At 42.3% G+C, this 144,179-nt stretch overlaps 1 protein-coding gene across 2 annotated transcripts; it reads left to right on the top strand.

Moving 5' to 3' along the window:
• The first annotated feature begins 29,880 nt into the window (after nucleotides 1–29,880).
• LOC126426815 (serine/threonine-protein phosphatase 6 regulatory ankyrin repeat subunit B-like) lies at nucleotides 29,881–111,769 on the top strand. 2 transcript variants are annotated; one of them, XM_050088823.1, is made up of 5 exons: nucleotides 29,881–29,978; nucleotides 41,593–41,762; nucleotides 69,613–70,192; nucleotides 88,721–88,870; nucleotides 111,197–111,769. In XM_050088823.1, exons 2-5 carry the CDS (start codon nucleotides 41,675–41,677, stop codon nucleotides 111,681–111,683), a joined length of 1,305 nt encoding a protein of 434 aa, XP_049944780.1. In that variant the 5' UTR covers nucleotides 29,881–29,978; nucleotides 41,593–41,674; the 3' UTR covers nucleotides 111,684–111,769. The 2 variants fall into 2 exon arrangements, with proteins under 2 accessions (XP_049944780.1, XP_049944781.1); XM_050088824.1 differs by having other exon boundaries at nucleotides 29,914–30,012.
• The last annotated feature ends 32,410 nt before the right edge of the window (nucleotides 111,770–144,179 follow it).

Consider the following 144,179-nt stretch of genomic DNA (forward strand, 5'->3'; position numbering starts at 1 on the left):
AGTTGAATTTGTACTGGACTGTTGTGCAATAGCTAATACTTTGCTTTTAGCTTCCAGTAGATCTCGACTAGTTAAAGTACCAATAATGGTATGAAGGATGCTCCCTCCAAAATCAAACCAGGCACGTTAATATCTAATTAAAGTTTTGTATGGCAAAGGCTTTAAAGAACAGTAAAACCCTTGTTCAAAATTAGTAAATGTAGACTCTACCTGCATTCAGGCTGTGACCCAGTTATTATACAGAGATGTGCCCATTTCCAAAATTATATCATTAGCCTTAACAGAACGAATTATATCAATTTGCTTCTTTGCAGAACTGAACTGTTACTGAATTTCACTCAGACTGTACTTGAGGACAAGTTTTGAATTACTTGTTGAAACTACCATGTTTGATAGTGCTTCAAACAAAACACCTGCACTCTGTGGTACTATGACTACAGCATAAGTAGAATAAGCTATCATAGAAAAAATTAGAATAAAAATGAACATGGTTAGTTTAGTCTAAATACTAGAATTAACAATGAACATAAATTAAATTAGTTTCTTGTGGTAACCGGTAGAATAAAAGGTTTAGTTTCACTTGTGCACTGTTGTAATAGCTTCAGTACAAAATTTTCACAACATATTCACAAAACCACATGGCTGAAATAAACATACGCATTGCACTCTCACATCTACACACGTTTATGCAGATTGCAGAGGTGTCTGGAACAGGATCGCTCGGAACTATGCGATGCCTCGGCCTCGAATTCTTGACAGTTACATCGCGATTCTCGTTTCCTGGGTTTAAGAAGAGCTGATCTGCCTCTCGGTCGGTCCTCATCATTTTGGAATACTACAGGAAATTTGCTCAGAAATTGCTTTACACGATTGACATGAACGACAATCGAACGAAAGGGCCGTTGGGGCTTAAGAGTGACTAGCGACAACACCTCCAAGATTGGATATGGTCCTTTCCAAAACTTCTTAACTTTTTTATTTGACTCTTCTTTAACACCACATTGCTCAGATACACAAGATCTCCAACTCGATACTGTGGCACTGCTGCTTGGTGGTCGTTGTCTTGCTTGCTGAAGAAAAGATTGATGATTTCGCTGTTTCACTCCCCTCCATGCTTCTTTAGCTTGTGTGCTAGATCCCTTACATGTTCATTGCTGATTCCGGCAGTCTATCTCGCAAAGTCCAAGGGTGAATTCATTCTTCTTCCACAGACGATCTCACATGGATTTAGGCCAGTTGAGCTGTGCATTTTGCCATTGTAACAACTTATCAAGTAAGGTAAACAGACATCCCAGTTGTAGTGTTTGCTAATCACACAATGGCTAACCATTTTAATGATTGTTCTGTGGACTCACTCAACTCTTCCATTTCCTTCAGAGTGTGCTGGTGAGGTCCTTATCTCAGTTATTTGCATGAGCTTACAAATCTATTTATGTAATCCACTCATAAAACTCGTTCCTTGATCACTAGATTTACTTAATAGTGTTCCAAACTTAAGAATCCATTTGTGTACAAAAACTGTAGCTATACTCTCAGCGCTCTGATGAGGTATTGGTATGATGAAAGGGTATCTAGAGAAATAATCGAACATTGACAATAAGTATTTGTTTCCTACTTTAGTCATAGGCAACGGTCCTGTAACATCTAGTCCTACTCGTTCAAATGGTTCGCTTTTCTCTCGCACTTCTTCAAATGGTGCTCTACTTTTTCCTACATTATTCCGTCTGTTACAGGAATCACATTGTGAAACAAACTTGAAAAGTCAGCTTTTGCTGCTCAACCACCAAAACATTTGAAATTTTTTAATGTTTGTTACTTTTTTACCACAATGTCACAGTAATAAACAATCATATTGTTCTCCCATGATTTGCTCTTTAATGCTTTCAGGAATATCTAGGTGGTTTCCTTGACTAGTGATTTTCTACAATAATCCATCTATTTCGACAAAATTCTTGAGCTGCCTTTAACTCTTCTTCTCCACTTATTGTAACACAAACATTCACTTTTCCACTCATTGCATCAGCATTCAAAGGTCGGCATATAATTTTAATTTGGTACTCACTTAGTCTTAATGCTCATCTCGTTAATTTGTAACTTGGATCCTTTAAGCTCAATAACCATTTAAGTGCGGCATTATCTGCAATCACTGTAAATTCTCTTCCTGTTAAGAAACATCTGTTATGTGTTATACCAAAAAACAAAGCACAAGGCTCCTTCTCAGTAGTAGATAATTACATTCTGCTTTGTTGGATGTTCATGACCATCAGCTTCTTGAGACAAAATTGCACCTAGGGCAAAACTGGATGCATCAGTTATAAGAATATAAGGTTTACTGATATCTTGATAGGCTAACACTGGGGCTGTGGTTAGAACAATTTTAAGTTCTTCCATTGCCTTTTTGCACTCCGATGACCAATTAAATGCGGCTCTTTTATTCAGTAGCTGTGTCATTGGACGTGCTGTATTTGCATAACTGGCAATAAATTGTCTGTAGAAATTAGAAAATCTCAAGAATGATTGTAGTTCTCTCAAATTCTGTGGTTCAGGAAAATTCTTTACATTTTCAATTAATTTTTCATCAGGTTGAACACTTTCACTGGTTGTAACAAGACCAAGATAGTTAACTTTACTTTGTGCAAAATGACATTTATCTACTGATATAGACAGGTTTCCACTTCTTATAGGCTCAAAACAGCTTGTAGTCTCTCAGTACAGTGCTTCATGGTTCAAATGGCTCTGAGCACTATGGGACTTAACTTCTGAGGTCATCAGTCCCCTAGAACTTAGAACTACTTAAACCTAACTAACCTAAGGACATCACACACATCCATGCCCGAGGCAGGATTCGAACCTTCGACCGTAGCAGTCACGCGGTTCCGGACTGAGCGCCTAGAACTCGCTTCTTCATGTTTTCGCCAAAAATTATTACATCATCACGGTAAACAAGTGCTTGTGTTGGGGTGAGCCCTAGTAAAATTGAATACATCAGGTGTTGAAATGTAGCTGGAGCATTACGAAGTCGAAATGTCATACGAAGATACTTGTTACAAATGAAGTATTTGCGTGAACATCTGGATGCACTGTTAATTGGTGATAACCATTTGTCAAATCACAGACTGAAATAATTGGACATCTGCCCAAGTAGTCCAAGCTTTCCATTAAATTTGGTAAGGGGCAAATGTCAGGCGTGGTCACAGCTTTCAAAGATCGGTAATCAACACAAAAACGGAACTGTGGTTCTCCAGAAATTGATTTCTTGTTTACAATTACAACAGGCGAACCCCACAGTGGGTGATCTGGTGGTTTTGTAATTCCAGCTTCTAATTGTTCTTTAACCATGTCTTCTACCGACTCTCATTGACTGAATGGTATTCGGTAAGGTTTCTGTGTGACTGGGGCTGCATTCCCTGTATGAATACGATGCTGAACTAAATGAGTGTTAGGTAAATTTGCACGTTCTCGGAATAAATCTGCATACTCCAACAAAACAGGCGCTAAAATATTCTCTTTATCAGGTGTCAAATGTTCTATCTTCTTCCAAATCTTGGGCTTCGGTTCATTATTAACTTTGCCTCCTTATTATAATTTTACGGTACTGCTACAAACATCTATGTTTATAACTGCAGCACTTGTTCCCTCATCTGGAATCTGTATTACGTCACTTTTCCTTACAATCGACACTTTAGTAACTTTTGTTCCTCGTGGCAAAACAACATCCCCATTGCTCATATTCGTTATTGTAACCGGGACTTTGGCGACATCCCGTCTCACCATAGTACCGACACCCACACATCTAGCAACATAACAGTGTACTTTATCCAATAACTCACTTTTCTCGGATCGCTCAATTAATTACTAGGTTCCTTCCTAGCATTGGGGTGACTTACCCTCAACGTAGATTTTCCTTCCTGCTCCCTTGGGAATTAGCTCAGGCTGATCAATTTGAATATCGACTTGGACGGTTTGAACTGATGAATCGTTTGGGCGGTACATTACCAAAGCGTCAGTATAGCTGTTACTTTGAGTAAGATCTGAAGAACGATTTCCTAGATTGTAGTTGTTACCGCCTTGTCGGATCTTTCTTTCTGTGACAAATATCTCTGCCTCGTTAGCAGACAAAAAATCACCGTCGTAACGCGTTTCGTTATTTGAAACTACTTGCACCATTGCTGTGTAATTACCTTTATCTTTATTTTCAGCTTCATCTTGGCCTTGGCCTAGAATTAATTCTACGCCAACTTCTTCATAGTTACGTAGTTTTCCTCTGTTTAACCCTCGGACTTTTAATAGCGGTGGTTTCAATTTATCCTCTTTATCTATGTCACACCACATTAATGAGGTCTGTGCTCCTGTGTCAATAACTAGTTTGATGTTTCTCCCACGATATACAGCACCTATCACGAAGACATTTTCGGTCTGATTTTCGCTGGAACTAACAGGAATCACTGTCTCTAGCAGGGGGCGAACAGAGTGGTGGCCCCTACGTCCACATACTCGTTTAAAGATCTGGCCGATTGTCTGTTGTTCGCATTACGTTTCCTCTTGTTGCGACAATCTCTCGAAATATGATCTTGCATCCGGCAATGGTAGTAGATTCGATTCTTTTTACAATCCTTACGCTTGTGACCCTGATTTTGCAGCATTGTACTGTTGTGTTGTAAACTCTGCGTTCTTGTTTCTGCATCCCATTCGGTCGTCTTAGTGCTTCAACGAAACCAACAGCTGATTCTACTGCTTCCTGAAACGTTATACATCGTGCCAATCTAAGAGCTGTGCTTACTTCCTCTCTGTGCAACCTATGAATGAATGTGTCCATGGCTCTCTGGTCAACTTTGAACAACTAAACGCGGTTTTCATTTTCATCTTCTACTAACTTGTACGTTTGAGCGTTGATATTTCGAATTCTTTCGGCAAATTGCTCGATAGATTCGCCTCGTCGCATTCGCAAACTGTAAAGCTGTTCTCTGTAAAATCTGACTACGTTTTTACGTTTAAATCTATGAATAACAATCGTTTTAAACTTATTGTAATCTTCTGTTTTCACGCAAGGAGGTTCTGCGCTAATGAAATCTTGTGCTGCTCCCTGGATTCTTAATTTGGCAACCACTAGCTTGTCGGAATCTCTCCATGATCCTAACAGGACGGGACCTTCAAATTTACGAAAAAACACCATCACATCGTCTTCGGGTTTCCCGCTAAAAACTGCTACTGATGGCGATAATCAAAAATTCTGTATTGTAGTTGTACTTGTACTGCATGAACTATTATTTGACAAGTCTCTCGGAATGTTATGGTCTCTTCTTTCTGCTTGTAACTGCCGAATCTCTTCTTGCAGTTCATTAATAACAGTTTTAGATCGACGACGTTACTCTGACCGCGTCAGTTCGGCTAATTTAACGCCAATTAATCACTCAAATGTAAAATAAAAATCCATCACTGCCATTCGTATTGTAGACAAACTGGAGTAGACCAACCTGAAGTCCAGCGTTGGATGTGCCCGCATAGTCGGAATATGTTCATGCTGCTGCTGCTGCTCGAAGTTCACGTTGTGCTGCACCTCTTCAGGACTGTAAAGCACTCCGTCTTCAGGCCACAAGTGGCCCATCGGGACCATCCGACCGCCGTGTCATGTGGATGCGGATAGGAGGGGCGTGTGGTCAGCACACCGCTCTCCCGGTCGTTATGATGGTTTTCTTTGACCGGAGCCGCTACTATTCGGTCGAGCTCCACAATTGGCGTCACAAGCCTGAGTGCGCCCCGAAGAATGGCAACAGCACTTGGCGGCTGGATGGTCACCCATCCAAGTGCCGGCCACGCCCGACAGCGCTTAATTTCGGTGACCGCACGGGAACCGGTGTATCCACTGTGGCAAGGCCGTTGCCCTTCAGAACTGTAGATTTTCCATAATAATCCCACTTCTGAAACCACTTGTATAAGGGGGTTGTTTGTGTTGTTGTTCCAGATGTCAATTACACGAAATATTTGTCAGGGTTTGTAAGCAGTGGATCATTGAGGTGCGGCAATACGAGAACACCGAGAAGTAAGTTGAAACAGTTTTATTAACGAAGGCTGACTATAAAACGCGCACTCTAGGCACACCACATCATTGTGTCTGACATAATTACGGTCGTATCGAAAGGCTCCATGGTGAGCTAGGAAAGAGAGACATATTTACACCCGAGGCCCCGCTACTTAATACGGCGCGCTGCAGGCGGCGGCCAGTGGCTTACTCGCTGCGTCGCACTGCGGCCGGACGCACGTGCACTGGCCGAACAGATTGTCAGCACTCCAGATAGGTCGGCTGGCGAGCGCGTGTTACGTACCGTACAGCTGCGTGCAACCGGTAGACCCTTACACATGTATACATTCAAGAGAGAATATGGAGATCGGGGCACGAGACAAACTTCACATGATTAAGTGTTAGCGTAATAAATAACGATGGATTTTGTCGAGTCCAAAGTTGTGGGTTTCCATCCCATCCCATGACATGCAAATAATTGTTTCATGTTATCGTTGCTAACACGTTCTGCGACCATCTTATCAATGTAATACAAGTATGTTGCGCAATAAGCGATGTTATTTACATAGGTTTTTGAACGGAGGATGGATTAAATAGCGATTTACAAGTGCGTGGTTAGACAGACGACAGCTTAAATTTCAGCGACTGAAGCAACTAACAATAAAATCCATATTCATCCTTCTCGTAAATATTTGACTCTCTATTTTCGAATAAGTGCCGTGTTTCGAGTATTAGGCGAAGCTGGAATCTTTGTAAAAAGGCAGCTTAAACTGCTTTAAGTGAATCTAGGTGCTATGACATTCATATCCTCCCTTGTCACCAAATCGATAGCCGATCATGCAGCCGTTGCTATTGGGAGTAACGTCAAAATGACGTCACGATTGCGAGAAGTTCGTGAACGAGATTTACCTTTTCAAACATCCACATGCACCATCCTCAAATCTTGCCACCGATTATTCGTTTCAGAAAAAAAAAGTTCATTTCTTCTCGTTTCAGTCAACCGTTACCTAACGCTCCATTTAAAAATTTCCACGACCAGTGGTAGTTAAAATTTATCAATCACTCATATGTGAAAATCCACACCTTCCTATAATTTCTTCAGTATTAGTAAGTGTTATCAACGACTAAACTATGCTCACAGGAAAAACCCACCAGGCCAGTCCATGTTCTCCTAATATTTTTCTTTCCCTTCCTCTAATAGAATTCTAGTCCTGCATGACAATTAAATTTTGGTCCCCATTAACCACTTGGTAATTTATCTCAACATACACCGTCTAAGTCTCTTCACCAAGTGTTGAGACATCAGGCTTATGAAGTTGTTCTCTTTTGGTGAGTATTACCTTATCCACAGTGGTTAATTCGCTGTGCCGCTGGTAGCAGCTTACCCACATTCTAATTTTCTTATTTGTTATTAGACCTGGTCCTGAATTTCTTGTATTTCATATAGTGGTCGTAATCTTAGTTTGTTTCATATGTCCCATCCAAATAATTGTGCAATATGCACTTGTGGTTACAATGTATTAAAGTAATTTTAATGCGAACTATAGTCATCTCTTTCTGCGTGCTTTTATTGGGCCTTACCGATTAATCTTCCGGTATATGAAATTATATTCCGTTGCGCTTAAATATTTTGATGTTGTATGTGACTCTGTTTCAAATGTTTAAGCGCAACGAATCATAATTCCATTTACCAAAAGATTAATCCTTAGTGCCCAGTAAAATCACTGAAAAGAGAAAACCATGACTCGTAGTGGAATTGATTTGCCTTTGTTTTGTACGCATATTGCTCAACGGAGTATCAGCTAACACAATGGTTTCAGCCTCCACTTGCACGCTTTAAAGGTCCATGTCCAATGTTTTGTCACCTTTTTCATCTCTGATTTGGAGTAAAATTCCCTGCACATCGATATTAAACATTCCCCAACACTGCTTTGTATTCTCAGTGGAAAATCATCCCGTGTCAGCCACTGTGTGTTGCGACATGACGGGTGTCGTCACCGTCTCCTGCTCTACTGAAGTCTCTTAAGTGTCCAAAGCGCGTTCCGCCTGCAGCTCTGCTCCTGGCAGTACACGCTGTGCCGAGTCCCTCGGACTTGACGTCATTCAGATTTCATCTGTTCGGCTGCCCAATCCTTCAAATGTTTAATGACAGTGCGACATTTGTACTGCTCATTCACAGAAGCAAGTGATACAGTGTCATCTTCAGATTATAGTCATCAATTAACTGCCTGACGCATCCAGTTCAAACTTCGTTACGACTACCACAGGAATCACGTTTACCATCTAAAAAATTCTACTATATTTCAGAAAAATTAATCTCGCCTATTAAACGAACGCAGTAATTTTTCTACGAATGACTGTCGATGGCGTAAACTGTGTATGATCTGATACTCGTGCGTCGCTCGACTTGTTCTTGGAGACTGGAGGATTTTGCAGCCCAGCACGTTACGGGATTTCTGCTCTGCAGCCTGTCCGCGGAATTAGATAGAGCTCACTCCTTAGCTCTAGGTTTTATCAGTATCTTGTTCCTGCTACAGTGTATTTTTAGCCTAAATTCTTTTAATTGGAAAGCATGCTCGAGGCATAGCAGTAAGATGCACCCCTACGTAACAAGGTTCGTCACATCTCAGGCTGCTGCTGCTATGGTAAATATTCTGCTGTCCACTAAAATGGAAACACCTCGAAGAACGGCAGTTACCGAAATATAACTTTTTGTCCGTATACAGTATGGCACGAAAAATAAATGATAAAATCTGTAGGTGATATGGACCGTCGAATTCCCAAGGTGGAATGTCTTGCCTACATCTAGCATAGCTTTACTGTACGTGGAACCACATTGTGGTGGTATATGTGAAGCGGCCAGACCAACATATGGCTTCTGACAAGCAGCGGAGGGCTTCTCAACAGCTGCAGAGGCAACAGTCTGGACGGTTGACTGGTCTTGTAACACCAGTCTGAATGACTGACTGGTGTGTCCTTGTAACATAAGCCAACATGGCCATGCTGTGTTGCTACTGCGGATGTCTCAAAACGAGAGGAAAGTACAACTGCTATTTTTCTACAAGAAGATGTACCTCAGCTGCATCGTTAAATGGTGATGGTACAGTCTCAGACAAAACATTACGGACGTAAAATAATAGCAGAAGCCGATCTCCAGGCTGCGACTACTCAAAGTTGGCACGTAATCAGAAGAACGAAAGTGGCATTCTACAGGTCGGAGTGTAAGGTGTTAGTGCCGTTAAGTAGGTAGATAGGTTAGAAAATTTGAAAAGAGAGGTGAACACGTTCAAGTTGGATGTAGTGTAGAAGTGAAATGCGGTAACATGAAGATCAAGTCAGGTCAGTATGAGATTACCAGCACTAAATGAAATAGAGCTAATGCAAGAAGAGGTCTAATAATAAATGAGAAGATTTGAATGTGAGTAACCTACTACCAACAGCATAGCAAATGAATCATCGGGGACAAGGTATGTACGAATGTAACATACGCCTGCTGGCTCAGCAATTGGTGGAAAGAGTGAGACAGTGTATGTTGAGATAAATTATTCAAGTGGTTAATGGCGACGAAAGCTTAGTTGGGATGCAGGAGTGGAATAACATTTAGTAATACTGAAGAAATTCCGGGAAGGTGTGGATTTTCGCATATGGGTGTTTGATAAATTTTAAGTACCATTGGTCGTCGAGATTTGCAAATGGAGCATTAGGTAACGGTTGACGGAAACAAGAAGAAATGCACTTTGTGAGGCTATAGACATTTCGCTTTTATTATTTGAAAGGAATAATCGGTGGCAAGATTTGTGTGCGCTTCATGTGAATGTTTGAAAGGGTAAATCTCGTTTCATGAATTTCCCGCAAACGTGACTTCATTTTCACGTCAGTCACAATATGGACGACCGCATGATCGGCTATCGATTTTGTGACAAGGGAGGATATGAATGTTATTGCACGTCGATTCACTGGCAGAAGTTTAAAGTTTGCTCTTAGGTTCCAGCCTAACCTCACACTCGAACACGGCACTTAGTCGGAAATAGAGGGTCAAATATTTACGAGAGAGAGGAATATGGATGTTATGGTTACTTGTTTCACTCGCAGCAATTTAAGCTGTCCTCATAAGTTCCTGCATAGGCGCGCACTCGGAAATTTCTATTTATTTCATCCTCACACAAAATGTAAATAACGTCTCTTATTGCGCAAGTTACTTGTATTACATTGACAAGAGAGTCGCAGAATGTGCTACCAGCGATAACATGACAAAATTATTTGCATATCGTGGGATGGGAACCCACAATATCCGACTCCAGAAACCCCGCCGTTATCTGTTACACTATCAGTTAACCATGTGAAGTTTGTCTCATATTTCCTCCTGAATATATACATCGTTGGTCCGTTCTTAAGTTGCATAATACGATAATGACAATGTGTTTGTAAAAAATTTTCAGTGCTCTGCGAGCTTAGAACGACATACTACAAATTATAAAACAAACGTGTTCCATGCTTAATCTGGAAATTATTGACGATAATAAGTCACTTCTGAGAGAGCACTTTTATATGAAGACATTAACCGTCGATAAATCATTATGTAACATTTTATGATTGCAGTAATTATAATAAATCTATCCAAGAATGACGTGGCTTTGAAAATCTTCAGTGCTTGGGCATTAACTCTTGTCAGTGGCCCGTATCGAAGGCTACCGAAAGTTGATAGCCGATGGTGAGGTCGTCGATATTGCGTGTGACATCAAGATGACGTCACGTTTGCGGAAAGTGTAGTGAAACGAGAGTTACCCTGTTTGAAAACATAGCACGTAGTGAATGAGTGTTCATATTATCAGTCCTTTGCTACTCAAAATTCGAATGGCACACAGGAAATCTGCCCTAAGCCCAGAACACAAGAATGGCAGCATCCATAAACCTCACCACTGACTAAGCGTTTTGAAAAATACAGGATGTTTCGAAAAGAATATATGTATTACAAAGTATTATTTAGTCCAACTATCGATCGCTGCGCCTTGGTTCAGCTATTGGAGAAACGAATACATAGTCTAGTTCATAATAATAGCCACTACATATCAGTGGTCTCCTGTTTTCTTTGGTAACCGTGATATGTTTAAAATGGCTACTCCACAGCTGAAATCATTTTGAGTTCTAGAGTTTGTGAAGTGTAATTACGTGATTACAGTGCAAAGACGTTTCGGTTTGAGGTAACAAATTGATCCAGATGGTATCGACAGTTTCTAGATACAGGATGTGTGTGTAAAGGAAAGAGTCCCGTCCACCCTAGTGTTCCTGAAGAAAATGTTGCACGAATTCAAACTGCTTTCAAACACAGTCTCTCAAAATCAACTCGTCATGTCAGTCGGGAGTTACAACTGCGTACAACAACAATTTGGCGTGTTTTGAGACGTCAGTTGGTTATGAAGCAGTACAAGTTACAGCTGTTACAAGCTCTGCGTCCTGTTGACTAACGCAAACGTGTGGCATTTTGTAAAGAGATTCTCGACGCTATTGACGATGATAACACTTTCGCAGAACGCATCGTGTTCAGTGATTAAGCGACCTTCCATGTTAGTGGTCAGGTAAACAAAGAGAATGTTCGAAATTGTGGCCACAGAACCCGCATACAGCCACAGAACGAGATTCGCCCAAAGTCAATGTGTTTTGTGCGATATGCACATCATCTGTTTACGACCAGTTCTTCTGTGATGGAAACACGGTTAACGGTCAGTAGTATGTCACTATGTTACAAAACTGGTTGTTTCTGAGACTGCACGAAGACAACTTCACTTGTCGACAACACAGGGCACCCACTGGCTGGAGTCGCCAAGTACGTGAATATCTGAATGAAATTCTACCGAACCGTTGGATTGGACATCAAGGAGCTGGCGACTTAGCATGTCTCAGCTGGGCTCCACGGTGACTGCATTTGACACCCTCTGACTTCTTCCTGTGGGGTTTCGTTAAAGACAACGTGTATGTACGACCACTCCAACAGAACATGGAAAAGTTGAAGAACCGGATCCGTACTGCTCCAACATCAGTGACGAAGGACATGCTTGCCCAAACATGGGAGGAATTTATCGATGTGCTACTGTTCGTGTCACTGATGGAGGACATATTGAACTTCTTTAATCTGAACTTGAGAGGTTTGTAAATATGGGTGTAAATTTCATATTTGTATTTCGTAAGGTTTAATAAATATATGCAGTCGAAGTAAATATATTCTTTTTGAAACACCCTGTAATGGCGAAATGAGAATGTCTTGGTAAAATTAGTCTTATTCGGTTCCGTAATGTGAAAATTGCCAACATAATATCACACGCCAATGAGGGAAACATAGCATCTGAAATTAAAGAGAAAACGAGATCAGTACAGGACGCACAGGGCCGCCTCGTGCAGGGCAGCCACCTGTCGCCAGACACCCCTGCTGTGCTCGCGGGCCGAGACTGCCTCCCAGTTCCATCGCTTACTCCACGTGAGTCTGTATTTCGAAACACGCCGCTTCACTGAAGGCGAAGACCGTCCTATCACTGGCGACCCAGCGTCCCCGATCCGTGACCCGGAAAATCAGCGTCTTTATTTTTTCCTCGGAGGAAGTCACTCACCAATGAAGTTCGCGAATTGCTTTGGCTCATACTCTGCATCTGCGGGTGAAAGATTTTCCTTCTTCTACGAAAAGCAAAGAATCCCTGAACGAGGAGAAAATCTTTAAAAAAATCAGTTCTCCAGCATCTGTATTACAAGGCTAGCAATTCTCGCCGCTTTCATTTTATTAAGTCCATTCAATTTTTAGTACTTAAATTTATATTACACAAATCTGTTATTTTATAGCGATTTTCAATATTTTCCGTGGAATTGTCTCCATGTTACAAAATACACACTTTTGTCCTGCAGACTTATGATAGGCTTAATTTCTACAAATATAATTTCATACAAACAAATTATAAGCTACAAGTTTAGTGTGATTGAAAACAGCTCATTACACCAATATAAGTGACAACAGGATCAATTTTTTAAATAATCATTATACTAAATCATCTTGTTACTTTCATTCCACCTGAACCAAAATCACATGGGCTCCGCAGGAGAAAGTAAACAAACGACTGCCTCGAGCACCAGCCACGTCGTACAGTTCGGCATATCCTTTGGTGGAATCCTCATATGGCAGTCAGTTGGTTTCACTTTTCAAGGACAGAATAGCAGCAGATGCGTGGCACGAACAGCCCTGTACTTCTGCTCATGGATATGAAATCAGGATTCAAGATACCATTTTGCCTTGTTCCATGTACTTTCGCACATATTTTCTCCCTCACTGAAAGCGCAGCTGTGGCAGATTTGATCACACTGGCAAAAGTATAATAACAATTTGTGCGTTCCAAGGTGTATTGAAAAGAAATGTGACAAGTGTGAACGAATGTGGGAGAGCGTGTTTCACGGCCAATGTGCGGACGAAACAGCAACCAGACATTCTAGGCCTTATGCTGCCGTAAATCTAGAAGCAAAGGTTTCAAGAATCTATTGGTAATATCTGGACATAGTGATGGAACAGATATCAGATTCTGTACTTGCGTTCTATTACTTGCGCAACTTTTAAATGCACATAATTTTGATCAATGTAAACAGTATTAATTGAAACTTGGGCACAATCCCTTTAAGGCTGATTTGGACGATTTTTCTGCACTTGCTCCTTTTTATCCTTTTTATCGTTCGCTGCACAGCCGGTGGTTGCGCATATTTCCGGAGAGATGGTGCTGATTTCTTGGATTTTATCGTCAAATGGACTTCAGACAACTTTGCTCAGACGTGTTGTGCAGTGTCTGTCGTATCCCGATATATCGCGCCTCGTCACACTTTCCAGTTCAGAGCACAAAACGAACACGTACTGATGGCTGAAACAACAGACACACGCTCCAAGTGAGGAGTGTGTGCTGTAATTTGATTTCATTATGCTGAGGGGTTCAGCCTGATTTCAGGCGGCCCATGAGAAACAGCCGTGACGTGTGATATCAAGGAGTGGCAGTCATGCGAGATATTTGAAGCAGGATGTTCATGATGCAGGTAGTCAGGGAAAGAAGCGAATGTCAGCTGATGTTCTTGTTCACTGATTGGATCAGGCGATTCGAGAAAATTGACCCTAAGGAAGAGTTCCGAACAAGCGAAGAAGAACGCTGTCTTTAGGCAAAGTTCCTTTTCATGAGAATGCTCATCAGCACACTACAGCTGCTATGAAGACGCTCGTGCAGAGTTTGAAATAGGAAGTCTTTGGTCTCCCACCGTAACAGCCTCGGTTTTGCTTTTCCACTGACGGCAGTGTTGGGGCTGTGTCGGATGCCTCCCTGAAGTCAAGGAAACGTCACCAACCTGGCCACCGGTGTATACACCGTCCTGGGCCTCACGGAAAACACAGCGAGCGGAGTATTGCAGGATCTCTATATATGGAATCCCTGTTGATTTTTATATAGCAGGTTTCTGTGAGCGTAATACATATTCCATAATTCTTGGTTGATGTCAGCGATACAGGCGTATCATATTTACCTCGGTCTCATGATCCTTCTTCGAAATGAAATTGCCCTGCGCTTCTTTTCAGTCGCTAGCTACTCTTGGTTGCTCCATGCGACCTACGATAAACAGCTCGTCCTTGTTCAGGTTTCAGCGCTGTTCTTCAACTTCCTGCCATTGGAACTTTCAACAGGACGCCACTAACAGTATGAACACTCGTTTGCTCCGTGTTATCTTCAAAAGATAACATGAGGCAAGGGAACCTTCAGATAGTCAGTTCTGACCTAACCAAAAAATTCGAATGTAAGGAAGGAGAAGAACATATCTAAATCCGGAACATGAAAACATTTGGAACATCTCCCCCTAACCCTACCAATGACAACGCCGTTTAAAACAGGATAATGGCGTATGACCTGATAAAACTCGTTTATTCACTTGAATATGATCGATCTAACGTGAAAATTATCAACATAATGTTGCACGCAGTTTAAAACGGCTGGACGAGAAAGGATCAGGCCCGGATCCAGGGGAGACCGCAGTTCCACTGGGCGCCCAGCCATATTAGTGAAGAATTCATATGATTTTGAAACGCATACGAGTTGTTTCTTGAACATTTTTGAACATATTCTGAGTTGATTTCTGAACGAGTAACAAGTTTTTTCTAATGCATGCATAGTTTACGTGGTGTGTCTGCCAGGGAAATCCCTTCGCGTGTAGAAATAAAAAAAGGGGATGGTGCTACACGAGCTGAGCCGAATAAACCCGAACGGATGAATGCCGATCCCTGTTTGTTTATGTGGTTGATTGGGTGTGCGAATGATCAGGGTTGTTATTATTAGCAGCGAAATTCATAAAGTCAGACCACCAGGTTGGAAAGATCACATATTATGTTCTGGGTGTATCCAAGAAACGGAAATTTTGACAGAAAGTGTTTGCCAAATCGCTACATTACCAGTTGTTACCGCCCGGTTGGTAGCCGCATTGAGTTCTGTTCTCGGTAAAGTGCGGGAAACGCGTCGTACGAACACGTAATGATGCCTAACCGGCGAATAAAAGCGGGGTAAATGAACCTGTGCTGCTGGCAGGGTTACTGAAATTAACCAGAGAATAAGTTTAGACAATGGCAGCAACAGTTGTGATGAAAGGATTATGTGTTAGAACGAGGAAGGAGAAGAAACGGGGACACCACACAAATTATAAGGAAGAATTTGACGATTCCAAAACTGTATGAAAAATTCGGTACTACGACTTGTCGATCTCATGCTTGAGGAAGTGGAGCGTATCAACGAAATGTGAAACTATTTCTTTATATAAGACTTTTTGCTTGTAGTAGGCCATAATAGCCATTTGATATTAGTACTTCATGAGTTATCTTCTGCTGTGTTATTTATTTAAATGAAGTACACAGAAATGACCATTTATGCAAAAACAGTGTCACTTATCAGGTGTGTTACAAATCCTGCAATATAAGAAAGGCCCATTTCCTTCTATTTACCAGACAGTGGGGAAATAGATGTAATCAAATCGAGAAACCACACCGGTCTTGCGTAATATTTGTATTAACACAGCTTTTTCAGTATCAGACAGAAGTAGTTTCATTTTTCATGTAGCAAAACATTCGACGGACTTTGATGTGGTAATGGATTGTTTCACAAATATGCATCCACGGAGTGTAAAGCTGTAGCGAGATTAGTGACAAAAAAAGTGCCGGGACATTCGGATTGAAGAAATGTGTACTCTCTTGATTGTCTCTTGTTTTTACTGGTTTTATGTTTCCTATATTTAACTTTGTGTCACATTAATGAGGAAGTTATTAACAAGTAGATTGTCTGCAGCTGAATGCTCTCATTTTCCGTCTTGTAAAGTCATCAGAGGACCAAAAAGAATTGTAAAATGATTCAGATAAGATATCTGCATGGTGCGAAAAGTGGCAGTTGACCCTGATTAAAGAAAAGTGTGAAGTAACTCACACGAGTACTAAGAGAAATCAGTTAAATTTCGGGGGTCATAAATCACTCAAATCTGAAGGCTGTAAATTCAACTAAATACCGAGGGATTACAATAACAAATAACCTAAATTGGAACGATGACGTAGATAATATTGTCGGTAGAGCAAACCAAAGACTGCGATTCATCGGCAGAACACTTAGAAGGTGCAACAGGTCTACTAAAGAGACTGCTTACACCACTCTTGTCCGCCCTATTCTGGAGTATTGTTGTGCGGTGTGGGATCCGCATCAGGTGGGACTGACAGATGACATCGAAAAAGTACAAAGAAGGGCAGCTCGTTTTGTATTACCGTGAAATAGGGGAGATAGTGCCACAGACATGATACGTGAATTGGAGTATTAAACATTAAAACAAAGGAGATCTTCTCATGAAATTTCTATCACCAGTTTTCTCCTCCGATTGCGAAAGCATTCTTTTGGCACCCACCTACATAGGTAGAACTGATGATCACGATAAAATAAGATACATCAGGACTCGCACAGAAAACTTTAAGTTCTCGTTTTCCCCGCGCGCCATTCGAGAGTGGAACGGTAGAGAGACAGCTTGAAGGTGGCCCATTGCACCCTCTGCCAGGCAATGTAGTGCGATTAGCAGAGTAACCACGAAGATGTAGATGTAGGCAATAAATAGTGCAAATTTTCTGAAGAGTTCTTATTCTCCATGTCACAAATAACGCAACCAAGTATTAATTGGGAGTTTTTTTTTTTTTTTTTTTTTGAGAGGGTTAGGATGTCAAATCGGTCGACTGTGAGCAGGAGAGGCACCACAGGACTTTTCAACTTCCACTGTCCTGAATATACTCTTGATGGCTTCCAATACAAAATATACACATTTGAATTGCATAGAGCGAAAGACAGCGTCGTGCGAGAGAAGACTGCTGTGTGAAGAGGCGTGGCACTGCACTTTGGCAGACTTAAGACCGAATAACAAGCCTTACATATCCTCGAACGTGTATGTTTCATATTTCGAACTCATCAGAACGATGCACGCTGAAAAATGATCACATGTTGAAACCTTCCCGTCTCCTCAATGCCTCTTTTGTTAATGATAACCTTCCCTTTTACAATATCCTATGTAACCTTCCCTTAGGATTTCTATCTCTTGCTTAATAATAACAAATGAAATCTTCCCTTTGAAATTTATTCTCTTTCTCAATCGTCGCATACAAATTTAATTGCTGCTTATTAAAAGTGATTTTCCGATTATTTCGACGAAACATAGAATGTGTCGTCGACGTGGCCCTCACTCATTGCCTGCAATAACCCAAAACTGTTCCTTAGCTTTTTTACTGTTACTGGATCGCCATCTGATTCCTACATCGAACTGGGACATGAATATACTTACTCCATTTTACTATACTCTATTAGCTGCTGATGGGCTGTCATAATAAGTGGTTGTATTTATTACCAAAGCTGACGTTATTCTTTAATAGCAAAGCTGACGTTATTCTATAATTAATTTGACTGAAGTTACGTAATTCATAGTTACACTTTTTCTTGACAACAATAAAATGTTTGCAAAGTTTTATGTTGATGGTTTTTGGGATGGATTGTAATCAGTAATGCAACATTGCTGGCAAAAATTAATTATATTCTGGAAACGCTTCAAATATTTACTGTTGGTAATGAAATGATTTTTACAAACGTTAAAATGGGACATACTTTTTACAATAATCTTACAACTAGCATTGCGCAATCACACGTTTAGTAGTCTTGAGTTTCGCTAAGAATTAATTCAGTAATATTAGTTCCTCTTATTATAATAGTTAGCTGATGTCTCTGTACATCCGTTTATAATCTCTTGTAAATTATAGCTGGTGGCTGGCAGGCACACTACTTCTCTCAACCTCTCGCTTCAGACCTGCTACCAACTCGCTTCACATCTCGCTTACTACTGACTTCCTATGAACGCTAAAGTGCGGTTTCTCCTGCCAACAATGCTTTCTGGTGCAGACAATCCCTGCTACCATTACAGAAGGTTTCAATGCGCGGTCTTTCCCGCTCTTTTCTAAAAATGTATCCATACGCGGTTTCTCCCTCCCTTTTAAAAATTATATCAATATTCCCTGCTACCACAATTATTTCCAACATGACAAATATTAATTATTCCTACTTAATCCTATTAATAGAATATAAACATCTTTCATAAATTGTGATTTGACAATAGACAATAGAAGTATACATGTCTTGCAATGTTTCAAAAATAGATTTTATTTTTTATTTTTAGCGTCCTATCGCAAACAGACGATGGGTTGGGGGGAGGGTAGATGCCACTATCAAGTTTTTGCTCCAGTTGGGAAATATCGTCGACCTGGGGCTGGCAAACAAAAAGAAGAAACGAGTGCAGTACGACAAGACGAATGAGCCGCTACGCCCTTGCAGCTCTCGTCATGTCGCTAGGCTGCAAACTGGAACTGCCTCTCCGGTGCACTGCGCACGCGTCCGCCTTATTGGTGTGACGTAGGAAGAAGTCGATTTAAGGAAGGCGAGGCGCCCCATATCGCTAGCGAACCACTGCCCCAGATCGCTAACAGTCGCTATCAACGTTTATTTATTTATTTTTTCGTGAGAAGTAATTACCCGCCAGTGCAGTTGAGCAACAAACAAACAGCGTAACTGTGGCCCAATGATTTGTTGACTGTTCTTCCAAGAACGGGTCGGCGGAGGAGGAAAAGGATGTACAGAGGCCTTCTGTTTGCATAATTTATGAAGTGTTCAATGCAGAGGTTCACGTAAAATTATTTCACCGTTTTACTTATACATGCTGTATCTGAAAGAATAATCCGATTTGGCATTTCTACATTTTTGAATACTGACCCTATGACTTACCTTAGAAGGTAGGTCAAGGACAGATAAATCTACGTTTCTAACATTTGTAGACTTAGAGAAAGCTTTAGACAGTGTTGCTGGAATACTCTCCTTCAAATTTTGAAGGTGTCAGAGGCCAAATACAGGGAGCGAAAGGCTATTTTCAATTTTTACAGAAAGCGGATGCCAGTTATAAGAGTTAAGGGGCATAAAAGGAAAGCAATAGTTTGGGAAGGGAGTGAGATGTTATTCAATGTTATTCAATCTGTATATTGAGCAAGTAGTAAAGGAGAGAAAAGAAAATTTTGGAGTTGGAATTAAAATTCATGGAGTAGAGATAAAAACTTTGCGGTTTGCCAATGACATTGCAATTCTGTCAGAGACAGTAAAGGACATGGAAGAGTAGTTTAACGGAATGGACAGTGCCTTGAAAGGAGGAAAAGCAAAACGAGGATAATTGAATGTTGTCGAATTGAATCAGATGATGTTGAAGGAATTAGACTGGGAATGAGACACAAAGTACTAGATGTGTATTGCTATTTGGGAAGTAAATTAACTCATGATGGTAGAAGTCGAGAGTATGTAAAATGTAGACTGCCTGTGGCAAGGAAAGCGTTTCTGAAGAAGAGAAATTTGTTAACATCGAGTATAGATTTGAGCGTCAGGAAGTCTTTTATGAAAGTGTTCATGTGGAGTGTAGCCATATATGGTAGTGAAACATGGGCGATAATTAGCTTAGAGAAGGTGAGAATAGAAGCTTTGGAAATGTGGTGCTACAGAAGAATACTGAAGATTAGATGGGTAGATCAATTAAACTAATGAGGAGGTACTGAAGACAATTGGGAATTTGTGGCACAACTTGACTAGAACAAGAGATCGGTCGGTAGGACGTGTTCTGAGGCATCAAGGGATCACCAGTTTAGTGTTGGAGGGCAGCGTGGAGGGCAAAAACCACAGAGGATAACCAAGACCTGAATACACCCACAGATTCATAAGGATGTATTTAGCAGTTGTTACTTGAAGAAGCTTGTGCAGTATAGAGCAGAATGGAGGGCTGCAACCAACCAGTCTCTGAAGACCACAACAAGAACAACATTTTTGATACTAATATACATATACGAGGGTCGTTCAATAAGTAATGCCCCACGTTATTTGTCTCAGAACATATTTATTGTTCAGAGTCAGAGTTTGGTAACAATATACATCAACATGTCTTGTTCATGTCCTATGTTTCTACATAGACTCCATCACGACCAATGACCATGCGCCAATGTTGTGGAAGAGCATTTATTCCCTGTAGGCGTAGCCATGTTTTCACTGCACCAGTGACACTCTCGTCATCTTCAAAGTGTGTTCCCCATAGAGAATCTTCAAGTGGCCCAAAGAGATGGAAAGCCGAGGGTACCACGCCTAGAGTGTAGTATGGATGATGCAATGGTGTCCAACCTATTTGAATTGAACAGTTCTCGGGTGTACGACCGGGTAGCGGCGTATTTTCTCCACGGTATTTCGGCAGACGTACACGCTGTCATCTTCAGGTGGTTCCTGACAAATGCTGTGCTGTTCCTCTAGGCGCCGGTCGGTTACCCGAGAACTGTTCAAATTGGAAATACGCCGGGAAAACTTAAGATTGGATGTCCAACCTAATTTGGCCATGTGTTCCTGGGTTCTCTGCCTTTTGTGCGGGTGTACATTGTTGTGTTGGTTGACCCTCTAAGCATCGCATCCACCAGAATGACGTCATTACAATCCTAGAAGACTGTCATCATGACTTTTCTGGCAGAGGGCATTGCCCTGAATTTCTTCTTTTGTGGTGAATGAGGATGATGCCACTCCATGGACTGACCTTTTGTTTCTGGTGCAAAGTGGTGCACCCAGCTTTCGTCCCCGGTAACGATTCGTGACAGAAAGGCCTCTCTGTGGGTCTCAAAACGCTCCAACAATTCGGATGAAATGGCCTTTCTTTGAATCTTGTGGTCCGCTGTGAGCACTCGTGGAACCCATCGTGAGCGCCTTTTCTAATATCCCAGAGTCCCGATCACTGCAGACGCACTTCCATCGCTGACCGACAACTGTAGAGCCAATTGTCGAGTTGTGATGCGCCGGTCGGCACGAATAATGGCATCCGCACTATTCAGCACATCCAAGACGTCCCGAGCGTGGCTGACCATGGAGCTCTGTTTCTGCATTTCCTGAGGCTGTAACTTTCTTTACCCATCGCCCAGCTGTCCTCCTATCAACTGCAGCATCGCCATACACTGCACACACAGGCGTTTATGGATGTTCACAACGGTTTCTTTTTCTGCACACAATAATTCAATAAAAGCATGCCACTTGTAACGTGAATCGTATGTAGACGCCATTTAGACGCTGTACTAAGGCTGTGACATTTTCTCAACTTCATGGCACACAGAACAAAAATAAAATGTGGTGCAGCAACAAGGACGTTTGTTTATGTATATGAATGGCCTTTTAAAAAAATGTGGGGCATCACTTACTGAACAACACTGTTACAATGAATATTCTTTTATAATTAACAGGAAACTCAGAAAGTCTTTTTTTCATAGCCCTTCATAGGTGTTCATTTTACACCCTTTAGGTGAATGGCATATGTCAATTTGGTATTCAAATTGTTCCACACTACAGCGAGAAAGTCATGAGTTTCAGCTTCCACAGCTGGTGTTATGCGATGTCTCAGCTCATTCATTGATGTTGATAACCGTGGCACATAGAGTCTTTTATAAACCCCCACAAGAAATATCACGTACAATCAAGTTCGGTGACCATGTAGGGCCGTAATGTAGGGCTGAATCATACGGTCCATCGCGACCAATCCATCGTTCGCTGATTCTTTGATTTAAAAATCCCTGCACTCCAAGACGCTAGCGTGGCAGTGCCCCATCCTGTTGGAAAATGAAGTCGTCTGAATGTGGGGCACGGAACAACCACATGAAGTTGTACAACATGACAGGAATTCTCCAAAATTTGATGTGTTTTGTGTAGTTTCACAGGAAAAGGTGTACAGTACATTTTTCTTTGCCGATAACACTGTTCACTCAAGCACATATCTCGATATGATTCAGAACTTCCTTTTCCCAGAGTTTGAGACTGTTGAGGGTGAAGGGGAGGGATGTTAGAAGTCACTGTGGGAGTTTTTATTATTTCTTTTCATTGGTGGAAACCGGAGAGCCTATCAGAAGTAGATAACAGCCATGTCTGCAGGGATATAAGAAACAATGTTTTCTGATTCAGCAGTAAACAAAAATACCCTGAAGAAGGTGTGGCTTACAACAGGAAAGGAACCGTGGGTAGTTTTATATATATTGACAATGCGGTCGCAAACCCACAAAAATGTTGTTGAATGTGACCATGGCCGCGAAAAGCTAAGTTTATAAATGTACCTACGTACAGGCGTACGTGGAATGTGGAATTACGACAGCACTGAGTTTGTAATGGAGGTGGATTGAACACGTAGCTTGGTAAACAGATGGCGAATAAGCAAATGAATATAACGGGAAAAAAATCTTGAGGACACCATTACAGAAAGACTAGGAGAAGTAGGAGGAGGTGTGATAAGAGATACTATACTGGGATAACAATTTGACAGATCTGTGGAAGTCCTAAACTCGAAACAAGGAACCTAGCGTAGACCTACATTACTTCTGAATTATTGAGGCGCGTGGGAGAGCCAGATATAACCAAATTATTCCATGTGGTGAGCAGGACAAATGAGACAGGCAAAATATCCTCAGACATCGGAAATAATGCAATAAATGCAGTACTAAAGAAAGCAGGTGATGGTGTGAATACTATTGAACCATCAGCATGGCTGCACGATATGACATGAATTATCTTCTGAAGAGAAGGCCACGTCGGGAAATATCAGTCTGGAGTCCCGAGAAATGCTGGAAAACGTAACTTCAGTAGAGGCAGCGAATCGATTTGAAAGGGCCGGCCGTTTTGTACGCAATGAGCACAAGACGGTAGGTCGATGTCGGGACGTGATAAATTGGCAAAAAGATCCTATCGTTTTTGTACTTGCCTCTGTCCGTACGTTGTCTGAAGCTGGTTCATTTGTACAAAGGTATCAAAGAGGAATGGTACGTTACACGCAGCCACGCATTGCGGTGCAAGGACAGTGATCGTAACAAGGTCCTAACTGACAGGGACCCAGTAAGAGGGCCACACGTTGTCAATGGCAGTCGGTTTCAAAGCCGACAGGGGTTGCTATTGTCAGTTAAGACTTCCGGCATAAGAAGTCAGCCTCATTCTGCCAACGGCCTTGTCAAAGAGGGCGGAGGAGAGGATGGAGGTTCAGGGCACTCTCTTGTCCTAGGGGTGGGAAATTGCCCCTAAAGGCGGAAGAATCAGCAATGATCAACGACATTAGGATGCAGAAAGCAATGGAAACCACTGCATTAAAGACAAGTAACGTGTATCCACAGGACATGTGGCCTGTAATTGAAGAAGTGTCATGATGATCTCTCCATTGGCAAAAGATTCCGGAATAGTCCCCCATTCGGATCTCCGGGAGGGGACTGCCAAGGGGGAGGTTACCACGAGAAAAAGATTGAATAATCAACGAAAGGATAACGTTCTACGAGACGTGGCGTGGAATGTCAAAAGCTTGAACGTGGTAGGGAAACTAGAAAATCTGAAAAGGGAAATGCAAAGGCTCAATCTAGATATAGTAGGGGTCAGTGAAGTGAAGTGGAAGGAAGACAAGGATTTCTGGTCAGATGAGTATCGGGTAATATGAACAGCAGCAGAAAATGGTACAACAGGTGTAGGATTCGTTATGAATAGGAAGGTAGGGCAGAGGGTGTGTTACTGTGAACAGTTCAGTGACCGGGTTGTTCTAATCAGAATCGACAGCAGACCTACACCGACAACGATAGTTCAGGTATACATGCCGACGTCGCAAGCTGAAGATGAACAGATAGAGAAAGTGTATGAGGTTATTGAAAGGGTAATGCAGTATGTAAAGGGGGACGAAAATCTAATAGTCATGGGCGACTGGAATGCAGTTGTAGGGGAAGGAGTAGAAGAAAATGTTATAGGAGAATATGGGCTTGGGACAAGGAATGAAAGAGGAGAAAGACTAATTGAGTTCTGTAACAAGTTTCAGCTAGTAATAGCGAATACCCTGTTCAAGAATCACAAGAGGAGGAGGTATACTTGGAAAAGGCCGGGAGATACGGGAAGATTTCAATTAGATTACATCGTGGTCAGACAGAGATTCCGAAATCAGATATTGGATTGTAAGGCGTACCCAGGAGCAGATATAGACTCAGATCACAATATCGTAGTGACGAAGAGTAGGCTGAAGTTCAAGACATTAGTCAGGAAGAATCAACACGCAAAGAAGTGGGATACGAAAGTACTAAGGATTGACGAGATACGTTTGAAGTTCTCTAACGCTATAGATACAGCAATAAGGAATAGCGCAGTAGGCAGTGCAGTTGGAGAGGAATGGACATCTCAAAAAGGGCCATCACAGAAGTTGGGAAGGAAAACATAGGTACAAAGAAGGTAGCTGCGAAGAAACCATGTGTAACAGAAGAAATACTTCAGTTGATTGATGAAAGGAGGAAGTACAAACATGTTCCGGGATAATCAGGAATACAGGAATACAAGTCGCTGAGGAATGAAATAAATAGGAAGTGCAGGGAAGCTAAGACGAAATGGCTGCAGGAAAAATGTGAATACATCTAAAAAGATATGATTGTCGGACGGACAAACTCAGTATACAGGAAAGTCAAAAGAACCTTTGGTGACATTAAAAGCAACGGTCGTAACATTAAGAGTGCAACGGGAATTCCACTGTTAAATGCAGAGGAGAGAGCAGATAGGTGGAAAGAATACATTGAAAGCCTCTATGAGGGTGAAGATTTGTTCAAAATGGTTCAAATGGCTCTGAGCACTATGGGACTCAACTGCTGAGGTCATTAGTCCCTAGAACTTAGAACTAGTTAAACCTAACTAACCTAAGGACAACATCCATGCCCGAGGCAGGATTCGAACCTGCGACCGTAGCGGTCTTGCGGTTCCAGACTGCAGCGCCTTTAACCGCACGGCCACTTCGGCCGGCAGTGCAGATTTGTCTGATGTGATAGAAGAAGAAACAGGAGTCGATTTAGAGGAGATAGGGGATCCAGTATTAGAATCGGAATTTAAAAGAGCTTTGGAGGAGTTACGGTCAAATAAGGCAGAAGGGATAGATAACATTCCATCAGAATTTCTAAAATCATTGGGGGAAGTGGCAACAAAACGACCATTCACGTTGGTGTGTAGAATATATGAGTCTTGCGATATACCATCTGACTTTCGGAAAAGCATCATCCACACAATTCCGAAGACGGCAAGAGCTGACAAGTGCGAGAATTATCGTACAATCAGCTTAACAGCTCATGCATCGAAGCTGCTTACAAGAATAATATACAGAAGAATGGAAAAGAAAATTGAGAATGCGCTAGGTGACGATCAGTTTGGCTTTAGGAAAGTAAAGGGACGAGAGAGGCAATTCTGACGTTATGGCTAATAATGGAAGCAAGGCTAAAGAAAAATCAAGACACTTTCATAGGATTTGTCGACCTGGAAAAAGCGTTTGACAATATAAATTGGTGCAAGCTGCTCGAGATTCTGAAAAAAGTAGGGGTAAGCTATAGGGAGAGACGGGTCATATACAATATCTGCTACAACCAAGAGGGAATAATGAGAGTGAACGATCAAGAACGAAGTGCTCGTATTAAAAAGGGTGTAAGACAAGGCTGTAGCCTTTCGCCCCTACTCTTCAATCTGTACATCGAGGAAGCAATCGCGGAAATAAAAGAAAGGTTCAGGAGTGGAATTAAAATACAAGGTGAAAGGATATCAATGATACGATTCGCTGATGACATTGCTATCCTGAGTGAAAGTGAAGAAGAATTAAATGATCTGCTGAACGGAATGAACAGTCTAATCAGTACACAGTATGGTTTGAGAGTAAATCGGAGAAAGACGAAGGGAATGAGAAGTAGTAGAAATGAGAACAGCGAGAAACTTAACATTAGGATTGATGGTCACGAAGTCAATGAAGTTAAGGAATTCTGCTACCTAGGCAGTAAAATAACCAATGACGGACGGAACAAGGAGGACATCAAAACCAGAATCGCTATGGCAAAAAAGGCATTTCTGGCCAAGAGAAGTCTACTAATATCAAATACCGGCCTTAATTTAAGGAAGAAATTTCTGAGGATGTACGTCTGGAGTACTGAATTGTATGGTAGTGAAACATGGACTGTGGGAAAACCGGAACAGAAGAGAATCGAAGCATTTGAGATGTGGTGCTATAGACGAATGTTGAAAATTAGGTGGACTGATAATGTAAGGAATGAGGAGGTTCTACGCAGAATCGGAGAGGAAAGGAATATGTGGAAAACACTGATAAGGAGAAGGGACAGGATGATAGGACATCTGCTAAGACATGAAGGAATGACTTCCATGGTACTAGAGGGAGCTGTAGAGGGCCAAAACTGTAGAGGAAGACAGAGATTGGAATACGTCAAGCAAATAACTGAGGACGTAGGTTGCAAGTGCTACTCTGAGATGAAGAGGTTAGCACAAGAAAGGAATTCGTGGCGGGCCGCATCAAACCAGTCAGTAGACTGATGACCAAAAAAAAAAACGTGCCATTATCAAAAAGTTTCCCAGAGAACATAGAGAAGCGGACTGCACAGAGAGCACACTTGGAATCTGACCCTTCACAGTGAAGACGTTTCCCACAGCCGCACTCACGACTGGACACCTCCTGTTGGCCAGCGACCACAGCGATCGGGCAGCAGCTGCCTGGGGCCGTGCAGTGTGCTCAGGCGTCTCGCCGTTTGGCCTGTTGTCAAACGATGCGTAATGTCCATCCAGTCAACCGACGGCGCAACGTGTGGAGGATGCAGAAGAGAGGGCAACACTGCGTTGGAATAAACACCGTGGTTTTTGTTCACATTAAAAAGCATTACTGGGCCCACGATATACACACATAAAAAAAAATTGTGTCACCTCAGTTCCGAGAGGTCCGCAACGTGTACCGAAAATTGGAATATAGCTCAACATACACATCATTTCTGCCCTGTTTATTGCTTGTTAAAACCACATATTGCATGAGACCTTGAGGAGGTGGTGGTCAAGATTGCTGCACACACCAGTACTGCTAATACCCAGTAGCACGTCCTCTTGCGTTGATGCATGCCTGTACTCGTCTTGGCATACTATCCACAAGATCAAGGCACTGTTGGTCCAGATTGCTTCACTCCTCAACAGAGATTCGGCGTAGATCCCTCAGACTAGTTAGTAGGTCATGTCGTCTATAAACAGCCCTTTTCAATCCATCCGAGGCATATTCGATAGGGTTCAGGTCTGGAGAACATCCTGACCACTCCAATCGAGAGAAGTCGTTATCCTGAAGGAAGTCATTCAGAATATGTGTAGGATGGGTGCGCGAATTATCATCCATGAAGAATGCCTCGCCCGTATGTAGCCGATATGGTTGTGCTATCGGTCGGAGGATGGCATTCACGTATTGTACAGCCATTACGGCTCCTTCCATGACCACCAGCGGCGTACGTCAGCCCCACATAATGCCACCCCAAAGCAGTAGTGACCCTCCACCTTGCTGCACTCACTGGACAGTGTATCTACCGCGTTCATTCTGACGGGGTTGCCTCCAAACACGTCTCTTACAGTTGTCTGGTTAATGGCATATACGACACTCATCGGGAAAGAGAACGTGATGCCAGTCCCAAGCGGTCCATTCAGCTAGTTGTTGGACCCATCTGAAACGCGCTGCATGGCGTCGTGGTTACAAAGATGGACCTCGCCAAGGACATCAGGAGTCAAGGCGCCCATCATGCAGCCTAACGCGACGTCCTGTGGCTGCACGAAAAGCATATTCAACATGGTGGCGCTTCTGTCGGGGTACCTCCGAGCCAAACTCCGGAATTAGCGGTAATCCACTGCAGTAGCAGGCCTTCGGCGGCCTGAGTGAGGCATGTCATCGACAGTTCCTATCTCTCTCTGTATCTCCTCCATGTCCGAACAACATCGCTCTTGTTGAGAGCCCTTGCTGGTACAAAGTAACAATGTACACGTGATCGAACCCTGGTATTGACCGTCTAGGCATGGTTTAGCTACAGACAAAACTAGCTGTATACCTCCTTCCTGGAGGAATGACTGGAACTGATCGGCTTTCGGACGCCTCCATCTATTAGGCGCTGGTAACTCATGGTTGTTTACATCTTTGTGTGGGTTTAGTGACAGCGCTGACCAGCCAAAGGGACTGTGTCTGTGATACACTATCCACAGTCAACGTCTGTTTTCAGGAGATCTAGGAACTGGGCTGATGCAAAATTGTTTTTGATGTGTGGAGTAGGATGTAGAATCCCAAACCACCACACAACAATCTCTAGCGTGAAATGCATCCTCCACAGATAGCAGACAGAACGCCCGCCTAATTGCGCCGTTAGAGCATTCAACACTAATGGCTGTGATGTTTTGAGTTTATATTTCATACCATTCCTTGATACCATTTCTTTGGGTTATTGGGGGAAACCACATTAAGATGTTGTTTGACAGATTTTTTGGGATTTTGTTTTGGGTGCAAGGAATTAATTACAATTTAATCAAATTTTGACAATTTTCATTCATGTTTCTAATAGTTTCTGTGAATTTTTCGAATGATTTCAACCAAAAATAACAGAGTTATGCTGTGATGTGCACTGAAGGTTGTGAGTAGTGAACTGTGTGTAGCATAGCCATTCCGATTTTCATATTAAATCCAAAAAGTTTTGATTTTGCATTAATAACTTTTTTTCTAAGAATATGAACCTCAACGCAGGTGAAAATAATGAAAATTAAAATGTCTGCAGGCGTTGGAACAATTTACTTCGATTTTCACTATTTTTTCTCTAATTATGCTAAGAAAAATACCCTTAAAATATGATATCATCTCACGAATTGTTTCATATAATTTATGGTCATAGTGTTGACAGCAAGTGCGACGCGCCTCCTGAGAGGGAACAATTTTCTGTCCGGCTTGCGTATCTCGGAGAAGGTGAGAGAAAGGCAACGGAAATAAACACCTCCTGCTGGCAAAGTACGTCGCAGTGAGAATGGAGCGGACTGAGCCTGGGAATGAGCAGCATCTGATGTGGCGCACAGGGCTTTTTACTAGTGAGCGATTCCAGGTTCCCTGTTCCGCGATCGCTTATCTCAGCCTCTGCAATTTCAGTGTCCATGCAGTGATTGGAAGGAGCGACCGTATTTCCGGTGAATCATTTTAGAAAGACAGAGTGCATCATCTTCCATTACGGTGCCAGTGTGGCCACTGTGTGACACGATACGTGACTTGAATTCACTCACTGGGTTTGCGTAAGAGCAAGATTTCTTAGTGCTTCGGCTAAGATCAGATGGCAGAAATACTTCGAACGTCAGACCTATGCAAGAGTTATCGTTATCGGTACGGAGGGGGGAGGGTGAAGGAGTGGGAGGAGGGAGGGGGTCTCGAGGAAAACTGCGGACAGAGTGGGTGGGAGGCGGCAGACCAGTCCATGACAAGAGGCGTGTCTCGCTGCCGACCACCACTGCACTGGCTGCCGCGGCGCCCGACGTGTCTGGTGAGTCTCCACGTACTTCCTCCATCAACGTACGGTAGGTATATACTGTGCGTCTAACTTCCCTCAATTTGGCTGTCTCCTGTTCTCAGTGTTGTCCACACTGAAAAGTGCCGGATATGAAAATGGGGAACACTAAAGTGAGACCGAGATGTTTCTCTCTTTTCTAAATTACTTTCCGCGACCCGTAGCGCGACAGTTCTTATAAAGAACTCCCGTATTGGCTAACGTTAGCTTTGAAAGTTACTTACTATTGCTTCTTACAGCACAATTTATGTATTGGTGCTACTAGCAGTGGTTCTTGAACGAAAGTTGCTTTTATGTAAACTTGTCGGATCCAAATGACAACTGAAGCAGGCGAGAGTTCCGGAATGAAACTCTCACTCTACAGCGGAGTGTGCGCTGATATGAAACTTCCTGGGAGATCAAAACTGTCTGCTTAACCGAGAGTCGAACTCGGTACCTTTGCCTTTCGCGAGCAAGTAGGAAGGTAGGAGACGAGGTACTGACGGAAGTGAAGCTGTAAGGAGGGGTCGTGAGTCGTGTTTAGGTAGCTCAGACGGTAGAGCACTTGAAAGTCAAAGGTCCGAGTTCGAGTCTCGGTCCAGCGCACAGTTTTAATCTGCAGGGACGTTCCAGAAATAAACCTATTGCTGCTTTCTTGGGTTTGTTACCACTTTGCATAAGTAACCAGCCTTGCTATGGCAGAGATTGACATGATAGTACGTCGATCACACATGTTAACCAGGTTTTTGTTTCCTCCATACATTCCCCATCCACAAAATTAGTAGAAATTGGCCCTTAGCTCAGGTACCGGGTACGATCTTGGTAACAGCAGTTATACCTGCATGGTATGCTACTTAGCGACTACGATAGATCGACCATTATCGGTAGAAGGCAAGGAAGGACTGAAAACTGTACCTCTCAATGTTGATAAACTGAGGAACGAATGCGGTAATGTGCCCACATGAGTGTGTTGCACTATGTCCAGAACATTCCTGATCACCCTGCCATAAATGTGTTGAACAGTTATGTAAGAATACTTAGCATTTGTGTGTTGTTGTTGTAGTAATGACGTTAGTAGTAGTAGTAGTAATAGTAATAGTCTTTAATTAGTAGATCACTTTTTATAGGCATACTGGACACGTCTTGATATTACAATTTAGGAACGATAAATTACTGTAAGTCATATAAAGAGACATTTGCAGGCTTATAGGTCTAGAATGGCAAGAGTGCGACAAATAGTTAGCTGTGACCTTATAGTAGCAATAAACCTAGCATTTACCGGATATGATTTACGTATACCACGAAAATCTAAATTAGATGAGTAGGTGAAGAGTAGAGCATCCACCCTCCAGAATACAAGGCCAGTCTGTTTATGACAGTGCTACCTCATTCGGTTTATCTCTTGCGTACAATACTTCAAGTGGCAGGGAGCTAGGTTGGAGGGGTAAGGTGCTGGTGCCCAAATGAAACAGTATATTACACAATACGAATTCATCAACAAACTCGATAACTTGAAAAATTACAGAGGTCCGTGATTAATGAATTTTGCATGTTATATGAGCCACAACCTATGAAACGTTAACAAAATTTAACTGTATTTTTACTCTAAGGCCGTCTAGCAACACTACTCACACTTCACAGATCAACAACAGCGGTTGCTTCGAACTTAACACCGAGTGACGCATTCAGTTAAATTCAAACAGAATGAAATAATAGGTCAAAAAATCAAAGAATCAGTAAGTGAAATTAAAAGTATATCAGGCTTGTAGTCAAATAAATTCTTTGTACAATAACCAATGGCAAAAGGTTTACTAGTTACATAGACAACAAAACAAAAATATCTTCATGAACAATATGGAGACGCTCTATACAAGCAAAATCTGAAATAAGAGCTGCTTATACTCATTAGGTTTTCCAACACAATTGTTCAAGAAATCTGACATGATTTAAAATTTATAGTCCTCGCTCCGAGAGACAGTTTGAAGTTACAAATCAGTACCGAAAATCATGATAAGCCACTCAGTTCAAACCGGCGGCCTATTGGCTCAATCTATTATTTAACACATCAAACGGGCACGCTAAAAGGCGCCTAGTCCCTACAGTAATTAATCTTGCACCCAGAACACAAGGAAACAGTGTGCTAACGTAGAGATTAAGATAGTGGATCAACAATTATACCTGTTCTCACACACGCCAACACTGTGTGGAACAAATTTTTACGCTCTCTCGGATTCAGGAACTTAGGTGACCAAACATCCGCCCCAAGGTAATGGTCTACCTTGGTCGTTTTAAAACAACTTCGTCGTAACTGAAACGTGTTGTTGTTGTGGTCATCAGTACAAAGATTGGTCTGTTGCAGCTCTCCATGCTACTCTATCCCGTGCAAGGTTCTTCATCTCCAAGTATCTACTGCATCTAACATCCTCCGAATCTGCTTAGTGTATTCATCTCTTGGTCTCCCTCTAAGATTTTTACCCTCCACGCTGTACTCCAACACTAAATTCATGATCCCTTGATGCCTCTGAACATGTCCTACCATCGATCCCTTCTACTAGTATAGTTATGCTAGAAATTCCTCTTCTCCCCAGTTGTATTCAGTACTTCCTCATTAGTTACATGATGTACCCATCTAATCTTCAGCATTCTTCTGTAGGACCGCATTTCGAAAGCTTCTATTCTCTGTTTGCGTAAACTATTTATCGTCCATGTCTCGCTTCCATACATGGCTACACTTCATACAAATACTTTCAGAAAAGTCTTCCTGACACTTAAATTTATACTTGATGTTAACAGATTTCTCTTCTTCACAAAGGCTTTCCTTGCCATTGCCAGTCTACATTTTATATCCTCTCTACTTCGACCATCATCAGTTATTTTGCTCCCAAAATAGCAAAACTCCTTTACTACTTTAAGTGTCTCATTTCCTACTATAATTCCCTCAGCATCACGTCATTTAATTCAACTACATTCCATTATCCTCGTTTTGCTTTTCTTGATGTTCATCCTATATCATCCTTTGAGGACACTGTCCATTCAGTCCAACTGCTCTTGCAGGTCCTCTGCTGACTCACACAGAATTACAATGTTATCAGCGAACGTCAAAGTTTTTATTTCTTCTCCATGGTTTTTAATTCCTACTTCAAATTTATCCTTCGTTTTCTTTACTGCTTGCTCAATGGAACATTGGGGATAGGCTACAAGAATGTCTCACTTCTTTCCCAACCACTCCTTGCCTTTCATGCCCCTCAACTCTTATAACTGCTAACTGGTTTCTGCAAAAATTGTAAATAGCATTTCGCTCCCAGTATTTAACAACTGCTACCATCAGAATTTGAAAGACACTTCCAGTCAACATTGTCAAAAGCTTTCTCTAAGTCTACAGATGCTAGGAACGTAGGTTTGCCTTTCCTTAGTCTAAGATAAATCGTTGGGTCAGAATTGCCTCACGTGTTCCAACATTTCTACGGAATCCTAACTGATTTCCCCCGAGGTCGACTTAACCAGTTTTTCCGTTCGTCTGTAAAGAGTTCGTGTCAGTACTTTGCAGCCGTGAAATATTAAAGTGATAGTTCCCTTATTTTGACATCTGTCAACACCTGCTTTCTTTGGGATTGGAATGGAATTATTAACTTCCTTTTGAAGTCTGAGGGTTCTTCACGTGTCTCATACATCGTGCTCACCAGATGGTAGAGTTTTGTCAGGGCTGGCTCACCCAAGGCTGTCAGTAGTTCTAATGGCATGTTGTCTACTCCAGGGGCCTTGATTCGACGTAGGTTTTCCAGTGCTCTGTCAAGTTCTTCATGCAGTATCATATATCCCATTTCATATGCATCTACGTCCTCTTCCATGTCCGTAATAATGCCCTCAAGTACATCGCCCTTGTGTAGACCCTCTACATAGTCTCGCCACCTCTCGACCTTGCCTTCTTTACTTAGAATTGATTTCGATTTGAGCTCCTGATATTCATTCAGATTCACCTTTTCTCCAAAGGTCTCTTTAATTTTCCTGTAGGCGGTATCTATCTTACTCCTAGTAATGTATATCTCTAAATCCTCACATTTGTCCTGTAGCCATCACTGCTTATCCATTTTTCACTTCCTGTTCTGGCGTTAGTAACTTGCTTATTCTGTATAAGAAATAGTAGTAAATAATAATAGTGATGCTGTCACTGTTAATTGGTAATATTTACTGGCAAAATAAAACCTAACACTAGATTGCGTACTTACAGCTATCCTGTGTGGCCGTTTTTCAGTACGACTTAAAAAGAGAGAAGGATTATTATTGATCAAGGATGCGTCGGTTCTCGATTGTGTTCAGGAGACGTACTGACTGATTACGCCAAGGGGTTTTCTTAATTGACCTGGATTGCCTTCACGCTATCAGAATCTTCGATGAAAATACCAAAGGGACCTATGTGAATATTAAAATAGAAATGAAAGCAAATTAGTCGAATTTCGTAAGAGAAAGATTAACAGATCGGATGTTGAACACATTACTGGTCTCCTAAATACAGTCGAGACACTGCGATAAAGAGCGAACCTGTACAAAGCAAATATACAATTTGAACATCATTTTTGGTTAGTGAAAGAAAAAAATAAGAAGAAAATTACTCCATCGTAAAGTATTAATATATCTTTAACAAATTGGCTTTAAACTTCTAGACACTGACAAGTACAGAATAAGTACATTGGTTACAGTTGATATTTATTTTGTACATGGCGCAGTCCAATAATTGCTACTTTATCAGTCCGTTCTTTCTTCACCCGAGTTACCGAGACGTTTCTTCGTTGTTTCACATAATTTTTACATAAGATAAAAATACAACTGGTGGCAATGCTATGTAGTACGTCTTAACACGTCAGCGACCAAAAGTACCAGAGTACTGAAGTCTCTAGAATATTTCTTAACAAAAGATACTTCGGCCATCATCAGTTATTTTGCTCCCGAAATAGCAAAACTCCTTTACTACTTTAAATGTCTCATTTCCTACTATAATTCCCTCAGCATCCCCCTACTTAAATCGACCACATTCCATTATCCTCGTTTTGCTTTTGTTGATGTTCATCTTATACCCTCCTTTCAAGACACTGTCCATTCCGTTCAACTTCTCTTCCAAGTCCTTTGCTGTCTCTGACAGAATTACAATGTCATCGGCGAACCTCAAAGTTTTTATTTCTTCTCCATGGATTTTAACTCCTACTCCGAATTTTTCTTTTGTTTCCTTTACTGCTTGCTCAATATACAGATTGAATAACATCGGGGAGAGGCTACAAACCTTTCTCACTCCCTTCCTAACCACTGCCTCCCTTTTATGTCCCTCGACTCTTATAACTGCCGTCTGGTTTCTGTACAACTTGTAAATAGCCTTTCGCTCCCCGTATTTTACCCCTGCCACCTTCAGAATTTGAAAGAGAGTATTCCAGTCAACATTGTCAAAAGCTTTCTCTAAGTCTACAAATCCTAGAAAGGTACGTTTGCCTTTCCTTAATCTAGCTTATAAGATAAGTCGTAGGGTCAGTATTGCCTCACGTGTTCCAATGTTTTTACGGAATCCAAACTGATCTTCCCCGAGGTCAGCTTCTACTAGTTTTTCCATTCGTCTGTAAAGAACTCGCGTTAGTATTTTGCAGTAGTGACTTATTAATCTGATAGTTCGGTAATTTTCACATCTGTCAACACCTGCTTTCTCTGGGATTGGAATTATTACATTCTTCTTGAAGTCTGAGGGTATTTCATCTGTCTCATATATCTTGCTCACCAGATGGTAGAGTTTTGTCAGGACCGGCTCTCCCAAGGCTGTCAGTAGTTCTAAGGGAATGTTGTATAATCCCGGGGTCTTGTTTCGACTCAGGTCTTTCGGTGCTCTGGAAAACTCTTCACGCAGAATCATATCTCCCTTTTCATCTTCATATACATACTGTTCCATTTCCATAATATTGTCCTCAAGTACATTGCCCTTGTATAGACCGTCTATATACTCCTTCCACCTTTCTGCTTTCCCTTCTATCCTTAGAACTGGGTTTCCATCTGAGCTCTTGATATTCATACAAGTGGTTCTCTTTCCTCCAAAGGTCTCTTTAATTTTCCTGTAGGTAGTATCTTACCCCCCCCCCCCCCCCCACCCGAGACATCAGCCTCTACATCCTTACATTTGTCCTCTAGCCATGTCTGCTTAGCCATTTTGCACTTCCTGTCAATCTCATTTTTTAGACGTTTGTATTCCTTTTTGCCTGCTTCATTTATTACATTTTTATATTATCTCCTTTCATCAATTAAATTCAATATTTCTTCTGTTAGCCAAGGATTTTTACTAGCCCTCGTCTTTTTACATACTTGATCCTCTGCTACCTTCACTACTTCATCCCTCAAAGCTACCCATTCTTCTTCTACTGTATTTCTTTCCCCCATTCCTGTCAATTGTTCCCTTATGCTCTCCCTGAAACTCTGTACCTCTGGTTCTTCCAGTTTATCCAGGTCCCATCTCCTGAAAGTCCCACCTTTTTGCAGTTTCTTCAGTTTTAATATACAGTTCATGACTAATAAATTGTGGTCAGAGTCCACATCTGCCCTGGAAATGTCTTACAATTTGAAACCTGCTTCCTAAATCTCTGTCTTACCATTATATAATCTATCTGAAACCGATCAGTATCTCCAGGCTTCCTCCATGAATACAACCTTCTTTTATGATTCTTGAACCAAGTGTTAGCTATGATTAAGTTGTGCTCTGTGCAAAATTCTACCAGGCTGCTTCCTCTTTCATTTCTTACCCCCAATCCATAGTCACCTACTACCGAATTAACATTCGGTATACATACTATGTCTAAATATTATTTACAAAGGAAAAATAATCTCTATGACTACAAGGCCTGACGAAAAAAAGTGTCTCTTATTCATAGTTTGTGCTTCCAAAGTACTTTAGGTTTAGGGCATACACCTTGTTCGAAAACTTGTTACTATTCTCTTTTTACAATAATTACTCTTTTCTCAAGTTGAGCTCTTATTTTTTCTCTGTTAATTACGTCGTTTGTTTGAAGACATAGTCATTATGGCTTCGCTTATGGGATGAACAGCTCATGTTCAAGTTTCCATTCGGGAAATTGGGAAGCTTACTGTTCTCTGTCGTGCAGTTGCACATAACAAACCTTTATTTAATTCGCGGTTCGCGGAGAATATGCATATTCTGTCTACAACTAAACTCTCACGACCATCCATACGTACAGTCTGTACGTATCAAGCTTGCTGTCAGTCCGTAAAATTCACTTCTCTACTACATAAGGTAGGAAGATAAGGATACTGATTAGAGGAAAACACAATAGACTTTTATGGGGTGAAGAGATCTTAAGACAAACTTTTAATGATGTGTGATATGATGAGCGTAACATAAATTGTGCCTCATCACGCTAGTTTTCCATGATAAGTAGTTAGCGTAATTAAATCGATACAGTAGTCTCAGTATCGTCCGATCCAGCTATCCAAGCATTTCTCTATACATATCTAAAATTACTTATACCATGCATTAGCAGTGAACAGTGTCTGTTAGCTATCTTCTGTTCTGGGTATCGTAAAATTGGGTTACCAAAAAAAAAAATTTTAAAATACAAAAAAATTCTTCTGGTACTAAATTATTTTACTTATAATTGATCTTTGCAAGTATTTCAGCTGCACTCTGCCTTAAAATTCCTATGAGCGCATACGGTTTTCTCGGTACTGTAATAAGAGTAATTGAGTTGCACACTTCTTTCCTGCTACCTGGATCGTTATTGATTTATTTGACACATATATGCTAAGCCGCGGTCTGTATCAACTGCTTTTCACAGGTGGTCTCATAAAAATTGTTATCAAACACTCCCTATACATTACAAAACATATCCCTCCTAAGAGCAAGCGACCTTAATCAACTTTTATTTACCAGATATCATTGTTGTCCGAATGATCATTTTAATTTATTTCACTCAAGAGGAGAGAGCTTTGTTATACTTAAAACTAATGGTATCAGGTGGCACTTAGCACGTCCCTCCTATATTATTTGTTTTTCAGCTCTTTGGCTGTGGCTGCTCATGGCTCAATTAACTTAACACTTACATCTAAGGCAAATCTTGCTCTCCTACAATAAATCTATTTATTTCAGGCACACACATAAATAACTTCTCCTGTGAAGGCAGGTGGACAGGGTGTTAGTCCTGTGCAATAATCTTATGTACACTTGTATATATATATATAAGTCTGCGTGATGAAACAATCCTTTTATTCGTCCAGACACAGGCAGGGTCAGCTAATAGATAGCAACCAATGTGCGGCTTTCTTAGTATAATAAATGGTCCCTCATACAAGTACTGCCACTTGCGATTCTTATGATAAGTCAAAAATGCTTTGAAGTCGGTCTTTAAAAGCACTCGTTCATTTACAGGATAAGATAAGACTTTCGTAATGTGTTTGTCATGCGCCTTTTTTCTTAGGTTGGCATGAGTGATTAAAGATATGAGAGCTTGTCTTAACTTGTCGTCTAATGTTACTTCAGGGTGTTGTAATTTTGTTCCGCAGCTTCCCTGTGGCGGCATAAACAAGCTGCTACTACTTTTCCGACTTAGGTGGAGTTGAAATGTCAGTTAATTTTACTTGAGTAGTAGGCTCAAAACTTGCGTTCGTATACCATACGAAATGTGCATCACTTAATTGCGTGTCATTTGACATTGCGTTTGATGCTTGGTTCGCCTGCATGTAAAAATTGTCGTGTTCCCTCGGCTATTGTGACTGGCGGTATTAAGAAAAGCGTGCGACGGATTGTCCTGATTACTGTTCGTGAACTGTTGGTTGAGTTGGTGAGAAAGTGTCGCATTTTGAGGCTGCAAAGAATTCTTTTGATGTGAGAGAGTGAAGTGACTTGGCTGACTATACTGTTGTGGCCCGATATTATTGTTCCATTTCTTTCCCTTGTGACGCTTTCCATTATATTTCCAGTAGTTCGGATGCTTGTAATTACAGTTGTGATTTATTGCTCAGTTACCGTATTGTCGCTGTGTGCTTTCATAAATCAGATTCTATCTATTCAGATATGGAAATTTGCTATATGGTTTTCCATTGCGGCGGTTGAAATTATTATGATTGCTGTAACCCTGAGCGTTTGCTTGTCCCCTGTTATGCTGGTACGACATTCCGTTGACACAGTTTGCTACGTGCTGTTGCGAAGCGTGTGGTCCATTACTGTAATTATTCCGCGCACTCGCACGCACGTCCACATAGATCATATCCAAATTGTCAATTTAAATGGAATTTTGCCTCGTCACTAAGCTCTAAGTGTGGAAGAGAACTGGCATCCTCCATCTTTCCGGGAACGAAATTACAGAACTCCACACTTTGTCGTTTGTTACCTTCACGAAAAGCTTGCCGTAGCAGAATTTTGTACGGTTTCGTGTGTAAACGTCTACGCAACAAACGCCAGGACGGACATCGGGGACAAGTTGAGCTGCCGTGCTGTGCGACCAACGGATTGCTGCGGACTCCTTGTGAAACTATGGCGGATGCGCTCGACATCTTCGTCAGACACTCGGGGACGGCCCGGCGATTTGCCTTTACACACACAACCTGTTTCTTGGAATTGTTCATCCCATTGTCTAACGATCTGTGCTATAGGATGTTCCACACGATAATAGCGCTGAACGGTTATTACTGACCCGCAGTGCGCAAAACTTTGAACACAAAGCGCTTTCTGTTGTCCCGACACCATTTTTACTGGAACTGAAACGGGTGCACACTGCTGCTGACTGGCTGAAATGGTGTAAAACTCGGGCCTGCTATTTCCACAAGTAAGTTGTTCATACACATACGTCAAATAACATAACAGTCACAATAGTTTGGACATCGGATGACACATTCTGATTCAGCCTATGTTTCTCGGAGCACAGTTCCCTCCAGCACCACACTCCGAAGTACCCGCTGGCGTGTCTCTAGCCGCCTGAGGCTCGTCTAGCCGGTTAACGCCACTGCTGTAGGCGAGACACAGCCCCGTCCTTCTCTCCCTCTGCATACCAGATCACCACGTATAGACATATACTATGGTTTCATTTGAAAAAGCGAAGTTGATCCCTGTCTCCTGCAATTAATATGAGTATTATAACGGACTATACGTCGCTCATACAGCAGTTTCTCGCAATTAATAGGGTGCAAAAATTATAACGACCTCTTAAATTGTTTCGACAGTATTTGCCTTAAACAGTGCAACTGATAAGCCAGTATACATGGTGGTTCCTGAACATACTCAAATATTTTAATATGTTATCCTACAAGTAAAACTAAAGAAAAAGTTCATATAAACATCGGTCCGCAAATGTTTGGTTACGAAGTTACGGCTAATAAAGGATTTTGCCTCAAATTTAGTAACTTCACTAATATGAAGCCATCGCAAAACTGTACGAGGTTAAAGTAAAGCATGATTTCCATTTACTTCGTCGTCATTGATATGATGAATCTAATAAAATATTTTCCCAGCACGTCTAACTGACGAGACATACTTACAATTCCTTCAAGAAGAAAACCTTGCTTGCTCGAAGATGTTCCACTTGCTACGCGATTGCAAATGTGTTTTCAACAGGACGGCGCGCCTCCACATTTCGCCAACCCGTCACTACACATTTAAATGAACATTTTCGCCATAAATGGATTGGTCGGGGTGCTACACGTCTGTGGCCACTCAGATCATCCGATTTAACACCAATGCATTTTTTTTGTATGCAGATGGCTGAAAGACATAGTTTATGAGGACAAAGTCAATACACGTGAGGCATTACTTGCTCGCATTGTGAATGCAATAGGCAAAATTAAGAACAACTCTGTGGAACTGAAACGAGCAACAGAATTAGTTCATACATGTGTAGCTAAATTCATTGAACTCAGTGGACACGGTTTTGAACATTTATTGTGAATGTATTGTGAAACTATATGCCCACTGTACAACTTCCTTAACACTGAGCTTTGTTATATCCGCTGTAACATGAATTCACGTGTGATATGGTAGTAATAAAAGCAGATTATCTGACAAATTCATACAGTTTCAGTTAAAGTTATTAGCATCATATTTCAAAATAAAATTCTCTACAACTTCTGCTGAAAACTTTGTGCAGTCGCCTCGAATTTAAAAAACAAATTGAGCCAAGTAATAAATTAAAATTTTTACGAAATTACTTCTTTGCTTCACTGGATGTTTTGAAAACCTACTGCAGATACGCGCCTGGAGCATCTCTCATTAGTTTCACCGGATGAATAACAACAAATTAAATGGAAATCGTGCTTTATTGTAACCTCATACAGTTTTGCGATGGCTTCATATTACCGAAGTTGGTAAATTTCAGGCAAAATCTCTCACTAGCCGTAACTCCGTAGAGGAACATTTGGGGACCTGTGTTCACACGAACTTTTTTCTTTAGTTTTACTTGGAGAATAACAAATGAAAACATTTGCATACCTTCGTGAATCACCCTGTATATTCGGAACAACGGAGTGGCATCCATCTTGTGAAATGGTATAATTCAGATTAATTTACGTTTCTTTATTTACTATACAGGTAGCTGCAAAAAAAAAGTGCGTTTTGTAATTACACTTTTTCGTAACATTTCAGGTTGTTCAGCAGACTGCAAGTTCGGTGAAGTTGTTTTGAGGGAAAAGTTTTTTACTTGGCCCGATATCTGCGACCTTCCGTGATGTTCCGCAGAAACGCTTGTTGGTTCATCCTCATTTTTGTGGCGGTGGTCATATGTAGTGGCTACAGTCACCCAGTTTCCGTTACAGGTAAAAATAATTTTTTTTTCGATTCCTAAGAGGCTGGGTATGATAATGGACAGCAATTTTTTGTGAAGTAATGAAGTAAATGTTTAAGTTTTGCACTGAGATCTTTACGAATTTATTTTCCGGAATCGTATACAGGACTCAGCGGACATAGTGTAACAGCCAACAACTCAGGTAAGTGTTTCATCCGTTACTCATGGTCCAAGTGGTTCTTTTGGTGCTAGTTTATTTAATCACGGTAGTCTCATCTCTGGTTTGAGACGTCCTCGCCGGCGCAGTGGGGAGGCGAGCGTGTGAAAGCTTCCCTCCAGCTGCCTACGCCACCTGTTCCCTGCTTGTCTTATTCAAACACACTAGACTAGTGGCCTACTTGAATATATCGAGGTTCTATTTTTAGAACATCGAGAGAAGATATCAAATAAATATACATCAATTGTTCAGAAATCTGTCTTGTCCAAGGGTCACACAAACTTGTATTCAGTACAGTTCGTTGCTCCTGCATGATAGGCAATACGTACGTGAGACGTTATTGCTATGCAAGTAACATAACTGGCAGAGATGGGCGTGACCCACCCGTGGTACACACAGGCGTGAACTTGTTGGGGTAACTGCTTTGGGTCACAGGGCAGTCATAAGAATACTGCGAGGGAACTGCGCAACATCGTTGGGTATCAGTGTGTCATTGCCTTTGGTATTGTAGAAGGCTCCAGTTGGAATGCCATTTGGTCATCATGTTACGTAAACAGGATGGTTTTTACCACCGCGTACAGACTCTAGGGATTGATCATTGAGAGGATACGGAACAAGAAAGGTCTAATGAATTTGTGTCGGCAAACGCATGGTTTCCACGTTAGAAACCATTCATTCAACCGTACACTGTTACAAAGACTGCGGCCTAACACTCGCTGTACCACGCAGTGACAGTTACAGTATGTAATGGAAATGAATGTCTTCACAACATTAAACTAAGAAATTCAGAGAGTGCTAAAGAAACAAATAAGGAAATTAGACCTACGAATTATTATTGACATCGATTGATGGTTCGTCAAAAAGCTGAATATCAGATCTTGAAATGTCGACAATTGTTCCAACACTACATTCGATTAAATTTAACCAAACGGCGTTCCAGATATAGTCTGTCGGTAAACTGAAGAGCAAGCGAGCGAGTCCCCACTGTGCCAACCCAACTACGTCACAGGGCGTTTCTACAGGCTGTTTCACAACGTAGTACCGGCCGTGCCGTGGCGCGCGCTTTAAATCTGTGGCGACGCCGTGTACAGAATTACGTCTCGGCTGCGTTCATTTTTATACAAATGCATTAAGACCATAAGGAATACAAAAAACTATAGCTTCTTCCGAAACACAACATTATAGTGTAAATATTATTAACATAATAACGGAAGTCACTATTAGACTACAAACATAGAACCGAATGGTTGTTTATGTGAATGTATGTTCCGCTATTGCTATTCGTAAAGCGAACCCCATATAATGCAATCAATCTATAGAATTTAGGGCTTGTTCTTATTTTGTGTTTCTACTAAAAGGTAGAAGTTTTCTTTGAAGCGCTGCATTGAAACTTAACAACTCTTGCAACACCAAGAGTGTTTAAAACGCAAGCAGAAATTTATAATGTTGTATGTTGTATTAGTCCGACTTGCACTACTTTTCTTGTCACTGTCTTTGTAAACATGCCTCAAAAGTATGTGTACAATGTTAAGCATATTGGGTATTTACTGTGTTGTCAGCTGTCAGAGAGGTTACATGTGTTTCGGTAGCATCAACCATTATTTGTTTCGTATAAAAATAAATTAGAGAATCTATTAAATTTGATTATAAGAATGGAATAAAGTGTATGAAACTTTTCGAAATGGTAAATATTGCTGTTGGTGAGACTGTTATGAGTAAACCAAGGGCAGACAAGTGGTATAAACGTTTCAAAGCAGGCCTTAAAGGACAGCGGTTTTACAAGCATGGATGAGAATAATAATGCACAGTTAAGAGACGTATAAACTGTCCCGAAGAAAGAGCGCCTGAAGTGTTTTGGAAATTGGAAAAAGCACTGGCATAACTGTATAGCATGTATTGGGGAATATATTGAAGAGCATAACATTGCTGTAGATTAACAAATGAAGTTCTTAGCAAAAAATAAAAATGAAAATGTGAACGCACCTCGAATGTCAAGATTTTTGCCCAGAAGTTCAGAATCGGTGTACATGTTTCGAATGAAATTTCAGCAGGGTTTAGAATAGCTATTGTGCACATGTTTTAAGCAGTATGTCTTACAACCAGGCGAATAGTGACCGAGATACAGATTTAGTGTTCCATAAGCATCAAAGATTTTGCGTGATTTTGAAACTGTCTATAACGATGGCTTTCCTCCCAAAATTATTAGTTTTCCTTCGTGGCAATTCTAGTAAACAAAGCAGCTTATTTTTCCGTTCCTAACTTATGTGTCCTACTGGGTGAGGCTGACGTTTGCATAGATTGCAGCCCTTTAATTGGGACTGGTAATGTTAGCCAACAGTTCTCTTTGGGCCGCCTCTTTAACACACGCTGTAATAACAGTGGAGACGATCGAACGCTCGTTACTCCGCAAATACCTCCACTTCTTCGTATTCTGCATATTTTCTCGCAATGCTAGACTATTATCTGTCACTTCCGGATATCGAAGTACATCAGTAAGTATACAAAGTTAACTCACTGATGATAACAACTAAGATCCCACGAACAGAAACGATGTACATCACTGCTCGCCGATCTACACCGCTAGGCAGGTAACGGGCAACAGATTTTGGGTGCCCCTGTAGGCCGGTGTCAGCGTTCTGCCGGGAAAGGCCACTTCCCCCACCACAAGCGCTGCTCGCTCTTGAGTTTACAGACTATAGTTCCCTTATTTACGTCACTCAGTTGTTAATGATGTCAACGGAATGCCAATGAGCTGGGAAAAACAGTTATATTTGTGACAAGGCTTTCCACAGCACATGAATGATACACGCAAGTTACAATGACATTTGTTTGCAACCATTCATGGGATGAAGCAAAACAACTTAGGTTCACTGGAGGGTCATCAGCTGAATCTCATATTATTTTCTGCGCCTGACCTAATACAAGCATTGAAATTCTGAATAATTTTCTTTGCCGATCATCATGGTTTTCGAGAGACACGCTGCTGGATGTATTCCGTTGAGCGGCAAAGTAGAGGAGTATCATGCGAATACGTTTTGATTTTATTGACCACAAAATCCAGGCCACTTCAAACTCATCAGCAGAAGCACAAATACCAGAAATCGACATTGACCCATATCTAATGGATGTCTTCAACAAAAACATGATTCATAGTCCATATGACTTCTGCAACACCGGTTCTCCTTACATGCCCGTCGGGAAATGCAGGAAAAGTAACGAAAGGTGACTGTCGGCGAGACCACACCTGGCAATGACGGATACCAATTTTGTCGTCGATCATTGACCAAAGATACCAGAAAATCGATCACTTTAAAACTATGAAACAATAATACTGAAGTAGTTAATCATTAGGATATACTACATTCAGCATCGTCCTCGAAAACTTGCAAGCCTCACACCAACAGTGAGTAGGGGAATTTGGCAAAATGGATCATTTACATTTGCGAACCAGGCTTCAAAAGGAGTGATAGGGCAGTGGAAAGCATATATCAATAAAATCGACCAATGTTAACTGGTACCCTGTAGCACTGAAGCTGTATGGTGCATTTTTTTTCTCTTCCAAGCCACGATCGACATAGTTTTTCCTTTGACAGTTCGCATTCAAAATGGACAGAGCGTGTCTTTCACATACAGAAAATGCAGTGCTGTGGCATTGTCACCACCTCGAACTGTGTTACCTGAATTTTTCTCACTATGCATGGCCGTTACTTTTGATAAGCCGCAATTGACTCTCACGTGTCAAAATACTACACATGGAAAATGTTAAATCCAGCCTAGTCGTCAAATACGGGGTGTGTAGAAAACCTGCTTTCTCAGATCGCTAGGCAACACTCAGACAAATCGTATTCGTGAGTTTTATTACAATAGTAAAATATAACAAAACTTTGTCATTACACAGATGTGTCGCAAGCAAATGGCGACATGCAAAATAAGCAACGATCTTCAGTATAAACGCCGTCCAGAACCGCACTGCTGCTACGGTCGTCGGTTCGAATCCTGCCTCGGGCATGGATGTGTGTGATGGCCTTAGGTTAGTTAGGTTTAAGTAGTTCTAAGTTGAGGGACTGACCTGAGATGTTAAGTCCCATAGTTCTCAGAGGCATCTGAACCATTTATTTTCAGTATAATCAATCCTAAGTCGCTGATATACAAGTGCCTAATCTCGAAGCTGCTGTAGAACTCGCTGACCTTGAAGCTACCACTCAGTTAGGCCGCGACCAGTCGGGCGCGACGCTAATGTCGTCTTCGCCGCTGCTCTCGCGTTGTCATCCTGGAGAAGCGTCGGCCAGCGTGCGATTGGCCGACGTCTTCTCACAGCCATCTCCTCTCTATCGTTCACGACTGGTATACCGGCGCTTGACTGTAACAGAAAACATCAGCGAACAAGTTGCAACGTCGCCAACAACGTACAGCAGTTGCAGGACGTCCTAGTTTGTAGTCGTCCGACGATTTAGGCCGCTGGTATACTGGTCACCCAAACAATGCACAATGCTTCTGTTTACGGTTACTGTTAATCAGCGTACGCAGACCGATATCCTTCCAACAACTAAGCAGAGAAAACGGTGAGGTAGGCTATGTTTCACTTATTTTGGAGCCCTTAAGGGATATAATCGCTTTTAAAACGAGGCACAATGGGACACTTCACTCTCTGATGCAGCGAATATCGCTCAACTATAGCAAAAACACACCTTATCTGCAGTGAAGTTCACGTCATGCTTGACCCTTAACCGGAATCGTGGGTCATTTTGGACCTGACGACAACAATAAGACCGTCTAACAACGGAAACGCATGGAGTTTGCTTCGTGCGCCAGTTTAATCTCAGTACATTGTGAGGTGCACCAGGGATGGGGAACTCGCTACTTTAAATTTACTCAAAGTCCAATTTGACCGACAATTCCAGATACGGGATTCTTTTAGTCAGTGTATACTGAGCTATTTTGTGGTCTTTCACGCACTTTATTCCCAGAATGCAGCGGGGCCTCACTGAAAAAGAAATCTGTGAACTATTATTAGACGAAATTTATTCAGATACAGAATCTTTAAGCGGTTTTCAACTTTGTGATTAAGAGAACATAAGTGACGATGACATAAGAGACGATGGAAATACACAACAAGAAATTTCTTCTGATTCAAGTAATGCATCGTCTGGTGATTCAGTAGAGAGAGTTAGCCGGCTCCCAAGTAGTTCAAATTTTTGGAGTAAATCCACCAGCTAGGTACAGAGTCAGAAGCCACACCATCATCACTCACCTGCCTGGTCTCATCGATACAGTTCGTGAAAAACGGATCATGTCACCAGTTCAGTCATGGCAGTTGCTGATATCAGATGAAATGATCGCACGTATTTGCACTAACACTAATCGGAAAATAACAGAATATTCAGAAAAGTATTAAAATAATGCTACTTTCACTAACCATGTGAGTATTATGGAAATGAAAGCATCCTTTGGGTTGTTACTATTATCAAGTGTATTGAAATCTGGCCATGAAGACATCAGAGTTTATCGGCAACTGATGTAACAAGCCGAGATATATTCAGAATAACGATGTCAGTAAAGCGATTTATGTTCCTGTTATCTGCTTTGAGATTTCAATATGCGAATTTCTGGGAAGAAAGAAGAACTAATGAACGCGCTACTCTCACTCAGAAATATTTGGAGATTTCATTCCGAACAATCAAAAAAAAAAAAAAAAAAATTTGCTGCTCAGAATATTTGATGGTTGATGAACTGTTAGACGGAAATGTTTTTTCAAGCTTTATATGAACTCGAAGTCTGCTAAATATGGCAGCAAGAGTAAGTGCCTTTGCGACGCTAAAACACACTGTCTGTACAATGCTTTTATCTATACAGGCAAAGCAATTACATATAAAACAAGCTAACTTTCAGTTCCAATACAGAATGTACTGCAGCCTGCAGAACCTTTATTTGGAACAAATAGAAATATAACTGTCAATATTGAGTTTCCTCCTGTGGAGCTTGTTGACAAACTGATTGAAAATGGTTTGACCTTCATTGGAATGATGAACAAAATGAAAAGGGAAATACCACCAGAATTTTTAGCCAATAAACAACAGGTAGTAGGATTTACGTTGTTTGGTTTCATGAAGGATAAAACATTGACATCTTATGTCCAGAGAAAGGATCGAAGCGCAGTGGAGATCTCATCACTGCACCATGAGAATTCAGTCAATGAAACTAGTGGAAAACCTGAGATAATTGAATTTTACAAGAGAACGAAAGGTGGTGTTGATACATGAGATCAGAAATTCGCCAATTATTGTCTCTAAAAGAACATTGAATATTGAGAGTGCAAGTGGATTCGTATTATGGAGAGCATCAAATGGTGTAAAACGTATGAAAAGTAATCATTACATAAAAGAAATTGGACTAAATTTGATGAGGCCCTTTATCACAGAAAGAAAGATTATTCATGTTCAGTAGATTTGAGAGCAGGATAGATAATTTTCTAGGGCAGCTGATGAACCACAAATTGACCAATGACCAGGAAATTCACATTGTAATCAATGTGGATCACGAAAAAGAGGAAAATGTTATTTATGTGGTCCTAAAACTAACAGCAAACAATCACAAAAATGCGACACTTGTTTTAAATTCATCTGTAAACGGCATGCAGGAAAAGCAGTGTTGTGTACCAAGTGCCGTTCTTCGTTCAGGTACTGATATAGATAACATTTGGACACCTCCATGTTTCGTTTTCATTATTTTTGTTTATGACTGGTTGCATGTAGAGTCGTTATTTATGTTAAGCGGAGGTTATGAGAACCCCACAGTATATCTAGATTTTTTCATGCAAGCAATCATGTAGCAATCCAAAGTAATATACTAGAATTTCTTGTAAAATATGAAACATAGGACTTAAAGTTTACTCAATAAAAGTTTATTTACATTTGAAATAAAATTTATTTTAATACAATCATTATGCATTTACATATGAATTATATCTTTTATGGGGATTGTGTTGAATTTTATTCAAGGGTCCATCTGGACCAGCGATTATAGTTATGTTCGTTAAAATATCGCTTCCAGTTGAGGGTTAACATCCATGCATTCTAATAATCAAAACCTGAACATTCGATTGACGCCAAACCTCTATAATGAGGTACTGGTTTCGATGGACGACATATGCTCATCAGTCCCTAACAAACTATTGGGAATGGCTGCCCTGAATCGAGCCTCAAACAACGTTTCCGTTCGCAATAAGCAATGGGAAACACTCTGTGACGTTGACTAATTGGGCGCATCTGTTGAAACGAATCTTCTGGGATTGGTTCCAGAACAACATATAGGCTATAACATAACCATGCATACAATTAGTCAATGTCGTTGACAGTATATCTTACATGCCCCAGGAGGCAAAATCAGAACGTTGTCCGTTTCATTTATTTTGAAAACATGTGGTCGGAATAAAATAGTACCCTTGCAGCTGTATCGTCTGGAACTGCAGCAACTCTTTTCGATAGTCGCCAAACATTACTTTCAGCAACTAAATTACTGTCGACTGTTCAGCACTGCGATATCTCCATCCAGTACCCACAAAACTACTGTAATGGGCACAGAACTCCAATCACGTCAGCTCATTATGAGGGACGAATGCACTACAGAGCGAAAAAGTGTTCATCGTACTCTCAGAGTTGAGAGAAAATGAAGAGCACTTTGGTGGCCCACTCGTCTTCTTGTCTGCTGCTTCTTGACAAAGCTCTTTCAGCTGTACCTCATTCAGAAGCCACTGATGAAGTGAAAGCACTTTCCAAATTACCGGTATTATAGAAATATGTGCAAAACCGACTTTGGAGACGAATATCAGTGAGAAACAGCTACATGATGCATTTGCTGAACGTTATGCAACACAATTGTTCTATATTTGGAATGGAGGAATCACAACCAATAAATCAACACAATGCATCACGTTGGCAACGAACTTCCGCAAAGCCATAGCAATCACATACAAAATGTTGCTCAAATATTTCAAAATATCCCACAGAATTACAAAAATCGTGAGAGATGGGCGATGCAGTTCTTTGTACACAACTACTCCTTTAGAGGTATTTCTTCTTGTTGAATTAGTTGGCTGAAGTAGTTCAAATGAGCAAAAATCAAGAGCAATAATAATAACCCGCAAACTAGTAATTAGAAAAAATGTGTCCAAATGTGTGTGAGTTCCTAAGGGACGAAACTAAGGTCATCGGTCCCTAGACTTACACACTACTTAAACTAACTTATGATGTCTACAACACACACACCCATGCCCAAGGGAGGACTCGAACCCCCAGCGAGAGAGGCCACGCAATGCGTGACATGGCGCCTAAACCTCGCGGCCACTCCGCGCCACAATAATTAGAAAGTAAAATTTAATAATTTCATTGCCTACAAAACTGAATACATTGATGATGCTTGTGGATAGGCCAGGAGCCTCACCTGTGTGGAGTCCAGCCAGTTGTTGCAAGGTTTTTCATGTGAAGTCACCTCAGCGACTGCGTGTCCATTGGGATGATATGATGTTGAAGTCAATACAACGCCCAGTCCCTGAGTGGAGAAAATGTCAGCTATGCCTCACTGACCACTTTTATTCACCATGCTTCTAACATTCTTGACTAAACCTAGGCATACAAAGGACAGAAGAAGTTAATGCCATCGGCACTCTTACCGTAAACGAAGCCCCCCCCCCCCAAAAAAAAATGATCTCCTCAACTTCATGTGTAGCCCCAGTTAATAAGACACCATTAACGTTTACCAAAGGGGAAAGCAGGATACAACGGAGGTCTCTTTTAATTGTGTTTTTAAGCCATCTTCGCTGCACCAGCACATCCCCACAAAGACTGGCAATAGCCTTCAGCATCATCGGGAGAGAATCTGGGTGGTAGGGATGCGTTGGTAATTCACTGACGCACATCTTTTCACAAGTGTGTATGAATATCTGTTCAGGGGACAGATTCTGTGAAACGGAGGAATGGAAGGTATGTCGCTGTTCCTAGCATGTATGATCCATTTGCGAAGGTGGTTACAGAAAGCACCCATAAATATTGTTGGTTCTTAGAATTCTTGACAACTGCACAATGACAGTCATTAAGGTACTGCCACAAATCGAGGGACCACCACCAAACAGGTAGTAGGCAGCATGTCCGCTAATCCAAGCTCCTGATTGAGTCTTAGTCAACAGGAAACAGTCCATGCCTGGGAAGAGAAGCTTCGGGACTGTAGTGGTGTCAGGAGTCATGTGTGACGTGAATGCCGACATCTGCTGGACCAAAAGCGAAAACATCATTCACCTCGCCTTCACAGCCATCGCTGTAGGTCACATGTGGTATGTAATGGCCATGCTATGAGGTGTATCCTGCATAGAAGCGACTTTAGTACCTGCTTTCCATTAACCATCATGTATCAGGTGGATTGGACATCAGACACACTAGTCAGGGCCTGCACTTCCCTCTATACAGCATTCCACGAGACAAGGGGCTTTTTTCCTCAATCACATTCAGCAGGAGCTGCAATTGCAGTGAGGCATACACTACCTTGGCTGTCGGTAGATGTGGAGAGAGAAGCGGGGTCCAGATGTAGTTGTATTCATGAAAGAAATAGTTCCAGCAGGAAAAGGACGTTGGGACCTATGTCAGCGGCACTGGGGCAACTACAGAGACTAGTCAATAGGCTAATCAGACAAGTCGAAATACGTTGCCACATATTGGCATCCAAGAATTTAAAGTTGTTTGATGTTGGAGATGACAAAAACTGAGGCCTCGTATGCGCTTCACGAGGGTGGGGGACTCATAGCGGACCTTAAACAACATGCCAGGTTGGCTAACAAGTGTCTATCCATTGACGGCGGGATGTGAAAAGTCTGGGCCATGTGCAGGATTTGCGTTGCAAGACAAACGTTTGCATACTGCGTCCATTATAGATGTGCAGGGTTCAGAGTCAATTGTAAAGGAGCTCTGCTGGGATCCAGCATAATAAGCGCCTATTGTTAAGGGCGACAAATCGCTCCAAGTTGGCAGTAAAAATCAATGCCTAGACATGTTATCACGTCACGGACCTGCAGCAGAGTAATGCATTCAGCAGGCAGCCCACGTCCTATAGGCAATGCGCGAGATTTGCAAATGTTAATGACACTGCCTGAAGCAATTCCCTAGTACTCCAACCACTTCAGTGCTGCTTGAACATCGTTTCTGTCACGCGGGACAAGGACCAAGTCGCCCACAGACTCACTGAGGAGTTGACGGAGGCCGCAAAGTAACGGTTCCAGGGCGAGAACGTATAGGACATTGGAAAGAGCATCAGCCACACCAATCCTTATACCAGGATGGACAGCATAAGTCGACCATCATATAGGATCCAAGATGTGCACCTTAGCTGTCTGGGAATCCCATATTTGGCATCACTGCTGCCAGATAAGAGCGATGAACCCTTTCCAAGGCCTAGCTGAAATCAAGGGAAGCGAAGACTCCCATCAGACACAGTGTCTGTCTAAGCACAGTAATGTTACAGTACCGACATAAGGCAGTGCAGATGTTGTGACAGCCTCCTAAAGAGGCCTGATTGTGGGAGACCACAAAGCAGGCAACCCTTCTCAGGTTTGGTGTAAAAAGTCAAGTGAAGATCTTCATGTCAGAGTTCTGGAGCAACAGGGATCAATAGACACTGATGCTTCCACTCTTCTAGGAAACAGTGAGGGTGCCGGATTTCCATATTGCCTCCATGAGCTGTCGGCATTCAGGCAAATGTTGGAGAGATACGTTCAGTTTCCAGGGGCATCGTGAGGTGAAAGTGCCTATATAGGCTGCTTGGTCTGAAAAACCAATGGACCCATATTTCAGCTGCTCATATTCCCCAAACAATTGGGCTTGAGAGAGACATGATGTGTATATGGATGGGAATTGCTGGTATGGTGTGTGAAACCCTCCCTATCACCATGTACTTATTTCCACGTGTCAACGAATCGAAAGTTCGCACCCGGTAGCTGAGTGGTCAGCACGACAGAATGCCAGTACTAAGAACCTGGGTTCGATTCCTGGCCGGGTCGGAGATTTTCTCCTCTTAGGGACTGGGTGCTGTATTGTCCTCATCATAATCATTCCATCCCTATCGACCCGCACGTCGCCGAAGTGGCGTCAGATTGAAAGACTTGCACCTGGCGAATGTTCTACCTGAGGGAGGCGCTAGTCACACGACATTTACATTTTAATGAATCGTGGAGAGGGCTTCATATGGTGTGTATTTGGCAGATGGTGTAGATTCTTACAGTTCTGATGCCATGGAGAGTGAGTGCCATGCCGCTTCTGTCAAGGTGAAAAGTGAAATCTTTGGCAATCAAGCCTTCACAGAGAAGGACGTCATGCCACTGCCAAAGGCAGATGCGTGGAAAAAATGAGTGGTATATCTGAAAGAGCTGACGGAATCCATGACATAGATCTCCTGCTGAGTCCTGTGAGCCTTGTAACATTGTCAGTTTATGGTGTGCATTGATGTTATTGACATTGAGCATGGCCTGTCAGTATTATTTAGTCCCAATGCCCAACTGGGAAGTTACATGCACTCTGTCAGTGGCTGTCCATGGTACACCAGCTGTGGCATCTGTAGCATTGTCAGTCACTGTGTTGTTGCTCTGCCCTATGCTTCCATCTGGACACTCCCTTCGGTAGCACAAGGCGGTAGTGCGGTGTCATCCTCTACCTCATATTCCCAGAAGCTCATTACTATAGATGTTGTGTCGTCTGCTGTGCACACAAAAGGGTTATGCCACCTGGGATGCATGCAAGAATGGTTTGCATGACTGTGTCACAATGACATTAAGCAATCATGAGACAAAGTGTCAGAGGACTTGGCATCGTCAGACATTTGGTCACATCAGGCACCATTTGTTAAAGGTAGTCATCCAACGGTCACAGTGCCATTTCTGGCGCTTCCATTGAGGCTTTTGTTTGCAAACATGCTTTTCAGAGTTGTGGTAGCAATTCCCCATTGGTTCAATGGCTGACAGAAGGAAGGCAGAAGTTGGTACAACACTAGGAGCCATTTCTGTGTGGTTGTCATCGGTGCTAGGCAGGAGAGTATCTCCTCCAGTTAACAGCTCTGGTTCCAGTGATGTGATAAGTGCCAGATCAGTCTCTGCAATGGCAGTCATCGTTTGTAATGGATCACATGAGTAGTGCTGAAGATCAGCAGTTTGTGTAGAGCCTGTCACATAGGTGACAGGATGGTCAATGGATGTCGCAATGGAGCAGCGTCGTTGAGCGGTGTCTCTCCAAGCCAGCGCAAGGGGCAGGTTTGGCGGAATGTCCTTCCTAGTTGCAGCAACTACAGGTCCGGGGCTGCATGTCGTATGTGATGATGGCCCTGCATGCTCCTATAAACAGGTAGAATGGCACATGCTTCACTAATTCATATTTCAGTTGATGGACACTGTTGAGAACAGGATAGGTATCAAGGTTTTCCATCTGTCGGCCTGGTGACTGCAAACATTGCCATATGGCTTGGAAGACGACATGATGATGTCTGGTGGGACCTCAATCGGGAGTTCAAAGACCCTTATGGAATGGAGGCCCCTCCATGTCCGTCAGGGTTCTTAAACTTGAGGTTTGGCACGTGGTGGATTTCATTGTCGGTACACAATTTTTCGGTGCGGATATTGACACCTTCAACGTTCCCAGTAATGGAAAAGTGAATGCCAGTTACATCCTGTGGATCCAGGCTAAGATCATCCCGTACAACTCAATTTCGAAAGGTCGTAGCCGTGCATATTCAACTTGAAAAGTGATCCTGGTCGCTACCCGGCGTTCAGTGTGCGCCACGGCTTGCTCGTAACAGGGAGCAGTACACGGAGCCGTGGTGGGTAGTAAACAAAGAAATCGAGCTCGTGCACTCCACGACGGGCAGGACGCGAGCAGACATCGGCGCGTCATAGCTATGCGAGACGAACTATGACTCAGACCTTTAAAAACAAATCGTTCTGCACATTTCTATGATTTTTTACATGTAGTCTTTTTGACACAATGGGCTGAGTGTTTTCAGTTTTATCCAAAGTATTTAGTTGGGAACCCAGTAAGTGGGAAGCACTGAGGATGAAATTATTCTCCTTGTCATCAAAGCCATTATATGCTATCTAATTCTCCATCTCACAAGATCTAGAAAATAAAGTATTAACATGAGAAGGAAATATTTAGATACAGGTACTGTAGACTGAGGTGAACTAAGCCAACTAACGGAATGGCTTCCCTCCTCTATCCCACATAGTTCGCACAGTTCGGAACTGGAAGCTGAACTTAAGTAAGAGGACATGTGACGGGACATCCTCCTCTAGCACTACTTTTCCATAACAGTACTTGTCGATACCAGTATTATTTTCCGAATCTTGAACAGGTCAATATTATCTCAGCTGCCTTTCTGAAAACTTTTATGTAATATCATATGTGGTATGTAATATTACGAGCCTAAATTTATGAAATGCAATTACTTTATGACATATTTTAGTTGTTATAATCGATAAGTACTAGTTCTGAATGTATAGTTAAAATAATTTTTCTTAGAAACATTTGAAATTACGAGTTATGTCACACTTGAAATTTCTGTAATTAATTACAAAATCCTATACTGTTTACTATGTTGATTTCTGGATTGATTTGTGAGACAATAATTGAAATTAATTATGTAAATAAATCTAGTAAAAATTAATTTGTTAACTAAAATTGTAAACCCTTTCGAATATTGCTACTTCTGCAGAGTGAGAGAGTCGTAAGCATGTCTGTGATCGGATGTATTTTTGTGCGAACACTTTAATTTCGGCTTTCTTAATGCGAAAAATCAAAATGCTGTTGGTATACTACAAAATGAGAAAATATATTTATGTGAAAAACTTGCTGCAACCACAATCTTCAAAATGTATTTGCTTTAAACAAAGGGCGAGGGCTGATGTGACATTTATATCTTCAAAGAATCAGACCTCTAGGAAAGAAGAACTGGAGACAACTAAAAATGACAAGCTAAGTAATCTAGAAATGTAACTGTAATCTTCGCTCCTCTCAAATCATCATGAAATCTTTTGCCTTATGTGGACAACAGATGGGAGTAGGAAGGAGGGGTGAGACTACAAACTGACAGAACGGTTTGAGTCTTCTAATCAGATGCAGTCCGTACAGTCCACCACTAGGAGGTCAGAACGAAGGACATTTACTTCCTGGGAACCGGCTGTACTCAGTATCAAGGGAGGGGAAATTTGTTCACACGGATTCTAACTACCAATATGTAGGGGAACCCAGAAGTAAACGAACTACATTTTTCTAAGAGAAAGGCCACTTCAAACAGTTCCTTTCTCAGAATAGTTAATTTTAACTAATTCGTTCATGAACCACATATCCTTTAACATACTTATTCATCTGCATGTAAAACAAAGTATCGGGCGAAGCGACTGTATATCTATGCACTGACACTGTAATGAATCAGAATAAAGTTCTTAAAAATTCAACCATATTCCTTAATTCACTTCAGGCTTCCGCTGCACGGTTTAACGATGGAAATTTGCTTGGATGTCATTCTTCTTCGAATCATAAAGCCACCACGATTTTCCAATGGTACCACTATTTTGGCAAAAAAATTTGACAATATCATTAATACCACACGTTTAAATGGGAACATTGCAGGATAAGATATTCTGTTGCTTCACAACTCAATGATTCCAGCAGATATGCCACTCGAGTTGAAACGTTTGCTGTTTCCGGTTGCGATTCACATTTTCAGAAACCAGCAGCAAAGCACAGAAACTTTCGCAGCAAGTGTGATTACATGCTACATGTTGCCTGATGATACGTTGGAAAACCTTTTGATTTATTCGTTTCCGCGCCAGATGGAGAAACTAAAAATACTTTATATCCAAAAATACTTCACTACACAGATCTTACATACAAACACTTCCTTTGATTGAATGGCAATGGAACGCATGCACAGTATTCGACACAACTCGAAAATCGAACCTTAAGTAATTAACGTGGCTGAAATAAAAGTAGTGCTTTGGTCTGCGTATATCCAACAATAATTATGAAAGGAAGACAATTAACTGTGAGCAGTGCTTTTAAAGAAGTACATGTGTGGTCAAGGGGAAGACATATGACAAGAACATTTAATGATTAAGACTAGTAAGTTACGTCTGGATATATGTACAAACTACATAACCACAGAAACGTTTTCCGTGTTGTTACAAACGTATGGAAGGAAAAGTTAACAGGCAATGCGCAAAGAACGTGTATGTCTGTGTATACAGTGAGATTTATGATGAGTCATCTACATTGGAGTGCCAAAGAAACTGGTATAGGCCTGTGTATTCAAATACGGAGATATGTAAACAGGTAGAACACGGCGCTGCGGTCGGTAACGCTTGCATAAGTCAACAAGTGTCTGGGGTAGTTGTTAGATCGGTTATGCTGCTTTTAATGGCAGATTATCAAGATGTAAGTGGGTTTGAATGTGGTGTTATAGTCGGCGCAGGACCGATGGGAAACAGCATCTCCGAGGTAGCGATGAAGTGGGGAATTGCCCATACAAACATTTCGCTCAACGTAACTTAAGTGCCATCCTTCCGCAAATTGCTGTAGATTTTAATGCTGGGCCATCAACAAGAGTCAGACTGCAAACTATTCATCATCGATAACGGACTTCGGAGCCGAATGACCACTCACGTGGCCTTGATGACAACATGACACAAGTCTTCACGCCTCGCCTGGACCAGTCAACAACGACATTGGACTGCTGATGACTCTAAACGTGTTGCCTGGTTGGGCGAGTCTAGTTTCAAACTGTATCGAGTGGATGGATGTATGGAGACAACCTCAGGAATCCATGGACCCTGTATGTCAGCAGGAGATTGTTCAGTTTGGTCGATGCGCTGTAATGGTCTGGCTCCTGTGCTGTTGGAGTGATATGGGACCCCTAATACGTCTGGACACGCCTCTGACAGGTGACACGTACATAAGTTTCCTGTCTAATCACCTGCATCCATTTGTGTCCATTGTACATTCCGACGGATTTTGGCAATTCCAGAACGACAATACGACACCCCACACGTCCAGAACTGCTACAGACTGGCTCCAGGAACACTCTTCTGAGATTAGACACTTCCACTTGTCATCATACTCCCCAGACATGAACCTTATTGAGCATAAGTGAGATTCCTTGCAACGTGCTGCTCAGAAGAAATCTCCACCCCTTCGTACTCCTACGGATTTATGAACAGCCGGACAGCCCTGCAGGATTCATAGTGTCAGTTCCCTCGGCACTACTTCAGACATTAGTCGAGTCGATGCCACGTCGTGTTGCGGCACTTTTGCGGGGCCCTACACGAAATTTCTTTTGTTCTTCAGTGTGTTGTAATGTTGATGCATTAATTTGTTCTGTAAACGGTGCTGATATTCAGGACAATAAAAGCGGGTTAAAAACTGTGAGCTATATGGGGACCTTAACCTTGCATTACTGAGCAACTGTTTCACCAGGTATCCAGTCTAGCTTACCAAATTCCCAACCAGACTAACATTAATTATAATCTTTTAATAGTCATCATCCAGTGGGCCCTTTAAATTATGGCTTATAACAAAACTAGTGGACATGATGAAATACCAGCAGAATTGTTTAAAGTCACTGGAAAGGATGCAGTGAAAGTGCTGCACTCAATATGTCAAAAAATATGGATCACGCAGCAGTGGCCAGAAGAATGGAAAATATCAGTATTCATCCCCATTCCAAAGAAGAAAAGTTCTAAAGAATGCTCAGATTACCGAACAATCGCACTTATTTCACATGCTAGCAAAGTTATGTTGAAAATCTTACAAAACAGACTTCGCCAATATCTAGATCGAGAGCTACCAGAAGAACAAGCTGGATTTAGGAAAGGAAGAGGAACTAGAGATCAAATTGCTAACATTCGGTGGATTATGGAAAAAGCGAGAGAATTCGAGAATGATGTGTACCTCTGCTTTATTGACTACGCCAAAGCCTTTGACTGCGTCGATCACAGCAAATTATGGAACGTACTGAAAAACATGGGTGTACCAGATCACCTCATTCATCTGATACGGAGTTTATACCTTGACCAAGAAGCCACGGTGAGAACTATGTATGGAATAACGAAATGGATAAAGATTCAGAAAGGGGTCCGGCAAGGCTGCATACTGTCACCGTACTTATTTAATCTGTATGCAGAACATGTCATGAGGAATGCGAGGCTAGATGAAGGAGAAACAGGAATTAAAATAGCTGGAATAAATGTAAACATCCTCAGGTACACGGATGATACGATCCTGTTGGCAGAAAGTGAAGAAGAATTGAGAACACTCTTACTGAAGGTGAAAGACGAAAGTGAAAAGGCCGGTCTTATGCTGAATGTGAAGAAAACGAAAATTATGGCAACTTCACCTACCAATTCGTGGGATATAGCAGGAGAAACCATGGAGGTAGTGATCACATTTAGTTTTCTCGGTTCCCAGATCTCTGCTGACGACGACTGCAGCCATGAAATCCGGAGACGCCTGTTGCTCGGTAGACAGGCGATGTCAAACCTTGACAAGGTTGTAAGGTCCAGAGATATAACGCTAGCAACAAAGATCCGGATTGTGAGGGCAATGGTCTTTCCAGTTGTGATGTATGGATGTGAGACCTGGACCATTAGAAAGGCTGAACGGCGAAGAATTGACTCCTTCGAATTGTGGTGTTGCAGGAAACTTCTTAGAGTTCCATGGACTGCAAAGAGAACCAACAGATCAATATTGGAGCAAATTAAACCAGATTTCTCCCTGGAAGGTCTAATGTTAAAACAAAAGCTGACCTACTTTGGACACACAATGCGAAGGCATGCCTCGCTGGAAGAAACATTAATGCTGGGGAAGATTGTAGGAACTAGAAGAAGAGGACGTCAGAGGATGAGATGGATCGATGGCATCACAGAAGCAATGTGTTCCAACCTGGAAGGTCTACGGGAGAAAGTGCAAGACAGGAAAAAGTGGCGTGATTTGGTTCATGGGGTCATGAAGAGTCGGAACCGACTAAACGAATAGAGAGAGAGAGAGAGAGACAATAGTCATCTTACGATAACCGGTGATATATATATATATATATATATATATATATATATATATATATATATATATATAAAGACAATTTAAATAAAAAGAAATAAATCAGTTTATATTTGGACATTTATTTTAACATTGATCATTGTTCCATTAAAATTGTATCATATTAAACTTGATTCATAACTAAACTGGTGCCTTATTTAGGATTGTGAAAATGTGAGTTTGTAATCTTACGGAACACATCAATTATGGAGTCAAGATTGGGAGACTGCATACAACACTGCATTCATAAAATAACACCCAAAGAATATTGAAATATATGCAAGAGGAAATTAACCACAATCAACCGAGTCAATTAAACATAAAGAACAGTTGCTATGTTGAAAAATATTGTCAAGACGAGACGTTATAATCTCACGCACATTCGCATTTAAGATTGATGATCTTAGTTAGAGTTACGGATCATCCACACGTGGTTCCACTTTACTCATAAAGTAGTGACAAAGCAACTACTGAAAGATATTCTGAACTTCACACTCGAATTACACTGCATTGCAATGTAAGATAACATTAGATCTTTTAGATCTAAACCTGAAATAAAGGTGATTAAATTTTCAGTTAGGCTGAACTTAAGACATCCATTGTCCTACGGACTTAGCAGAGACGCGCTTAGCCAGAGATCTCACCACTTCAGACGCTCGCTGCAGACAGACTGCCCTGGGTCCCTACCAAGGGTGCTTCCAGATACAAAACGGAAGTGCCCAGAGAGGCAGCTTCCTATACCAACATGACAAGGGACGGACAGGACCATAGTAGGAATAGAAACCTCTTTGCTTTTAGAAAGCGAAGCTACTTGTTCCGACGCTGGGACTACTGTTCTTTAGCAGACAGGTTTGTCTGTTACCATCAAGCATGCAACTAGGAATACATTTGCTCATCCATCCTTTCACACAGAAGAGAAGGGGATGACAGTATCTTTTCGTATACAGTATATAAAAGAAAGTGGATGTAGGCTCCATATGAGACTGTGTGACATGAATTACACATAAACTGTGTTTTATAGTGTAGTAGTGTGACAGATCGTTCTTGATTATGTGTAAAAGTAACACGTTCCACTGCTCAGTCTGCTCCCAGATAGAGACAGAAACACCACAGTAAATTTAGAAGTGGAATGTATACTGTAAATGACAAGAGATTTAGGAAATTAACATGAAAGGAATCCAACAGAGACCTTTCAGCGTATAACATTCAAATGCTTAGTGTGTGTAGTTAGTTATATGTACAGATGGACACCATCCTACATGTAGACATACATGGTGTAAGGGGTATAAGTGCAAATATTTCTATTGGTGAGTGAGAACAGAGTACTAAACAAAATTATATCAGTACTTGCGCTATTTGCAGACTAATAATTATGGCTGTTAGTGGTCGTACGTTTTATATGGGTCATTATTAGCAAGTACATACGGAAAAAGCAAGCAATTGAAAATGTACCTTTCTATGGGCAGCAGATAAGTTATTGAAGGGTGGATGCGTAGAAGCAAAATGAAAGTCTAGTGACAGGCGTACTCAATTTTTACGTACAATTACGACGGTGAAGTACGCAAGATATATAAAAACTGAAAAAAGTATATATGGTTGCTAAATACTGAAGTGCCTATACAATTTAAGTTAATCTTATTAATCTTTAATTTGTGTCTCAGAAACCTTTAATTTCTGTGTCAGAAAAATCTGGTAACAAACATATGTATAATGCATACAGGAGAGACGTCTTTCGTTATTCAGGAGTGAGACCAGATATTATAGATAAATACTAGTGAATTAACAAAATGCACACAACAGTATAATGTTCACTGACGAAAGAAAAACACTGGAGCAATCGCCTGTTCTCTGTTGACCACACAGGGACAGAAACGAAAGTAAGAGAAGAATTGTGAAAACGTCACCAAGTTTTTGAGCATCGAGGAACAGGGTGTGTAGTCTCCAGACGGACTTGCATTTAGAGCAAAACATCTTTTCAACCCTGATTCCTTGGCTACCAAGTTGTCTTGGCGTGGAATACGACGACCACGGTGAGGTACAGCTCTCTGTCCTCTGCAGGGAGCAGCCTGCCAGCTCTCCTGTAGGCATGGCGACCACAGGGAGACATACGGCAACAACATTTAATGAGTAAGCACCGAAAGTCGTGTGTGGATGTACGTACAAAGTGACATAACCACCGAAATGTTTGACAGAACACCAAATATAAACGTTTTCCGTGTGATTACAAATGTGTGAAAGGGAAAGCCAGCAGGCAATACACGAAAGGTATGTATGTGTGTATGCAGTGATTCTGTATACCTGTTTCAAAATGGTTCAAATGGCTCTGAGCACTATGGGACTTAACATCTGTGGTCATCAGTCCCCTAGAACTTAGAACTACTTAAACCTAACTAACCTAAAGACATCACACACATCCATGCCCGAGGCAGGATTCGAACCTGCGACTGTAGCTATACCAGTTTCAATACTGCCTATACGTGAAAGGCAAGTTCATGGTGTCAGTTGTTCTGAATCAGCAGCTTAAATATCCAAACGCCACCTTTAGTAACACTTTAGCGAGAGGTAGACGAGAGTGCATATTTCATACAAGCAACCCCTTTCCATTGCCTTAAGACTTGGTGCACGGCCCACCTCCACAAACAGGTGTTCCTCCTGCAGCAGTGCGACTCTGCGGCTTATCACTGGCACTGAGGACAGTTGACAGTGAAAATGGACAGCGACAGGTCATACGTAAAGTACACCTGTGCCAAGACGCAATCAATACCTCCACTGCCCGATAACGGTGAACTCATTGATGACAATGCCACCACAGCAGAATTATTAAACACGTTTTCCGAAACAAATTAACCGAGGAAGACAAAGTAAATATTCCTGAATTCCATTTAAGAACAACTGCCAAGGTGAGAAACATAGAAGTAGACATCCACGGTGTAGCAAGCAGGTTAAATCACTTAATAAAGGTAAGGCCTCCAGTCCAGATTGTATCCCACTCAGGATCCCTTCCGATTATGCTGATGCTATAGCTCCATGTTTAGGAATTATAAACAACCACCCGCCCACAGAAAGTTCTGTACCTATAGACTGGAAAATAGCTCAAGTCACACCAATACCAAAAAATGGAAGTAGGAGTAATCCTCTAAATTATAGGCCCACGTCACTAACGTCGATTTGTAGTAGGGTTTTGGAACATATACTGTGTTCGAACACTATCAATTTCCTCGAAGAAAACGATTTATTGACACATAGTCATCACGGATGCAGAAAACATTGTTGTTGCGAAACACAACTACTCAAGAAGTAATGAGTGCTATCTACAGGGGATGTCCAATTGATTCCATGTCTTTAGATTTCTAGAAGACTTTCGACACCGTTCCTCACAAGCGTCTTCTAACCAAACTGCATGATTATGGAAAATAGCCTCAATTGTGCTGCTGGGTTCGTTATTTCCTCTCAGTAAGATCACAGTTTGTAGTAACAGACGGAAAGTCACCGATTAAAACAGACGCAATATCCTGCGTTCCCCAAGGAACTGTTACAGGCCATCTGTTGTTCCCGAGCCGGGTAGCCGCGCGGTTTGGGCCGCCTTGTCACGCTCCGCGAGGCTCCCTCGTCGGAGGTTCGAGTCCTTCCTCGGGCATTGGTCTGTGTGTCACCCTTAGCGTAAGTTAGTTTGTGTTCGATTGAATAGCGAGTAACCTTAGGGACGGATGAACTCAGCAGTTTGGTCCCATAAGACCTTACCACAAACTTCCAAATTTTTCCCTCCGTTTTTCCTGAAGAATATTAACGACACAGGAGACAATCTGAGTAGCTCTCTCAGATTGTTTGCAAATGATGCTCTCGTTTACCGTCTTGTTAAGTCATCAGATGACCAAAACGAACAGCAAAATGATTTATATAACATATGTTTGCTGCGAAAAGTGGCAATTGACCCTAAATAAAGCAAAGTGTGAAGTTATTCACATGAGTACTAAAAGAAATCCACTACATTTCGATTACGCGATAAGTCACTCAAATCTGAAGACTGTAAATTCAACTAAATACTTGGGGATTACAATTACAAATAACCTAAATTGGAAGGATCGCATAGATAACGTTTTGGGTAGAGCAAACCAAAGACTGCAATTCATTGGCAGAACACTTAGAATGTGCAACAGTTTTACTAAAGAGACTGCTTACACCAGGCTTGTCCGTCCTATTCTGGAGTATTGCTGTGTGGTGTGCGATCCCCATCGGGAGGGAATGACGGACGACATAACAGTACTGCGCTTGTTTTTCATTCATCATTGACTCTTGCCTTCCAAAGCTGAAAAAAATGTAATTGTCTAAGGTGAAAGATGTAAGGGCAATACACTGGCGTAGGTTTACGGTTATTTGGTTTATTAAGGAATTTCTATCATTTGTAGACTTAGAGAAAGCTTGTGACAATATTGAGTGGAATACTCTATTTCAAATTCTGAAGGTGGTAGGGGTTAAATACACCGAGTGAAGGCTATTTACAATGTGTGCCGAAACCAGATGGCAGTTGAAACAGCCGAGGGGCATGAAAGGGAAACAGTGGTTAAGAATGGAGTGAGACAGGGTTTTAGCCTATCCCCAATGTCATTCAATCTATATATTGAGCAAGCAGTAAATAAAACAAAAGAAAAGTTCAGAGTAGAAATTTAAATCCGAAGAAAATATAAAAGCTATGAGGTTTGCCGATGACATTGGAATTCTCTCAGTGACAGCAAAGGACCTGGAAGAGCAGTCGAGTAGAACAGACAGAAGGCGGACAAAAGATGAACATCAACAAAAGTGAAACTACGACAATGGGATGTAGTCGAATTAAATCAGTTGTGGCTGAGGGAATTAGATTAGCAAACGAGACACTTAAAGTAGTAGATGAGTTTTGCTATTTGGGGAGAAAAATAACTGGTGATGGTGGAAGTAGAGTGGATGTAAAATGTAGACTGGAAATGACAAGGAAAGCGTTTCAAAAGAAGAGAAATTTGTTAACATCACGTATAGATTTAAGTGTCAGGAAGTCGTTTAGTATTTGTATGGAGTGTTGCCATGTATGGAAGCGAAACATGGACGATAAGTAGTTTGGACAAGAAGAGAATAGAATCTATCAAAATGTGGTGCTGCAGAAGAATGCTGAAGATTATATGGGTATAACACGTAACTAATGAGGAGGTACTGAACAGAATTGGGGAGAAGAGAAATTTATGGCACAAATTGACTAGAAGAAGGCATCTGTTGGTAGGACATGTTTAGGGGCATCAAGGACTCACCAATTCAGTACTGGAGATCACCTTGGAGGGAGACTAAGATATGAATACATTAAGCAGACTCAGAAGGATGTAGATTGCAGTCGGTACTTTGAGATGTAGGAGCTTACACGGGACAGAGCAGTATCAAACCAGTCTCTGAACTGAAGACCGTTACAACAACAACAACATGGTTACGATCGAAATCAGGAAGGAAACTTATTCATACAAGGTGACACGTCGAGACTGAAATTTTCACTCTGCGCTGATATGAAACTTCCTGGCAGATTAAAACTGTGTGCCGGACTGAGACAAGAACTTGGGACCTCTGCCTTTTGCGGGCAAGTGCTCCACCATCTGAGCTATCCAAGCAGGTCTCACGTCCCGTCTTCTGGGCTTCTGCTAGGACCAGGTCTCCTACCTTCCAAACTTCACATAAGCTCTTCTGCGAATCTTGCAGGACTAGCACTCCTGGAAGAAAGGATATTGCGGAGACGTAACTTAGTCACAGACTGGGGCTTGTTTCCCGACAGAAATTTTCACTCTGCAGTGGTGTGTGGGCTGATAGGAAATTTCCTGGCAGGAGTGCTAGTGAAATTTGGAAGGTAGGAGACGAGGTACTGGCAGAACTGAAGCCCATAGGACGGGACGTGAGTCGTGGTTGGGTAGCTCAGTCGACAGAGCACTTGCCCGCAATAGGCAAAGGTCCCGATTTCGAGTCTCTGTCCGGCACACAGTTTTAATCTACCAGGAAGTTTGAGGGTGCAATTATTGACCTACATGAAATGATATCCTCATAGATTCTGAACGGTTTGCCTTATGACGTTCAAACTGCATGCTTGGCCGCGGGGCATGATGGTAATTAGTATGTGCATGCGCGTGCGCCGAGTTGTTGTCGGCCATGTGCACAAGAAAACGTCACGGTACAATGTACCTGAACATATACCACTTGTGGAGGCCTACTACGCTAGCAATAGCAGCCCAGATGCGGCTCAAAGGAAGTGGTACGACCGAGATCAAGCTGAAGACAACCGGTCCGTGTGTGCTAAAAATAAAGAATATGATTCGAAAGTTTGAGAGAACGAGTAGCTCTATTGCTGACTGTGTTCGCAATGTCGGTCGTCCAAAAAGGATGAAAACGACTGAAAACATCAACATAACAAGTCTTGTGTTTCAAACCAGCCCCAGGAAATCTATCAGACGAGCTGCACAACAGCTGGGAATCAACTGGGAGGCACTGCGACATGTAGCTGTTGAAGACCTGCATCTTTTCCCATACAAAATTCAAGCTTCTCAACCTTTAAGCTCGAGGGCCATGGAACAGCAGTCGTGTTTCGCCTACACTGTTGTCTGCAGAATTGACGAACAGTACTTTTATGTGAATATGGTTTCGTTTCGCGGTTAAGCCCAAATCCACTTGGATGTGTTCGTCAATAAGCGAAATTGACGCATTTGGTGGACTGAGACTGCGCATTCGGTGATCGAGAAGTCTTTCACCCTCAACGGAGCACTGTGTGGTGTGCAGTCTCCAGTCACGGAATAATCAGTGCAATATTCTTTTGGTGACTACCGAACGGTACGTAAAGGTTTTGGAAGATGATATCATCACGATTATCCAAAGTTACGATCATTTCGATAAGATGTATTCATACAACATAGTGCTGGACCCCTTCGAAGCAGGGAAGTGTTTGATGTTCTGGAGGAGCATTCTGGGGACCGCATTCTGGCTCTGGTGTACCCAGGAGGCACTGGCATGGGCCTAGATTGGATTCACTTTCAGATAAAACAGCTGTGCCATTCATACCTGCTCTATTCTCCTGTATACTATATGTAACATTACTCCCCCTTCCTAAGTACGTGTTTGTTGAATAGATTAAAGATAATTGTTTATAGTACACTACCTTGCCGGTTTCATTCATGAATATGTGTAGAACCTGCACTCCAATAGAAGTCCTCTCCTTTTTTATACAGCTTCCACATAACATATCACTCTCTATGCATATTCCTACTCTCTTCTGTACCTCAAACTTTATTTGGCCATTTTACATCATGAAACATTTCCTGTATATCTACAAAAGCTATTTATTTACAGTTTAAAATTAAGTTTAAAGATATTACTCCTTCTTGGATTCTTCGGTTTTTTTCCGAATCCAAACTGACTTTCTGATAATCGTGTGTCAATTGTTCAAAGAAAGAGAAAGCTTTTATTTGATGTGGCATTCACGACTAAGCTAAAACATCGGTAATTTTTGTATTTTAAGACAAGACTAAATATCGTATAATGTTTCTCTAGAGTCTGAGGGCAATTTCCCCTGTTCCTGTATGTTACACAAGGGAGTATTTAACAGATTTCTAATTTAAATTATTCCAGATTCGACAAATTCAGCTGGAATGTTGTCTTTCCCAGGGCTTCCTTGTTTCTCAGATTTTCAGAGCTAGCTGATAAAAAATAGCTGCAATAAATAATAGTAATTTAAAACGTCATTTAAAGGATCACCCCGATCGTCTAACGTAGTAACTGGGACTGCGACTATTTTCAGCGCTAATTACAGCTTGTAATGAAGAACTTACAACAACAAAGGTCAGTTATCAGTACCATCTGCAACAATTTGGTAGGGTGACATCAATTACGAAATGATGGAAAGAATGTGCGTTGAAAAGATGGCATATTCTCTATGACTGGCTTTGACATATCCCCCTACAGTAATGGCTCCCAACCTTTCTGAGAGCATTATCCCAGAGTGCAAACAGACACTAGCTAGAGCTCCACTTCCCCCTTCCCCTCCCAGCCACCCAAACACCCAAACACACACACCAAGTCATCATCCTTAGCGATTAACTAAACTCCACTAAGAAGAATATTTCCTTTGAAAACTTTTATTTTGAAAGTGACGAAAGATAAATGATACTTAGCTTTTGTAGATGTTTTATTAAACCTCAGACTAATGTAATTATACAATTGGTACTTCTTATTTGTAATGATGTAGCCTTTCTCATTGCGTCTAAGACTACTCAAAAATGGAAGTTAACTGTCTGCAGTGAAGTTATGCACTTGTTTCCTCTACACCACTTCTATCTCTATTGACACTTGCGTCACCCTCACCCTGCAGCTTTACTTAAAATCAATCAAGTGAAAATTCGTGCACTCTACTTACTATTTCTGAATCACTTGATTGCTGGACTCCTTACTTCTGCAGTGTCAGATATCGAACGATTTTAACTTGCCAACGCTTTGTGTCTGACTAGGTGCCACAAATAATAATAAAAATAAAGTAGTGTACACATCTTACACTACAATAGTAGCGATTACATAGTAAGTGTTGAGTTGAAGTTTAATATTTTTTTCATTTATTATTATGAAGTGAGTGATGACGAAATTTCTGGTCATTTGCTAGAAATTTTATGAGATATTGAAGCATATGTAATCTATATGTCTCGATTTCTCCATCATGGTACAAAGTGAAAACTATTGTGTGCAGCAGGAGGATTATGTGTGGAAGATGAAGTTCATACATTCGTTTGACAAGCTGTTGCATGCACCACATTGTGTCACTCATTACTTCTATTATTTGAAAATAAAAATTTATTGATGATAAATTATGTAATAGCTACAAATTTTTGCGAAATAGTCATGATAAACATGATCTTTTAGAAATAATTTAATATTGTGAGCGAAACGCAATTAGGCACAGTTATTTGTACTCCTCATAAAATTTAATTTTGTCCATTGGGAGGGGGGGGGGCGTTATACCACTACCCTACAAAATGTTGGGTGTTGTCATATTGGAATATGTCAGAAGTTGCCATCTAGCTATGCCTGCCACCTCTATGTCCCGTTTCTAGAAAGTCATTCCAGACTGTGACAGCAGTTACTTGATCCCCTGTATCAGTTCCTAGAGAGAAACATGCTGGTATAGCAGTTAAGGACAGAGGGATACAGATTTCAGGCATGAAATATCATTGTTTTCTTAAATAACTGGAGAAATCGGGACTGGGTGTTGAACAATGTATGCTCTTAGTTTTGTGCTAGATATTCATTTTGATACTTTGAGCATGTAATTGTAGAAAGAGGCCTCTATTCCTTCTGTGACATTTTGTACAAGCAAATAGGGAAGTTTTAAAAGGAGATGTAATAGATTTTCAAAAGTATTATTTCCTTCATCTACACACTATAATCTATGTTGGGTGTAAATGTTATCCTGATAGCAGCTTTAGAAATGCCTTTAAATTGTGGCATTGATTAACTCTGCACTGACAGCCACTCCCAATTTTTCCAACATTTGGGAAACTGTGTTCCAGAATCGCTGACAGTGGGACTAGTTCAGGAGGCTGAGGAAGCCACGGCCGTGGATCTGGGAGACCTGTTGGACGCCGGGGACGGCGCTGTGGTGACTCTGCTGGCCGGGGACACGCGGCTGGTGGCGCACAGGGCTGTCTTGGCCGCCAGGAGCGCCGTGTTTGCGGGCATGCTCCGCCGTCTCACCTTAGAAGCCAGCAGCAGCAGCCAGCTCACACTCTCGGACACAGAGGGCCCTGTGCTGCGCCAGGTGCTGGCATACCTCTACACCCTGCAGGTGCCCCAGCTGCCCAGCATGGCCCCAAAGCTGCTGGTCGCCGCCGACGTATACGGCCTGTCGGTACTGAAAGCGCACTGTGAGCAACAGGTGGTCGCCCAGCTGTCTGTCGAGACTGCGGCAGCTGCAGGTGTTATCGCGATTAGGCATTCCGCCAACAGGCTGAAGCAGGCCGCCGTCGCCTTTATAAAGGCCCACTTGCTCCACGTGATGGCGACGCAGGGCTGGGCTGAGGCTGTAGTCAACGACACACGAACTGTTGTGGAGTTGGTTCGCCTGATTGCAGAGACACCGACAGACACCAGGTGAGCGTGAGACAAGTCACAATTCCACGTTACACAGCGATAAGTGTGTGTACTGCCAGGCCTACAATGTTCACCACAAAGTTTAATTAGATGTGCATGCGCAGTAAAATACACTACTACTGATATCCATTTTCTTGTATAAACTATGTGATCAAATGTATCCAGACGCCTGGATGAAAATGACTTACAAATTCAATGAAGCCCTCCATCGGTAGTGCTGGAATTCAGTGTGGTGTTGGTCCACCCTTAGCCTTGATCTCAGCTTTCACTCTCGCAGCCATACGTTCAATCAGGTGCTAGATGGTCCTTTGGGGAATGGCAGCTCATTCTACACGGAGTGCTGCACTGAAGAGAGGTATCGATGTTGGTCGGTGAGACCTGGCACGAAGCTGGCGTTCCAATATATCCCAGATGTGTTCTGTAGCGTTCAGGTCAGGACCCTGTGTGGGCCAGTCCTTCACAAAGACGCTACTGTCATGCAACCACTCGGCCACAGCCCATGCATTATGAACAGGTGCTCGATCATGTTGAAAGATGTAATCGCCATCCCCCAACTGGTCTTGAACAGTTGGAAACAAGAGGGCGCTTAAAACATGAATGTAGGACTGTGCTGTGATAGTGCCACGCAAAACAACAAGGGGTGCAAGCATCCTCCATGACAAATACGACCATATCATAAAACCACCGCCTCTGAATTTTACTGTTGGCACTACACATGCTGGCAGAGAGCGTTCACAGGGCATTCGCCATACCCACACCCTGCCATCCGATTGACACATTGTGTACCATGATTGGTCACTCCACACGACGTTTTTTCACTGCTCAATCGTCCAATGCTTTCGCTTCTTACACCAGGCATTTACCTTCGTGATGTGTGGCTTAAGAGCAGCCGTTAGACCATGAAATCCCAGTTTTGTCACCTCCCGCCTAACTTTCATTGTACTTGTAGTGGATACAGTGACGAATCACGGTACAAAATGTTGCCATCCGATGGCAGGGAGTGGGTGTGGCGAATCCTTGGTGTAAGTTATTTGCCAGTGTGTGTAGTGCCAACAGTAAAATTCGGAGGCAGTTATGATGAAGAGCAATTCGTGTACGGAGATTGCATCTTTCAACCTGATCAAGCACCTGATCATAACGCACAGCCTGTGCCGGAGTGGTTACACAGCATAAACATCCCTGTAATGGACTGGCCTGCACAGAGCCCTGACCTGAATCCTACAGAACATCTTGTGATGTTTTGGAACACCAACTTCGTGCCAGGCCTTGCCGACTGACAACGACACCTCTCCTCAGTGCACCACTCCTTGAAATATGGGCTGCCATTCCCCAAGAAGCCTCCCAGCACCTGATTCAACGTATGCCGGCGTGAGTAGGAGCTGTCATCAAGGCTAATGGTCGGCTGATCCCATATTATATTCTAGCATTACCTATAGAGTACGCCACGAACTTGTAACTCAATTTCAGCCAGGTGTCTGTTGCAGCACAGTTCAAGGTGGGCAGCAACGTATTTTCAATTCCCAGTTAGTGATTTTCTCATTTTGTAAATCTTGAAATATTCGTGGTAGTGGAGTAGTCAGTCACGTTAGTCGCTACACCCATATCAGTACAACAGTCTTTTGTGTTGTGTATCTCCCTTTTACGTTCTAGATATATATGTGGGATTCGCTGACAAGTTCTGTAACAAAATTCATTAACTCTAACGAAGTATTCGAGGGGTATTAGAAATAAGATTTTTTAAGCTTACTATGCTCTAAGGAAAATGTTGTCATTCTCAATCGGAGCATATATGGAACATCTCTCTTAAAGAAGGTGATATAAAAACACAATTCTTAAACACTACATGACCACCTCACAAGAAAGGCGACAGGGTTTCACAACAGCTCTGCCGCTTCAGGCAGTTCCGCATAAAGCTCTGTCTTCCTTCACATTTCCTTCCCACTTCTAGTCTGTTGTTTCTCGTGATATTGCCATACTTCAGTGCACTAGCTTGTGCAACACACAAAGGAAGGCGCTTTTTGTGTGAATACTCCGTTCTTGGCTCTTAGAGAAGGGTCTGTCAAATATCTACTGACCAGTCTTTGCTTAATTTTCCCTGTGGCTTTGGTAAAGATTAGTCCTGCAGTGTTTTCTTCTGCTAGAGCTTAGGGGTTTCCTTATCTGACCTGTCCCAGTTATTGGTCCATTGCTAACCACGTCAAAATGAAAGAGATCTTTAGATCCTTCTATTCTTTGTTATCAACATATCACATTATAAATACTCACTACAATGCTAGCGACAAGTAATTATCATAAATTACTTTTATTGTTAGATATGTCTGAATATTTATGCACTACTTACTGAGCTGCTTCAAAACTGGAATTCATATCCTTCAGATAATAATCCGTACACTCAGTGATTCATTTCTCATTTATTTTTATTCTTACAGAAGTGTATCCCATAATTATAAACGAAAATTAATGTTTGAATGAAACTGCTTATCGCCACAGCTATGTTTTTAAGATGCCTATTGTTTACATATTAACTTTAAATACGTAATTCTATCTGAATTATTTAGAAGGAAAGTTGGAAACGCACTTCTTAACTTAAATCGGGTGCATGTCACAAAACCTAACCAGTATCTTCTTCATTACGTAAAGCTATATACACTATTGCATTGCTTGCCATGACAACCACTTCACACAAGTATCCATCCACGTTACATGCATATACATGAAGCCTCTCTTTTTATGTCAATGGTAAATTCATTGCCCAGTTTCTTCATGAGAAATCACAAACGTTAACCAACACACACACACACACACACACACACACACACACACACACACACACAGAACAAAACTACAACTGGCAAAACTAAAAACTGCCACATCTTCAGTAGTTCTCATTTGATACACGGATCTCCCAAAAGTTACTGCCATTAAACACCACTGCTACATGTAGCATGGTTTGCACGGCTCTTGAAATACTTGTCTTTTTCCATCACAACACTTGCTTCATAAGCACCACTTGTAAATTCCACATTGTCCAAACACCAGCCACAACTTTTTCACAGGTTATCACACTGCATACAAACTTCCATCAACTGGCATATGTAGCATAGTTCTTTTGTCTGTGCATTGCACTTATATTTAAATAATTAAGCACTAATATAACACACACACACACACACACACCAGTCACAGTCTGATAAATATCATTACACTGAACACAGTAACGAAACGAAATTCTTGATTTCAGTGAGTGACAACCTGTGATCAGCACTTAGGCGTAAATATATATTATACAATTATTGTGTCTGCTTATTTTACTGATCATACTCATGGACTCGTTCAGCCTCCCAGTCAGGTACTATTCAATGTTCACCTGTTTCGTGTGGGTGCTCATTGGCCAGTGTGAATCAAATAAATCTATTGGCCGAAGTTTCAATTCTGTGATAAAGGTTTTAATGGAAGTTAAATTTTTACTGCAGTAGCTTCGTAATATGACAAATATTGTTCTCCATTTTTCTCTGAATTTCCTTCCCCAGTCATTTCAGAAGTATCTGTCATCATATTTACCGTATGTTCCCCCTACTGCCCAGTCTGTACCATATGTCCTACGAACACCATCTGATGGACATAGCAGCAAATTAAATACTTTTGAAAGTTTTGCCATTCTAACTTCTGAGTGACTGTAGCTTGGGATGTTAAACTGCTAGTATGAGGAACTCAGGAGAGCGTGTAAACTGATTGTCTCACTAGTAAGTCATTTATCTTAGTGGATTAGCAGACCCACAGTTGCCTTTGGCTGTATTGGTCCCATTATCTGTGGATGGACAGCTGCCCAGTGGTCTCTGTCTTAATACATGTATCGGAACAGTCTACATCTGCACTGTGGGCCAGCCACTGGACACAGCAGGACCAACCCCCAATATACAGCCACACAGTGAGCACAGCGATTGAGGCCGGACCCTCGTCACAGCTGTGCAGACCATAAATCCCCACTCAACACCCGTCTGTGGCATCTCGTGAGTTCTGTCACTACATAAGCATATCTTTAAACAAATTAGAGGAGGGTGGCGTTAGCGAAGTGTTATGGCGAAAAAATCGAATTTTTGTTTCTAAAAAGCAGAGATGGCAATGGTTAACAGTAAACTTATTGTTTTAATCGATATCAACATCTTTCTTTGTATTATGTTCATTCAGTGTGGTAGTATGGGGATTGCTTCCTAAGCTAAAATTCTTTTCCAAAGTATCTGTATATATTAATGTAGTGGATGGAGTTTCTAGTTTCATTGTTGGTTATATATCTCCCAAATTAATCTGGAAGGGAATGGATGTGGAAGTAGGTTGCTGGTGCATTGCTATATGAGTATCATACATGAACATAAATTTATGGACTTTATCAGCTGCAAAAGAGAAAGGTAGAGTCTGGAAAAAGTGAAGCATGTAAGACTGGAAAGATAACCTCCACGTAAGACTATGAACATCGCTTGATGTAGAGTTTATGTTTAAATATACATTGCATCAACAAGAACTGAAGTATTCGGAAGGGCTGACGAAACGAAATGATACTTCACATGTTGATACAATATGTGACATTGTATCAGTCATTGAAAAATCGAGTCAAATTTACACAGAACTTAGTGGTATGAACCCATTTATAGTTTGGCATTGCAACCACACTTACCTGGACACATGCGTTGGTTCTGTTGGGAAGTAAATCTTAAAGTCATTTTATCTTCTCCTGAGGGAAAGTGAGCCATAACCATTGCAACTCGTCCTTGATATCGCAGTTACTAGCACTGCGATGGATTGACACCCGACATGTTAGATCTGAATGTCTTTCGGGACATGGGGGTATTTCATCATCATGCAGACAATTTATGGAGATACATCCCATGTGTGGGTGAGCATTTTCCTGTTGATTGTTGATGTCACAATACTGTTGCATGAGAGGTAGCAAGCAGGGACATGGGATGGCAGTGGCATACCATTGTGCCGACAGCGTCCTCAGTCACTATTAGTCTTGAGCTGAGGTCATAGCCAGTGGATCCACATACCATGACCCCAGAAGTAACACTGCTGCATGTCTCCAGAAAACAGAAGGAATGCGACCAAGGTCGCCGCGTTAGTGCCTGACGATGCTCATCTGGGCCAGTACAAAATGTGATTCATTGCTGTAATGCGAGTAGTCTATGCATTATATTGACAGAACCACTCCAATAGAAGTCTTTTCTGTGTTGGTAGTAATGACAGCTACACGTGGCTGAATAATTCCATAGCCCATCTGCTAGTGGCCTCTGACACCAATGCAGGGACGAGGAAGACATGCTCATGGTCTTAGGGACTGTGAACAAAACAATAAATTACTACGATTGGCTGGTCCAATAACAAAAGTGTTAAGGGAGTTGACCACGAGTGTATCTAAGAAGATTATAAAAATGAGTGAAATACAAGTGATACACTTTGATTGGTTGCAATGCTGTCTCGAGGCAGTAAGATATTTCCGGATATGATAGCGTGGCCAATCTGGCTTCAAACCTAGAGAGACCTTAGATACTTCTGTTAGTACAGGGTGGAGCAAATGAAAGTGGCCTGGGAGAATGAATGCGATTGCACGTGAATATATGCATATAGCCACACCCTGTGACATGCACGCCATGTGATCCACCACGAGATCCACATCAGTTCAGACTGTAGTGCGGGCTGTGCCAGTGTGAGTGGAGCAGAGCAAAGGGGGCGATGGTACTCACGGTGGAGCAGCAGGTGTTCGTTGTGAAAAGTTATGTGAGAACGAAGTCATGGAAACGGTGTGGTCAGTTGTTTTCTGCGAAATTTAGTGGTGTTAAAGTGTCTGCAACGAGTATCATGCAACGCTTAATCCGAAATTGATGTCAAACAGGATCTGTTTTGAAGCAGTAAAAAAAAATGCCTAAACTCCCCTGCACATCACAAAACAATGCTGCAGTGCGCCAGAAAATGTTGCAGAGACCTACCAAATCATTCCAACACCTGTCACAAGAGACCAGGATTTCACACTGATTACGCAGACCTGCATATTCAGGGTGGTCCATTGATTGACTGGGCCAAATATCTCACAAAATAAGCGTCAAATGAAAAAACTTGTCTAGTTTGAAGGGGGAAACCAGATGGCGCTATGGTTGGTCCGCTAGATGGCTCTGCCATAGGTCAAACGGATATCAACTGCGTGTTTTTTTAAATAGGAACCCCCATTTTTTATTACATATTCGTGTAGTACGTAAAGCAATATGAACGTTTTAGTTAGGCCACTTTTTTCACTTTGTGATATCGCTGTAATGGTCACAGACATATGGCTCACAATTTTAGCTGAACAGTTCGCAACAGGTGTTTTTTTAAAAATAAAATACAGAACGTAAGTACGTTTAAACATTTTATTGCGGTTGCTCCAATGCGATACATGTACATTTGTGAACTCATCATTTCTGAAAACGCATGCTGTTACAGCATGATTACCTGTAAATACCACATTAATGCAGTAAATGCTCAAAATGATGTCCGTCAACCTCAATGCATTTGACAATACGTGTAACGACATTCCTCTCAACAGCGAGTAGTTCGCCTTCCGTAATGTTTGCGCATGCATTGACAATGCGATGACGCATGTTGTTAGGCGTTGTCGGTGGATCACGATAGCAAATATCTATCAACTTTCCCCACAGAAAGAAATCCGGGGGACGTCACATCCGGTGAACGTGCGGGCCATGGGGTAGTGCTTCGACGATCAATCCACCTGTCATGAAGTTGTTGTTGTTAAGGTCTTCAGTCCTGAGACTGGTTTGACGCAGCTCTCCATGCTACTCTATCCTTTGCAAGCTTCTTCATCTCCCAGTACTTACTGCAACCTACATCCTTCGGAATCTGCTTAGTGTATTCATCTCTTGGTCTCCCTCTACGATTTTTACCCTCCACGCTGCTCTTCAATGCTAAATTTGTGATTCCTTGATGCCTCAAAACATGTCCTACCAACCGATCCCTTCTTCTAGTCAAGTTGTGCCACAAACTTCTCTTCTTCCCAACCTATTCAATACCTCTTCATTAATTACGTGATCTACCTACCTTATCTTCAGCATTTTTCTGTTGCACCACATCTCGAAAGCTTCTATTCTCTTCTTGTCCAAACTAGTTATCGTCCATGTTTCACTTCCATACATGGCTACACTCCATACAAATACTTTCAGAAACGACTTCCTGACACTTAAATCTATACTCAATGTTAACAAATTTCTTTTCTTCAGAAAAGATTTCCTTGCCATTGCCAGTCTACATTTTATATCCTCTCTACTTCGACCATCATCAGTTATTTTACTCCCTAAATAGCAAAACTCCTTTACTACTTTAAGTGTCTCATTTCCTAATCTAATTCCCTCAGCATCACCCGATTTAATTTGACTACATTCCATTATCCTCGTTTTGCTTTTGTTGATGTTCATCTTATACCCTCCTTTCAAGACACTGTCCATTCCGTTCAACTGCTCTTCCAAGTCCTTTGCTGTCTCGGACAGAATTACAATGTCATCGGCGAACCTCAAAGTTTTTACTTCTTCTCCATGAATTTTAGTACCTACTCCGAATTTTTCTTTTGTTTCCTTTACTGCTTGCTCAATATACAGATTGAATAACATCGGGGAGAGGCTACAACCCTGTCTCACTCCTTTCCTAACCACTGCTTCCCTTTCATGCCCCTCGACTCTTATAACTGCCATCTGGTTTCTGTACAAATTGTAAATAGCCTTTCGCTCCCTGTATTTTACCCCTGCCACCTTCAGAATTTGAAAGAGAGTATTCCAGTTAACATTGTCAAAAGCTTTCTCTAAGTCTACAAATGCTAGAAACGTAGGTTTGCCTTTTCTTAATCTTTCTTCTAAGATAAGTCGTAAGGTTAGTATTGCCTCACGTGTTTCAACATTTCTATGGAATCCAAACTGATCTTCCCCGAGGTGGCTTCTACCAGTCTTTCCATTCGTCTGTAAAGAATTCGCGTTAGTATTTTGCAGCTGTGACTTATTCAACTGATGGTTGGGTAATTTTCACATCTGTCAACACCTACTTTCTTTGGGATTGGAACTATTATATTCTTCTTGAAGTCTGTCGGTATTTCGCCTGTTTCATACATCTTGCTCACTAGATGGTAGTCCGCCCCGGTACTGAGTGGTCAGCGTGACAGACTGTCAATCCTAAGTGCCCGGGTTCGATTCCCGGCTGGGTCGGAAATTTTCTCCAGTCAGGGACTGGGTGTTGTGTTGTCCTAATCATCATCATTTCTTCCCCATCGACACGCAGGTCGCCGAAGAGGCGTCAAATCGAAAGACCTGCACCAGGCGAACGGTTTACCCGACGGGAGGCCCTAGCCACACGACATTTCCATATACCAGATGGTAGAGTTTTGTCATGACTGGTTCTCCCAAGGCCATCAGTAGTTCTAATGGAATGTTGTCTACTCCCGGGGCCTTGTTTCGACTTAGGTCTTTCAGTGCTCTGTCAAACTCTTCAGGCAGTATCGTATCTCCCATTTCATCTTCACCTACATCCTCTTCCATTTCCATAATATTGTCCTCAAGTACATCGCCCTTGTATAGACCCTCTATATACTCCTTCCACATTTCTGCTTTCCCTTCTTTGCTTAGAACTGGGTTTCCATCTGAGCTCTTGATGTTCATACAAGTGGTTCTCTTATCTCCAAAGGTCTCTTTAATTTTCCTGTAGGCAGTATCTATCTTACCCCTAGTGAGATAAGCCTCTACACATTTGTCCTCTAGCCATCCCTGCTTTGCCATTTTGCACTTCCTGTCGATCTCATTTTTGAGACGTTTGTATTCCTTTGTGCCTGCTTCATTTACTGCATTTTTATATTTTCTCCTTTCATCAATTAAATTCAATATTTCTTCTGTTACCCAAGGGTTTCTACTAGCCCTCGTTTTTTTACCTATTTGATCCTCTGCTGCCTTCACTATTTTATCCCTCAGAGTTACCCATTCTTCTGCTACTGAATTTCTTTCCCCCATTCCTGTTAATTGTTCCCTTATGCTCTCCCTGAAACTCTGTACAACCTCTGGTTCTTTCAGTTTATCCAGGTCCCATCTCCTTAAATTACCACCATTTTGCAGTTTCTTCAGTTTTAATCTACAGGTCATAACCAATAAATTGTGGTCAGAGTCCACATCTGCCCCTGGAAATGTCTTACAATTTAAAACCTGGTTCCTAAATCTCTGTCTTACCATTATATAATCTATCTGATACCTTTTAGTATCTCCAGGGTTCTTCCATGTATACAACCTTCTATCATGATTCTTAAACCAAGTGTTAACTATGATTAAGTCGTGCTCTGTGCAAAATTCTACCAGGCGGCTTCCTCTTTCATTTCTTAGCCCCAATCCATATTCACCTACTACGTTTCCTTCTCTCCCTTTTGCTACATTCGAATTCCAGTCACCCATCACTATTAAATTTTCGTCTCCCTTCACTATCTGAATAATTTCTTTTATTTCATCATACATTTCTTCAATTTCTTCGTCATCTGCAGAGCTAGTTGGCATATAAACTTGTACTACTGTAGTAGGTGTGGGCTTCGTATCTATCTTGGCCACAATAATGCGTCCACTATGCTGTTTGTAGTAGCTTACCCGCGTTCCTATTTTCCTATTCATTATTAAGCCTACTCCTGCATTACCCCTATTTGACTTTGTGTTTATAACCTTGTAGTCACCTGATCAGAAGTCTTGTTCCTCCTGCCACCGAACTTCACTAATTCCCACTATATCTAACTTTAACCTATCCATTTCCCTTTTCAAATTTTCTAACCAACCTGCCCGATTAAGGGATCTGACATTCCACGCTCCGATCCGTAGAACGCCAGTTTTCTTTCTCCTGATAACGACATCCTCTTGAGTAGTCCCCGCCCGGAGATCCGAATGGGGGACTATTTTACCTCCGGAATATTTTATCCAAGAGGACGCCATCATCATTTAATCATACAGTAAAGCTGGATGCCCTCGGGAAACACTACGGCCGTAGTTTCCCCTTGCTTTCAGCTGCTCGCAGTACCAGCACAGGAAGGCCGTTTTTGTTATTGTTACAAGGCCAGATCAGTCAATCATCCAGACTGCTGCCCTTGCAACTACTGAAAAGGCTGCTGCCCCTCTTCAGGAACCACATGTTTGTCTGGCCTCTAAACAGATACCCCTCCGTTGTGGTTGTACCTACGGTACGGCTATCTGTATCGCTGAGGCACGCAAGCCTCCCCACCAACGGCAAGGTCTATGGTTCATGGGGGGGTGTCATGAAGTATGCTATTCAATACCGCTTCAACCGTACGCGAGCTATGTGCCAGACATCCATAATGTTGGAAGTACATCGCCATTCTGTAATACAGTGAAACATCTTGTAGTATCATCCCGTAATTTCTCTTGTGCCCAGTGGCAGAACTGTACAAGACGTTCAAAGTCGTCGCCATGCAATTCCTGGTGGACAGAAATATGGAACGGGTGCAATCGGTGTTGATGTAGCATTCTCAACTCCGACGTTTTAGAGATTCCCGATTCTCGCGCAATTGGTCTGCTACTGATATGCGGAATAGCCGCGACAGCAGCTAAAACACCTACTTGGGCAGCATCATTTGTTACAGGTCGAAGTTGACGTTTCACATGTGGCTGAACACTTTCCTTAAATAACGTAAGCTAACTATCCGGCGAACGGTCCAGACACTTGGATAATTTCGTCCAGGATACCGAGCAGGATTCATAGCACACGCCCATTTGGCATTTTGCTCACAAGAGCCATATATCAACAAGATATCGATCATTTCCGCGATTCGTAAACGGTCCATTTTAAGATGGGTACTGCATGACGAAGCAAATACCGTCCGCACTGGCGGAATGTTACGTGATACCACGTACTAGTACGTTTGTGACTATTACAGCGCCATCTATCACAAAACGAAAAAAGTGGTCCACCTAAAACATTGATATTTCTTTACGTACTACATTAACTTGTAATAAAAAATGTGGATTACTATTTAAAAATACGCAGTTGATATCCGTTTGACCTATGGCAGCGGCATCTAACGGGCCAACCATATTGCCATCTGGTTTCCCCTGTTCAAGCTAGACGACTATCTCTCTTTGTAGTGTTTCCGTTTGATGCTTATTTCGTGAGATATTTGGCCTGACCACTATCAATGGACCACCCTGTATATCCCTATCGCATGTCTGTTGGTCATGCATTAAAACCAGCAGATGCTCCTAAGCACCTCCACATTTGTGAATCTCCATTCACTGAGATAACAATGAGTGGCTTGGACATGGATCTTTTCTTTATGTCTGATGGAGACTAATTTCAGCTGAGCTGTTACGTCAACTAACAGAATCACAGGTCCTGGGTAGCAGAGAATCAGCAGAACTTCCACGAAACACCTTTGCACGATCATAAGGTTGGATTTTGGTGTGCAAAGTCTGCACGCAGCATTATTGGTTTCTCCTTCTTCAATCAGCTGCTGACTTTGGCCCATCACATTGCCAACATTTTGGAGCTATTTGTGGCAGCATTAACGGAGGAGGGAAAGGTGTTCAGTTACTTCCAAGAAGATGGAGCAACTGGTCATACAGCAAGCCGAACCTTTGATCACAGATACACAATTTCATGATTCACAGTTGTTAGCAGAGGTCAGCCTGGTTGGGACCCTACCTGGCCACGTTTGTCACCTGATCTGTCAGTGTATTATTACACTGCACGAGAGCCCTCAAGAGCAGAGTCAATCACAACAACCCTCACAGTCATCAAGAACTGCAGCAGAACACTCCAGATGAGACTGCAGCAGTTCAAGCATCCAACCTTCGATCCGCCTTCAGCAACCTACCGACCAGGGCCCAAAAGCATCAAGAGATGAATGGTGGTCATTTTCAACAGCTGATATAGTCATCTTAGTACCGCATTTACTTTCCTCTGTTTTATTGCTTTGTACTATAGAACTCTAATCTCTGGCTGCTTTTATTTGACCCCACCTTCTAATATATTGCGTGTGTATGTGCGTCCACCTTAGACTACTATACATGGAAAGAGCAAAGCTATACAAGGCAGTAAGCTAGTAACCTTTCTGTCTGAGTCAGAAAATATAATGTTATCTTTTATAACTGAAGTATAAGTATTTGTATTAGTGTTAATATTAGTAACAAGTGCCAGTAATAACATAGTAGTAACAGTAGTAGTTGTAGCTTCTAGAGAAAATTCATGGTGATGTAGTATTAATAGAAGCTTTCAATAGTTGTAAGAGTTATATTGTTTATTACTGCAATTACAGTATCAGTTCTCATTGTTGTGTTAATAGCAATATGTAAAATAAAATAGTAAAATTAGGTAAGATGATTTGAAATAACGAATGCCACTACGTAGAGCACCACTTCGATATCCATATAAATGTTGGAGCATACTAGTAGACAGAAATAGGGACAGTGAAAATCTTATATTTTAGACATACCATATTATAATGTTCAAAATAAAAGGAAATAAGAGAAAAACAAGCTTGGCATATTTGAGATACCTAGTAGTTTCCCGAGAGAATGGCAGAGGAAGTCCTGAGGTGGTACTGTGTACCAAAACCAGTAACCAGTAGACTAAATGAAAACTCCTACTAAGGACTAAAACACTCATCAGCCAGAACATTATAATCACCTATGTAATACCTGATATGTCCAACTTTGCAATGGATAGCAGCAGTGACACATCATGGTCTGGAAGGGAATTGGCGCCACACTGCCCACACAAGGCACCTAATTCCCAATAATTCCTCACTGTAGGAATGAGCTCTTATGCCACGTCGAGGCACATCCCAGATGTGTTCGATTGCATTTCCATCTGGTGAGTTGTGGGACCAGCACATGATTTGAAACTCGCCACTCTGTTCCTTGAAATACTCCCTCACTCCCATTCATTGTGATATGGTGCATTACCTTGTTGAAAAACGCCACTGCCATCGTGAAACATGATCCTCATGAAGAGGAGTATGTGGTCTGAAACAAGTGTATATTACTTATTGGCCATCGTGGTGCATTGAACAATCTCTACTGGACCTATGAATGTTAAGGTGAATTTCCCTAGAGCACAATGGAACCAGCGCCAGTTTCTCTCTGTCCCACAGCATAGGTGCCCAGGAGCTACTAATGTGCCCATTTCAGTCATAGTTGATGATGTCATGGTGTTAACATTGGCAAATGTATGGGGTGTCAGCTGCAGCGGCACACTGTTAGGAGTCTTGAGGGCACTGTGTGTTCAGACACACTTGTAGCCTGCACCATCTATCGCGTTCTACCAGTCTGCCCGGCCTACAACATTCGAGAATGTAATTAGGGATGGCCACCCAACCCCATGACGTCTGGACATAGTTTCACCTTGATTTCGCCACATGTCGAAGGCACTCACCACAGCGCTCCTCGAACACTCAATAAATCATGCATTCCGAAATGCTCGTGATGAGCGTTCAGGACATCATAAAATTCCCTCCTACAGACTGAGACGTATAGCATACGTTCCCCATCTACAGATGGACAGCACATTTGCTGATCCTACATCGACTGTGCGTGCGTCTGACTAGCAGTCATTCTTCGTGAAGTGACGCTGCTATTGCCAGTACAGGTTTAATCGATGATAGGCAGGTGATCATAATGTTCTGGCTAATGGGTCTGTTATTTATAAATTGCAATGATCGCTGTTCCACCCGAGAGGGTACTGAGAAAATGACATAAATAAATAAATAAACTAATAAATGAATCTCTGAACCAAAGTGCAGGATAACACATTGCTGATAAAAGACCATTATTTGGTCTCAGATGGTAGGCATAGTTGTAAAGGGGTCACTGTGAGCCCAGTATGCAATATGGCATTCTTCCCTTGTCTTGACCAGACGTGACAGACTGTAACCTTGACAACGATAATGCCTGCCCTCGTGGTCATGTGCAACTCAACACTGCTACATTGTAACATCTAAATGCCCCAAAATCTTATTGCTGCACAATTAGACCAGCCACGCAACTGGAGATCAAGAGTGGAGCAGCTTCCAAATTATGTCAGTTGCAGATAACGCATGCGTAGATAGTGTCTCTTTATCCTTCACAAGTATCACACAACATCGGACATTGTTCACGGGCATTATATAAACGTGCTGTGGAGTCTGGTCTACCTGTCATGGAGATTTGAAACCCTGATCAGTTACACTGCAGCTGATGGCGTGTTTGTGTAAGAAGCCAGAATGACATCTCACCGCTTTTTCGGTATGCTTCAATTTATCTGTCAAGCATCACGTTATTAATTCTAAAACAGTGACTTGTAACAGTACACTTGTTTCAATCGGTGTCTTCACTCTTCTTTGGATTCACAGACTGAATAGCGTTGAGTTTTGAATTTGAATGTCACACCTTTTATTTCACAGATACGAGAGACATCAGCAACTACCGACCTGTTTCACTGCTTCTATCATTTACCTACATTTTGGAGAAGGTGATGTATTGTAGAAGATTATCACACCATGGCAACAATAATATTGTCACCAAATCACAGTTTGCCTTTCAGAAGGGGTGCTCTACTGAGAATGCCATTTAAATGTTCACACACCAGATAGTACAAGCATTAAATAACAAAACAGCACTGGTGGGTATTTTCTGTGACCTATCCAAGGCATTTGATGGTAAAAATAATAATATACTGCTAGATAAATTTTCTAGGGTTGATGGTGTAGTCAACCAATGCATCTCTAACCAAAGGTTGCAAAAAGCTGTATTTAGTAGTAACTCAACCAACAGAATTCAGGGACATAATTATGACAGCGTGGAAATCACATATGGGGTTCCCCAAGGCTCAATCTTATGTCTACTACTGTTTCTCATATATGTTAATAACCTACCATCTAATGTACAGCAAGCAGAATTAGTTCTTTTTGCAGATGACAACAGTATTGTTATCACTCTCAGTATTAATACAGAACTGGAAGAAATGGTTAACAATTTTCTCAAAAGTATCATTGTTTGGTGTTCTGCAAATTGTCTCACCCTGAATTTCACAAAGACACATTCTATACAGTTCTGCACCTCTGGGGGTACTGCATCAGTGATAAGTGTAACACATGGTGGTGAAGTAATACAAAGGGGAAAACTTTTAAAATTCTTAGGTGTCCATATTGATGAGAATTTTAATTGGAAAAACATAAATTTGGGAACTCGTAAAAATCTTAGTTTCGCTACATTTGCACTTAGAATCATAGCAAATTTTGAAAAGAGATAAATCAGTAAGTTGACATATTTCGCTTCTTTTCATTCAGCAATGTCATATGGAATAATGTTCTGGGGTAATTCATCTTTAAGAAAGGAGGTCTTCATTGCCCAAAAACGAGTTGTAACAATAATATGTGGCGCTCACGCGCGATCGTCTTGTAGCCATCTGATTAAGGAGTTGGGCCTACTGACTACCGCTTCACAGTATATTTATTCCCTCATGAAGCTTGTTGTAAACAATCTCCTACAGTTCAAAAGGAACCATGAGGTACATGATTACAATAATAGAAGAAAAAATTACATTCATTACTGAACATTAAGGTTTTCTTTAGGTTGCCATTAAGGTTTGAACAAAAACTTTTGACCACTTACCTTGTGATATAAAATGTTTAACAGACAGTATGGTAAAATTTGGAAATAAATTGAAAAAGTTTCTACTTGAGAACTCCTTCTACTCTGTAGAAGACTTTCTATGTTTGTAATGTGTAAAAAGGTATGGGTGGGAACTGATAACTCAATCTGTGTTTCTTGTTACCATTTTGGGGAAAAAGAATAGTAATTGTATGGTGATGTTTAGAGTACAAATAGACGTATAAATTAACTGGCAATTTGCATCTAAAATGACTTATTCGACCACATGACGATCTATAGCGCAATTTTATGCAAGGAACGTGAAAGTAAGCAACAAGCGTTTCTTTCTATTCCCCATGAGTGGGCGATATTCAGTTAAACATCTGAAAATTCGGTAACTGTCTTCCATCGCACCTCATTCGTTTCATATTATGCAACATTTATCAACGACATTATGCCTTGTAGACATACTGTATTTGGCTATTTTGTCACCTCCTTGTGAGGCATTAAAATACCAACATAAAGAAAAAACTCGCAGAGCAGCTATTACTCGGCAATGGCGTACGAGCACTCTGTCTAAGGCTCGTGGAAGTCTAACGACTTGATGGAACCGTAAAGTGACAAGAATTAATCCCTACATGTTATATGTCTACTTCTAGTATTCATAGATCAACTTTTTCATCATACCATAAATACCTTACGCCTCAGTTGTCTTTGATAGCGAGTAGCGAGCGGCGAGACGGAAATGACGTCCCTTGTGACGGTAGTCTGCTTGGCAAAGGAGCAGTTCGGCGCTGTCGAGTTTCTCTCGCTGTACACAGACATTGAGGTCGACCCCGGTTTTCGGCGCGGCATTCGCCTCAGCCAGTGGTGACCCCCGATGCAGCCGCCAGGCTGTCTGCCGTTCACCCAGGGAGCGACGCGTTGCCTGGGGCGGTTGACGAAGGCTGTCGTCATCCTGGCCCCAGGGCGGAACTGGAGCCATTCCCCATGTGCCATCGCGTCACGAGAGCGTTGTGGTCCTTGTGTTGTTTTGGACCATCAATAATGTTCGGAAGCGACATCCCACAAACTAACAACCTTGCACAACATCATATCACTGGCATAATTCATCGCCTTCTTGATTTATATCCCATTTCTTCGTATTCTGGGTTTATTTTCGCATCATTCTGACAGAAAACAGCGACGAGACAACCCAAAGAGATTTTTAGATACCTATCTCCAATTTCTTCCCCCTTTAGTCGAATTCCTGTCTCCTAAGCGGGTAGGAAGTCAAAAATTTAAAAAAATATCGCCTTTTCGAAAATATGTCTGTTTTGTAGAGTACATCTTTCTGAAAAGTTTGATGTATAAAACATATATATTTCAGTGATTATAAGGCACGCTATTTGGTCCTGTGGGTACCAAGATTAAGCGCTACACCCCTTACCACAGACGTCTGCTGTCATACATACGTGTATTTCGCTGTGTTGAATTCGAATGTTGATATTAGCGCCAGAGATGGTCATACGTGTAATAAGGGACTATTGACATAACATAGAAGAAATGTCTTGATGGCGGCACCCAAACCCCAATCAAAGCTTTAATGAATGTGCATGGAAAAGATTGCCAAAAACCAATTTTTGTGTGGAAGCGATGTACTTGCTGTTGGTCTTTATGATGCAGTTACATGTTTTAATGATAGTGTGTAAAGCCGGATATGTATTTTAGAGAAAATGGGAATCAAGGGCAAAGTGAACTGCATCAAATCTTTATATGCAATAAACAGAGAGCGTGTAGTGAAAGCACATAAATCATTTTTGGAAGTGATAAATTCGGAAACAGTGAATCATAGGAATGTGGAAAAGACGAAAACAGATGTACAAAATGGAAAAAAAACCTATTTGTGGTGCTGGACAGTTCTAAAAGATGCCAAATGCAGCCAGAAACTTTAATGGCCATTTTTCTGCAAAACACAAATTTCTGTTCTCAGATACATGTAATACCCAAAATAAATATGCCATTCCTTTTCCAACTTGATATCCTTATTAAACACAAACTCCTTAATGCAAAACTCTTGAATTTTCCATCTCTATTAAAAACTGTGATAAAGTTTGAGATAATTAACTATAAAATTTGAGTTTTTTCTAAACATGAAGTTTAAAATGTAACAGGTCATTCACTATCTTGAAAATTAAATAAATTCTATCATTTCATACACCTTTATGTATGGATTGTATGCTGTGCAAAATTCATGGAAGAATCTCTCTTACTTATGAAGAAAAGTGTACCTATAGAAAAAAACGCAGCCAATAGTAAGTGAAAAAATTATAAAATTTCACATGTAAAAAAATTTATTTCGTTATGTTTTTGAACTTCCACTGCTATGATTGTGAATCCTGGTCATTCTGACAAAAATTCTATGAATTTATTTGTAAAAATATAGACAGTAGAATTTAGTATCTTGTGTTGCCTCTTCTGCTCCAAATCGGTCCGTTTGACGTCCACCCCCCTTAACATACGAGCTACAAACACCATCTCATGACGGTAGTACCACATTAAGTGCATTTAAGGGTTACTGTCATTCAAATTTATTTGTGATTTATGCTGTTGTCTATTGAAATTATGTTGACCAATGGGTGTTGTAAGCACAGTTGTTGAGCTTTGTACACATATTATATTTATTTTGTACCAAATATTGTGTAATATGCTAGGCTACAGGTATGAGAAAATGAGAAGAAGGAAGATGTATGATTACCTGAATGCTGTCATTCGTCTTACGTGGGCCACTACTGTCGTTGGCAGTGTGTGTTCTATTATCTGTGTGTGGACAGTACCTCAGCTGTACAGTCTGTGGTAATCTGACCACTGGACTCGATGTGAAAACCCTTTTTGAGGCAGTGTTCATTCTGTGCAGCACGCGAAGCGCTGGAGAGGGCAGGATCGGCCCCTCCTCGCAGCCGCACACTGACCACAGCGACAACGGCCGGAGGCCAGCCACAGCTGCGCGCCCCACCTCTCCCCAGGCCACTCCACAGCCTCATGACGCCGCCGTCTCTCTCCTGCGGTGAGTTCAGTCACTTTACGTGTAGCCTGTCCACAATCACAGTGCGACATGTTGGGCAGTTAGCCAAGTGATAAAGTCAAGAAATCGAATGTCGCTATTTTGCGTTTTTGACGAAACAGAAGTTCTAGGTCTAGTATAAAGTTTTTCCTTTCATTAATTGTGACGTTCGACGAGAAAAAGATATAAGGGGATACATACACCCTTCTACAGGTTTGTTGCATGACTCGTTTTCAGTTCCTAACACAGCTGACTTGCGTAAGATAACACTAAATATTTCCCCATAAATAACGACTTTGCTGGTGTGTTGGGAGCAATTGCAGTTTTCAGCGAAAACTCTGCCTAGTAATCTCTCAGAAAGCCCTAAGATATTCTGGTAATCATTAACATTAAGCACACTAGTGGAAAGAAGCAGTCAATAACCTTCACTGTGTGATAACAATGGTGAAGTCACTGGTGACAGTGCCACTAAAGCAATTATACATAGTTTACCGAAACGTCTTGACCAAATAAGAAGAAATAAATATTCCTGAATTCCTATCAAGCTCGCTCACAGAAAGATTCGCACCTAAAAACTGGAAAATCGTTCTTGTCACACCAATACCCAAAAAGGGAAATACGAGTAATCCGCTGAATTACTGGTTCATATCACTAACGTCGATTTACAGTAGGGTTTTGGAACATATGCTGTGTCTGAACATCATGAATTACCTCGAAGGAAACAATTTATTGACACATTATCATCAAGGGCTTAAAAAATATCGTTCGTGTGGAACATAACTAGGTCTTTATACTTGTGAAGTCATGAGTGCTATCGACAGGGGATGTCAAAATGATTGCATATTTTTTAATTTACAGAAGCCTTTCGACACATGTCCTCAAAAGCGTCTCCTAGCTAAACTGCGTGCCTATTGAATATTGCCTCAGTTGCGCGACTGGATTCGTGATTTACTGTCAGAAAGACATCGAGTAAAACAGATGTAATATCCGGCGTTCCCCAAGGTATTGTTGGAGGCCCTCTATCGTTCCTGGTCTGTATTAGTGGCAATTGACCCTGAACAAAGAAAAGTATGAAGTTATTCACACGAGCACTAAAAGAAATTCACAAAATTTCGATTACGTGATAAGTGTCACGAACCTGAAGGCTGTAAATTCAATTAAATACTTAGGGATTACAATTACAAATGACCTACACTGGACCGATCACGTATATATTGTTGTGGGTAGAGCAAACGAAAGACTGCGAATCATTGGCAGACCACTTACAAGGTGGAACAGGTCTGCTAAAGAGGCTGCTTACACCACTCTTGTCCATCCTATTCTGGAGTACTGCTGTGCGGTATGGGATCCGTATCAGGTGGGACTGACGGATGACATCGAAAAAGTTTAAAGAAGCGCAGCTCATTTTTTATCACCGCGAATTAGTGGAGATAGTGGTACGGACATGATACGTGAATTGGATTGACAATCATTAATACAAACGCGTTTTTCATTGCGACGGGATCTTATCATTGAATTCAACTACCAGTTTCCTTCCTCCGAATGCGAAAACATTCTGTTGGCACCCACCTAAATAGGGAGAAATGATCATCACGATAAAATAAGAGATCTTGCACAGAAAAATTTAAGTATTCATTGTTCCCGCGCGCCGTTTAAGAGCGGAACGGTAGAGACACAGCCTGATGGTGGTTCATTGAACCCTCCGCCAGGCGCTTTATTGTGGATAGCAGAGTAATCTCGTAGACGTAGACGTACATGGTTTCCTGTCTCATGAATTACCCATGTAGGGAAGAACCCTTCACTTTCATTTCCACGATTATTGTCCCAACGACATAATGAGAAATTCTCTCACAGGGTGTGTGGTAACACCGCAGCTGGGGGAGTTAAATGAGCTGAGATCCGTGGCTTATCCTACTACGAGAGACGTATGTGACAACGTCTATTGGCAGTTTTTGGAAATTGTTCGTGGCAACATGAGCTTCTACGAAAGTGGAAGTCGGACCTGTCGGTGTCCAAGTGATAAAGGCGGCCATTTTGGATCAATAAAAATCAGGTCAATCCTATTGTGTGGGCATGGTTGAGTGGAGATGGACACAGTAGCCGTATATCGACAGCTGTAAAACCTTCTGTAGCTCAGGGAGTTTTACAGGCGAAGTGACATATGTTTTTCTTTTTATTCATCGCAACCCAGTTTCAACGTAAATTCGTCATCACTTCACTTTTCTTCTTTGAAATCATTGATCTATAGTGGTAGTCACCGATGTTTTACTGTCGCTTTGTGAAATAGAAACCCTATCTGATAGTGAACTGATATTGTTGCAAGACACAGTTCAGTTGATGCCTGAATTCAACAGGCCCAAAAGTGGCAATTTAGAGTATTCAATGTGCCTTTACAATTAATCGGAGCAGAATCCAACAAGTTATTGGGCAATACAGGAGTCTCTACCTATTCAAGAGAAAACAAGGAACCCTACCAGGTATTTTAACAATGACAATGGGATCAGTAATATTTCAGTGGACTTAAGAAAACTTATTCTCTCCCATTGATTCAAGGATTTCGGGCTTTAATTACCTATTACGGTCAGCCACAGATGTACGATGTCTGGCGATCCAGGTGGTCAAATCATTTACTCGAGTGGTCCACAAATTGAGCAAATACTTCTCAGAATACTTATCCCAGTCTAAAAGCTTTATATACACAGGCAGTCAACAAAACTTCATCCATGGGTCTGATAATATAGAAAGCTACAGAGAATGTACGCTAAAATTTTATAAGATAGAGAGCCTGATAGGTATTTACCCAATTTGTCGTATACAAATAGCATCAGCCATTTGACATAAGAAGACAACCAACGAAAAGTAAGTGTAACAGGAAAGACTAAAGATAGAGAGCACAACGAAGAATACTTTGTAGATAAACCAGAAACTCATCAATGTAAGATGATGCAGCATAATCAAAAATAATTAATGTATATGATCTCAGGCAAAGTCTGTAAATTATGTTACACGTACTAGATATAAAATTAGCAGAATCTCAGTAGATAAGGAGCTGAAAAAAAATTAGAAAATAAATTATTGTTGTTGAATAAGAGACAAGGCATGGAAAGGGAAAAATATTTCTGCATAAAAAGACTAATCCAAAAAGAGGAGAAAGCTGGCTAAAAAGCGACAGAGAAACATCAGCATGAGGAAATAAACTATTAAGAGCAGGAAATGAAACATATTAAGACAATACTCGATAATGGAGTGAAAAGTTTGTTGAGAGTGAGTTAAGAAAACCAGCCTGGACAACAGATCGTGCGTAACATGGTAGTAATGTGAATAACAATGTACAGGGCGAAAGAGAGCCAACGCTTCCTTTGTGACTAGTAAGAGGTCCTACATAAATATAGGCTTTGGAAGACTAAAAGCGAGAACAGCTTTAAACAAAAATAGTTTACAGTCATTAATACACGGATTTATAAGAATCATAAAACCAAAAATTTGTTAATATAGAACAGTGAAACGTCGGGAATACATTTGCCAGGGTAACATATTTAACTGATTAACATTGCAGGATCGCAAGTTAATGTAAGTGCGAGATAAGCCACTGGACACGTGAAATGCTGGAGCACTGCCAAAAGGTCGAATGCAGGCATGCAAACATGTATGGATTGTGTTGCTCAAGTATCAGATATCAGTCTTTAAAATGAAGTTCGATGCCTGATGCATCCGGTTGGTCAGTACAGGGACGGTTAATACTGTTGGTGAATGATGCTGGAGTTACTGTATGATGATGCCCCATATCTGCTCGACTGGAAACAGACCTGATGATTGAGAATGCCAAGAGCCTTCTCAACACTCTATAGAACATGTTGGGTTACAAGAGCGGTAAGTGAGCGAGCGTTATCCTGTTGAAAATCTACCCCTGGAATCCTGTTCGTTAATGGCAGCAGATTGGGTCGAAACACCCTACTGAAACAGACAAGGTGTGTGGGATAACCATGAGAATGTTCCTGCTGTCATACGAAATCGCACCACAGACCATAACTCCAGGTGTAGGTCCAGTGTGTTAACACACAGAAAGGCTGGTTGTAGGCCCCCAACTGGCCTAATCAAAACATGGCCATTACTGGCACCGAGGCTGGTGGTTTGGGATCAGTGAAACGCATGCTACGGGGCATCTGGTTCGGACCTGTCTTTAAAGTAACCGATTTGTAAGAGTTCATTGTGTTACTTGGTGATAACTGCTGCTCAAACTGCTGCTGGAGACGTATTACAATGTGCCAGAGTAATACGCAGAACAGGATGGTCTTCCCTCTCAGTAGTGCCACGTGGCCGTCTGGAAGCCAGTCTTCTTGCGACTGGATATTCTTCTAATCACCGCTGCCAACAGGCATGTATAGTGGGTACATTACTGTGAAATACACTCCTGGAAATTGAAATAAGAACACCGTGAATTCATTGTCCCAGGAAGGGGAAACTTTATTGACACATTCCTGGGGTCAGATACATCACATGATCACACTGACAGAACCACAGGCACATAGACACAGGCAACAGAGCATGCACAATGTCGGCACTAGTACAGTGTATATCCACCTTTCGCAGCAATGCAGCCTGCTATTCTCCCATGGATACGATCGTAGAGATGCTGGATGTAGTCCTGGGGAATGGCTTGCCATGCCATTTCCACCAGGCGCCTCAGTTGGACCAACGTTCGTGCTGGACGTGCAGACCGCGTGAGACGACGCTTCATCCAGTCCCAAACATGCTCAATGGGGGACAGATCCGGAGATCTTGCTGGCCAGGGTAGTTGACTTACACCTTCTAGAGCACGTTGGGTGGCACGGGATACATGCGGACGTGCATTATCCTGTTGGAACAGCAAGTTCCCTTGCCGGTCTAGGAATGGTAGAACGATGGGTTCGATGACGGTTTGGATGTACCGTGCACTATTCAGTGTCCCCTCGACGATCACCAGTGGTGTACGGCCAGTGTAGGAGATCGCTCCCCACACCATGATGCCGGGTGTTGGCCCTGTGTGCCTCGGTCGTATGCAGTCCTGATTGTGGCGCTCACCTGCACGGCGCCAAACACGCATACGACCATCATTGGCACCAAGGCAGAAGCGACTCTCATCGCTGAAGACGACACGTTTCCATTCGTCCCTCCATTCACGCCTGTCGCGACACCACTGGAGGCGGGCTGCACGATGTTGGGGCGTGAGCGGAAGACGGCCTAACGGTGTGCGGGACCGTAGCCCAGCTTCATGGAGACGGTTGCGAATGGTCCTCGCCGATACTCCAGGAGCAACAGTGTCCCTAATTTGCTGGGAAGTGGCGGTGCGGTCCCCTACGGCACTGCATAGGATCCTACGGTCTTGGCGTGCATCCGTGCGTCGCTGCGGTCCGGTCCCAGGTCGACGGGCACGTGCACCTTCCGCCGACCACTGGCGACAACATCGATGTACTGTGGAGACCTCACACCCCACGTGTTGAGCAATTCGGCGGTACGTCCACCCGGCCTCCCGCATGCCCACTATACGCCCTCGCTCAAAGTCCGTCAACTGCACATACGGTTCACGTCCATGCTGTCGCGGCATGCTACCAGTGTTAAAGACTGCGATGGAGCTCCGTATGCCACGGCAAACTGGCTGACACTGACGGCGGCGGTGCACAAATGCTGCGCAGCTAGCGCCATTCGACGGCCAACACCGCAGTTCCTGGTGTGTCCGCTGTGCCATGCGTGTGATCATTGCTTGTACAGCCCTCTCGCAGTGTCCGGAGCAAGTATGGTGGGTCTGACACACCGGTGTCAATGTGTTCTTTTTTCCATTTCCAGGAGTGTATTTCTACATCACGGAAGGAACAACCAGAATCTCGTAGCCCTAGTACAGACTTCGCTTAGTCTCTATGAGATGTTACTAACAGCGTCTTTGTCGTCTCAAAGGCATTTTTGCCCTACATCAACTCACTGCGTCTAAACTCAAAGATAACTAACGGTCAAGCCCATTACAGCGTGTTTTTAAAGCAAGCCTGATTGGCTTCCTCGTAGTGGTGCTACTATCGCCACTCTTGAGCAACTGCATTGAAATTTGAAAATACATAATATTCCAGATTTAGAAACACACCTACCAACTTTCGCTTATGTCGCACTGCTTCTTCTTGGTGCTGTACTATTTCGAAAGTAAAAGACGTTGTTAACAATGTTACCAAAATCTCAAAAAGTTCTTGAACGACATACTTCACATTTTTATACGTTACTCTAATAAACGTTGGGACAGTGTCTGCTTTTATATACCAATGGGTTAGGAGTGCGCCATCGACTAGTGGTCAAAATTTTCTGTGGCCCAGGTTCCAGCACAGGCACTGCTTAACCTCTGAACAAAAATTAACAGCAGTGTCAGCAAAGACGTCCAGCATAAGAAGTCGCCAAGGCCTTGTCAAATAGGGTGGAGGAACGACAGAGCTTCATGGCACTCCCTTTCCCTTGGGGTGGGAAACTGCCCTTAAAAGGGAGAAGAGTCAGTAATGATCAATGACGCGAGGATGCAGAAGGCAATGGAATCGAATAAATTAAAACCACATAACGTGTATCCATAGGACATACGTCGTTAACAGGGAAACTGTCTTGATGCAATCTGCATTGAGAAAAGATTCTGGGCAAGTTACCCTTTTGGATCTCTGGGAGTGGACTACCAAGGTCGAAGTGACAATGGAAAAGAGACGGAATAATTTAGGAAGAGCTAATCTTCTATGACTTGGAGCTTCGAATTCAGAAGTTTGATCGTAATTACAAAGCTAGGGAGTCTAAAAACGGAAGTGCAGTCTAGATACGGTGAGGGTCATTGACGTGAAACAGAAGAAGGCTAAGGATTTGTCATAAGACACATGGGGGTAAAATCAACAGCCGCAGAAAATGCTGTAATGGGAGTAGGATTCATTATGTATAGGAAGTAGGAGAGAGAGTGGGCTACAGTGGACAGCTCTATGGCAGAGTTTTTCTCACCAGATTCGAAATCAAACGAACGCCAACAACGATAGTTCAAGTACACGTGGTAACGACACAAGCAAAATGAGAAAAGAGAGGAAGTATGCAATTGAAATACAGTTGCAGGGGAAAGAAAATAATAAAGGGTCATGGGGTATATGGGGTGAAAGTCTAATTGATTTCTGCATTGAAACTGATATGGTAATAACAAATACTCTGTTCATCAATCATGTGAGGAAAAAATAAGCTTGGAAAAGACCCAGAGACACTGGAAGATTCCAGCTGGATTACATCATAGTGAGACAGAGATTCCGAAATCAGATATTGGAATATAAGGTGTACTGGCAAGATTTAGTAATTATGAAGAGTAGAGTGAGGTTTAAGAGAGTCGACCAGAAGAATCAGTGTAGAAAGATGTAGCATATTGCAGTACTGAGAAATGAAACTTAAAGTTTACCAACGATATGGATATTGCGGTAAGGAATATCACAGTGGACTGTTCAGTTCAGGAGGAGAGGACATCTCTAGAACGTAAAATCACAGACAGTGGACAGACGAACACAAAGGGAAGCCAACTTCAAAGAGAGTTTAGGTAACAAACAAAAAACTAATACAACTGATCGATGAAGAAAGTATAAAAGTGTTCAGAGAAAGACAGAAGACAGCTGCATTCACTGAGGTGGCCAGAGTCGTGGGATACCTGCTGATATCGTGTCAGACCTCCTTGTGCCCAACCTAGAGCAAGAACGCGAGGTGGTGGGGACCCAAGAAGTTGTTGGAAGTCCCCTGTACAAATAATATGCCATGCTGCCCCTGTAGCCACCCACAACTGCTAAAGCGTTGTTGGTGCAGGATTTTGTGCACGAACTGACCTCTCGATTATGTCCCATAAATGTTCCATGGGATTCGTGTTGTGCGATCTGGGTGGTCAAATCATTTATTCGACTAGTCCACAATGTTCGCCAAACGAGTCATGAACAGTTCTGGCCCACCGACATGATATCGTTATTTGAGAACATGAAGTCCACAAATGGCTGAAAATGGTCTCCAAGTAGCTAAAGATAACTGTCTGCATTCAATGATAGGCTCAGTTGGACAAGAGGACCCTGCCCATTCCGTGTAAACAAAACCCACGCCGTTATCGAGCCAACACCGTTTTGCACAGCGCCTTGTTGCCAATTCGGGTCTGTAGCTTCTTGCGGTCAATACCACACTCGAACAGTACCATCAGCTCTCACTAACTCAATCCGAGATTTATCTGACCAGGCCACCCTTTTCCAGTCGTCTAGGATTCAACCAATATGGTCATGAGACCAGGAGCTACAGGTGATAGCCGGCCGGAGTGGCCGTGCGGTTCTAGGCGCTACAGTCTGGAACCGATCGACCGCTACGGTCGCAGGTTCGAATCCTGCCTTGGGCATGTATGTGTGTGATGTTCTTAGGTTAGTTAGGTTTAATTAGTTCTGAGTTCTAGGCGACTGATCACCTCAGAAGTTAAGTCGCATAGTGCTCATAGCCCTTTTGCAGGTGATAACATACTGTTAGTAAATGCACTTGCACTGGTCATCTTTTGCCGCAGCCCATTGACGCAAAATTTCGCGGCAATTCCGAACAGATACGTAGATATCACATTCTGCATTGATTTCTGCGGTTGTTTCACGCAGTGTTGCTTCTATCTTCGCACTGACCCATTTATGCAGGCACCACTGCTTTAGGTCGTTATGTGAAGGCTGTCAGCCACAGCACTGACCGTGGTGACAGGTAATGCCTCAAATTTTGTATTCTCGGCACACTCTTGCCACTGTGGATCTTGGAATATTGAATTCCTTAACGATTTCCGAAATGTAATGTCTCATGCTTCTAGCTCAAACTACAGTTCGGTGTGAAAAGTGTTAATTCTCGCTGTGTGTCGGAAACTTTTCACATGAATCACCTGATTACATATGATAGCTCCGCCAATGCACTGCCCTTTTATATCTTGTGTACACATTACTACCGCTATCTGTGTATGTGCACATCACTTTTGCACAACTTGTCACCTCGATGTGAATCATTTAGGAATGACATATGTACGATGTTCTAGGTATCCAAGGCTAAATAACTGTAGAAAACTTAAGACAAAACTTTAAACAAACAGTCGTAGGAAGGACTGACACAGAATATAGAAAAGTGAAAACAATAATTACCATGGGAATTCCATTCCCAACGCCAGAAGAGAGAGCAAATAAATGGAAAGATTACATTGACAGCCTCTATGAAGGAGGAACTTTTCTGATGACGCGGTAGAGGTAGCAATCTGTGTTGGCGTGGAAGATATAGACGATGTGCTATTAGAGGCAATATTTAAAAGAGCTCTGGTCTATTTTATAACAAATAAAGCTAAAAGGATACATAAAATTTCATCATGACTAATGAGTTCATAGGGGAAAGTGGCACCCCAACGACTATCCAAGTTCGAGTGTAGAATCTATGAGACTGGCAATGTACTGTCACACTTCCAGAAAGAATATCATCCACATATTTCCAAAGGTAGCAAGGGTAGATAACTGTGAAAACAACAGCACAATCATCTTTAGAACTCATACATCCGAGCTGCTGATGAGAATGATGTAAATAAGAAAGAAACAGAAAATTGAAAAACTGTCAGATGGCGGTCAGTTTGGCTTTAGGAGAGGTAAAGGCGCCAGAGAGGCAGTTCGAAAGTTGTACTTGATAATGGAACCAAGTCTGACGAAAAGTCAAAATACAGTCAAAAGCTTTTTACCTAAAAAAAGCGTTCGACAATATAAAATTCAGCAGGAGCTTCGAAAGTCTTACATAAATATAAGTAACTTACAGGGAAAGACAGGTGGGTTACAACATGTACAAGAACCAAGATTGTACAATAAGACTCGAAAATAAAGATAAAGTACTCAGATTAAAAGTGTGTAAGACACGTTGCAGTCTTTTGCCCCTACTATTCAATCTATTCATCGAAGAAGCTATGATGGAAATGTAATAAAGATTCAAGGATGGGATTCAAATTTACGGTGAAAGAATGCCAATGAAAATTTTGTTGATGACATTGCTGTCGTCAGAGAAAGTGAAGAATTATGGGATCTGTTGAATTGAATGGAGAGTCTGATGAGTAAGGAATATTAATTGAGAATGAACCACGGAAATAAATTTCTAATGAGAAGTAGCAGATATCGGAATTTTTTTCATTTAAATTGGTGGTCATGAAGTAGACAATATTAAGGAAATCGGTAAGCAAAATAACCCATGATATACATAACACGAAGGACATAAAAAGCATACTAGCAAAGGCAAAATTGGTACAACTAGCCAACATAATTCTACTGCTATGAAACATAGGTCATAATTTGAGGAAGAAATTTATGAGAATCTATGTTTGGAGAACTACTTTGTATGATACTGGATCGTAGACAGTGGCAAAACACCGTGACTAAGGAGACTACGAGCGTCTGAGATGTGGTGCTAGAGAAAAGTGTTGAAAATTAGGTGGACTTGTTGGATATGGAATGAGGGGGGTACTCTGCAGAATCAGTGACATGGGGATATACTGACAAGACGAAGGAGATGTAGAGTGTAAAGACTGAAGAGTGTCTTTCTCTTCAGTCGGAAGACAGTTGGAATACGTCGAGGAGTTAATTGAGGATGTAGTGTGTAAGTGCTATATGAGAAGAAGGTTGGTGCAAGAGAGGAATTCGTGTCAGGCCACATCAAACCAATTAGAAAACTACTGGTTAAAATAATCTCATTTGACAGATTAATAGAATATATTTGTACTTAATTGCCTTTAGTTCACAAAGAAAGTTTTATATATTATTCCCGAGGCTGCAACACACAGTTTGCAACATCAAAATGTAGGTGTTGCTGTCACATGCAAATAATATGGCCCGTTTCTCAGTAGACATTCAGTTACATCGACAGTATCTGGACACCCATTAGTGAACATTAATAAGGGATGTGTCAAAGTTTCATCTCTATGAAGGCTTTGACTCTGCTGAGGAAACTTTCAGTAATGCGTCTGAACTTCAGTGGAGAAATGAGAACCCATTCTTCCTCAAAGTTGGACTCTTCAATCTGCAGCGAAGTCAGCTTCTAACTCATCCCCAAAGCAGTTACATTGGATTCAGCTCGGAATTCAGGGCAGAATAGTACAGTCATGGAATGTTGTCTACAAACTCTCGCGTGACAGATAATGATTTATTACAAGGAGCTATGTCTTGCTAGTACAAACAATGTTACTGTATTGTATGCAGTACATAAAGCTGGAAAATGTGATTTACATGTTATCGAATTTAGTGTTAAGCTCAATAGGGGAATGACAACATAACCATGGATATATCCCCATAATGTAACGTCATCTCCTCACTCCTTCACTTCTGGCGTTACACAAAATGGCAGGTAACAGTCATTAACCAAAAACAGAACCTTCCGTCGGTGATTCACATGTCCGGACCATTCGTTTCCACTCATCCATGGTCGAAATATTACTGGTACATCTGTTACTCAGGTGACATCCAGTGTCTAGTGCACATTCTAAATTACTGAACCTCCCTGATGAACCCATTCTGCTATTTCTGGTTCTCTGCTGACAACACATGTGTCTCTGCCTCCTTTTATGCTTGCGGATCGTCCTTTCATTACATTTGTTGGTCGGTCACACATTAGATAAAGGTGTCTAGATAGTTTTGATCCGATTGTGTAGCTTGTCCCCAATGTTATTCAATCCGTATATTGAGCAAGCGGTAAAGGAAACAAAAGAAATATTTGCAGCGGGAATTAAAAGAAATAAAAAGATTGACGTTGTCTGATGACATTTAAATTTTGTCAGGGACAGAAAAGGACCTAGAAGAGCAGCTGAACAAAATGGACAGTGTCTTGCAAGGAGGATATAAGATGAACATCAACAAAAGCAAAACGAGGATAATGGAAGAGAGCCAAGTTAAATTAGTTCATAATGAGGGAATTACATTACGAAATGAAACGCTTAAAGTAGTAAATGAATTTTGCTATTTGGGGAGCAAAATAACTGATGTACGAGACAGAGATGATATAAACTGTAGAATGGCAATCACAAGGAAAGAGTTTCTGAAGAAGAGAAATTTGGTAACGGCGAGTACAGATTTAAGTGTCAGGAGGTCGTTTCTGAAAGTACTTGTATGCAGTGTAGCCATGAATGGAAGTGAAACTTGGACGATAAATAGTCTACACAAGAAGGGAATAGAAGTTTTCGAAATGTGGTGCTGCAGAACACTGGTAGGTGGGTAGATAATATAACTGATGAGAAAGTACCGAACAGAATTGGGGAGAAGAGGAATTTGTGACACAACTTGAAGCAGGGATCGGTTGCTAGGACATGTTCTGAGGAATCAAGGGATAACAAATATAGTACTGGATTGCAGTGTGGAGGCTAAAAATCGTAGTCAGAGACCAAGAAATGAATACACAGAACAGATTCAGAAGGATGTAGTTTGCAGTGGTTACTTGGAGACGAAGAAACTTGCACACAGTAGAGTAGCATGGAGAGTTGCATCAAAGCTGTCTCTCGACTGAAGACCGTAAGAACCTTAACAGTGTATATAAATGCTGTCAGGTCTTTAGTGTGTTCACAAAGCCCAGATCCAGATTGCCAAGAAATTTGAATGGTACGAAAAACGCATTAAATTCGATGTACACTGGTGTCCAAAATTAAAGCAACAAACGGAAATTTTGCGAGTTTGCGTTTATTTTGCCATAAAAAAGTACAAACAGGTCATAGTGAAGTAAGAAAAATGTTAAGAACAATGAACATAAACAACTGCAATATGCATAAAGGTAGAAAAAAATGTTCTTCGTTTTTTCCAAGTTAACAGATTTTCAAACACAATCCAACAAATGGATAATGTGCTCAGCATAGGCTGTGACCACCTCTGGTTCATACAACCCTGACATCGACAAGGCAAGCTGTGAATGATGTCATCAATCTCATGTGGAGGCAATAACACCGTTTCCCCTGCAGAGCTACTCGCAAGTCTTATGGAATTGTTGGTGGATGCTTGAGTGATGCAACCCGTCTCACTACTACATATATTTCGTATGCATACTATAAACAATTTACAATAAATCCATACATTATAGAATGATTTGTCCTCTATAAAATTTACAATATTACAATGCTAATTTATAAAATAAAATTCACGGAAACCTATATACAGTACAATAAAATTTTATACAGTCTTTGTTTCACATGTCATTCTTCCAGAAGTCCACATATGCCCTCGCTACTTCGGTGCACGCCATCAGGTCTTGGACCATGCATGCTCTTGGGTGGTTTAGTAACGGACATCGTCTGGATGCTCCCACATGGACACAAAGCACTTTCACTAATTCTCCACTTGTGCAGATTTCTGTTACATCTGTCCATTCCTGAACGTAGCCTGTTCATGGTTTTCCATCTCTCCCACTCAAGTTCCGCACGATGGCAGCACTTCCTCAGAATCGTTTGCATATTCTTGTTGTTCCTGCCACAGTCTTTTTCTAGAAGTTTTTGGTGAACCTGTGAGTGGTTGGGTTGAGTGGAGAAAACTACTTCTTGACGTAAGGGATTTAGGTAACATTTGGTACCCATGGAGCGGATGACATTGATTTTGAACCTGTTTCGTTCGTTCAGTTCTGCTCTGTATTGAACGTCGGACATTTGGCAGAGCAATTCCTGACAAGGATTGTAGGTGTTCTACTCTTGTTGTCTTAAGACATCCAGTAATATGTCTACACATCTGGTTCAGGACAGTGTCCTGCTTGTTTGTGTGGCATCATTGCTCCCAAACAGGACTTGAAAACTCAGCAGCAGAGTAACAGAGTGCCATTGCGGTGGCGCGTAAAACTTTTGGATTAGCTCGACATTTTGATGTTAGCTTGCCAAGTAAGTTATTCCGTGATTGGATTTCTGCCTTGCTCTTCTCAATGTGCCTCTTGAATGACAGTGTCCTATCAAGAGTAACACCCACGTACACTGGGAGAGGACAGTGTTTTAACTTGTGTCATTCCACCAAACATTCAGTTCTTGCTTCGTCTCTCTGTTGTTAAGATGGAATAGGCAAGTTTGGGTCCTACTTGGATTGGGTTTCAACTGGTTTTCTTTGTAATAGTTGGTAAGATTTTCCAGGTTCTCAGCTAGTATTTCTTCAATATCCTTGTAGTTTTATGCCTGAGCTGCTATTGCCCTATCATCAGCATAAATAAAAGATCTTGACCAGGGACTAATAGGCTGGTCATTTGTATAAATATTGAATAACCTGGGTGCAAGAACACTGCCTGGAGAAGCCCATCTTTTTGTAGTCACCATCTGCTCTTGTTACCTTCGAACTCAACAAAATACCTTCTGTTAAATAGAACTGATTTGAATACAGAAGTGAATTGAGGGCTTTTTGTTGTTTTTTGCACTTTTGCAATGAGATTTCTGAGACTGATGATATCATATGCTTCCATAAAATCTATAAACACCATTCCTGTAGTTGGTCTTTTCTCAAACCCATCTCCAGTATAGTGGGTTAGGCTGAGAGCTTGACTGGTGCAAGATTTGCCAGGCCAAAATCCTGCTTGCTCTTTTATTAGGGTGCCCTCAATCAGCTCTTTGAATCTGTTTAGTATCAAACAGTTTGTATGTTGTACACAACAGAGAGATTGGCCGATAACTCTTAGGATCTTCTGGGTCCTTACCAGGCTTAAGAATTGCAGTTATTTTTGCCTGTCTACAGATTTCAGGAATTCATCGAGTTGCCCAACAGCAGTTCATAAACTCCAACAGCCAAAATTTAGAGCCGACACCAAGACGTATCATCTGTTCATTTTTAATATCATCTAGGCCTGCGGCCTTCCCAGTCTTTAAACTTTTGACTGCTTCTTTCACTTCTGATATTGTAAATGTATGATCGAGTGTATCATTATTTTCTTCATGGAAAGCATCTAGTCTACTCGCATGCCCTTTCTTCAGTCTGTGTTTCGCTTTACTGTTTTTCAGCTACTGGAAAGCTATTTGGTTTGCTGTACTGCCAACACAGCCTGGTGTACCTGTAGGTATACCATCTAATTGTTGAGCAGTCTCCACGCTTTCCGACTACTGTGAGTTATATTAATGCTTTCTACAGTGTGTTACCAATTCTGTCTTCTATTTTCAATCATTGTTGTTATGACTTCTTCTCCATTGTTCATGGGGAGAATGGGTTGGCGTCATAGAGACCACAATACGTTTCGTATTTCTCTTTTGTCTCTTCGCTGTAGCCTTGAATGTACGATTTCCTACATCCTCTCGTATACTCTGCCGTGCTGAGTAAAAACAAACTCACTGAAGTTTTCTAGTAGAGGTGTGTATCCACGACATGCTCTATGGGATTCAAATTGGGAGGTCGAACATACCATCCCAGGTGTGCAATATCTTCAATTTCCAAGAAACCTTCAATCAGCTGATATCTATGAGGCGTACCTTTATCGTCCATCAATACGAAGTGTAGGCCACAGCGGCTCGCAACGACGGCATATGAGGTTCCAAGATCTCGTCACGATACCTTACAGGAGTTAAGCCTTGCCAATTCACCCATACAATGTCATGAAGAGGTGTTCAGCTAGTCCACGTAATCGCTGAGGACACCATTAAAGAACTTCCCTGATATCAGTCTCTTTCGCACGATATTTGGGTAACGAAATCCTGTTCCACGTTCCCTCCATGTGAAAATCCGTCGAGAAACACTCTCCAGACCATTTTGGGACTCACGTGTGAAGATAACATCAGCACACTGTTCGGCCATCGGTGGGATGTTGACGACTTCACTCTACACATTTGTTTCTGTGAAGTGTCAGAGGTACATAAAAACGGGCTCCTGACAACAAGTGGCACTCTGGTGAGATCTTCTGTATAACGTTTGCCTAGATACAACACCAGTGCATCCTGAAAGGTGAGGTGCCAGTTGCCGTGCAGTAGTGCCCTTTTAACCAAATAATGGTCCTCCCTTTCTCGTATCATGCGTGGTCTGCCCTCGTCTTCGAGATACAGTTTCTGTCTCTACAAACAGTCGCCACATCTGATAAACAACAGTGCGATTCACATTGTTGTGTCGGTAGCTGGGCCGACACCGTGAAGTTTAGATGGTTGAAAATGCAAGCTACACTAACGCGGTAGCCGATAGGGCACGCACGGCTAAAGCAGACGGGCGTGAAGTCTGGAACATGAGAACTTATAAATGAATAAGAAGAAAAGTATGTAGATGCTTATTACTTATCTTTTAATTAGTCCTTGGAATACATCTCTCTTGAATACTCGTAAGCTATAGGCACTGATACAAATGGCGCCTTGCTAGTTCGTAGCCATTAACTTAGCTGATGGCTATTCTGTCTCTCGGCTAATGAGAGAGAAAAGCTTCGTACATCTGGTCGGTAGCTAGGTCCTCATACAACTGGGCGGTAGCTAGGTTCTCGTACAACTGGGGCCGAGTGCTCTCTCGTATCACGAGACCTGCCTTGGTGGTGGCGCTAGGTCTGCGATCACAGTGGCGACACGCGGGTCCGACATGTACTACATGGACCGCGGCCGATTTAAGCTACCACCTAGCAAGTGTGGTGTCTGGCGGTGACACCACATTCCTCCCCCGCAAATCGGCGAACGGTCGTGTGATAAGGCTTCCGCCCGCCGTGGGGAGGACCACATGTTGACGTATGCGATGAGGTGGGGAGCCTAACAACAGGCGAGGCTGTGCCACCCGCACCCGGCCATACGGTCCAAGGGGAGCTAGGAAACGCCTGAAAAACTAGCCCAGGGTGCACGTCAACATGCGGTGTATGCGCCCGTAAAGAGACAGGAGGGACCGAAGGGTCAACCTCCATTGCGTCGGGGTAGCCGACGCGCGATGACGTCATGTGGTCCGGAGCGGGCGGGAGTTCCATGGCGGAGGACAGCTGGTCACGGGAAGCGATCGGCGGCGCGTGACCCTGGGAGGCGCTTGGCGGCTGCAACGAAGCGTCGAATGCGGGCGGCGCCGGCGGGAGAACAAGCGGCGGCGGCGGCGGCTGCTGCTGCTGCTGCGGCGGCGGCGGCGCGTCGCCATGGGGCAAAATGGAAGGCATCGTCGGTAACACCTGGGGATGAGGCGAGCCAGTAGATGGGTCCCCAGGGCGCTGACCGGACGGCACCGTCGCTGAAAGCAGACGGGGAGCGGCAGAACCCGAGCGACGACAGAGGCGCAGCTGATTGAGATGCCGACGCAGCTCACCAGAGGCCCCCAAAACCAAATACATCGCGCGGCCGAGGCAGCGAAGAATGCGCCCTGCGAGCCAACGCCGTGAACCGCGATAGTTGCGATAAAATACAACGTCGCCTGGAGCAAAAGCAGGAGTCTGCCGCTGCACAGGAACCTGATGCGGCGGATGCAGCAAAGACAGCAAGGTGCGATGAGGACGACCGTGGAGCAACTCAGCCGGCGAGCGACCATCTCGGGGCTGAGAGCGATACGAAGACAAAAAGAGCAACAATGCGTCCTCCCGAGAATGCGACTCTTTCAATTTCAACATCTGTGACTTGAAAGTCCGGACCAATCGTTCAGCGGCACCGTTTGACTGAGGCGAAAACGGCGCGGATGTCAGATGTTGAATACCATTGGCCTGGCAGAATGACTGAAATTCTGCGGACATGAATTGTGGGCCATTGTCGGAAACAATAGTCTGCGGAAGACCTTCAATGCAAAAGATAGCAGACAACGCTTGGATGGTGGCGGAGGACGTCGTGGAAGACATCCGGACAACAAAAGGAAAATTACTGAAGGCATCGACCAGAACCAACCATCGAGCATTCCAGAATGGACCAGCAAAATCAATGTGCAAGCGTTGCCAAGGGGAAGTGGCTTTTGGCCACGCAAAGACTTTCCGCGGCGGTGCGGACTGTTGTTCGGCACACGCCGGGCACGAAGAACACATATTCGTAATCGCAGCATCGATTCCGAACCAAGTACAGTGCTGACGAGCAAGTTGTTTCGTTCGCACTATACCCCAATGTCCTTGGTGAAGAAGCCGTAAAACAGAGGACTGTAACGAACGTGGGACCACGACTCTGGACTGATCGTTATCAGAACGCAACAACAAAACACCACGTCGAACAAAAAGTCTCTCCTTGTGAGCAAAAAATCGGCGAACCAACGGATCCTCGATCCGAGACTTTGACAAAGGCCATTGCGTAGCAACAAAACGTAAAACAGTAGCAAGGACAGGGTCAGCAGCTGTGGCTGTAGCGACACGACGAAAATCAATCGGAAACGATTCGACCACTTCATCGGTTTCCGAATCAATGAACATGCAAGCAAGTTCGGAAGAATCGAATGCTGTATCCTCAGCAACAGGCAAACGGGACAACGCATCGGCGTTTCCGTGCTTAGCAGTGGACCGATACAAGATATCGTAGCGGTACTGCGAGAGGAAAATAGACCAGCGAATGAATTTCTGCGCTGTACGTGGAGGTACAGGCTTGGTCGGATGAAAAAGCGATGTCAAAGGTTTGTGGTCTGTGATGATGGTAAAGTGACGACCATACAAGAAATCATGGAACTTAGTAACACCAAACACGAGAGCCAAAGCTTCTTTCTCTATCTGTGAATAATTTCTTTGCGCAGACGAGAGCAATTTGGACGCAAAGGCAATAGGGCGATCATGGGAGCCAACTTTGTGCGCAAGCACAGCACCGATCCCGAAATCCGAGGCATCTACCATCAACAAAAGGGGTTTCTGGGGATCGAATGGCGTAAGGCAAGTATTAGAAAGCAACGCCGATTTCAACTGGCGAAAGGCGCGTTCACATTCCGTCGTCCAGACGAACGGAACACCTTTACGGCGTAAGCGATGAAGCGGAGCTGAAATAGAAGAGGCATTGCGCAGAAAGCGATGATAATAATTAATTTTACCCAACACACTCTGTAGCTGTTTCACATTTTGAGGGGAAGGCAATTCTTGTATGGCACGGAGGTGCTCTGGACTCGGATGTATGCCTTGGGCATTAATGACATGTCCCAGGCATGGTAAGTCACGAGCAAAAAACACACATTTGTCCTTCCTCAAGCGAAGACCATCTTGCCGCAAGACCTGAAATAATGTTCGTAAGTTCGCAAGATGATCTTCCTCTGTCTGTCCGGAGATCACTATATCGTCCAGATAGTTTGCTGCAGTAGGGACCGACGCACAAATAGTTTGTAAATATTGCTGAAACAAGGCAGGGGCGGATGCACACCCGAATGGCAGTCTTTTGAAGCGGTACAATCCAAGATGCGTGTTAACCACCAATACGCGGTGGGATTCGTCGTCCACCGGTATTTGCAAGTACGCATCGGCTAGGTCCAACTTTGAAAAATATTTACCCGGGCACAGTTTAGCAAAAAGATCTTCCGGGCGGGGCAAAGGAAAAGTAGCAGTCACTAGCTGTGGATTCACTGTGGCCTTGAAGTCCACGCAAAGTCTCAATTTTCCGGAAGGTTTTGGCAAAATTACTAAGGGTGAGGCCCAGAGAGAAGCTTGCACACGTTCAATTACACCCTGTGATTCGAGATCGTGTAACGTTCTTGCGACCTCATCACGCAATGCGTGGGGAACATTGCGCGCCCTGAAAAATTTTGGTTGCGCGTTTACCTTCAGTTCTAAATGTGCTTCATAGTTTTTAGCGCAACCTAAGCCCGGTGCAAAAATGTCTGCAAATTCGTCACACAGCCGAGAAACACTGTCTGTAGGCACAGTCTGATCCACTGATAGCACCTGATTTACAATAGACATGTTAAACAACTTAAATAAATCGAGACCAAACAAATTCACTGCAGAAGAAGAACGAAGAACGTAAAATGACACAAGTTTTGTTTGTCCCTTGTATGTTGCAAGAAGGCTGCACTGTCCTAACACAGGAATTTTCTGTCCGGAATATGTAGTGAGCTTAACATTTGCGGAACGCAACGGAGGTTTGCCCAGTTGTTTGTACGTGTCATGATTGAGCAACGAAACTGCAGCTCCGGTATCGAGCTGGAATGGTATCACTTTGCCTTCAAAGTCTAAGTCCACAAAAAGTTTATTGTCCTGCTGACGACAAGAGCGACTGTTTTGTGCAATTGGAATAGACACTGGTACAGAATCACTTGCTAATTGACGTGATTTCCGGCGACGTCGACGCACAGTTTTTATGGGACGAACACAGTTACTGTTAGAGAAAGTGTCACTGGACGAAGTGGAATTAACGACATGAATGTCCATAGGCGAAGGTCCACGAGCCTGAGTGTCCTTGGTTCGATTCCGGCGCGAAGCAAAGGGCCTGGAATGATTGTGATTGTCTGATCTGAGCTTTTTCTGGCAAACACTTTGAACATGTCCTTTCTTATTGCAGAAAAAGCAAATAGCTTGGCGTGACGGGCAATGTTCACGCGAATGTCTAGTAGCACACCGCGGGCATGATTTCACTGCATTTGTGTGCTGGCGCGGCACACCTGGCTTAGCACGCGGCGGCCGCCGTGTCGACGTGCGCAAGGCCCGGTTACCGGGCCGCGCAGCGCGTCCAGCGGGCCGGTTAATGTTACACACGGCTGGCGAAGTTTCAAAAGATTCCTGAGCACAGTCAAGTGTGTCCTGTCTATCCAATATGTCTATCACTTGTTGAAGGGAGGGATTCACTAGTTTCAAAATTTGCTCCCGTATGCGAACATCAGAAACGTTCTGTGCAATTGCATCACGCACCATTGTATCTGAATAAGAAAGACCACAGTCACATTCAAAAGCACAGTCCCTAGTAAGTCCTTGCAATGTTGCTACCCACTCCCTATTAGTTTGACCAGCCGTACGTTTTGTACGAAAGAACGTATACCGTTTTGCAACCACATTAACTGTTTCTTTGAAATAGGCATCTAATGCAGACAAAATTTCCTCGTAGGACAGAGTTGCTACGTCGCGTCGGGGAAACAATTTCACTATCACACGGTATGTGGACACACCGACACAAGAAAGCAAAAACGGCTGCCGCTCATTACCTTGAATTCTGTAGGCAGCAAGGTGGAAGTTGAACTGGCGAGACCACTCTTGCCACGTCTCATCGGCTGCCACGTATGGTCGAAAGGGAGGTGCAACAGCGTTTAGTGGCAGCGGTAGCGAAGAAGTGGCGGCGGCCGCATCGGTTTGAATGGTACGTTGACCCTGGACGAGCTGTCCAAGGGCATCCAGTAACGCCTGCGTCTGCTGATTCTGCAAGCGATAAAATTCGGACAGTACATCTGGAGAATGTGGCGAAGCCATGACACAATTAAATGTAAGCAATCAAAAAACACTTTAAATCGTCGCCAATGTTGCAAACGAATTAATACAAACTCTTTTGCTCGTCGCCAATAAATGTTGTGTCGGTAGCTGGGCCGACACCGTGAAGTTTAGATGGTTGAAAATGCAAGCTACACTAACGCGGTAGCCGATAGGGCACGCACGGCTAAAGCAGACGGGCGTGAAGTCTGGAACATGAGAACTTATAAATGAATAAGAAGAAAAGTATGTAGATGCTTATTACTTATCTTTTAATTAGTCCTTGGAATACATCTCTCTTGAATACTCGTAAGCTATAGGCACTGATACAAATGGCGCCTTGCTAGTTCGTAGCCATTAACTTAGCTGATGGCTATTCTGTCTCTCGGCTAATGAGAGAGAAAAGCTTCGTACATCTGGTCGGTAGCTAGGTCCTCATACAACTGGGCGGTAGCTAGGTTCTCGTACAACTGGGGCCGAGTGCTCTCTCGTATCACGAGACCTGCCTTGGTGGTGGCGCTAGGTCTGCGATCACAGTGGCGACACGCGGGTCCGACATGTACTACATGGACCGCGGCCGATTTAAGCTACCACCTAGCAAGTGTGGTGTCTGGCGGTGACACCACACACATTAAGCCATCGGGCCACATCAGGTTGTGACTGTCCTCCTCCCATTCTTCCGATGGCCCTCCACTGCGGAGAGCCTGGTATTCGTCTTCTCTGTACTATACTGCACCATCTGTGACTGTGTCTACAGCGATTGCGAATGTGGAAGTACCCAGCAAACACTACCCCATTGCTAGCTGCACTGACTTCGTCGTGGGCGTGGTTGTCCGTTGACTGGAATGCTAACTTCCGTGTAGAACACGGTTGTGCAGACATCTGTTGACAGTTTGCATGATTACGTCGTGAATTAGGATGGGAAATCGCAGTTAGCTGCTTTCATTTTGGACACCAGTGCATTGCGGTAACCTTCTTGACTTTTAGGGACTCATCACAGTTCTGCTTCTGCCATAGTGTTTCGTCCTCAGATGTGCGTGTTTGGAGATGTTTCTAAGTATTCTCCTTTTGTTGCAGGAATCTTTCTGGAGAAGAGAAGGGCAAGATGCTGGTTGCGGCAGCTGAGGAGGGGTCAGTGAGCAAGGTGCGAACGTTACTGGCAGCGGGGGCGGACGTGGAGGCGATGGACGAGAATCAGCAGAACGCACTGCACTGGGCAGCAGGCTTGGGACACGTGGAGGTGGTGAGGCTTCTGCTGGAGGAAGGAGCTGATGTCAACGCCAGGGACCGCTGGCGGAACACGCCTCTGCATCAGGCTGCATGGAATGACGATGCGACTGTGGTGCGGCTGCTGGCGGCATCCTTTGCCGACTGCAACGCCAGGGATGACACTGGGAACACACCACTGCACGATGCGGCACGGCGTGGACAAGCAGACGCGGCGACTGCGCTACTGGAGGTAGGGGCCGACAGGGAAGTCAGGAATTACGATGGGGACACGCCGCTGGACCTAGCCGAGCGGAACAACCACGAGTGGCTCATAGACATCCTAGGATCAAGCTAAATATAGTGCAAACGACTCTGGAGTAAAATAAAAAAAGCCTTCTATGTGATCTTTGTTACTTATAGAATAAAGAATACAGAAAAGTTTATCCTCCAGTCTTGGTTTGCACCCTAATTTACATAGTACATACAACGACGCAAGTACCATAACACCAAGAGTGTTTATGGACTACCATAAGTTCAAAGAGGGACTCTCCTTTTGCTGAAAATTCAAAACAAACTGAATAATTCTCTGTTACTAATGAACACCAGTTTTCAACAATATTTTCTTACTGAAAAATACTTTTTAGACGCATGTTTGGTGCTATGTGGAACTTATATAAAACTCTGATGAATTTCCTTACATCTAGATCGCCGACACATAACCTCTGTACTTAAAATACATCTTTATTTGAGATCTTTCACTGAATTTACTTCTGTACCTAATGTGCTGACAGTCGAGCAACTTGTGTCTGCAGTTAAAAATTGGTATTATTAAAAGTACTTACGGCACATTAGTTCCGATTCCAGACTGAATTTTGTTGTATACTGTCAAGCCGTCGAATACCGGCGGCCTAGGAAACCTCCTTCTCGGATCACTAGACAATACTTCTAGCAAATCGTAATAAAGAGTTTTATTACGAAATGAATCAATGACATTACTTAACTCTGGCAACAACAAAGAAGTGCTGCAAGCAAAGGGCTACATGCAAGAAAGAAATCTCTTCAGTATACACAATTCCTAAGTCACTGGTCTTGATGTGACTAATCCCTGATGTAGAAGTGGCCGCGACAAGCTGGGAGTGTGCGCATGTTCTCTTCCCCCGAAGGCCGCAGCTGTCGCGTTGTCGTCCTAGACAGAGGTCGGTCGGCGTGATATTGGGTGACGTCTTCTTCACAGCCCTGTCTGCTCTATCGTTCCCGACTGGGTGCCGGCGCTCGACTTTACGCCATAACATTCCTCCCCCCAAAACGACGGACCGTCGCCGTATAAGGAGCGCGATAACGGGAGGGAAGGCAGGAGTGTGGAGGCAGCGGTGGACTGGAAACTGTGGCTGCAGCGGTCGTCAGGTTTCCAGTTGTAGCCCGCCATCTGGCCTGCGCTCAGGTGCAAACGTCCCCCGGAAAACGCACAGAAGGGCACGCACCCAACTCCTGAGACCCATAACCAGATGGAGAAGCCGCAAGCTGCTGCGGCGTTGGCGGGTCCAGCTCCACGGGTAGGACGAGAGGAGGAGGCGACGCCTCCGTCTCCATGCGGTCGTCCCGCGGTGTCGTGACGACACCCTTTGACAGCTGTTGTGGCCACACTGTCCTCGGGATCTATAAATCTGGTGGAAGAGATACACAATGATCACTGTGCACATTACAGTGGCGAATTTGATCCAGATGTCGGCGCTGCAATCCGTCTGGGCCTGAAATGAGATACACGCAAGCACCAAGTCGACGGACGATCTCACCTCGCGCCCACCGTCTGCGTCCATACTTCGACGCCGGATATTGAGGATGGTGGAGCAGGTGGAGCAGTGTCCGCTAGCGATGGTCCATCTTGTGGATGCGAACGATAGGAGGTGAGAAACCGTTGCCATAAGCGTATACCACAAGCAACAAAAAAGATCCCACAAAATCTATGTGCACACGTTGTCATGGTGATTGCGACTTAGGCCAAGAAGAGAATTTTTATGGTGGAGCGGATCGAATTTCCCCACATGCGTGACGCTGTTCTATTTGGCTGTCCATACCCTCCCGAGTACAGTCTCGACGCTCTGTTTCGTAATTATCCCCCAGTGTCAGTCCACTATCATTCTGAACAAGTATCACCCCTCGCTTATTAACGAGGCTATGCCGACGTGCAAAGTATTGGAGCGCTACGGAGGTCTTAATGCTATACTATGAGCGAGGCAAAATTGTGCGAATGTAGTTTAGCAGAATCTCCAAATCTGAATCAGCTTCCGTGGCCTGTGCAATTTTCCTGCTGTTCAGAGGCAAAGGTTGAAGCAATTCAGAATCCTGACCATCGATGTGACAACAAAATGCTGCAGAAGCGTCAAAGTCTGTATCAGGGTCAATCGTAAGACATGAAAGTACGTCCGCATTACCATGTTGATCTGTCATAAGATTTACAATCTCGTACTGATATTGAGACAACAACAAAGCCCATCATTGCAATTTTTGGCCAGTAGGTACAACGACTGAAAAGGCTTGTGATAAGTTACGAAGTAGAATTTCATGCCATACAAATAGTGGTGGAATTTGGTGACACCATGCACTATAGCCGGTGCCCCTCTCTCTATTCGTGAATAATTACACTGAGCTTTGGAAAACACTTTTGATGCGAATGCAACAGGCCTGTCTTTATCACCAAATCTATGTGAAAGAACTGCACCGAGTCCATAAGAGGAAGCGTCAACTAGCAATACAGTTTATTTGTCAGGATCAAAGTGAACTAAGCATCGATCACTGAGCAACGCATCTTAAAGTTCTAGAAAAGCTACTTGGCACTTATCTGTTCAAACAAAGGGGACATTCTTGCGACGTAAGCGGTCTAGTAGAGCTCCAATTTCTGCAGCATTCGGTATTAACCGAGAATAATAGTTCATTTTCCCTAAAACTGACTGCAATTCTGTGACATTGCGAGGAACTGGCAGGTCTCGTATGACTAACAAATGCTACTGAAGAGGATGTAAACCTTGACTGTTTATGACAAGACCAACATACTGTAACTCTTGTTTAAAAAAGAATCACACTTGTCCAGTCTACACTTTAGTCCTGCATCAGGTAACACACAAAGCACGCAAATTTGCAGTGTGTTCTTCAGGTGCACGACCTGCTACAACAATATCGTCCAAATAGTTTGAACAGTTTGGCACTTGAGCAGTCAGCTGTTCCTAATAACATTGGAAAGCATCATGTGTGGAAGCACTGCCATTAGGCAAACGCAAATATTTAAACAAGCCCAAATGAGTATTCACTTTACACACTTTTCGAGATTCTTCATCGACGCGCATCACACAAATCAATTTTTGAACAGTAGCGACCAGCGCCTAATCTATCAAAGAGATCCTCTGAGCGAGGTAAGGAGTAAGTATGAATCACAGTTTGTGGGTTGACCATGCACTTGAAGTCGAAGCAGAGGCGAATGCGACCTGAAAGTTTGGAAGAAAAACCAATGGGAACAATAGCTCCGCTAGCTTGCAATTCTTTATTTCCAGCGGCTATTTCGTCCAGTAATGCAATAGGAACAGTTCTAGCCCGGTAAAATTTCGGTTGACCATAGAAATTCAGAGTAGACCAATATGTGGAACAAAACTGTTAGCCTTGCCTAAACGTTCAGAAAAGAGTTATGGGAATTCTTTTAGCAAACTAGCTACACTGTTTTTAGCATTGAATGCATTGACTGTCAACACATTGTACTGAAATTGATAGCCAAACAAATCAAATGAATCAAGGCCAAATAAGTTCTCACAATCGCATGATTGTAGCACACTGAAAGTTAAAGTTCACGAATGTGAGCGATACATGGCAGGCAAAGTACATTTTCTGAGAACAGGAATGTCTTGTCTGTTAAAAGCTATCAGGTACATGTTAGGTTTATACAGGCGTGGGGAACCTAAAAGTTACGATTCAGCGATGTTACTGAGACACTTGTGTACAACTGAAATTTCACATGTTTTCCACTAATGTGCAAATGAACAATAAGTCTGCCACAAACTTTTTGTGCGCACTGAAGTAACTGCACTGAAGAAACTGTTCGCTTGCTAGTTATGCTGATGCCTCCAGCAGGCTTTGACTAGACTGCATTGATTACATGGGCCTTGTGACTACAATTTCGTTTATGTTTGTTCTGTTGCATACATACGGATTGTACATGACCTTTCTTTCCCAAGCATAACACTGTGCTTGTCTAGACAGGCAGTCTTGGCGTTTGTGAGTAGCACCAAGGGCATGACTTAACTCTGTTTGCCTGTGTAGAGAGCTGGTTAGGCTCCATAGGGAACTGTTTACATGGCGTGGTGCTCGCAAGTGTATGCTGCCTAATGTGCCTGTCGGGAGCAAGGGACTCAACCTGACAGATTGGCGGCTGCTTACATTTATCAGCCGACATGGCACCCGAATTGTGCTGATCTAGTATTTGCACTACTTGCTGAAATGATGGATCAGAGAGTTTCAGAGTCTGTTCTCTAAGTGAGACATCAGTTACATTGTACACGATCGCATCACGTGACATAACATCTGAATATAAAGCACCACAAGCACTTTTGAATTAGCATTTCCTCGTCACACCATGCAAATCTGTTACCCACTCACAGTAAGTTTGTTCTGACCGTTTCTTGCAACGAAAGAATTGATATCTAGCTGCTACCACATTTACTTGTTGGTCTTAATAGTTAATTAGTGAATCTACAACCTTATCACAGGAAAGTTCACTCAGAGTTGCGGTAGGGAATAATCTCTGAATGAGACAAAACACAGCACTTCCTACTGTTGATAAGAAATAATGAAGTTCCACAGTACCTGGTATCTTGTGACCAATTATGTGGGCTTCAGACTGTTGCAAGCCATCTAGCCATTCGTCTTGTTGTTAATTAAACTGGCAAAAAGGGAGTATGGCACTCGCAGCTAGAGGTGTGGTACTTTGCGCTTCATTAGTGGTTTGAGCGGTGAGTAGCTGCTGTACTGTAGTCAGTAGAATTGCGATTTGCTGACTCTGAAACTGAAACATCTGTGTCAGCTGCGTTTTATATATCGCTAGCAGCTGTGCCACTGGACCAAGGGGTGGGAGAAGTGGGTTGTTCGACTTGGAAGAGAGAACTGCAATAAACAGATAAGGCAGCCAATGAAAATAAGTACAGAAGCAAAGAAAATCTCCGCAATGCCCACTTGGAAACACTGATTAGCGAAAACAATATGAGAGAAACTATTAACCCTGTGGTGCGTGAATTTCACTGCAGTGGACAACTTATAATGGTCAATTTTCTGGAATTTTCAATCAGTCATGCGGTTGCAAATGCACGCAGGACACAACACCAGTAGGGACTGCCGACTGCACTGAACCGTGTGCATTAGCAGCCTCAGGACTGATTGAAAATGCAGGAGAAGCGACCATTAACAGCTGTCCACTGTAGAGGACGCTGTGCGCCACAGGGTTAAAGCAAGTTAACACACCCTTACAAAGAAAAGCCAACGCAGAATTAAAGCGCCAGTAAAATAGAAAACGAAATCCTTGGTCGTCAGGGACTGAGTTCCTCTTAATTCTCATCGCCAATGTTGTATCATGCCTAGATGCCCAATATATTGTGGCTGGGGAACCTCCTTCTCGGATCGCTAGACAGCAGTTCAAGCAAATAGTATTAAAGTGTTTTACTACGAAATGAACCAATGACAATACTTAACTTTGACAATAACACAGAAGTATTGCAAGGAAAGGGCGACACGCAAACAAAAAAATCTCTTCAGTATATATAATTCCTAAGTCGGTGGTCTTGAAGTGCCTAATCTTGACGCTGTGGCAGGACCTACCCTTATGTTCTCTTCGCCCAGATGCCGCTGCTGTCGCGTTGTCGTCTTAGAGAGGTGTCAGTCAGCGTGCTATTTGCAGACGTCTTCTGCACAGCCCTCTCTGCTCTAACATTCCCGACTGGAGTGCCGGCACTTGATTTAACACTGGAACTAATTGACTCATGTATGTGTGTAACTCAGTGATTAATCTGTATAACTGCAGTGTGCCATCTGTAGCAATAATCAAACGAAGTTATGTGCTAATCATTTGAAAAGTTAGCAGTTTATCTTAAAGAAGAAAGAATTTTAGAATGACATATAATCACAAATATAACACACAGCTGTGACACTCCACTTACAAGACGTATTACCATGTATCACATAACATTGACCTGCACTATCACATTACAGAAAGTTAAAGAAATTTTCCCTTTTTCCCACACTTTGCTTCTGCCCTTCTTCAGTGCTTTTTCCTCTGTCAGGCACCACGTCTACAACGCGTCTGCTGGGACCGCCCTGCTACCAGCTGCACAGCAGCCCTGGCTAGACAGCCGCCCCTGCCGACAGCGTCTCCATTGCCTCAGGCATCAGTCTGCCCAACTACTGCTTGCGGGAAGTGTACAACTGAATGAGGAATTTGTGTGGGCAATTCTGTCAGAAAATTTAACATGTCAGATAGTGCGTGAATGCCAGTCGTTTCTCAAGGGGTAAGATTTAGACATAACGCTAGACTTTGCCGGAATTATTAATGAAATGGAGATGTGCGACTACCTAATATCAACCCACTACTTCTGCATGGAAGGAGACCATCAGGGAAGCAGCAATGTGATTGTGGACAACGATATAACAGCTGGAAGAGACTGTTCAACGTGGATGAGCTCCAATTGTAGGGTAAAGGTATATCACAAATTTATATCTCAAATCACAAGTCCAGGAGTAAACAAAGTTATAAGTACCCATCTTATAGATGTTGTAAAGTGCCCAGACACGCGACTACAGGAAACTTTTACGTCTTCTTTGGCTAAGCATAGTGTGTTCCACCCAGTGCTAAGTTGTTTAAGTGTATTGGACACCATTATGCACCCCACTTTACTCTATGCCAATTGCATCCATGTGGTGTCAGCTAACTAATAATTTACAGAACAGTTGCTGTGCAGTGTTTAACGACGTTCTGCAATTTGTCTACTGGGGTAATGAGAACACCCGAAATTTGACAGGTGTGCAAGTACGTCTGCCAGACCCTCAAGGCCCAGAAAGGCTGATAAACTATGCTATGTCTGCAAACAGTTTTAATTATCTACCTGTAAACTACGTGGAGATTCTTAACTCTGACTCCAACAAAGACAATATAAGTACTACTCAGAAGTGTTATGTTAGAGCAGGAGAAACTAATTTTTCTCAGTCTAGAATCCTGTTCTCCACAATACCGTCCTAAATAGATATCGCTGATTTGGGACTGGTTCCTACAGATAATGTTATACCCCACGTCTTAAGAAAAAGGACCAATGTGTCAAACAGACTTAAGCCATTCCAGATTAAATAAATTACTCCATTAAGTGCAGTTATTGTATTAAGTGTACGGAAACGAAAACTGGAAATGGAGGAACTCGAAGTAAAGAATAGGAGACTGGAGTGTATGGAGAAGACAACTGCTATAAAGCAAGAATATAAGCTGCAATTGGAAAAGAAAGAAGCTATTGCCGATGTGCAGGCCAGGATTACATATGGATTTAAACATTCTGTACGTAAAAAGCTGACTACGAAAGGGGAATAGAAAATATTGGCATTTACAGTAAACAGCCTTAGAAACTGATCACGTGTTGGAGTACGGGCCGAAATCGCTGGAATTGAGAACGTTTACTATATTAACGGATGCACGAAAAATGTGTTTATTAATCTCTATTCCCATTTGGATCGGCTTAAAAAGGATAGTTACATTCTATCTAAGCGTGGCGCGCTGGATGTGGTCCACCTAGGAACGGAACAGCCATTTGCCAAGTTTAAAACTGATGGAACGACTATATTTAATGGCCACTCATTTGCAAAAATTGTAAACTTAAAGTTCTATACAGAAGTCCCTCACCAGACTGTCTCTGGCTGTGGACCACTCCCTGCTGCTGCTGTGGGCTTCAGTCCCAGCTCTAGTCTGATGCTGTTCTCCACACTACTCTACCCTCTGTAGGTCCCTCCATTTCTGCATAGCTCTGAAACCTACATCGAGTCGAGCCTGTTTCCTGTAGCCAACCCCTGGTCTCCCACTGCAGTATCCATCACATCCCCCAGACCATGACAACTTTCCTCCATTACCAAACTGATGGTTCTTGATCCTGAAGCTGGTCGAAGTGGCCATGCGGTTAAAGGCGCTGCAGTCTGGAACCGCAAGACCGCTACGGTCGCAGGTTCGAATCCTGCCTCGGGCATGGATGTTTGTGATGTCCTTAGATTAGTTAGGTTTAACTAGTTCTAAGTTCTAGGGGACTAATGACCTCAGCAGTTGAGTCCCATAGTGCTCAGAGCCATTTGAGCCATTTTATTTCTTGATCCTGATCCAATTTAGTACTTCCTCACTAGTTACCCAGTCTAGACACTATAATAGTACAACAGTAATTGTTTATATATCTGGAAAAGTTTTAAGGATTACTAACACAGTCATTTTGCCGGGTATTCTACTTCTATAGACTTATTTTTCCTAAATGGATTCTTTACTGGTCCCATTTTCTATGACTTTTCATAGATATTTATTAGGTAGACGTCTCCAAAGAATTTACCCAATAGGACCATTCTGAAAAGTTTCCCAAACAATAGCTTTCGGACATGTCCTAAAATATTGTTTTTTATCGCCCAAATTTGATTATTGTGTTCTGCAGATCCATTGTCGATGAGCAACGAAGCTTTGTTGCTCATGTGGCGCAGTTTGTGTGGCTGACATATCAGTTGTTTCGTAATGGCGGTTCACGGAGACGGTTTGTTTGATGAACAAATTTTAAAATGTTTGATCTCAATGTCAGATGGGGAATACGAAGAAGAAGATCCTCATGATGTTTGTGAGGCTGGTGAATTAGGAGAAGACGACGCTGCAAGCGCTGTTGATGATGAGGAATATAACCCTCCCGTCAATGAAATCAGTGACTCTTGAGACAGTGCTGTTGCAACTACCGAACAAGAGCAAGCCGAGAAGCTGCAAACCAGGGTTGCTTTATCTACAGCAGGTACTTTTATATAGCCGTTCTACTACATCAAATGGTTCAAATGGCTCTGAGCACTATGGGACTCAACATCTGAGGTCATAAGTCCTCTAGAACTTAGAACTACTTAAACCTAACTAACCGAAGGACATCACACACATCCATGCCCGAGGCAGGATTCGAACCTGCGACCGTAGCAGTCCCGGGGTTCCGGACTGCAGCGCCAGAACCGCACGGTCACCGCGGCCGGCCGTTCTACTATAATTTCATATTTTATCGCAACTGATATTTCAGCAAGCGTTATAAATGTGTTCTATTTTTCTGTATTACAATTTGAAATTTATCGTTTCTGCAGTGACCGAATTATTCTATTATATACTGTATGTTTAGGTACATCAAATAACACTGTTCGCTTACCTCCAGCTAACAGCACTACACGCGTCCGTGGCAGAGTGAAAAGAAAAATTCAGATGGAAGCAAATCCTTCCATTGGGAGTACTGAGACAGCTAATGACGGAGCAACGTGGACTGTTACACATATGAAAGCTGTTCCTGAAAGATGCCCACAGTAGAACAACTTGAAGATAGCACCGGGACCTACAGGCTATGCGAAGAAGATTGCCAGGGAATGTGTATATTGTAGTGCATGGAGACTGCTAATTGATGACAGAGTGCTACAAAATATTAAGAAATGTAAAGATAATAGAGCAAACCAAGAGCTACATGATAATAGTAATAATGGCGTGTGACGAGGGCCTCCAGTCGAGTAGACCGCTCGCCTGGTGCAAGTCTTCCGATTTAACGCCACTTCGGCGACTTGGTCGTCGATGGGGATGAAATGATGATGATTAGGACAACACAACACTTTTTTTTTCTCATTTTATTAGTTTTCGTTCGTTGTATCTGCTCTAGGCGGACGTCGAAAGACACCCGTTTCAGTTCGTTGTTGATCCATTAACTCAGTTTTTTTATTAGAGAGGGCAGCTGGCCCTCTGACCGAACACAGTGAGCTACCGTGCCGGCTTCCACTAAGCTACCGGGGGCGGACAGCTACATGATGATCAGACCATTAGCGTCGATTCAATTGAAGCTGCTATATCACTTATGTATTTACGAGGCGTATATATAAAAAATAACTTTCCGTTGAAGCTGTTATGGTCGAATACATTGGGAGGCCAGCATTTTTTCGGAACACAAAGAACAGAAATCAGTTCACCGAAATATTTCGGTTTATGCGATTTGACGAAACGAGCGCACATCACATAGACTAAAGACATACGGTTTTGCACCTGCTACCCCTGCGTGGAATCCTTTCATTGTCAATTCCTTGGTGTGTTATATTCCAGGTGAAAATATCACTGTGGATGAGCAACTGTTTCCATGCAAGGCTAGATGCTCCTTTATTCAATACATGAGCAACAAAACAGACCCATTAGGAATATGGTTTTGGCTAGCAGTTGATACGAATTCTAAGTATCTGGTGAATGGGTTTCCTCACCTCGGCAAAGATGAGAAGCGTCCCACAGGTGTTCCCTTTGCAGGGCATGTTGCAACGTACAGCCCTCTGTTTCCACAGGAAGAAACATAGCCAGCGACAATTTTTTTACAACGAAATGCCTTGCAGAAATTTAGAAACGTAAGAGCACAAGCATTGTAGGCACAGTGAAGAAGTCTAGAAGGGAATTACCTCGATCAGCAAAATCTGCTGTGGCACCTTTGCACATAACTATTCTTTGTAAGTTACGTGACATAACTCTAACATGCAATCAGGAGAAAAAGAACAAAAATGTTCTTATTTTGAGTTCAATGCTTGACACAGTAACTATCGATGAACGACATCTTAAAAAGAGTGAGTGGCCTATTGCGGTAGCACTAAGTATGGCGTTGAGTAAACGATCAAATGGCTCGGATTTGCACGGTGAAGCATGGATGCCGCAGATGGCCCACGCACGTTTTGTTCAATGCCTTTGGCTTAGCAGCTATAAATGTTTGGCTAATCTGTAAGGAAGTAACAGGAGAAAAATTAAGCAGACGTTAGTTTATATACAGATTGGCAGATGGGTTGGCTTCAGCATATAAGGACACAAAGGTACAAAATACTCTTCCTCATGCAGCATCACAACATCGCAGCATTCGGAAGACTGGTCAAATTGGTGGGTGTAGAGCCAACAATAGAAGCAAGCATTTATGTATAATGTGTGTCAAGTATGTTTTTGGACCATGTTTAGGCAAGGCTGAATACACCTGTGTGAGGTGTCCGACGCAGCAGGTGGTTCTGAATGAGTAAAAGCAGTGTTATAAATGTTTCCTCTACAATACAGGGTGGTCCATTGATCGTGATCGGAGCCAGATATGTCACGAAATAAGCGTGAAACGAAAAAACCTACTTGTCTAGCTTGAACGAGAAAACCAGGTGGCGCTATGGTTTGCCCGCTAGATGGCGTTGCCATCGGTCAAACGGATATCAACTGGTTTTTTTTAATAGGAACCCCCATTTTTATAACATATTCGTGTAGTACGTAAAGAAATATGAATGTTTTAGTTGGACCACTTTTTTCGCTTTGAGATAGGTGGCGCTGTAATAGTCACAAACCTATGGCTCATAATTTTTGACGAACAGTTGGTAACAGGTTTGTTTTTGAAATTAAAATACAGAACGTAGGTGCGTTTGAACATTTCATTTAGGTTGTTCCAATGTGATACATGTATCTTTTTGAACTTATCATTTCTGAGAACGCATGCTGTTGCAGCGTGATTACCTGTAAATACCACATTAATTCAATGAATGTTCAAAATTATGTCCGTCAACCTCAAACCATTTGGCAATACGTGTAACGACATTCCTCTCAACAGCGAGTAGTTCGCCTTCCGTAATATTCGCACATGCATTGACAATGCGCTGACGCATGTTGTCAGGTGTTGTCGGTGGATCACGATAGCCAATATCCTTCAACTTTCCGCACAGAAAGAAATTCGGGGACGTCAGATGCGGTGAACGTGCGGGCCATGGTATGGTGCTTCGACGACCCATCCACCTGTCATGAAATATGCTATTCAATACCGCTTCAACCGCACGCGAGCTATGTGCCGGACATCCATCATGTTGGAAGTACATCGCCAATCTGTCATGCAGTGAAACATCTTGTAGTAACATAGGTAGAACACCGTGTAGGAAAACAGCATACATTGCACAATTTAGATTGCCATCGATAAAATGGGGGCCAATTATCCTTCCTCCCATAATGCCGCACCATACATTAACCCGCCAAGGTCGCTGATGTTCTACTTGTCGCAGCCATCGTGGTCTTTCCTTTGCCCAATAGTGCATATTATGCCGCTTTACGTTACCGCTGTTGGTGAATGACGCTTCGTGGCTAAATAGAACGCGTGCAAAAAATCTGTCAATGTCCCATAATATCTCTTGTGCCCAGTGGCAGAACTGTACACGACGTTCAAAGTCTTCGCCATGCAATTCCTGGTGCATAGAAATATGGTACAGGTGCAATCGATGATGATGTAGCATTCTCAACACCGGCGTTTTTGAGATTCCCGTTTCTCGAGCAATTTATCTGCTACTGATGTGCGGATTAGCCGCGACATCATCTAAAACACTTCCTGTTTCCTTAAATAAGGTAACTATCCGGCGATCGGTCCGGACACTTGGATGATGTCGTCCAGGATACCGAGCAGCATACATAGCACACGCCTGTTGGGCATTTGATCACAACAGCCATACATCAAAACAATATCGACCTTTCCGCAATTGATAAACGGTCCATATAGCGGTCCAACCATAGCGCCATCTGGTTTCCTCCTTCAAGCTAGAGGAGTTTCGTTCTGTGTAGTTTTTTCGTTTGATGCTTATTTGGTGAGATATTTGGCCTGGTCACTATCAATGGACCACCCTGTATTTGTGCTTTTCAGATATGTATGATAAGACACATGGTTTTCTTTTCTACAGAAAGTTACCCATTCCACATTTTGTTACATAATATTTTGATTAATTTTAGGTTAAAAATTTTCATTTTGCCATGCGATTCTACAGAACAATCTAAAATTGTATGGTGGTAAACTGAGTAACTTGTCTGAAATACATTGTCTTCTATTAGTGTAAAGGCATATTACATTTAGTGGTTGGGACAGAGCTCAGCACCTTGCAGTTGTGTCTTAAATGGTTCAAATGGCTCTGAGCACTATGGGACTTAACTGCTGAGGTCATCAGTCCCCTAGAACTTGGAACTACTTAAACCTAACTAACCTAATGACATCACACACATCCATGCCGGAGGCAGGATTTGAACCTGCGACCGTAGCGGTCGCGCGGTTTCAGGTCACATAAATGTTTGTACAAAATGATTCAAGATAAGCGTCAGTTATCAAGTGAGATGAACAATAAAGATTAATTTAGGGTTAGCTCACTATGTAGTATGACGACCATTTATTAATTTCTTGTTGTAATCAGTGAGACAGTTGTGAATTGCACATTGTCGAAATGGTGTAACTCATGCTTCTAATTCAACTACACGGCTTTATATCACGACCTACAAGATTCGCATTTTAAATCAAAGTATTCATACAATACTCGTTTGCAGTTGTGGTCCCGGACAACTGAGCAGAGACAGTAATAACCATGGGCAGCGTGTGCTTAATACTGTGCCCCCAATTCAGTAACTATACTCTGGAATGCATAAAGCATTTCACATTATTTATAATATACTGTATGGCACCAGAAATCTTAAGAAGTCTTAAATTCAATGTACCTGCTGCCACTCAGCTTCAGAAAGAATTAGGTTGAAGGCTATAAAAATATGTCTCTGTCATTATTAAGATACGTGTGACACCACAATCTTTAACTGGACTGGATATATGCTTTTAACATTTACCATACTCTACTATTGACAATCGCGGGGTTCAAGGTTGGATTTCACTTATTCCCTGGATTTACTGGAAACGTGCTTCCCTTTTAGGCGAGTTTTAAGGAAAAATCAAAGGTCAAAAACCCCAAGCTAATTGGAACATGTCACCAAAGTTATCACTTTCTGTGTCATAACGAGATATTGGTGTGATAATGACTTCTGATCGGCTATTAGAACTTTAAGACGGACACTATCAATTGTATACTTTATTTCATTTTTCTTGAGCTTTGCGATGACTGTATCAGTTGTACTTTCATTAGAATGTAGACAAAGCAGTAGACCATTCCTTCAGTTAATCAGTCTTCTTCTCCTCTGAGGATGGAAATATTTGACTCTTCAAATCACTAAATCACTGTGTCATCGGCGATATTGTCGGTTGGGTAATGTTTGAGATCGTTTGATGAACATTCAGAAGAGCCATAGTGGATTCTTAGCTATTGGTGAATGCCATTTTCTGACAGCAACCCTTACAGGAATGGACAACACACCTCTCAAAGGGGCCATGCTTGACATGATGCTGTATTACATCAATATTTTAAGATGAGTACAAGCAAAAACTCATGTTAGTGCCCTATCAAAAGGAATCGATTAATACATCGCAGTGGTGTTTCCTCAAACAATTTAACTTTGAAATACTGTCTTTACAGGATTTATGTCCAGAGCAGTTATGTACATGAATTGACAGTTTCTGAATACTGATCATAAAACTGCCCGATTTCAGGTAACATGCCGGCCGCTGTGGCCGAGCGGTTCTAGGCGTTTCAATCCGGAACTGCGCTGCTACTGAGGTCGAAGGTTCGAATCCTGCCTCGGGCATGGATGTGTGTGTCATCCCTAGGTTAGTTAGGTTTAAGTAGTTCCAAATCTAGGGGACTGATGACCTCACATGCTAAGTCCCATAGTGCTTAGAGCCATTTGAATCATTTCAGGCATCATGTTGAGATTGCCACACCAGTTACTTTTCTTCTTGACTATTTTTCGACCATGACTGTCTCAAGACAAATGTACATTTTTTTTAATTACCTCTACCAGTCACAAACTGTGTCAACTATTGTATTACTTATTTACTTAGCGACATGTTTGGAGGCTTAAAACTCCTCTTCAGGCTAAATGGCACTACAACAACAACTTTACAATGAGATCATACTGATATTACATAGTCTTTTCGTAAATGCTGTGGTCATCCTGTGGAAGAAGAGAAAACGTAGTAAGAGGCGATGTCACTTTAGAAGCTGGACTGATGTTTGCAAGAAAATGTTATGTAACGGTCACTCACTTTCTTCTTCTGGCGTGGCAGTCTCATTGTGATTTATTGTGGTGTATCTATTTCCGTGAATCTTTTGGTCACTGCTCACAAAATGTCACTAATATAAAATAAAAAACCTTTACATACTTTCCTTCTGCTCGATATTCAGTTTTAGTTTTGTGCGTTTACAGTACAGACAGAAGTGTCTTTCTAAGTGGCACAACATCAGAGGTGACTTAGAAAAGTTCGCAGATGAGCCACACTCACATTCCACTTCTGTTGCCACAACACAGTTCCATATGAAGTGATCCTCGAGGAACAGGGTAGACACACACAGCATCAGCTTGTAAGCAGTCAGTGAGCACTTCACATTTTTATTCCCATGACGCTGCCCATAATATGTTCATCACTGATACCTCATGATATCACATCAGTCCATCAGTCCACGATATGTGATTTCAGAACTGTACCATGTGAGATCCCCTCCAGCAGTTCTACACAACTCATTGTTCGTTATCAGTTGCATACAGTAGTCAGTTTCGACAACCCCAAAACTGCTTATGAACCCCATTAGTTGAAGATACTGTAAGTGCAATCATGTTCTCCCAAATTCCTTTACAGATATGCCTATTATTTCAGTAGCATATGGCAACGTCTTTGTGCCACACACTTGCCAGCCTCTCAGTCAAACGAGCGCAGTTGTTTGGTTGCTTGGCTACAGGAATGGCTTCTACAGAGTGCCATCCTCTTTCTGCACTCACTCCTATGACATACCATACTTGTATTATGTTCGTCAATTCAGACCGAATTCAGCTCGCCTAGAATGAAAAAATTCTTCACATCAGTTTACAAATAACAGAATATAAGATAGCCAAAATTGCCTAGCTAGACAAGATTCAGAGTGATTAGCACCTTCAAAATCCAGAAAATTCTCCCTCTCTCTCTGTCTCTCTCTCTATCTCTCTCTCTCTCTCTCTCTATGTATGTATATATATATATATATATATATATATATATATATATATATATATATATATATATATATATATATATATATATATAGAGAGAGAGAGAGAGAGAGAGAGAGAGAGAGAGAGAGAGAGGAGAGAGAGAGAGAATATATATATATATATATCGTGACTGGGCCAAATATCTCATGATATAAGCTTCAAACGAAAAAACTACAAAGAACGAAACCTGCCTAGCTTGAAGCGGGAAAGCAGATGGGGCTATGGTTGGCCCGCTACATGGCGCTGCCATAGGTCAAACGAATATAAACTGTGTTTTGTAAATAAGAGCACAGATTTTTTGTTACATATTCGTGTAGTATGTAAAGAAATACGAATGTTTTAGTTGGACCACTTTTTTCTCTTTGTGATAGATGGCGCTGTAATAGTCACAATTTTAGACGAACAGTTGGTAACAAGTAAGTTTTTTAAATTCAAATACAGAGCGTAGGTACGTTTGAACATTTTATTTCGTGTGTTCCAATGTGATACATGTACCTTTGTGAACTTATCATTTCTGAGAACGCGTGCTGTTACAGCGTGATTACCTGTAAATACCATATTTATTATTTCTGTCAACCTCAATGAATTTGGCAATACGTGTAACGACTTTCCTCTCAACAGCGAGTAGTTCGCATTCCGTAATGTTCGCACATGCATTGAGGATGCGCTAACACATGTTGTCAGGCGTTGTCGGTGGATCACGATAGCAAATATGCTTCAACTTTCCCCACATAAAGAAATCCGGGGACGTCAGATGCGGTGAACATGCGGGCCATGATATGGTGCTTCGACGACCAATCCACCTGTCATGAAATATGCTATTCAATACCGCTTCAACCGCACGCGAGCTATGTGCCGGACATCCATCATGTTGGAAGTACATCGCCAATCTGTCATGCAGTGAAACATCTTGTAGTAACATAGGTAGAACATCGTGTAGGAAAACAGCATACATTGCACAATTTAGATTGCCATCGATAAAGTGGGGGCCAATTATCTTTCCTCCCATAATGCCGCACCATACATTAACCCGCCAAGGTCGCTGATGTTCTACTTGTCGCAACCATCGTGGTCTTTACTTTGCCCAATAGTGCATATTATGCCGCTTTACGTTACCGCTGTTGGTGAATGACGCTTCGTCGCTAAATAGAACGCGTGCAAAAATCTGTCAATGTCCCATAATTTCTCTTGTGCCCAGTGGCAGAACTGTACACGATGTTCAAAGTCGTCGCCATGCAATTCCTGGTGCATATAAATACCGTACAGGTGCAATCGATGTTGATGTAGCATTCTCAACACCGACGTTATTGAGATTCCCCGATTCCCGCGCAATTTGTCTGCTACTGATGTGCGGATTAGCCGCGACAGCAGCTAAAACAGCTACTTGGGCATCATCATTTGTTGCAGGTAGTGGTTGACGTGTCAAATTTGGCTGAACGCTTCCTCTTTCCTTAAATAACGTAACTATCCCGCGAACGGTCCGGACGCTTGGATGATGTTGTCCAGGATACCGAGCAGCATACATGTTACACGCCCGTTGCGCATTTTGATCACAATAGCCATACATCAACACGATATTGACCTTTTCCTTAATTGGTAAACGGTCTATTTTAACATGGGTAATGTATCAAGAAGCAAATACCGTCCACACTGGCGGAATGTTGTGATACCACGTACTTATACGTTTGTGACTAATACAGCGCCATCTATCACAAAGCGAAAAAAGTAGTATAACTAAAACATTCGTATTTTTTACATACTACACGAATATGTAATAAAAATGGGGGTTCCTACTTAAAAAACGCAGTTGATATCCGTTTGACCTATGGCAGAACCATGTAGTGGGCCAACCACAGCGCTATCTGGTTTCCCCCTTCAAGCTAGACGAGTTTCGTTCTTTGTAGTTTTTTCATTTGATGCTTATTTTGTGAGATATTTGGCCTGGTCACTATCAATGGACCACCCTGTATATATTTATAGAGGATCTAGTGTATAAGACAAGGGAAGAAAAAAATTCCTATGAACGTAGGTTGTGAAGCTCGTATCTTTCGAGTCACCATGTCTCTGGGCTAGTCTCCACAAGATGTGCATCATGCTTTCGTTGGTACACTTCTGATTGTTGCCAGATTGTGTCACAGGCATTGAACAAGCATTCTCTTAGTGTATCGACATCATTTATGGGACTGCATATGGCAAGGTCCTTACATGTCTCCAAAGCCAAAAGCCCACAACATTAATGTCAAGAAGACCGGCAGGCATAGGTATTGGTCCTCCACAACCAATCCTCAAAGATCGATGTTAGGTATCGCCTCACCTAATGCATGTTCCAACATTCTCCAGCAACACATGTAATTGATTCCAAAGAAAGTGACGATTTCTATCACAATTCACTGTGTGGTGCAGAACGTACGGACCTAGCACACTGCTCCCATGGTTTTTTGCCTAAATGTTCATACTAAATATGTGGTCGTGTCACCTCTCTTCAAGCTCACATGGGTATCCATTGGCCTATATGTGTGTGTATTATGGCAATTTGATATCATCACTTCTGAAGCCCAGTCCGTTAGTTAACAACACGTTTGCTGTGAACTACAGTACATGCGAGCACCTTTGCAAAACCAATGGCAGAACTGCAATCCAGCAAGCTGATCGGATGGCAGCAAATCCTGGACTCAGGGTCGAATGTCTTGCATCACCTTCTGTTGCAGCCATTCTTCAGACACTCGTTGCAGTTTTATTCTCCATCGTTTCAGCATTATTTTCCTCACATTCTAATATCCATTGCATACTAATTCCCATCTTGCCCCGCATAATCTGTTCAGAAGTTGTGACGGCTTTGTTTGATATAGTCACCCTGTTCCTAAATTTCCTTAGGTATTGACTCTACATTCTCAGACGCTTTTTTCAGGTCTGCAACTCCACTGAAAGTGTGCTGTTTTTCTTTAATTAGTTTCCACTACTAAACTAAAAGCTATCTCAGTGGTACTTTTTATCAGCCATTTGATAAGAAATTGTATAGATAAACATTTTTTAATCAATAAATGGAAAAGGGTTGTGCGATGAACTGCTGACAGCGAAAATCTGGAAGAAATCCTATAGTCAACTAACTATTGTTCGTTTTGGCTAACGCAAACACGCAGAGCGCGACAGTGGAGCACCGACCCAAGCGTACGAGAGTCACAGGCAAATATGAGTGAAAGAGACGGAGAAGATTCGATGAAGGGCTACGCGTTTTGCCACGGGATTGTTCACTCGCTGCGAGAATCTTACAGAGATTCTCAGCAAATAGTATTGGCAGTCGTTACAAGGCAGGAGCTTTGCTCCATGGAGAGGGCTCCTGTTGGAAGTCCGAGAGCGCGCGATCATAGAAGAGTCGGGAAACGTATCACTTCCTCCCACATGTAACTTAGCACGACCAGAAGATCAGAGACATCAGAGCTCATGCGAATGTTTCTAGAAAGCCATTCTGCCCACGCACCGTTCACGAATGGAACAGGCGACGGGAGCAAACAATCATAGAGGTAGCAGAGATAACCTCCGTCACACACTGTAAGCGACTTACGAAGTGCACACGTAGATATGGAATGGAAGGCACTGATCATATTGACGCTCGAGACAGGAAGGACTGGGTGGCCATTGATAAAAACCACAGAGTCCACATGGAAAGCACAAACGCATTTAATAGGAGGAGCCTTTATCACTCACTTCATGCCTACTACTGAGGGAAATACCATAACTCATATCACCGAATTTGCTGGTATCACGTCGTTATTTGAAATATTTATGTTAGTTTGGCAGAAACACCTGTTAAATGACATATGGTGCCTGTTCTTTCGCACATGTCCGGCAGAACAGACACCACATATACACGGAAGCGACAAAGCAGTTGGTATAGGCGTGCGTATTCAAACGCAGAGATATGTAAACGAGCAGGGGTCGGCGACGGCAATATAAGGCAGCAAGTGTCTGACGCAGTCGTTAGATCGGTTACTGCTGCTAAAATGGCAGGTTATCGAGATTTAAGTGAGTTTGAGCGTGGAGCTATAGTCGGCGCACGAGCGATGGGGACACAGCCCTCTGAGGTAGTAATGAAGTGGGGAATTCCCCTTGCGACCACTTCACGAGTTTATCGTGAATATCAGGAATCCGGTGAAACATCAAATCTCCGACATCGCTGTGGCCGGAAAAAGATCCCGCAAGAATGGCACCAACAACGACTGAAGAGAATTGTTGAATATGATACAAGTGCAGCTCTTGCGCAAATTGCTGCGGATTTCAATGCTGGGCCATCAGCACGTGTCAGCGTGCCAACCATTCAACAAAACATTTTTGATATGAGCTTTTGGAGCCGAAGGCCCAGTCGTGTGCTCTTGATGACTGTGCGACACAGTTTCACACCTCACCTGGAACTATCAGCACTGACATTGCACTGTTGATGAGTGGAAACATATTGCCTGGTTGGACGAGCCTAGTTTCAAATTGAATGGAGCGGATGGACATGTACGGGTATAGAGATGGCCTCATGAATCTATGGACCCTGCCTGCCAAAATGGTTCAAATGGCTCTGAGCACTATAGGACTTCACGTCTGAGATAATCAGTCCCCTAGAACTACTTAAACCTAACTAACCTAAGGACATCACACACATCCAAGCCCGAGGCAGGATTCGAACCAGCGATTGCAGCTGTCTCGCGGTTCCAGACTGAAGCGTCTAGAACCGCTCGACCACAACCACCGGCCTTTGCCTGTCACCAGCGGAATGTTGAAGCTGGTGAAGGCTCTGTAAAGGTGGGGCGTGTGCGCTTGGAGCTATATGGGACACCTGATACATCTAGATACGAGTCTGACAGGCGACACGTAGCTAAGCATTGTATCTGAACACCTGCATCCATTCATGTCCATTGTGCATTCCGACGGACTTGGGCAATTCCAGCAGGACAATGCGAAACCCCACACGTGGAGGATTGCTACAGAGTTACTCCAGGAACACTCTTCTGCGTTTAAATGCTTTCGCTGGCCACCAAACTCACCAGACAAGATTACTGCCTTGCAACATGCTGTTCTGGAGAGATCTCCACACCCACATACTCACACAGATTTATAGACAGCCCTGCAGGACTCACGGTGTCAGTTCTCTCCACAACTACTTCACACATTAGTCGAGTCCATGCTATGTCATGTTGCGGCACTTTTGAGAGCTCGCCCTACACGATATTAGGTAGATGTACCTGTTTCTTTGCCTCTTCAGTGAATATGTAATTAAGATGAGATGGCCAATAATCTCCTCAGTGTAGACACACAATACGCTGGAACTCTTACGGGAATCGGTCAAATGCCGCGAGTAATGTTGATAATGGGGAAGGGGTACTACATTAATAGAATGTGGCTAAGTTGAATATTTGGGTTGGACAGTAGGCATAGGTTAAATCGTGCAGTAGCAATGACCAGTGCATCAGGAAGGTTTAATGGTCTGAGAATCTACCTATAAGCTGCAGAGCCGGGTACAAATCCTAGTCTACCACAAATTTTGCACTTTTCTCATTGATTTGAATCAGTACACGCTTGCATCCAAGGTCTGTAATTCGTTAACCCCTATTAAACTTAGAACCACAGTGCATATTTGCTGTCTGAAAGGGAAAGAATACGTAACATCAATTACCAATAAAAGAATATAGAAAGTTCCAAAATTAAGAGACCCTCAAAAACTGCCAACTTATCTCTAAGTGAGATTATTTGTCAACTGAGGACATCTCTGTAGTGTGTTATCTCTTGATTCGTGTGAGTTCACAGTAGAAATCAAGTCCAGCGTGGCCTCTCAGCTATATCAGTTCATTTATTAAGTACTGAAGTGCGGCTAAGTACATTCCTGAAGTCAGGATAACATGAGTTGGATTTGATATTAGCCACACGGTGCAGAGATTTAAATCTTTGCCTTTGAAAGCTGCTACGGTCATATGTTCTTGTGTTTAGCAAATGATTCTGAAAAAAGCAGAATAAGAAGCTGTTTTAAAACAAATTAAAATTAAATTAAAACTAAGAATTGTTAAGGGCAAGAAATGAGAAAATGAGTGAACTCGTAGATGTGTCAGTATTAGTCTTTTAAAGTTAATATGTCCCCTACAAAAAACTGGAAGAACCGGGAAGAAGAACAACAAGAGAAGACGTGGACACAGTCAGATTCAAACTGGGACTGGCTCCATTGTAAGTGATGTTATGAGGTGCTTACATAAAGTGAGCTCCAATCACGTCCTGAGATGGCTTGAGTCATGTGATGGGGATGGTCTAGAGAGGAGATGCGTAGGAATAATGCAGTGCAGATTTTTTGTTGTGATGGCGGTGGTTACCGCACAGTGCTAGGATAAAATGGCTGCCCCGACACCGTCTCCCACCAAGTGCGAGGTTCGTGCAGTTATCCGATTTCCGCACGCTCGGAAGCACACTCCTGCAGAGATTGATCGCTAGTTGTGCGACGTACGCAGACACGGCACTATGAGCGACAGTGTGGTCAGAAAATGGTGCAGGCAGTTCGCGGAAGGACGAACCAGTATTCACGAAGAAGACATCAGTGGTCGGTGGTCGGCTGTGCCTGGTGACACCAGAGCAGGTGGAAATGTGTGCGGAAAGGAATTTTACAGAATCGGCGCTTCAAATTTACTGAATTCTCTCGTCAATTCCCAAAACGTCTCGCTCGCTGTTGCACGAAATAGTCTCCAACTGAACTGGTTTTCGTAGACTGTATGCAAGATGGTGCCAAGGCCACTGAAAGATAAACACAAAAATAAAAGACAGGCCGGAGCATTGGTATACCTACAGCACTATGCAGAGAAAGTTGACTGGTTTCTCCACAATGTTGTCACTGGAGATGAAACATGGGTGTCGCATACCACACCAGAAACAATACGAGAATCCAATGATTGGCGGCATAGAGGTTCACTTGTGAAGACCAAGTTGCCAGAAACAGCGAGGGGTAACCTTAAATGCTGATGGATATTGTCAGGCATTGAAAAAGTGTGTGGTCCAGAACAAGAGATGTGTGATGTTGACAAGAGGCACAAAGCTTGGGCCAACGCCGCATGAAATGTGTTGAATCATTTCGGATTGGAGATCTTCTACCATCCACCCTACAGATCCGAGCACACCCACGGTGATCTTAATCTCCTCCACCACAACGAAGCTGAGGTGCAGACTGGAGTGACTCCATGGCTCGTTACGTTTGGGGCTGAATCCTGAGGCATGGGTATACAGCTGATGGGGAACTGTTAGGAAAACCTCTCATCTGTGGTGATGAATATAGTGAGAAATAACCAGTGAAACTGTAAATATTCTTATAAATATATTATGCTTAGTGATGATTTGCTTTTCTGTGACAGTATCGGAGCTTACTTTCAGGATACACCTTGTATTTCTCAAAAACTGCTCGTTTACCTCTTCTATTACTAGCAGACAGTAGCTTATTGTGGAGATGGGAAGCAGGTGCTTAATTGGAACCAATACCGCATTCGGAGGTTAGTCATTTGTTCTTCTAGAGAGGAATGTACATAATTATCATTTCTGAATGGCAACAGCAAGATGTGAGCTGGTCAAGCCGTTTATTTAAAAAATGAAACATAGTTTTGTTGTGGACTTCTTATAATACTAATGATTCTGTTGTTCAATGGCAAATAAAATGGTATGGCTACTGATAGTATCGCCTCACTGCTTGTATTCAGCGGTCAGAGGCGAGGACCTTCCCGAAATTATCAGTAGTAACTTCCCAAATCAGCTTACCAATTTCTTTAATTTTAATGTTCCGTGTAAGCCTTTTAATTCCCACCAGTGTCTTACTTTCTGTTGAAGTGAGAGTTGGTGACATGACTATTCTTTCGTGTCGGAGTAGTCTGAATTCTTCATACTTAGCAATGCTTACTGATTTTCAGTGCGCTCTTAAAATAGTAAATATAGTATTTGTTACTGAACATAACAGTTTTGAAAATTTACAGTTTTAGTATTTGCGTCGTCTTCATTGAAGTATTTCTTAACCACCTTTCTTTCAGTGTCAAAAGCAGCTGATAAACCAAAGACTCGCTGCCACACAGCGTAACTGAGTAGCACGTGGTACACATCATTAAATAGCTGAGTATGAAGTGTGCTGGCATCTACAGCCGTCACCTGGAAGCTTTTATCTAGGGCAGGGTCGGCCGCGGCGTGCCAAACTTCACACGTGCAGTGTGTGCATGCCACGTGTAAGCAAAGGATCGTCTTGTCACTCGGATTTGCTCGGCATTTCATTCAGGATTGTTGTGCGCCATTTTTCAGTCGGCACAAGTCCCTTCAGTTCGGCAGAATCATGCTGTAAGTGCTGTTTACAGCTTCACTGTTTTATTGTCATTTTTATTATTTGCATCTTATAACCGACATAAAATAACACACTAAGTGAAATGAATAACTTCCAAATGCCATACAAGCAACAAATTACATTTATGTGGAAACATAATCATAGAAGGCCTTGTAAGAATTAGCAATGATGTTGCTGTTAACCAAATTGTCTAACTCTTGAATTTTGTTTCCTGAGAGGGTCATTTTAGTAGTATAAGCAGGTTTCAGATCCAGATTACTCCCATCTACATTCCCTGTTAAAAGCCTGTTTCTCCCTTTGAACTGAACTCGTCCCCACTCGGACTATTTGTAACTGTTCTTATACTGAAACACATCACTTCCATTTTCACATCGAAATAATTTAATTTCGGACACTTTGAAAATACTCCCGTCAACGTCCTTGGCCATGTAAAGAGCTATCTCATCATGCAAAGCTTTCAAATGGTTCAAATGGCTCTGAGCACTATGGGACTTCATCTGAGGTCATCAGTACCCTAGACTTAGAAATACTTAAACGTAACTAACCAAAGGACATCACACACATCCATGCCTAAGGTAGGATTCGAACCTGCGACCGTAGAAGCAGCGCGGTTCCGGACTGAAGCGCCTAGAACCGCTCACCCACAACGGCCGGCTGCAAAGCTTTAATGTCATTGAACTCTGAAAAACCCATTTCTCTGAGATGTAGCGTACTTCCATTCTTTTTTGCATTTCTGATGACTGATATGTACTGATCGGATACATAAATTGGCTCTGACTTCTTACCTCTCTTAACTGCTCTCTCAGTGATGCTGTGAACTCCGTCTCCCTCGTTCTGGGTGCGACCAGAATCCAGCCTTTGTACTGCACACAAGTACGTTGCAATAATGTATCTGAAAAACAAGAGAATGACATTTTAATCAATGTGATTTTTACAACACAAACATTTTGTTACATGATTTCTGCGAATCACAGTCTGAGTTTACAGTACTTACTTGTCCTTCTGTTGCCCTCCACAATTGTTGGAGTAAAATACGGCATCAACTACAGGAAGGTTCTTGGATAACTCTTCAAGATATTGTAAGACACAAGTTGCTGCTTATACCACGCCTCGGATTCCAGTGCCCTCGTTCAAAAAAAAAAAAAAAAAAAAGAAGAAAAGGTAGTTTCGTCGTTTCCACTCTCAGTAACCTGCAACAAACAACAAACATAAGTAGAACAGACTTCAAGAGTAATAACAGATAGCGAAAAAAAGGTATGTATGGACACTTACTGTGAGATTGTAACAGTTGAGCCTTGACTTGTAGAAAAGTCAGATGTTTGTCCCGTTGGTACCGGTAAGACAGCTTGTAAATCATAAACAACTAGTTGTATCTTCTTATTTTGAGTCAACTCCTTATCCAAGTTTTTTTTCTATGCGACTCAATTCTTTTTCTTCCTGATGTTCTTGAAATGCTTCTTGCAGCTTTGCCATGTCTTCATCTGTAGCGTTTATGTAAGCTTCACATTGGTCACACTAATCCTTCTTTGGAACAAAAAATCCGATGTTAAATTCGGTATTGAATATATGCGTGTAGGCGTCATAATTTGTAGCTGGCAGGTTAGCGGAAGATCGCTCTGAAGAGTAATTTCTGTGCATTTCTGCGGTGGGTAAGCCACCATCTGAATACTCTTGTTGTGTCACTTCTTTTACATAGTGACTCACAACATGGGGAATTGAGTTTATGTTATTCCTAACTGACTGGATCAAAATGGTTCAAATGGCTCTGAGCACTGTGGGACTTAATATCTGAGGTCATCAACACCCTACAACTTGGAACTAACCTAAGGACATCACATACATCCATGCTCGAGGCAGGATGCGAACCTGTGACCGTAGTGGTCGCGCGGTTCAAGACTGAAGTGCCTAGAAACGCTCGGCCACAGCGGTCGGTTTTCTGGATCAGTCCTACAGTGTTTTCCACGTTGTCCCCTTTCGTCCACAGGTGCCACCCCAGTCCCAGTCCTTTTCACTTCGATAACGGTACGGATTGGCCTTTCAGTTATTCCAAAGCGTTTATCAGAAATGTTTTGCGTACACGAATCTTCTGTTCATCTTTCACCAAGTAGAAAACGAAATTCGGCTTTCTAGTTTCTTGGGCAGTAATCCGATGACATTTGAGAAGGAGCCTTTCAATGCAGTTTAGGAAATCCCATTGTCTTTGTAACGATCCCAGTGCCCAGTAATTCGTGCACAGCTGACATCTATAGTCTTCTGTTACTTTCTTTGTACATGAGAGGATACAATTATCATTATAAAGTTTGGGCTTAATAGGTGTTGCTCTATGCTACTGACCTGTGCTTGTAGTTCAATTATCATGGAGGAGTTTATTTCCCTTGTCCCTTTGTTAATATATGTGAACGCCTGTTTGACATTTTATAAATAAAGTTTTTTTTTGTATGTCTCACTGTCTCTTGACGTTTATATAGTGCATGGTGTAAGTGTCATCTTTACACAATTCAACAAGGTCTGGCCTAGTCCAGTGTCTGGATTGTGTACACACATGTACCTTTTATATATATATATATATATATATATATATATATATATATATATATATAAACGTCCAGAGACAGTGAGACATACAATATACACACACACACACACACATATATATATATATATATATATATATATACACACACACACACAGCCCCCCCATGAACCATGGACCTTGCCGTTGGTGGGGAGGCTTGCGTGCCTCAGTGATACAGATGGCCGTACCGTAGGTGCAACCACAACGGAGGGGTATCTGTTGAGAGGCCAGACAAACGTGTGGTTCCTGAAGAGGGGCAGCAGCCTTTTCAGTAGTTGCAAGGTCAACGGTCTGGATGATTGACTGATCTGGCCTTGTAACAATAACCAAAACGGCCTTGCTGTGCTGGTACTGCGAATGGCTGAAAGCAAGGGGAAACTACAGCCATAATTTTTCCCGAGGGCATGCACCTTTACTGTATGATTAAATGATGATGACGTCCTCTTGGGTAAAATATTCCGGAGGTAAAATAGTCCCCCATTCGGATCTCCGGGTGGGGACTACTCAAGAGGATGTCATTATCAGGAGAAAGAAAACTGGCGTTCTACGGATCGGAGTGTGGAATGTCAGATCCCTTAATCGGGCAGGTAGGTTAGAAAATTTAAAAAGGGAAATGGATAGGTTGAAGTTAGATATAGTGGGGATTATTGAAGTTCGGTGGCATGAGGAACAAGAATTCTGGTCAGGTGACTACAGGGTTATAAACACAAAATCAAACAGGAGTAATGCAGGAGTAGGTTTAATAATGAACAGGAAAATAGGAATGCGGGTAAGCTACTACAAACAGCATAGTGAACGCATTATTGTGGCCAAGATAGATACGAAGCCCACACCTACTACAGTAGTACAAGTTTATATGCCAACTAGCTCTGCAGATGGCGAAGAAATTGAAGAAATGTATGATGAAATAAAAGAAATTATTCAGATAGTGAAGGGAGACGAAAATTTAATAGTCATGGGTGACTGGAATTCGAGTGTAGGAAAAGGGAGAGAAGGAATCATAGTAGGTGAATATGGATTGGGGCTAAGAAATGAAAGAGGTAGCCGCCTGGTAGAATTTTGCACAGAGCACAACATCATCATAGCTAACACTTGGTTTAGGAATCATGAAAGAAGGTTGTATACATGGAAGAACCCTGGAGATACTAAAAGGTATCAGATAGATTATATAATGGTAAGACAGAGATTTAGGAACCAGGTTTTAAATTGTAAGACATTTCCAGGGGCAGATGAGGACTCTGACCACAATCTATTGGTTATGACCTGTAGATTAAAGCTGAAGAAACTGCAAAAAGGTGGGAATTTCAGGAGATGGGACCTGGATAAACTGAAAGAACCAGAGGTTGTACAGAGTTTCAGGGAGAGCATAAGGGAACAATTGACAGGAATGGGGGAAAGAAATACAGTACAAGAAGAATGGGTAGCTTTGAGGGATGAAGTAGTGAAGGCAGCAGAGGATCAAGTAGGTAAAAAGACAAGGGCTAGTAGAAATCGTTGGGTAACAGAAGAAATATTGAATTTAATTGATGAAAGGAGAAAATATAAAAATGCAGTAAATGAAGCAGGCAAAAAGGAATACAAACGTCTCAAAAATGAGATTGACAGGAAGTGCAAAAAGGCTAAGCAGGGATGGTTAGAGGACAAATGTAAGGATGTAGAGGCTTATCTCACTAGGGGTAAGATAGATACTGCCTACAGGAAAATTAAAAGAGACCTTTGGAGATAAGAGAACGACTTGTATGAATATCAAGAGCTCAGATGGAAACCCAGTTCTAAGCAAAGAAGGGAAAGCTGTAAGGTGGAAGGAGTATATAGAGGGTCTATACAAGGGCGATGTACTTGAGGACAATATTATGGAAATGGAAGAGGATGTAGATGAAGGTGAAATGGGAGATACGATACTGCGTGAAGAGTTTGACAGAGCACTGAAAGACCTGAGTCGAAACAAGGCCCCCGGAGTAGACAACATTCCATTGGAACTACTGACGGCCTTGGGAGAGTCAGTCCTGACAAAACTCTACCGTCTGGTGAGCAAGATGTATGAGACAGGCGAAATACCCTCAGACTTCAAGAAGAATATAATAATCCCAATCCCAAAGAAAGCAGGTGTTGACAGATGTGAAAATTACCGAACTATCAGTTTAGTAAGTCACAGCTGCAAAATACTAACACGAATTCTTTACAGACGAATGGAAAAACTAGTAGAAGCCAACCTCGGGGAAGATCAGTTTGGATTCCGTAGAAAGACTGGAACCCGTGAGGCAATACTGACCTTACAACTTATCTTAGAAGAAAGATTAAGGAAAGGCAAACCTACGTTTCTAGCATTTGTAGACTTAGAGAAATCTTTTGACAATGTTGACTGGAATACTCCCTTTCAAATTCTAAAGGTGGCAGGGGTAAAATACAGGGAGCGGAAGGCTATTTACAATTTGTACAGAAACAAGATGGCAGTTATAAGAGTCGAGGGACATGAAAGAGAAGCAGTGGTTGGGAAGGGAGTAAGACAGGGTTGTAGCCTCTCCCCGATGTTGTTCAATCTGTATATTGAGCAAGCAGTAAAGGAAACAAAAGAAAAATTCGGAGTAGGTATTAAAATCCATGGAGAAGAAATAAAAACTTTGAGGTTCGCCGATGACATTGTAATTCTGTCAGAGACAGCAAAGGACTTGGAAGAGCAGTTGAATGGAATGGACAGTGTCTTGAAAGGAGGATATAAGATGAACATCAACAACAGCAAAACGAGGACAATGGAATGTAGTCGAATTAAGTCGGGTGATGCTGAGGAAATTAGATTAGGAAATGAGACACTTAAAGTAGTAAAGGAGTTTTGCTATTTGGGGAGCAAAGTAACTGATGATGGTCGAAGTAGAGAGGATATAAAATGTAGACTGGCAATGGCAAGGAAAGCGTTTCTGAAGAAGAGAACTTTGTTAACATCGAGTATAGATTTAAGTGTCAGGAAGTCATTTCTGAAAGTATTTGTATGGAGTGTAGCCATGTATGGAAGTGAAACATGGACGATAAATAGTTTGGACAAGAAGAGAATAGAAGCTTTCGAAATGTGGTGCTACAGAAGAATGCTGAAGATTAGATGGGTAGATCATATAACTAATGAGGAAGTATTGAATAGGATTGGGGAGAAGAGAAGTTTGTGGCACAACTTGACCAGAAGACAGGATCGGTTGGTAGGACATGTTCTGAGGCATCAAGGGATCACCAGTTTAGTATTGGAGGGCAGCGTGGAGGGTAAAAATCGTAGAGGGAGACCAAGAGATGAATACACTAAGCAGATTCAGAGGGATGTAGGTTGCAGTAGGTACTGGGAGATGAAGCAGCTTGCACAGGATAGAGTAGCATGGAGAGCTGCATCAAACCAGTCTCAGGACTGAAGACCACAACAACAACAACATACACACATTGCGTACTGAGCAACCACTGTTGTGTATTTGTAACATGGTGTAAGTATGAAATCTTATTCTAACACAAAGAGACATGGCATGACAAATATATGACGTTTTAACAAATGGCACATTTATAAAATCATAACCTTCTTATAATATAATTCGTAAACAGAACAAATGAGTACTTTACGTTCGTTGAGGAGCATGTTATTCATTTGAATCCACACTCACACACGAACACACACGGCACAAGTTTCTTGCAGGAACGGAAGTGACAGTAATTCTGACTAGCAAGTTGAGGGATGGCTGATGGCTGAGAAGAGGGCAACGTCGATTACCGAAATGACGCCACAGGCACCCGCATCTTCTTGAGGCAGGATGGTTCTCACCTAAGAGCTCGTTGTTGACATCTTGTCCGACAGGCACAAGACCCCATCAGTGCATCTATGATCGGTGACCTCTCGCTGCTCAGCCACAGGTCATTGCTTCTTCTATAGACGTTTTTGCTCAGGCCCTCAAAGTTGGTGTCATTAGGCACAAAAGGTCAGCTGGGCTGTCGTTCCACCTGACGTGGCGAGCAACAAATATAGCTTGGCTGCTGAGTTGACCACCGTCCCCGTCGATTCAGGGCGTGGTCTGCATGCCATCACCATCGTCAGCTGTGTGCTCCCCTCATTGCTGTCGTCCTCGTTCCTTGTCACCTCGTGTGTGGTGTGTCAAGTGTCGTAGCTTCAACTCCCTCTTGCTCAGTTACGCCACCTTAACACACTAAGACAACTAGTTTTAGTACATGGAAAGTGCTCATGTTTAACCATCAGTACCATACTTTTTTTTTACGTTTGATTGAAGACAATGAACTTATTTCATTACAAAAGGAATAATTTTACTTGTTTGCAAATCAACTTCAGGATCAATTAAAACAGAATTTGTAACAGAACTTTTTTATACATAAACATAAAAATGTACAAGACAACTTGCTTCACAGTCGTTCACACACACACACAATCAAGGGATAGGGAGTCAAGATTATCTGGACAGGATCCCACCACCATTTCTAACTACCAGTTCCTACGACTAACACGGTGTTGGCCAACCCGACTACATATCTACTATTTACTACTTTTTATCTCTAATCTTGTTTTTTTCTTCTGAATTCCCTATGTGGGAGACGTCGCTCTTATTGTGCCTGCGCACATAAATAAAACACAACAAACTTAGACATGTGTCAGTCTTATCAAGATTTTTGTTGAAAGTTTGGATAGCGTCCTTTATTGTGTTCTATTGCGACACCTCTTCTTCCCTCTGTTTTCTTCCCGTTTTCTCCTTTTGTCACGAATGGCTTTATAATGCCTGTGAACATGTTTTGGATTAGCAATGTCATAATGGCACAACACAAATATAGCTCACTGCTCACACTCGCAGTTGTTACATTATCTTGGTATCAACAAGTAGTTCTGGCGTATTAATTACATCCTGTTCACTGGGTGCCCTAATTCACGCAACTGCGCATAGCTGTCCACCTCTTACGTATTCAGGGTCATACGAGATGCATCGGTGCGTCCTCGTAACGACCTGTGGGACTGGCCACCTTAAATATGTTCTCCAAGGACGGAGTTGCAATTATGGTGAACATTCCTGTAATTTACAGAGTTCCTAATCTATCTTTTTCTAAGGGTACGCCCAGAAATACTTGTTTTCCATTCCTTAATCATGTGTTTTTACAAAATAATCTAGTGCACTTCACTTTCTCAGCGTCGAGAAGCGAGATATCATTATTAATAATAAAAACACAAAATATAGGCACATATAAACGAGACATTCTACCACTAAGATCAGTACATACACAAACAAACAAGACTTAAGAAAAAGTCCTTATTCTAAGCCGATATTTACTACGTCCGCGCTCTGGTCTAGTCATTCGTAATCCTGCCTGTTAAGATGGGATGGACCAGGCTTCGGAGGGCGGACTTCGGTCTCTTCCTGGTTGTTATTTTGGTAACTATTACTCCTGTTCCTTCCCGATTGCTGATTACCGCCCCAAGTCCTTTGTGATTTATTATGTTGCGCCGGATAGTGTCGCTCTTCTTCCGTGTACCCTCTTTTCGAGTTGTTATTACTCTTATCTTGATTGTGGCCGTTGTAGTTCGGTACTGGCCTACTATCCCACTGGGGTCCGTTATTGCGACGGTTGTTATTTTGTTCACGCTGCCGGCGTTTCTCCTGCGCCTGTTCCTCTTGAAATGCGAATTCCAGTTCGCGCAGAATGCCCTTAAATACCTCAGTATCGCTACCACAACGACCGGCAAGCGATTGTTGATACGAGATGGGAAGTTTCATGTAGCATAATC

This window comes from Schistocerca serialis, chromosome 11 (assembly GCF_023864345.2).
Source record: "Schistocerca serialis cubense isolate TAMUIC-IGC-003099 chromosome 11, iqSchSeri2.2, whole genome shotgun sequence".
Lineage (NCBI taxonomy): Eukaryota > Metazoa > Arthropoda > Insecta > Orthoptera > Acrididae > Schistocerca > Schistocerca serialis.

What these genes read in the sequence shown, in the direction of transcription:
- LOC126426815 (XM_050088823.1), top strand. Translation starts at nt 41,675, where the DNA reads ATGTTCCGCAGAAACGCTTGTTGGTTCATCCTCATTTTTGTGGCGGTG. An exon ending in TCACCCAGTTTCCGTTACAG is followed by an intron (nt 41,763 to 69,612) that starts GTAAAAATAATT and finishes ACTGTGTTCCAG; the next exon opens with AATCGCTGACAGTGGGACTA. An exon ending in GCCGCCGTCTCTCTCCTGCG is followed by an intron (nt 88,871 to 111,196) that starts GTGAGTTCAGTC and finishes CTTTTGTTGCAG; the next exon opens with GAATCTTTCTGGAGAAGAGA.